Source organism: Pipistrellus hanaki (genome assembly GCF_964339955.1).
Source record: "Pipistrellus hanaki genome assembly, chromosome: 13".
Lineage (NCBI taxonomy): Eukaryota > Metazoa > Chordata > Mammalia > Chiroptera > Vespertilionidae > Pipistrellus > Pipistrellus hanaki.
In genome coordinates this window covers 59,006,026-59,138,184 of record NC_140515.1, presented here as the reverse complement: position 1 = coordinate 59,138,184, position 132,159 = coordinate 59,006,026, and the positions used below count along the sequence as shown (strand labels likewise).

At 57.9% G+C, this 132,159-nt stretch overlaps 7 protein-coding genes across 16 annotated transcripts; 2 read left to right on the top strand and 5 right to left on the bottom strand.

The window, feature by feature from the left end:
- Positions 1–899: 899 nt before the first annotated feature.
- Positions 900–3,986, bottom strand: LOC311631846 (uncharacterized protein C3orf62). The gene is made up of 3 exons (XM_084902474.1): positions 3,564–3,986; positions 2,524–2,615; positions 900–1,337 (listed from the first exon to the last, which is right to left on the bottom strand). The coding sequence occupies exons 1-3, from the start codon at positions 3,821–3,823 to the stop codon at positions 1,072–1,074; spliced, it is 618 nt and encodes a 205-aa protein (XP_084758600.1). The 5' UTR covers positions 3,824–3,986; the 3' UTR covers positions 900–1,071.
- Positions 3,987–4,941: 955 nt separating this feature from the next.
- On the bottom strand, positions 4,942–34,252 carry USP4 (ubiquitin specific peptidase 4). Of its 2 annotated transcripts, XM_084902452.1 has the most exons (22): positions 34,022–34,197; positions 32,051–32,178; positions 27,660–27,790; positions 26,285–26,411; positions 25,626–25,771; positions 25,476–25,537; positions 21,712–21,852; positions 20,902–21,019; positions 20,503–20,676; positions 18,134–18,292; positions 16,925–17,149; positions 14,003–14,086; positions 13,163–13,257; positions 10,938–11,129; positions 10,320–10,408; positions 9,639–9,866; positions 8,323–8,393; positions 8,061–8,179; positions 7,679–7,828; positions 6,956–7,059; positions 5,435–5,523; positions 4,942–5,225 (listed from the first exon to the last, which is right to left on the bottom strand). In XM_084902452.1, exons 1-22 carry the CDS (start codon positions 34,120–34,122, stop codon positions 5,064–5,066), a joined length of 2,895 nt encoding a protein of 964 aa, XP_084758578.1. In that variant the 5' UTR covers positions 34,123–34,197; the 3' UTR covers positions 4,942–5,063. The 2 variants fall into 2 exon arrangements, with proteins under 2 accessions (XP_084758578.1, XP_084758579.1); XM_084902453.1 differs by lacking the exon at positions 21,712–21,852 and having other exon boundaries at positions 34,022–34,252.
- An 8,180-nt stretch (positions 34,253–42,432) lies between these two features.
- Positions 42,433–43,450, bottom strand: GPX1 (glutathione peroxidase 1). Its single transcript, XM_084902658.1, has 2 exons — positions 43,121–43,450; positions 42,433–42,957 (listed from the first exon to the last, which is right to left on the bottom strand). Exons 1-2 carry the CDS (start codon positions 43,373–43,375, stop codon positions 42,598–42,600), a joined length of 615 nt encoding a protein of 204 aa, XP_084758784.1. The 5' UTR covers positions 43,376–43,450; the 3' UTR covers positions 42,433–42,597.
- An 847-nt stretch (positions 43,451–44,297) lies between these two features.
- On the bottom strand, positions 44,298–68,800 carry RHOA (ras homolog family member A). Its single transcript, XM_084902475.1, has 6 exons — positions 68,547–68,800; positions 64,668–64,748; positions 49,562–49,719; positions 47,688–47,808; positions 46,341–46,471; positions 44,298–45,432 (listed from the first exon to the last, which is right to left on the bottom strand). Exons 3-6 carry the CDS (start codon positions 49,715–49,717, stop codon positions 45,259–45,261), a joined length of 582 nt encoding a protein of 193 aa, XP_084758601.1. The 5' UTR covers positions 49,718–49,719; positions 64,668–64,748; positions 68,547–68,800; the 3' UTR covers positions 44,298–45,258.
- A 138-nt stretch (positions 68,801–68,938) lies between these two features.
- Positions 68,939–72,092, top strand: TCTA (T cell leukemia translocation altered). The gene is made up of 3 exons (XM_084902477.1): positions 68,939–69,375; positions 69,724–69,778; positions 70,922–72,092. Exons 1-3 carry the CDS (start codon positions 69,153–69,155, stop codon positions 70,962–70,964), a joined length of 321 nt encoding a protein of 106 aa, XP_084758603.1. The 5' UTR covers positions 68,939–69,152; the 3' UTR covers positions 70,965–72,092.
- A 738-nt stretch (positions 72,093–72,830) lies between these two features.
- Positions 72,831–81,130, bottom strand: LOC311631843 (nicolin-1). 8 transcript variants are annotated; one of them, XM_084902458.1, is made up of 13 exons: positions 80,904–81,130; positions 79,608–79,784; positions 79,247–79,360; positions 78,828–78,899; positions 78,424–78,528; positions 76,318–76,491; positions 75,704–75,784; positions 74,616–74,747; positions 74,268–74,346; positions 73,890–74,035; positions 73,638–73,818; positions 73,247–73,402; positions 72,831–73,156 (listed from the first exon to the last, which is right to left on the bottom strand). In XM_084902458.1, the coding sequence occupies exons 1-13, from the start codon at positions 81,033–81,035 to the stop codon at positions 72,978–72,980; spliced, it is 1,728 nt and encodes a 575-aa protein (XP_084758584.1). In that variant the 5' UTR covers positions 81,036–81,130; the 3' UTR covers positions 72,831–72,977. The 8 variants fall into 8 exon arrangements, with proteins under 8 accessions (XP_084758584.1, XP_084758586.1, XP_084758585.1 ...); XM_084902460.1 differs by lacking the exon at positions 80,904–81,130 and adding an exon at positions 80,658–80,880 and having other exon boundaries at positions 79,633–79,784; XM_084902459.1 differs by lacking the exon at positions 80,904–81,130 and adding an exon at positions 80,658–80,879.
- A 15,806-nt stretch (positions 81,131–96,936) lies between these two features.
- DAG1 (dystroglycan 1) lies at positions 96,937–131,862 on the top strand. Of its 2 annotated transcripts, none has more exons than XM_084901642.1 (3): positions 96,937–97,255; positions 120,020–120,411; positions 127,198–131,862. In XM_084901642.1, the coding sequence occupies exons 2-3, from the start codon at positions 120,133–120,135 to the stop codon at positions 129,592–129,594; spliced, it is 2,676 nt and encodes an 891-aa protein (XP_084757768.1). In that variant the 5' UTR covers positions 96,937–97,255; positions 120,020–120,132; the 3' UTR covers positions 129,595–131,862. The 2 variants fall into 2 exon arrangements, with proteins under 2 accessions (XP_084757768.1, XP_084757769.1); XM_084901643.1 differs by lacking the exon at positions 96,937–97,255 and adding an exon at positions 97,282–97,392.
- The last annotated feature ends 297 nt before the right edge of the window (positions 131,863–132,159 follow it).

Here is a 132,159-nt window from a genome sequence, read left to right as displayed (position 1 = left end):
CCCTCGGGATGCCCTGCGGCCAGACCCCAACCCCACAGGCGGGAGCTCGCTGCAGGGCAGAGGCCGGTGCCCAGGGGAGCCCAGGGCTGGTCTTGGGGTGCAGGCAAGTGCCACCCTGGTCCAATCCCGTCTCCACCTGCGAGCCCTGAGCCCCGAGGAGTCGCCAGCCCTAAGCAGGGTGAGGTCAGGAGCCCCTGGGCCTCCTCCTCCCCAATCCGCCCCCGGGAGCCCAGGAGGCGCTTGCTGCCAGCTGCTGGGGCTCAGTGCCTGCTCCTGAGAGCTCCTGTCATGGCTGAAGAGGCCGGCTCTCCGGGGCGCGGGAGCCGCCCGCTAAGCTCTGGGCTGCGCTTCCTCCCTCCCTCCCCGCCCACCGTGGCCTCCGGGTCCCAGGCCTGGAGGGGCCCGGACGAGGTCAGGCATGAAGGTGGGTGGGAGGTACCTGTGTGCACACACACACACACACACACACACACCCGCCCCGCGGGGACCCGTGAGAAAGCCCTGCCAGGAGGGACGGGGTGCTCCCAGCCCCTTTGACGACCTCTGAGCGGGCCGGGGCCTGAGCGGCTGGGGCCTGAGCGGCTGGGGCCTGAGCGGCTGGGGCCTGAGCGGGCCGGGGTCTGAGCGGCCGGGGTCTGAGCGGCCGGGGCCTGAGTGGGCCGGGGTCTGAGCGGCCGGGGTCTGAGCGGGCCGGGGTCTGAGTGGCCGGGGTCTGAGCAGGGCGTGGTGAGGCGCAGGAAGGCTGGTCTGGAGGGAGGGCCTGGCGGGCAGAGAGCAGGCGCCTAGGTGCAGGGGCAGGGAGAGGAAGTGGGGAGTGGAGGGCCTGGGCCAGGGACCACCGAGCCCCTGGCTGTGGCCGCAGGGGCTCCTGGGAAAGAACACCAGGAGACACGGCAGAGGCACAGCCACCGGCCTGAGCACCGGTGTATTGGCATCAACCAGAGAAACAGGAACAATCAGAAACACTTCAAAGCAACAGGGAAACAACAAAACACGCAAACCAAACAGCACTGGCTCTGCTCCAGGGAGCCACAGGAAGTGGGGGGTTCCGGGGGGCTCCGGGGGGCGGCCTCACTCCAGGTGGTATTTGAACGGGCCCATCAGGCTGTAGTCCTCCTCCAGGTCCAGCACCGTCTGGACCACGCTGTGGTCGTCGAAGGCGCGCTGCAGGCTGCCGGGGTCGGCCTCCGCCGCCTCCCGCGGGCTCTCGTCCATGAGCAGCGCCCAGGCCTCCTCCGGGAAGGGCGAGTCCCCGCAGGGGTCGCACACACGGTTCAGCTCGTTCTCAAACTCCAGCCTCCCCGCCAGCTCCTCCATGGTGCGGATGCTCGTGCTGTCTGGGGAGGGAGGGCCGTTAGGCGGCGGCCGCGGGCTCCGAGGGCGGCCAGGGACCGCTCGGGGCTGCGCCCCGGGGTTTGCACAGGGACAGGCTGTGCCAGAGCCCGGGCCAATCCTAAGGGCGGCTCAGCACCCCCTTTCCGGCTCTTACTGTGCCCAACTGTCGAGCCCCCCGGGAGGGTGCACATGTGTGCGCCTCCCAGGCTGACAACCTCCAGGTGAGGAGAGGGGGAGATAGTGCCGTAAGGCACCAGAGGACCAGTGCCCCGAGGTCTCCCTCCCTCCCTGAAGCACCAACAGCCCAGGGCTGCACCCCTGGAGGAGGAGCCGTGGTCCTACTGTGCGTGGGAGTCACTGAGACGGGCTCACAGGCTCCCCACAGAATGCAGATGTGCAGACACGTGTCTGCCAGACACACAGCAGCTGCAATACCTCCTGGTGGTGGAATCAGAACAGGGCTTTGGATTGACTTTTTTGTTGTTGTTGGATTTTTTTGTTTTTTTGTTTTTTGAGTTTTTACAGAGAAGAAGAGAGAGGGATAGAGAGTTAGAAACATCGATGAGAGAGAAACATCGATCAGCTGCCTCCTGCACACCCCCTACTGGGGATGTGCCTGCAACCAAGGCACATGCCCTTGATAGGAATCGAACCTGGGACTTTTCAGTCCGCAGGCCGAGGCTCTATCCACGGAGCCAAACTGGTTTCGGTGGGATTTACTTTAAGTTAATGTTTTTATTGATTTTTTAGAGGGAGAGGAAGTGAGAGGGAGAGAGAGATAGAAACATCAATGATGAGAGAAACATCACTGATCGGCTGCCTCCTGCACGCCCCAAATGGGAATCAATCCCGCAACCCAGGCCTGAGCCCTCCATGGGAATGGAACCATTGACCCTCTGGTTCATGGGCCAACGCTCAACCCATTGAGCCACACCAGCCGGGCTAAGATTTCTTTTCACCGTGTTCCCACCACAGCTGGACCCCCCACCCGTGTCTACTCCGTTTCCTGCAGATCTCAGCTTGACCACAAGTTCTGGGGCCGCTGCCCCCAGGGCTGCGCTGTGGTTTCTGAAATGGCTGCCAGGCCACCAGGTCTCCGACCAGAGCCTGCCATGAGCAGGGCCAATGGATGAGAGATGGTCTTTCCTGACCCGCCATCGCCTCCTGGAGGCGGCGCGCGGTACTCACCGATGATGTCCAGCAGGTCCTTGGTGACCTCTTGGCTAGAACTGCCGAGGGGCAGACTTGAGTCAGCCTTCAGCTCCTTCTCCATGTCTTTCCTGCAGCCCCGGGGGAAAGGAAAAGGTGGGGAATTAGAGCCTCTCTCAGGAAAAATACTTTTTTTTAAGTATTTTTATTGATTTCAGGGGGGGGCGGGGAGAGAAGCATCAGTTATGAGAATCATTGATCGGCTGCCTCCTGGGGATCAAACCCACAAGCGGGCCTGTGCCCTGGCTGGGAATCAAATCACGACCTCCTGGCTCATAGGTTGATGCTAACCACTGAGCCCCGCCGGCTGGGCCCTCTTTCAATAAAACATTGACGGGTGTTAGGTAATGTTCATTGCCATTTAGGCTGTGATTAGAGGACAACGGAAATGACTCCGTCGGTGGGGCCGACTACACATCACCGACGCCGCATCCGTGTGAGCCCGGATGACGCCTTGGAGAGCGGCGAGCTCCGTGGCTCCGTCACTCCCGCCCCGCTCGGTGCCGGGCCAAGCAGCGGGGGCTCCAGGGAGAGAAGGTCCGGGGAGGCACCGGGGAGTCAGGAAGCTCTGGGTCGGGGGGCGGGCGGGGAGCAGGGTGAGGCCAGCCGGCCCGGCCCCACGATGGCAAAGGAGCCGGGATAAGATGCTCTTTCTGTGGCATAAACCTGCGGGGCGGGTGGGGCTGGGAGAATGGGGGAAAGGAGATAACTAACATTTTTAACAATAAAGTTTTTTAAAGGGAAAAAAATGTGACTTGGAAAACCACGATCTTTAACATTCACTCCTCCTCTGGTTTGTGCCAATGACCTCCCCTGACCCCTGACCCCTGACCCCAAACACACACACACACACACACACACACACACACACACACACACACCCTTTCCCGGGCTCCCGGGGCGGGGGGACCAGGAGGGACCAGGCCCTGTCGGGGGACGCGGGGGGGGGTGTGTGGGGGGGGGTCGGGGTCAGGGGGGTCGGGGGTCGGGGTCAGGGGGGTCGGGGTCGGGGCGGTCACCTGAGGCCGTCGCTGCGGCCGTCGCCGGGCTCGGGGCCGGGCTCGGGGCCCCAGGGCGGGCCGGGCAGGTTCTCCCTGGCGGCCAGCGGCCTGCGGGCGGCGGGGGCGGGCCTGGCGCCGGGGCCCGGGGCCTCCCTGTCGGCGGCGGAGGGCGGCGGGGGCTCCGGGCGGGCGCGCTGCTGGGACAGCCGGACGCCCTCGAAGGCGCGGTCGATGGCGGCCGCCAGCTCCTTGCGGCAGCGGCGCAGCTTCTCCGACATCGTCCGGGCCGCGTGCTGGGGGGGCGCCCGTCAATGGGGGGCCACCCCGGGCCATCGCTGTCCGCCTGCGGCCGGGACCCACCGGCCCCCACGGGGATCCGCCCCCGGCCCCACCGCCCCCGAATCCCGCCCCAAACCCCGCCCACTGCGCCCCAAACCGCCCCCCGCCCCCCCAAACCCCGCCCATCGCCCCAAAACCGCCCCCCGCCGCCCCCCAAACCCCGCCCATCGCCCCCAAACCGCCCCCCGCCGCCCCCAAAACCCCGCCCACTGCACCCCAAACCGCCCCCCGCCCCCCCAAACCCCGCCCATCGCCCCCAAACCCCGCCCATCGCCCCCAAACCGCCCCCCGCCGCCCCCAAACCCCGCCCATCGCCCCCCAAACCCCGCGCCCGGCGGAGGGAGAGCCTCACCCAGTGCAGCCGCGGCCCCAACCGTCAGCGCCCAGGGCGGTCAGTGCGGAGGGTCAGCGCGGAGGGCACGTGCCCAACCGCCGGCGCGGGTGAAAGGTCAGGGCGGCCCCTGCCGCGGCGGCGCGGGTTAAAGGTCAGGTGTCCCTGTCCCTCCCGGAGGGAAACGAGGGCGCAGCCGCCCGCCTGGGCCTGGAGGCTGCGTTGGGGGATGGGCCGTGCAGGGGCCTCGGCGGGGGGCGGGGGGCGGGGGGCAGGGGCCCCACGGGGAGCCCAGGGGCAGGGGTCTCGCTTCTCGCTGAGATTGGGGGGCTCTCCAACCCCCCACACTCCCAGGAGGCCGGCTTCCGCTCTGACCCCAGCAGAGGCCGGTGGAGGGGCAGGTCCCACATCTGTGCTGACCTGAGTGGCAGTCAGGGGTGGGGTGCAGGGAGGAGGGGTGCGGGCCACAGGACAGCACTGCTAGGCGCCCGTGCAGACGAGGGCAGGAGACCCCACAACCTTCACTTGGGCGGGGAAACGCCAAGAGGGGGGTGTTTGCTGGGCAGGCGACTGGGGGGGAGCAGGGATGGCCGCTGCAGCCCCCGCCAACCCCATGGGGCTGTGCCCTCCGCCTCGGTTCCGTCCGTCCACGCGCACTGAGCCCCACCCCCGCCCCGGTTCTATGGGAATCGCTCCACCCACTTAAAAGGAAAATAATTCAGCCTCTTGACATAACCCTTCTCAAGAAACGGGCTTTTTTTTTTTTTTCTTCTGCTCATAAAAGAAGGGAATTTCCTCATCCGGTTTTCAGTCCAAACACTAGTAGTCTTCAGGGTCACACGGTGGCGTCAGTTGGTGTCCATGCTGCAGGCCGCCTCCTCCCCCAGGCCCTGCTGGGAGCTGCTGGGGTGCAGGCCTCCGCCCGAGGAGCCGGGAAGGCCGGCGAGGGGAGGCGCCGGGTGGGACTCGCCGTCTCGGCGCTGGTAGAACAGCACGTAAGCCGCTTTTGTCTAAAACACGAGGGGAGAGGTCCTCACTGGCCGGAAAGCCACCCGTTCTGCCCAGCTGTCTCGCTGTTCCCATCACACTGTCACGGCTTTCCGTTGTTATAAATGCACAAAGCTTCCCCAATGTCACCTCCTCAGGACGGATTCCCAGAGGGACTGTCATTAAAAACAGGAAAAGCCTAGAGGCGGCGGCTGCAGCCGGGCTGACTCACCACGATCTGGTCCTCGGAGGCCAGGGACACGTTGCTGTCGTCGAAGTAGTACCACTTGCCGTTGAGCTTGTTCTTGGCGTAGGCGGTGTCTGCCGAGCCAAGGAAACACGCTAGCCGCCGCACCGCGGCCTGGCCGGCCCGGCTCGCACCAAAGCAGACCCCGAAATGAAACCCAGGCCTGACACCAGAACTAATCTCCAGCTGTGTCTTAACAAAACTACCTCATCCCGAATTAGACCTCCAAAGGGCTTGAAGAGGAGGAAATGGAGCTGTCAGGAACCAGCACTTTACACTGATTTGGGGAAACAATTTTTAAAAATGGCGAGCCCCGTCCATGTTCAGGGTGTCTACTGCCCCCTGCCTCTGGAGCCGGTGGGCAGACCCGGGAGGGGCACTGGGCACCTGGGCTGTTGGCAGAGCTCGGCTGTGGACGGACTTAATCTTTCTGGACAGCTGTAACAGCTCCTCAGTGACCGGCAGCCCACAGCCGGCACTTCCTGTCCTGATTTCGTACTGTTTCTAAGCAGGATGTGTTTACAGCAGCAACGCCAATTCCTGCCCCACCCGCTCCCAGGAGCTCTGGCAGAGCTGGGACGGACCGACGCCCTCTGGCCTCCCGGGCCCTCTCGGGTCCTCGCACTGGCTGTGGAGGCGGTAAGGGGAGAGGGAGCACAGCCCCCCCCTCCCCGGTGCCCACTTTCCAGAAACAGGTAAGATGGGCAAGCTCTCTTCGCTAAAAGGCAAACCCATGCACGACAGACATTTTGGAAACAGCAGAGGGCGGAGGAAGAGGAAGTCATGTTTGGGGTGTCCTCCGAGGCCTCCCGGCCCCAGCGTTTCCCCGCCTTTGGTCTCAGGAGCTGTGACCCTGCTCCTGTGACGGCGCCGCTCTGTGCTTTCTTTCACTGCATCCCCCTCAGCTGCGTGTGCAATGGCCGAGAGCTCGGCCATCAGGCAGATGGAGCAGTCCCAGCTCCTGACCACCACGCCGTCACTGACTGTTCGTGGTTACAGTGCCCTAGAGACTCCCCTGCTGGCAGCACCGCTTCCGGCTTTGTCCGGAAGGACGGCTGGTCTAATGAGCATATTATGTTGTTGTTGTTTTTCATGGATGAATATCTTTGTGCATAAAGCTTCCCTAATACCATTTCCTTAGGACAAATTCCCAGAGATGGGATTACTGGATTAAAGAACAGGAAAACTCGCCCAGCCACGTGGCTCAGCGGCTGAGTGCCGACCTATAAGCCAGGTCAGGGCACAATCTCAGGATGCAGGCTCCATCCCCGGTGTGGGGCGTGCAGGAGGCAGCCAATCAATAATTCTATCTTATCATTGATGTTTCTCTCTCTCCCCCTCTCCCTTCCTCTCTGAAATCAATAAAAATGTTTTTTAAAAGACTATGAAAACCAAAAAGAAATGTTACAAAGGAAGGGGCTACCGAACGGAAAAGGCCTGAGGCCCATGGCGCTGGCGGGGGGAGGGGCAGAGAGCTGAGGCAGAGGGCACGATGCGGGTACTCACAGTGGCCAACCCCCATGGCTCCGTAATGATTGGACACAGCAATGAGGTCGTACACATAAGGCCTTGCTGACGGGTCACAGACAAACTCGGACATGTTCAGACCTCTAAGCACAAAACACAAGAACAGCCGTCACTACGTTATTAATTTAGAGAAACCCCTTTATGCAGCAGACAGGCCAGAGGGAGGCGCTGCAGAGACAGAACACGCACAGGCCAGGCCTGGTCCCGGCCGACCGCTGACCTCTCCGGCTGCAAAGGAAAGCCGCCTGGGAAGGCCAGACCAGCGGGAGGACGGCTCTCCACCCCCCAGGCTGCCGGGACACCTCTCACAGCCTCTCACAGCCACGCGTGGTACCTCCACGTTCACGCTGCACCAGAACAGGCCCCATCAAGCTTTCATCCCCATGTTTCATTGTGAAAACTCCAAGCATACAGAAAAGTGAAGAATTTCCCAACAAATACCTAATACCCATCACCTCGGTCCTCCACTGACACGCCTGTGTATCTCCCCCGCAGCATGTTAACTCTGCCCTTGGTGGCAGAGACCCATCCTGCTGCCTGAGTGCCTGCCAGTCACTCCGGGTCTGGGACAGGAGCCCCCAAACAACCCCCTCCGCCCGCAGACTCACTCCCAGAGCCACAGCCACGTCCGTGGTGGCAAACCCTCTGCCATCGGTGCCAGCTTCCTCCCCCGAGTGCCCCCGGGACAGCAGCAGGACCCACCTGACCGGGAACTCCACGACCGTGTCCAGCTTGTCCCTCCAGTACCGGCTGTAGGAGAAACGCTTGAGGTGCACCACCAGGATCTTGGGCAAGGACCACAGGTCAAACTTCTTGGTGGCCTGCTGATGCCTCTTGCAGTTGGGACAGTACCTGAGGGAAAGGAGAACGGCCATGGGAGGGCAGGGAGCGAGAGCAGCCCGCAGCCCGTCCCTTCCGGCCGCGGCAGCGGCTCAGTCCCCCTCCCCACGGGGAGGGCGCTCAGTCTGCAAGGCAGACGCGGGGAAAGGTCTGTGTCGAGGCTGGCAGCTAAGAGTGACGGGGACACGGGGCTGCGTGCGCCCGCTGCCGGCGGTGTCAGAGGTCAGGGGCGGGGCGGGCCTACCAGGGGTCGTGCTCCCCGAGCGTCTCCATGGTGGTGAAGAGCTCGATGCAGTCCCGCAGCGCCATGGCCGTCTTCTTCTTCTTCTGCGGCTGCAGCATGCTCACGTGCTTCTCGAAGGCCTGCGGGAGCAGAGCGAGGTCTGCGGGGAGACGAGGCTCCGGCAGCGCGGGCAGCGGCTCTCACGAGCCTCTGGTGCCGTCACTCAGCCCCACACCGAAGCTGCCGTGGGTGACCGCCCCCGATGCCCGGCCCTGCCGCCTACCTCGGACTCCTGCTCATCGTAATACAGGCTCCGCGTCTCGGGGTCCCAGTCGATGGCCAGGGTGGACCGAGCTGTGGGGGACCCAAGGTCACCGTTAGGGAGGGGCAGCCCCGGAGCGGCTCTTCAGGTCACACTGAGGCTGCACCCCGGACGGCCGCCCAGCACCAGCCCGAGCAACGCTCTGCTTCAGCCGCCGCACCCCGGGCCCGTACTTCGGCCCCGGTCTCCCCTCGCACAGACAAGCTCCAGCTGCCACCACATTATGTGGAAGGACGGAGAAACGGGCTGGAACTGCCCTCCGCCTTAACCCGCAGAAAAGCTGACCGAGTCAGATCCCGCCGCCGCCTGCGCCGCCCCCCTGAGGGACGCACAGGAGCTGCAGGGGCCGCCCCCACCGCAGGCGCTTCCAGGCCCCGGGGTGTGTGGGGGGGGGAGCGGTGGGGGGGACTACGCTGAGGAGTCAGACCGGAGTTCCAGAAAACTGCTAGAAATTGTAAGACAACGTCTAAAAGGAGAAAGCCGCCCGGGGAAGAGGGAACAGTTCTAAATAAATCTGTCATTTAGAACTTTTAAAGAAGAAGAGCAAAGGAAAAGCCAGCGAGCTGAGGACGTCAGTTCCTCTCTGCTCCGGGGAAGGCGGCAGGGCCCTCCTGCCGGTGCGGCATCCCCGCTGGCCCGCGCCTGTCGCCCACGACGCCCACTGGAGGGCGCCTCTTCCGACCGGAGGGCAGCCCCGCCTGCAAACCCACGCCCCCCTCTCTCGGGGCTGTTCAGGAGCACCTTACGGAACCAGGGAAACAAGGGAAACGCATTCTTGGCCTCCGGAGCCAAGTCTGGAGAAGACTGCCCCCCGGGGGGAGACAGGGAGCCTGGCAGAAGCAGGGAGGGAGGGAGCTCCTGAACCATCGAGAACAGAGGGAAGAGGCTGGCAGGAGGAGGGGGGGGGTTTTTGAACGTGTGCGCCTCTGTGCACAGTGTCTCTCTGTTCACTATCGATTGATTGATTTTCGAGACAGGAAGCAGAGAGGGGGTGAGAGAGAAACACTGATTTGTTGTTCTACTTACTTACGCCTTCATTGGTTGATTATTCGTATGAGCCCTGACTGAGGATCGAACCCACAACCCTGGCACAGTGGGACCCACTGACCTACCTACCAGGCCTCCATGTCTCTTAGACAGCCCTTGGGGAGCGTCAAGAGAAGAGGGCACAAGTGTGTGTTCCCGGAGACACACGGAGGCCATGGGCCCAAAGCAGGAAGTACCGAGACCACGCCCTCCCCGGACAGGCCCGGCCTGCCAGAGGCAGACACGCTTACAGCTGAGTTTCAGCAGCTTCCCGTCGGTCGCAAGGGCGTTGATGTCGGCCGTCCCGTAGGAGTTCACGAGGCTGAAGGTGAAGAGCCTTTTGGGGCAGGGCCGGCCCGCGCTCTTCCTCTGGGCCGTCTCCCCCTGGTCGCCTCCCGGCTCCTCCTCCCAGCCGCCCTCGGGCTCCGAGAGCTGCTCTCGGCCCTCCTCCAGGTGCTCCATCTCCTCCTCGTCCTCTCCTGCACAAAGGAAGCTCCTGTACCACGGGCCACTGTCCGCGTCAAAGCGTGCTTAGTGTCCACCCCCGTGTTCCTCCAGGTTTCCTAAAAACCTTTCTACGGATTTTTAGAAGGAATGGAGAGGAGAGAGAGAAGCAGCAGCCAGCTGCCTCCTGCACGCCCCCTACTGGGCATCCACCCACAACCTGGGCACGTGCCCCGCCCCGGAACCCAACCGGCAACTTCTTGGTACAGGAGGTGACTCTCGACCAACTGAGCCCCACCAGCTGGGCAAGAAGCACCCCCTCTAATCCCCGCGCTCAGAACTGAACCCCAACTCAGCCACAGCCCCGCTCGGCTCAGCCTGTCTGAGCGGCAGCCAGCCCACCTGCCCAGGAGGCTCCTCCAGGGGCCAGGCAGAGCCCCAGTGCCCCCCGCCCGGTGTGACCTCTGGGACAGCGGGGCAGCGCTCACCTTCACAGCTGCCTCGGGAGCCATTGCAGGCCCCGGGCTCCAGGGGCGAGCCGCCCGCCTCCTGGGGCAGCGGCTGTTTAATGTAGCGGCTTGAAAGAGAAAAGAAAAACTGTCAGCGGTAACGTTTACGTACTGTCCCCACTCCTCACCTACAGGTAGTTCACAATGTACACAGTGACCCGAAGGCAGTTTAATAAAAGGCTCTGACATCACGTGATGGCTCAGCACTTGAAGAGACTGAGAGGAACCCAGAGACGAGGTGTCAGCTGCCACGTCCCTGAGACTCAGGACGGTGTTTCCAGCATCACCGTCCAAAGCCTCTCCCAGGCTTTAACTACCGCTTCAGACCGGCAGTGGGATTCTTCAAAAACGTGGTTCAAATAAATAATGCAGCCAAAGCACTGGACTCCCTAACGCAAGTGACTGACAGCTGGGAGACACACCTCCCGGGACAGGAGGCAGCGGAGGTGCTTAAGAGGAGCCCACCCCCGGCACCTGCCCGGCCTCAGGGGCTGGCACCGCTGTTCTAATGGGAGCGGGCACGCGGGGGCACCACGGGCCCTGCAGGAGGGTCAGCACTATGGCCACCTTGGCATTGACCTCAGGGAACAAACCAACCTGATCCGCTCGCACACAGCCTGGTACAGAGACTCGAGGGTCAGCGTGTGCTTGGGGACGGACACCAGCAGCGGCTGCCCATACAGCACTGCCCCGGAGGACGGGCTGGACGGCCGGGACTTCCTCTCCCGGAAGTAGACGGGGAGCGTGACGCACTCGGAGCCATCCGCGCAGGTGCTGCAGACCTCGTACCTGTCAGTCACACAGGAACGGTCAGGACAGAGACCCGCCTGCAGCTACATGTGGCCACAACTACGGTGACTGGACAGCACGCTTTGGCACGGAGGCAGAGAACCCACACTCCAGACCATTCCAGGGCTGGACCACGCAGCCCGGGCGCGGCTCAGGGGTGCCCCCTCCCCACCACAGCCCGGGGTCCTCCAGCGGGATCAGCAGCCCGGCTGTCACCGCCCATCACTCCGCACAGACACACAGGCCCGGCCAGACTCCGCGTTTGTCACCAGGAATTCACCTTCTAAAAAAGCACTCTCTGTGCCCTGTCCTTTAGTAAAACAAGACATTATACAGACGTTCACCCGGAACATTAGCCAAAGACCCTTTATTTCAAATGAAGAAGCAAATTTATAAAACAAATTGCTTGTCATCTTTGTTCAAAAACACTGAAGTAAAAGAATCATTATCTAAATTTTTTAAAAATCAGTGATAACCAAAGAAACTGGTAAACACAAATCAATGATTTTGAAAAATGTGTCTTACTTAGTGAATACATGGGACTGAGGAGAGTTAGATGTTTTATCCTGGAACAGATGTTACCAAAATGCTGGCAACCGACTGTGGTCTTTCCCTCTTCCTATAGGGGGAGACACAAGCTTACTGATTCAATTTTTGAAAACTATAAACACAAAATCACACACACACACCCCTCCCCAGGTGCCTGGCCAGCAGTTCTGACTAGTAAATGCAGGAGCTTGTTTTTAACCTCACAAAAATGTCCGAGCTGTGCGCCAGGGCAGCGGTCGCTGGCCTTTCGGACCTCACGGGCCCCCAGTGGTGCGCGGACCCCGGGTTGGCGGCCGCTAGACGGCTGCTCTCAGGTGAGGCCCTGGTGGTCTAACATCAAGGTCACGAACCAGGCCTTGGAGGGAGGCTGGCCCGACTCTGCGCCCCTCTGCCAGTTTCCGGTGCTGTGCCCAGGCCACGCCCCTAGCGCCCACGTCTGTTTGCTCAGGGGCCACACACCACCCACCTCAGTGCCAGCCGAGCAGGCAGCGCTCAGCAGCACCCACCACACGCCGAGTGCCAGGTGAGAACAATGGCTTTCCTGGACCCGGCCCCCAGGCTGTGAATCCCTTCGTGAGGGTGGTCTGCCAGCCCCCTCCTGGCAGCACCGGCTCTCGGCTCAGCTACGTACAGGCCCTGGTTTCCAGGAAGGAGCCGGGTCCGAGGGGACATGCCCCAGGCTGCGGCCCAGGCGAGCTCGGCCTCCGCTGTGAGGGAGGGAAGACGGCGCTGAGGAGGGAGCTGCCTGACCAGCGGGGACAGAGCCGGGGCCGGGGCGGGGCCGAGAACCATCGTTAGAGTGACCCAGGAGTCCGAGGGCAACCGTAAGGGAAGGGATGGCCTCTGGTGTAGTGCCTTCCTCACTCAAAAACAAAACCAACAAAACCCTACAGCTCTCACCACCAAAGGCAAGCTGGCGGCGAAAGGAAAGAAGGAGCCAGCAGACAGGACTGGGGCGCAGGCCAGCTTACACTGTAGCCGCCCCCGGGCGAGGACGGCACAGACCTGCTACGAGGGCGATCCCGAGGCAGGAGTGGGGAGGCCGGGGACCAGCTGGGGTCGGAGCGTGCTGTCCCCAGGAACGCGGAAACTCAGCCTCCGAGCTCACAGCATCAACCTGTCCCTGTCCCTGTCCCTGTCCCTGTCCCCGGCCCCGGCCCCGGCCCTGGGCCAGCCGTGCCCGGAGGGAGGAGGCTCTCCCTGGCCTGGCCGCCCTGGGCCGGCCAGGCTCGCCCACGCCGCGCTGCCCGAGAAAGGCACCTGCCGGCAGCACCGCCGGCGGGACCTCGCAGGAAGCACGGACGGTGGTGTCACACTGAGCGCCGTCTGGAGCCTCTGGCTCTGAAGTCGGAGGCACTCAGCACGGACGGCTGCCTGCAGCCCCTCAGCCACCTCTGGCCCGGGGGAGGGCAGGTCCACGTGCTCCAGGACCGAGGAGGAGCCTCCAGCCTGTGTCCGGCCTGCAGCCCGCCGCCCGCACTCACACAAAGATGTCGTCCCGGGGCATGATGTGGTTCAGCCCTTCGTCCGTCTGGAAGATCTTGTGGAACCGGTGATTGTACACGTCTGTGACCACCATCTGAGGGTGACAGGAGCAGGAAGGTTACGGCGGGGTTAAGAGCACACCTGCTTCCGCCGAGGGACAGAGGGAGCTGTGCATCCAGAGCGCGCGCCCTGGGGGCAACCTGAGCTCGGGCTGGCCTGCGGGGAGCGGCATGGCTGCTCGGCGGAAGGCATGCTGGCCACGTCCGCCCGCCTCCGCCCTGGGCTCAGCCCTAGAGGCAGGGGCGGGAGGTGCGTGCCATCGGAGACTGGAAGGCCCCTGGAGTCTCCAAGCCGCCCTCAGCACAGGGAAAACGGACCGATCCCCAAGCACAACCGCCTGGAACCAGCATCCGGGACCCGGGCCCTCAGGCCAGGGGCCTTCCCTCTGCCCACCTCCAGGCCAGGCCAGGCTCAGCAGAAGCCCAGCTGGGGCAGCGGTTTAAACACAGATTTCCATCCAGAACATCACACGTCACACAGACATGGGCGCTTGGGCAGGAAAGGACTTGGCCTCCTCTCATCGTGAAGGAGGGACAGGGAGGGGAGGCAGTGGAGAGCAGAGCCCTCCTGGCCTTGGCCGTGGCGAGTGCGACCCCATGAGGAAAGCTGTGCCCGGGGGTCCGGGAGCAGGGCTCAGCGGCCGTGCGCAGGCAGCACGCCGGTCCTGAGCACGAGATGCGATCACATCCGGCCAGCCAGTGAGGACCCCCAGAAGGGCCCCAGGTGAAAACCAACCCCACGGGATGTGCAGGCCCCACCGGGGGCACGCCCTGCCTTACGTTTTCCGCAGCCACGCCCGACAGCCTGGACAGCGCCTCGCACAGGTCCGACACGGCGCCCATCAGCGGCACGGTCACACGGTACTGCAGAGAAAGACGGGGTGAGGGAGACGGGGGGAGGGAGACGGGGGGAGGGAGACGGGGATGAGGGAGATGAGGGGAGGGAGACGGGGATAAGGGAGACGGGGTGAGGGAGACGGGGGGAGGGAGACGGGGATAAGGGAGACGGGGCGAGGGAGACGGGGGGAGGGAGACGGGGGGAGGGAGACGGGGATAAGGGAGACGGGGGTGAGGGAGACGGGGGTGAGGGAGACGGGGGGAGGGAGACGGGGGTGAGGGAGACGGGGGGAGGGAGACGGGGGTGAGGGAGACGGGGGTGAGAAAGACGGGGGTGAGGGAGACGGGGTGAGAAAGACGGGGGGAGGGAGACGGGGTGAGAAAGACGGGGGGAGGGAGACGGGGGGAGGGAGACGGGGGGAGGGAGACGGGGGGAGGGAGACGGGGGGAGGGAGACGGGGGGAGGGAGACGGGGGGAGGGAGACGGGGGGAGGGAGACGAGGGGAGGGAGACGGGGATGAGGGAGACGGGGATGAGGGAGACGGGGGGAGGGAGACGGGGATGAGGGAGACGGGGGGAGGGAGACGGGGCGAGGGAGACGGGGATGAGGGAGACGGGGGGAGGGAGACGGGGGGAGGGAGACGGGGGGAGGGAGACGGGGGGAGGGAGACGGGGGAGGGAGACGGGGGAGGGAGACGGGGGAGGGAGACGGGGGGAGGGAGACGGGGGGAGGGAGACGGGGGAGGGAGACGGGGGGAGGGAGACGGGGGGAGGGAGACGGGGGGAGGGAGACGGGGGGAGGGAGACGGGGGGAGGGAGACGGGGGAGGGAGACGGGGGGAGGGAGACGGGGGAGGGAGACGGGGGAGGGAGACGGGGGAGGGAGACGGGGGAGGGAGACGGGGGAGGGAGACGGGGATAAGGGAGACGGGGGGAGGGAGACGGGGGAGGGAGACGGGGGAGGGAGACGGGGGAGGGAGACGGGGGGAGGGAGACGGGGGGAGGGAGACGGGGGAGGGAGACGGGGGAGGGAGACGGGGGAGGGAGACGGGGGAGGGAGACGGGGATAAGGGAGACGGGGATAAGGGAGACGGGGGGAGGGAGACGGGGGAGGGAGACGGGGGAGGGAGACGGGGGAGGGAGACGGGGGGAGGGAGACGGGGGAGGGAGACGGGGGAGGGAGACGGGGGGAGGGAGACGGGGATAAGGGAGACGGGGGGAGGGAGACGGGGGGAGGGAGACGGGGGAGGGAGACGGGGGGAGGGAGACGGGGATAAGGGAGACGGGGGGAGGGAGACGGGGGGAGGGAGACGGGGGAGGGAGACGGGGGAGGGAGACGGGGGAGGGAGACGGGGGGAGGGAGACGGGGGGAGAGAGACGGGGGAGGGAGACGGGGGAGGGAGACGGGGGAGGGAGACGGGGGAGGGAGACGGGGGAGGGAGACGGGGATAAGGGAGACGGGGGGAGGGAGACGGGGGAGGAGACGGGGGAGGGAGACGGGGGAGTGAGACGGGGGAGGGAGACGGGGGGAGGGAGACGGGGGGAGGGAGACGGGGGAGGGGACGGGGGAGGGGACGGGGGAGGGAGACGGGGGAGGGAGACGGGGGAGGGGACGGGGGAGGGAGACGGGGGAGGGAGACGGGGGGGGGAGACGGGGGGGGGAGACGGGGGAGGGGAGACGGGGGAGGGAGACGGGGGAGGGAGACGGGGGGAGGGAGACGGGGGAGGGAGACGGGGGAGGGAGATGAGGGGAGGGAGACGGGGGAGGGAGACGGGGGAGGGAGACGGGGGAGGGAGACGGGGGAGGGAGACGGGGGAGGGAGACGGGGGAGGGAGACGGGGGGAGGGGACGGGGGAGGGAGACGGGGGGAGGGGACGGGGGAGGGAGACGGGGGAGGGAGATGAGGGGAGGGAGACGGGGGAGGGAGACGGGGGGAGGGAGACGGGGGGAGGGAGACGGGGGGAGGGAGACGGGGGAGGGAGACGGGGGAGGGAGACGGGGGAGGGAGACGGGGGAGGGAGACGGGGGAGGGAGACGGGGGAGGGAGACGGGGGAGGGAGACGGGGGAGGGAGACGGGGGAGGGAGAGGCATGGGCACGCCCCAAACGGGGGAGGTGAGCAGGAAGAGCAGCGTTTGGGAGGCAGGAGTGTCCTTCCAGGAAGTCTACAGTGAGCTCAGGGCCAGACAGGTGGCAGCAGAGCCAAGAGGAAGGGCTTCTGTCTAGACAGAGCACGGCTGTATTTATTTATTTATTAATACATCTCTTACTGATTTCAGGGGGCGAGGGAAGAGACAGAAACATCAGTGATGAGAGAGAATCACTGACTGGCTGCCTCCTGCACGCCCCACACTGGGGATCGAGCCTGCAACCTGGGCACGTGTTCTTGACCAGAATTGAACTCAGAAGAACCCTTCAGCTGCAGGCCATGCTCTATTCGCTGAGCCACACCAGCCAGGGCAGCACGGTTTCATTTTATTCTTAACTACGTTCTTGGGAGAACTATTAGAATTGTACAGCTGCCAGCCAGCCCTCACGCGAACACCCAGAGGCCACAGTGCAGACGCAGGGAGCCATCTGCCTGGCGTTCCGTGGAGCCCTCCTGGCGGCCTGAGGGGGACCGGACGAAGAAAGGGCCCTGCTTCCGGTCCCAACATTCCGATTCAAGGAGCACCAGGCAGCGGAGCCCGCTCCCGCCGCTGGGGAGCGCCACGGGAAAGGGGCCGAGGGGCCGAGTGCCGGGGTGACACGGAGCCTGCTGGAGGCCACGGGCTTTCCGCCAGTCGGTGAGCGCCTGCTGAGGGAGAGGGAAGGGGCCTCCTCTGGGCCTGGACACCACTCAACACGGAGGTGCCCCGGCTCTCACCTGCGCAGGCCTGCAGCGAGGGTCGGCGGGAACCAGGAAGACCTCCATGACGCGATCTTTCTTCAAGGGCAGCGGGAGAGTTAGGTAACAAAATGGGTCAAAGGTCACAGAGACCTTGGCACACTCTGGGCACACCAACGTGGACTTGAAGAGGCCGTGGAAGGTGTCCACGATCACAGAGTCGTTCCGCAGCCGGTGGTTCTCCCAGGCCTCCTTCGCGACCACCTGAGGACGAGAGGAAGGGTGAGCGGCCGCCGACAGCCCCGCGGCCCGAAGGCTCCAGAGAAACCGGGCGGAGCCCGGCTGGCTGTCGTCCCAGCACCGAGCGGCTGAGGTGTGCCTCCCGGGCATAACAGGGTGCAGGTGTGGTCCCTCGTTCGGGTGCAGGTTTCCCTCTCACATCAATGTCCCCCCTCCTTTATAGAACCTACGAAAACCGTGTCCTCGGTGAAGATTGAACATGAGGCAGGCTGTGCAGCCAAGAACTGGGCCGGCCAGCCAGAGCGCGCGCGCACACACACACACACACACACACACACACACACACGCCAGCTCCACGCCGCCACATGCTTAGTGCTGACGGAGCCACTCAGGAAGCCGGCCTCTGCCGTTCCTGAGGGGAGCCCGTGCACTGAGCACTGGGGGCGCACAGGCCTGACTGGGGGCGCACAGGCCTGACTGGGGGCGCACAGGCCTGACTGGGGGCGCACAGGCCTGACTGGGGGCGCCGCCTGCGCCGGGGTTTCGTCAGTGAGGGGTGAGCGTCCAGCGCTTTTCCTCTAAGAGGTGAATCTACGTCCAAGCAGTCACACTGGCCCTCCACCGCGGCAGGAGGCTTACAGCACACACCAAGTCCCTTCGCACGGGCCAGAAAGCACGGGAAGGTGTGAGTGCCCAGCGAAACCATAACAATATTCTGATGATCACTGAGGGACCCTGACGAGAGCAGTCAGTCTCAGGAGCCCACACCACAGGCTCTCTGCAGTCAGCGAGCCCGTCTCTAGTCATCGGTGAAATGCCAGCACACGGGCTTCGATCTGACGGCGCCACGAGGGAGCAGCAGGAGCGGCTGCGTTCACCCTCCCTCTGACCTGGAATGCACTCTACCAGCACCACAGCCTCAGCACCAACGACAACAGACCGCCAGGCCCTGGCACCAGCCCCGGAGGACAGGGCGTCCCGGAAGACCGCGCAGTCTCCGCGACGCACCGCGTCCGGCCGCCCGTTGGCGTCCTGCAGCTCCAGGTAGGGCTTCTTCTTCACGCGGTTCAGGTCTTCGTGCAGCCCGTCCAGCAGGAAGGCGAGCAGCTCCTGGGAGTCCTGCTGCTGGTAGCCGGAGAACTGCGGGGCGAAGCGGCCCACCTGGGTCTGCAGGAGCAAGGGCACCGAGGGCAAAGGCGCGTCAGAGGGGTCAGCCCGAAACTCACACCAAGTCCTTTGCAGCCCTGGCCGGGTTGGCTTAGTGGTTAGAGCGTCCACCCACGGACCAATGGGTTCGATTCCTGGTCAAAGGCATGTACCTGGGATGCAGACCCAGTCCTGGCCTGGGCATGTGCAGGAAGCAACTGACTGATGTCTCTCACATGGATGTCTCTCTTTTCCTCCTACCTCCCTCCCTTCCACCCTCTCCAAAAGCCAAAGGGAAAATATCCTGGGGTGAGGATTACAAAAAGCAGAGAGAAAAAAACACATACATATACATATACCTATACATATGTATATACATATATACATACACACACACACACACATATGTACATACATATATATATATATATATACACATAGAGAGAGAGAGAGAGAGAGAGGGACAGACAGACAGAGATAGAGACAGAGGGAGGGAGGAAGTGGGGGGGGAGAACAGAAAGCTCTGCAGCTCTGCAGGAAGCTGGGACAGTAAGGGACATCTGGTTGAACAGCCCTCGCCAGAGAGGGCCTGGTCAGAGCCAGGAGGGCAGGGCTCTGGAGCCTGGCCTGCCCTAAGGAGAGGAAAGGTGGCCTGAGCACTGACGGAAGGCGCTCCAGCTTCCTGGCTCCGCTCCGGGAGAGCCGGACGAGGCGCACACCAGCCTGGGCCTGACAGCACCGTGTGCGTGCGCTGACCTCCGGCGATCCTCGGTGCTCCCACCAGCGACGCCGGCCTCCCGGCAGCCTGCTGGCGGCGCCATCCCAGGCCCCCAGCCCTGCAGGAGCGATTCCGATGAGCCTACAGCTGGAGAGCCGCTGCTCCACCTGTGCTAGCAGCAGGGACCCTCGCCACATGTGCACGTAGACTAAATTAATTAAAACTAACACGGTAACAAACCCAGGCCTGTGGCTCCCACACGGACAGCGCAGAGAGGAGGCGCCACGCTCCCTCGCCTCTAACCCTGCCCGCCAGCCGTCCGTTACGTGAGCACAGCCCAGCGTGCTGTCACCCAGGGCTGGGCTGTGACATCACTACGTCTCCCGGAATTAATGTGACCGTGGCCATGAAGAGGCTTAGCTTTCAATTCCAATGAGCCACTTGAGATTGTGACGTCCTCCGTGAACGGAGGTGCTAGTCATTTCCTCCGGAATAAAACCGCCCGTCTTTCCCGGGGCTCAGGGAGGTCCCCGGAAGCCCAGCGGCCGGCAAAGAGCTCTGCTCAGATTTCACAGCGGGAGGCCAGGCATCCCCGCAGCAGGAGACACACTCAGGCGAGGGGAAGACCATGTTACTGTAAGCACCCATCTCCTCCTCAATCTTTTTTTTTTAAAGATATTTTTATTGATTTCAGAGGGAAGGAAGAGAGAGAAGAAGGGAGAGAAGAAGAGAGAGATGGAGAGAGAGAGAAATGCAAGAGAATAATAAATCTGCTGCCTCCTGCACGCCCCACACGGGATCAAGCCCACAGCCTTGGTATGTGCCGAGTGGTAATCAAACCACTGAGCAACACTGGCCAGGCCTCCCAATCTTCTTTCGCTGCCTCACATCACCTTCCAATAATGCCAACCCAATTCCTAACTCAGGAGGCTCACCTCAAAGCACTATGGGTACAGGTTCCAGGCTCAGAGAACTGGGAGCAGCCTGCAGATGACACTGGAACTTAACTTGAACTTTTGTGGTCCGGCTTAAGCTGCTGGCTGTTTAAAGGCTGGTGCCACAGAATGCAGCATTCTGAGCAACAAGCTTATAAATGACTTCTCAAGTACCCCAGCCCAGTGACAGGGCTGAGGCCACTTAGGATAAATGCACTAAATGGCTGACCAACGGGGAAGAAGAATCTGATCATGTGATGTCTCTAGTCTCAGACTGCATCTTTTTTAAGAAAATATGTTTCTATTGATTTCAGAGAAGAAGGGAGAGGGAGAGACAGAAACATCGATGAGAGAGAATCATAAATCAGCTGTCCTCTACACACCCCATTCCCGCAGCCCAGGCGTATGCTCTGACCAGGGATCAAACCGTGACCTGGTTCTTAGGTCAACACTGAACCACTGGCTCACACTGGCCAGGCTCAGGTTCCATCTTAGTCTCACAGGCAAGCAAAAGAAGGCCTCCTCCCACATGAAACCAGCCTCCCCTCACACGGGCGGGAGCATGTACATCCACCGACCTTGAACATGCGAGGCGCCACGTGCGCGTCCCTCCCGGACCACATCTGCTTGATGAGCTCGGCGTAGGCCTCTGCGATCTCGCCCTTCATCCCCAGGGGGTTGTCTCTGTTGATCTCGGCCTCGTACTCGTCCTGGAGGAAGTAGTCCGTCAGGGGCGCGGTGTTGCTCAGGCACTGGAAGAGAGCGGGGGAGCTGACTGCTGGAGCGCACCCCGAACTGAAGGGACACCAGGGCGGCACCGGCCCAGGGAGTCCGCACACCTCCCTGAAGGCTCACCCAGAGGCACGGCCTCCCCAGAGGCCACACCGGTGGCACCTTGCAGCTACCCTCCCAGGGGATGGCCTCAGGCCACTCCTGCCCCAGTCCACTCATTGGCACAGACGGAAGCGCCCCTTTACCTGCAAAGCAGAGTTCATGAAGCAGGTGTTCCCCAGGTTTCCGAGTCCGCAGAGCCCGGGGTGGACCTGAGGCGATGGCGGCTCCTGACAATTGTACGAAGCAGAGAAGCCAGAGCCACTGGAAAACACAACGCACGGCACCAGTGAGAAGGGCGTCACACGCGCGCCCTCAGGGCTGCGCCAGGGCCTCTGAGCTCTCGTCTGGCAATAACCCCACGAGACAGGCTCTCTCCTCCCCTGCAGCCCCCCTCCCCCCCGCCCCTGCCATCGGTGTGGCAGGCTAGCAGGCGGCCACACATCCTGAGGAGGAGAAATGCTATTTGAACGCCCTCTTCCAGGCTGTGGCAGAGCTAATTGTGTATTCCTCCAGAAGGCAATGCCAGGTGACTGCCGGAAAGATCGCCGTGGCTACCGCGACCTGGAGCACGCAGCTGCCACCACTCCGGCCACACGGCCCTGCCTGCACTGAGGCGGCCCGCCGTGGGCTGTGGCGGAGGCTGAGCCGCGTGGGAAGGATCGCAGCCGTCCCGAGGGGAAAGGCGGGGCTCTCCCGCAGCAGTCACCCTCAGAGCGCCGCTGCCCGGCCAGCCCTTCCTTCCCAGTGACCCGTGACCCCCGGTGACAGGCTGTGCGACAGCGCCCGCCGGTGGGAGCACAAGTCACTTAGGTCAGTACAGGCGGCCCTCACTGCGAGCAGGAAGTGCAGAGAGGCCGCAGCAGCAGGCCGGCGGGGCCCGTGCCCCGGCTCAGTGCAGCGGCGGAGCGCGCAGGAGGACTCGGGGGGAGCCGGGTGGGAGGGCCTGCTCTTACCCCCTGCCGACACCGGAACTGTGCATCCCAGAGGTGTTAGTGCTATCACCATTTGCAATGGGAGAGGCAGACACAGAGGAATAGGGACTCGCTGATGATTTTGGAGAGGTAGTGAAAGTTCTGCTAGGCGCAGTGCTTGATCTGGGAAAGAGAAGCAGAAACAATGCCACTGACTTTCAGCAAAAAGCAAGCCCTGTTCAATGCCTTAGGTCTCTTCTCAGGAGCAATGTCCTCTGCCCGCGCTGTGGCTCAGCGGCTGAGCGTCCATCCAGAACCTGATCACAGTTCGATGCGCAGTCAGGGCACCTGCCCAGATTCAGGCTGGATCTCCAGTAGGGGCGTGAGGAGGCAGCCCATCAATAATTCTCTCCCATCATCTGATATTTCTCTCTCCCTTCCTCTAAAACCAATAAAAACATTTAAATAAATAAATAAATAAATGTTCTCCATATTCAATTAAATTGCAAAAAGCCTATTTTTGCCAAAACCGGTTTGGCTCAGTGGATGGGGTGTCGGCCTGCGGACTGAAAGGTCCCGGGTTCGATTCCGGTTAAGAGCATGTACCTTGGTTGCGGGCACATCCCCAGGGGGGGGTGTGCAGGAGGCAGCAGATCAATGTTTCTCTCTCATCGATGTTTCTGACCCTGTATCCCTCTCTCTGCCTCTCTGTAAAAAAAAAAATCAATAAAATATTTTTAAAAAAGAAAGAAAAAAAGGCCTATTTTCAAGCAATTAATTGATAATTCAACCACCTGGTCATATACTTAATCTTTCAGTAGGATAAACCACAAGTTTGATCTTCAGGGTTCAGTTTGATTTATAAATCGTGAGCTTCACTAAATTTTAAGAGTTATCAGTGAAAGATATGGAAAAATAGCACAGAGATGAATTACCCCAAAAATACTCAACCCAAACTAAACAGCTGGCCCTACGAACACCAGAACAGAAAGGGCAATTTGCTTTCACTATGCAAGGGGGAATGCTTTAGTTTCTGCAAATTCACCAAATGCGAGGGGCCTATCTCACCAAACTCATCCTACCTAATAATAGACAAACACCCACAGCCAATCAGGAGTTGGTATGCAAATTAACCTGACAAAGATGGAGGGCTAATTTGCATACGCAGGCATAGAGTGGCCAGACAGGATGCCTGCTATGGGGGATGTAGAGGGTGCGAAGGAGCTACAGGAGAGTGCTCTGGCCGGGAGGGAGGACCTGCAGGCTCCTGGGCAGCCGGGAGCGAAGCCAGGGGAAGGAAGGTCTATTCTTGCACGAATATTCGTGCACCAGGCCTCTAGTATTTCATATTTTTCACAGCATCTTATTTTAGATTTATTCCCACTTCCAGGTTAATTCAAATTGCCCCAAATAGTCAATAGATACCCATTTTACCCATTTTCTACTAAACCCCACATAAAAATATGCAGGAGGAAAGGGAGTCATTCTGCTGGGACCGGTTTGGCTCAGTGGATAGAGCGTCAGTCTACGGACTGAAAGGTCCCGGGTTCGATTCCAGGCAAAGGCATGTACCTTGGTTGCAGGCACATCCCCAGTAGGGGGTGTGCAAGAGGCAGCTGATCGATGATTCTCTCTCATCGATGTTTCTAGCTCTCTCTCTCTCTCTTCCTCTCTGTGAGAAATCAATAAAACATATTTTTTAAAAAAAAGAAAGGGAGTCATTCTGCACTGTGACCTGTGTCAAAGTGTACAGGATGGCTCTCCTTCCAGACTGGGGTTATTTTTAGAGTACAGAAACTGACGAGAGCACCCAGTCATAGCACCCTGCCCAAGTCATGGGAGCTGGTGCCAGCCAGGGTTCCTGTGAGGAGGCGAAATATGGCAGCAGAGATAAGGAGCGGTCCTATCTGTGCCCGGGCAGCAGTGGGCAGAGGTCAGGAAGCCACCTGGGGCCCAAAGGGAACTGAGTTCTGCTCCACACTCTGAAGTCACAGTGAGGGAGAGGGAGGAGGAGAGGGAGAGGCGGCCCCCAGACCCTCACCTCCCCGCCTTCTCTAACCTGACAACCACCAGCTGCGCTCACAGAGCCTTATCCTCGTGCTGAAAGGAGTGCAAGAACTCCAGGACGCTCGTGAAGGGGGACCCATCACAGCCAGGGCACTTTCTGACCACGCAGGTGCCTAGGCACACGTTTCGGTTTGTCCCGGGTGCAGGCTCCCCGTCTCCTATGCCAGCAGAAAGTCACTACCCAGGGCTGGTCTGATGTGGCAGCCTCCGTTACCTCGGGGGTGGAAACCGGTACCACAGGAGAGCGGAGTGCAAATTCTGACATACTCGGACGGCATCATGGTGTGTGGTCTAACACCCCCTTTCTAGTAATTATTTACAGGTTATTCCCTTTAATTTTTGTTTGTTTGTTTATTTTTATTTTAGAGATAGAAGAAGAGAGAGAGAAACAGAGACAGAGAGAGAAAAAGAGAGAAACATCGATGTGAGAGTTACATGGATTGTTTGGCTCCCACACACACTCTGACTGGGGATCAGCCTACAGCCCAGGTGCACGTCCTGGTCAGGAATCGAACCCTCCGGTAGGCGGGATGACGCTCCAACCCAGCGCTGCACTGGCCGGGCTGTTCCCTTGAACTTCAAAGATCCTTATAAGCCAATTACACGTATCTAAGACCTATCCATTTTCTGGTTGAAATGAAAGAAAGGAAAAAAAATGCAAAATTTTATTTGACATATGATTAAATTGTTCTAGAAAATACTGTCAGTAATTTTCAGAGTAAATTCAGTTGAAAAGAAACCTAGTGATGAATATACACAAAGATACCGTTTGATTTGCTCAAAACGTACATGATACAAAGTTCTTTTTAAACTACACCCTTGACAAATCAAACTCAAGACCCGTGTGCAGAAAAGTGGCGTGTGTGCAGAAAACGCCTGGGCACTGGCATTCGTCCTCAGGCCTCACAGCACAGAGGGCACCGCCGCTGAGACACCGGACTCAGGCCTCCCCTCCGTGTGCGTCTCCCACCGCCAACACTGAGACACAGGCTGCACCCACAGGACACGGGCCGCCCGGCCCTTCCGCCAGGTCTGTCCTGCTCCATCCACGTCCGGCAGTCTCGTCACGCGTGCCCCGAGCCCAACAGGAGCCCAGCAGGAGGCCTGTGACACGCGCAGCCTGCACCCCTTGCTCCGCTGCCCTGTTCGCCCTCAGATGCCCTCCAGACCGCACGCTGCCTCCGACAGTGACCCCGGCACTGTCGCCCGTGTGCGCGCTCACATCGCCGCTGCGGGAACACCGGCCTTCAGAAGTACTGCGAGTCGGTCGATCGGGCCCCGTGGCTGAGATCAACCATAAACCGAGATTCTCAAAGGAGCTGTGAACCATCACTGTGCACCAGGCACTGCCCACGGCCCGCCTGAGGAAAGGGAGCCAAGACCGACGCCGTCCGGACCGTGAGAGCACACGCTGCCCCGAGCTCCGCCATGAGAAAACCCACCCTCTGCTGCCGCCCTCCCGACACACACAGTCCCACCCCCGCACGGCTGCTCCTGAGACAGGGCCCGAGCCCCGACAAAAACAAAGCCGCCTCCTGCCTCCCTCACACCTGCCAGCTCGCCCGCGGACGGCTGCCCAGACGCTGCCCAGCGAAGGCCAGCACCTGCAGCCTGGACCACAGGCTCGGCTATAAAACCAAACGTATGTCCATCTAGGAAGCATTTTCTCAGCCTAAGCCACTGCCTCAGGAGTGTCTCTCACACCCTGTGCCCGGCCGCCGGGAGAAACATCCACTTACTTTGACGGCAGGGTCTGCCTCGGCCACGTACCATCCTCATTTTGGGGCTCAATGACTAGCACCTGGGAGAAAAGGAGAGCCACGTGTGGGATGTGCGAACCTCCCCCCGCCCCCGGCTGAGCTGCCCGCTGGGCACGCCTGGCCTCCTACCTGCCCCTGGTACAGCCCCGCGTCCTGGACGGTGTTGTCGAGCTTGCTCAGCTGCTCGTAGGTGTTGCTCATGTACTTGTTCCACAGCCGCGTCTCCCGCTCCGCGGGGATGTTGAACAGCTTGCGCATCTCCTTCTCGATGGTGGCTGCGGACAGGCAGGCGGCTCAGAGCTGGCTCCGAGGGCAGGTACCCAGCCCTGGCCAGTGAACGCCCCTCCGTCCTTCCCGAGGCCACGGGGCGCTCCGGACCGAACGCTGACTGACCTCAGGCCAACCTCTTGCCTCAGGCCTGGAAATGTTCCCTGCACTTGTCCTTCTCTGATGACTGGTCCCATTTATAGCACAGAGCAGCCCCGAGAAGGGAGACCTCGTCTCTGGAGTGAGGCGGCTCTGGTTCCCAACACTCAGCTGTCCCAGTCTCGCAGAGACTGCTCAGTGAGTTACGCTCCGCTCTCTGAATCCACGTTTCTCACTCTCTACCACAGATGTCAGACGGGCATGACTCTCAGGCTTAGCTCCCCCCAGTAACAGTCCGGGGAGCAGCTCCCAGCCAGGACAGTAACCAGAACCCGAGACAACCTGGTGACACGTCAGAGGAGGGCACCCAGCTCCCTTCCCATCGGCCACCACGCCCCGCACCCTCTCCCAGGCCTGCTCACCGATGGTGTCTGCCTTGCTGAAATGGCAGCTCAGCACGTTGTTGGGGTCGCTGTTCTCGCACAGCTTCAGCTCCAGGAGGTACACCTCCACCTTGCAGTGCTTGACAAACAGGCCGTACTCCACGACCTGGGGGAGAGGCACGGTGAGGGCGGCGCACCCTGCAGTCCGGAAGCCCGTGGCTCCGCGGAGCCGGGCAGAACTCCACCGACCAGCGCTTTCCTCCAGTGGCCAGCAGAGCCAGGGTCAGATTTTTTTTTGTTGTTTTCTTTTTTTTTTTTTTAATATGTTTTATTGATTTTTTTACAGAGAGGAAGGGAGAGAGAGAGCTAGAAACATCGATGAGAGAGAAACATCGACCAGCTGCCTCTTGCACACCCCCTACCAGGGATGTGCCCGCAACCAACGTATATGCCCCTGACCAGAATCGAACCTGGGACCTTTCAGTCCGCAGACCGACGCTCTACCACTGAGCCAAACCGGTTCCGGCCAAGGGTCAGATGTTTACGCCACTGGCATCTGGCCGAGGATTAAAACCCCTCTCCACGCACGAGGGCCAACCAAGAGCACATGGCGGAACCACAGCCAGCACCAGCACCGCGCAACGGGCCCACTGTTCACCACTGAGTCAGGGGACTAGACACTGTGGCTGAAGCCCTTGGCGGCACACTTGCCACTCGGCAGCACTGGCCGTGGGGGCTTCTGCGGGAAGCCGGCATGCGCCTAAACTTTGGTCCTAACCCCTTTCCAGGTTCCAGGTTCCAAGCTGGAGAGAAAGGAGGGGGCTCTGGCCTCTGACTCAGAAGCCTGGCTTCGGGCCAACAGCTCTGGCCTCCTCTGAGAGGAGGGAGCACCACACCAGCAGGTCACCCGGGCCTACGAGCGCCTCTCAGCAGGCTGAGCCCTGGGAGGACAAGCCAACTCCAGGTGGGCATCGGAGGGGGTCTTCTCCGGAGTGCTGTCTGCCCGAGGGGTACCAATCTGGGCTTTCATCCCAGGGACTGCCTGCCTTCCAGAGGCTGATCCTCTGGTTATGAACACCTGGCGTTTGAGATGGTCACCGTGTGGCACAGACACGTAGGCCCGGGGAAAGCAGGAGGATCAGCAAGGCTGAGATAAACAAGCAGTGCATTCCACATGCCCACATGACCCCGGTGAACCTGCTCATACAGCCGTTCCCATGGCAGCGTGAGCACAGCCCACGCCTCTGCCGCTCTGCTGGTGAAGGCCACGCACTGTGCCATCCGGGTGAGCAGCCTCCTCACCACCATTCACACCACAGAACCAGAACCAAGGCCTCCAACCCCTTGGGCCACCAGCACCGCAGACCAGGGAGCAGGGAGACTGACCAGCACCTGTGAGCGTGCCTGTACTCACTTTCCTGACGATGGGCTGCTGGCCTTCGACGCAGCCATACCAGTCTAGCAGCTTATTCCAGGCCTCAGTTGGGACCAATACGTAGTCTAACTCATCAATTAAATGTTCTTTCAGGGTCTGACTCTCAGGATCTGAAAAGAGAAAACAGGTTATAATTCACTGCTCTTCCCCTCAGAAATGTTTGTTTTACATGATTCCTGTCTTTTTTAGAAACCAGAAAAGTATTTCCAAGAACAGGAAAAATTGATTTCCGAGAGGAAGAGAGGGAAAGATAGAAACATCAATGATGAGAGAGAAGTCAATAAAAACATATTTTTGAGAAATGGTTAAGATGATAAGTCTTACGCGTATTTTACTACAATTTAAAACAAAAAGGGGCCCTGGTTGGGTCGCTCAGTTGGTTAGAGATTGTCCTGATACACCAGTTGGGGATTCGATCCCCGCACATATAAGAAGCAATCAATGAACGCATAAAAAAGTGAACAACAAATCAATGTTTCTCTCTCTTTCTAAAAAAAACAACCCCCAATCAATAGATTTCTTTTAAAAAGAGTGGATAGTCCTCAGTGATGAGCCAACCACTTTCCACAGCAGCTGTGGCCTGAGGGTTAACACTGACAGACCCCACACTTTTTCTTTTCATCAACAGAAGGGGGTCCAGGGGGTCCAGGAGATTCCTCCCAAACACTGATATCTGCCCACCCTGTTTGGCTCAGTGGATAGAGGTCGGCCTGCGGACTGAAGGGTCCCAGGTTCGAATCCGGTCAAGGGCACATGCCCGGGTTGCAGGCTCGATCCTCAGTGTGGAGTGTGCAGGAGGCAGCCGATCCATGATTCTCTCTCATCATTGATGTTTCTCTCTCTCTCTCTCCCTTCCCCTTCCTCTCGGAAATCAATAAAAATAATTTTTTTAATTGATACCTAAATTCCAAAACTGTAATTTATAAATTAAAAAAGTATGAAAGGTCAAAGTTATTCACTATTATCTTATTTCTCACACCATACAGATCTGGCCACCCAAACTGTGCCAACAGCAGCCAGAGCCTTTACAGTGGAAAGGAGCCCTGGTCAGTTAGCTCAGTGGTTCGGGGTTTAGTCCTGTCAGGGCACATACTGGAATCAATTAATGAACGCATGAATGGGTGTAACAGTGAACTAATCTTTTTTTCTCTTCTTTCCCCTCTCTCTCAAATCAATCAAGGAACCAACAGCCTTCAGCATCATCAACCCCACCTATGTACAGTAGTTCTATAGGGCCCTTTTCCCTGAGGCTCAATGACAATCTTCCCAAATACGTCTTTCTTATGCTGTGCACTGCAAATGTAGAAAACTTCACTGGGATTTTCAATGCAGTTCACTAGTTTCACTTAAAACTGGAAGGAATTCTCATCATTTGCAGCAACCTGGATGGAATTGGAGAACATCATGCTGAGTGAAATAAGCCAGTCAATGATCTCTCTCTCAAGAAATAAGCCAGTCAATGAAAGAGAAACACCACATGACCTCACTCATTTATGGATAATAAAGAACATTATAAACTGATGAACCAAAAGATAGATATAGAGACAGTAAAGCAACAAGCAGACTGTCAAATTACAGCAGGTAGGGTAGGGAGATCTGGGGGAGATAATAGATCAACCGAAGGACTTGTATACACACATATAAGTACAACCAATGGACACAAAACTCTGGGGAGGGAGGGTATGTATGGGGGGGGGGGGCAATGTTAAAATATGTACACAGATAATAATTTAATAAAAAAAATTAAAAAATAAAAATCACACGGGTTTGAAATGAAGATTTAGCCTCTGCAACCGTCTTCAACAGAGAGCCAAACAGGGAAGGAAGATGAGAGCACGTCAGTCGAAGCAGAGGCGTCCCTCTGATGCCTCGCGGGAGCAGGGAGAAGGGGAGCACGGGGAGAAGGGTGCTCTGTAGGCAGCGCCAGCCCAGATATGCTCTACCCTCAACTTGCCACACTTTCCAAGTCCCTTCCAAGTCACTCCCAGGAGCGCGGTGGAAGGCAGCCACAGGGCCTGGCACGTGACCCAGAGCCTGGGAAGGAAGGGGTACCTTCATTTGCCCTAGATAGGTCATGCCTGCACTGTCAGTGTCACCGAGTTTAAACGGAATGTACTTCTCACTTCCCAAGTACACAGCAAGTGCTTCAAGCCAAAGCCAAACTGGGGGCCACAAAAGGAGTGTGTGCCCCTAGGTGAAGGTCACGTGGCACACCTTCCCAGAGCCCCCAGCTCCAAGGTCTCATCGCTATCCCTCTTAGAAGCTGTATGAGTCCCCTTCAGCCCTGGTTGGTAGGTCAGGTGGCTGGAGCATCACCCTGATAGCCAAGGTTGCAGGTTTGATCCCCAATCAGGGCACATACAAGAACCAACGAATGCATAAGGGGTGGAAAACCAATGTTTTTCTTTCTCGCTCTCTTCTCTCCCCTTCTTTTTTATTATTACTTCAGAGAGGAAGGAAGAGGGAGACAGAAACATCAATGGTGAGAGAGAACCACCCATCAACCACCTCCACACTTCCCCAACTGGGGATCTCTCCCTTCTCTCTCTAAAAAAAAAGATCAATAAATTTAAAAAAAAGAGAAAGAAAAAAATGAAAAAGCATTCTCCTTTTAAAACAAGAGAAAAGGATGCAGTGCAGACATTTTTGCAATGATCCCCTGAGGCCGCTTCACGGTAAGAAGCCGTTCTGTGACCTAGTTCGGAAACAAAGCACCTGGCCTGGTTATGTAACTCAGGCTCCCCTCAGTGAGGACTGAGCCCCAGCACCACTCCTTCGAAAAGCACCAGGTTCCTAGTACGAGGTCCCTGATCCACCTCCCCCGCTGCCTGCCTTCCTGCTGCCCTGATTCTGGGCACAGGAGACAGGCGCCTCTCTCTGTCCTGCCTGCAAGGGCGTCTAGCGCCGGCAGCACACAGCGGGGGGAGGCTGCCCCGTCTCTGTGCAGACCCAGGTGCCAGCTAAGCTCAGTCGCTTCGTCCATTCGGAGCTGACTCCCGCCTCTCCTCATCCTACCTCTCTAACAAGCAGCATCACAAAAAGTCTACAGCTTGTTCCACAGTTAAGGTAACAAAGAAAATTCTGGTTCTCAGCCGAAACCGGTTTGGCTCAGTGGATAGAGCATTGGCCTGCGGACTGAAGGGTCCCGGGTTCAATTCCGGTCAAGGGCATGTACCTTGGTTGCGGGCACATCCCCAGTAGGGGGTGTGCAAGAGGCAGCTGATCGATGATTCTTTCTCATCGATGTTTCTAACGCTCTATTCCTCTCTGTAAAAAAATCAATAAATTAAAAAGAAATTTTTTAAAAAATTCTGGTTCTCAATTTTCAGATTCCAGATGTAATTTCAAAATACCATTTCTTTCTATTCCATATACTAACCTACAATCTCTAGCAGGCTTTGTGCAGTGGCAGTATCCTAGCCAATGGGGTTTAGCCGAGGCGTGATTATTGCTAATTGAAAAAAATTAATAAAAATAAAATCTCTAGCAGAACTAGTTTGCAAAAAAAAAAAGAGAGAGAGCGAGAGAGAGAGAGAGAGAGAGAGAGAGAGATTTTAAATACTAGAAGCATGCCCTTGCTAGCAGTAGTTAATTGAGAATGAAACCAACTGAGCTTCTCCCTGAAGGTCTGTGAAGTCCTACTCCAGACACAAACAGAAGACACTGTATCCCCACAGGAGAACGTCAGTGCACACTGTCCGTGTTACACACAGACGTGACCCCAGGCCACTGCCCAAATGACACATTAGAAAAGCAACGGGGGGAAAAAAAAAAAAGAAAGAAAAGCAACGGGAGCTTGGCTAGTGTGGCTCAGTGAACTGAGCACCGCCCAATAGACCAAGAGGTCCTGGGTTCGATTCCTGGTCAGGGTACATGCCCAGGTTTCGGGCCCCATCCACAGTAGGAGGCGTGCAGGAAGCAGCCGATCGATGTCTCTCTCTTATTAATGTTCTCTCTCTCCCTCTCCCTTCTCCTTTTTATCTAAAAACCAATTTAAAAAGAAAGAAAAGCAACAGGAGTGATCGCCCTCCCGGGAGCACCCACACTCTGCCTTCCTCTCAGGCGAGCAGCCCCTGAACTCTCAGAAGGGTCCCCCCAGGACTTGCAACCAGGGGAGCAAAGGCAGGGCAGCTTGTCCTGGGCTGACTCCCCGAACCTGTCTCCTCGGCCCCTTCCTCTGACTTCCCAGTGAGGCATCAGCCCCGCCCGATAACATTCCTTCCCGGAAACAGTTCCGAGTCAAAGCAGCCCTGCCGGGCTCTGCGGCTGCTGCTCCCCGGCACGCACGTCCTGTCACTGTCCCGGCTTTCACAAATGCCTGTCCTACAGAAAGCCAGCAGAAAGGAGAGGAAAGCAACAGGAGACTGCACCTGAGAAGAGTCCGGAGTTGTCGATGGGGCCAGGGAACATGTTGTGCTCGCCCACGTTGTACATGTCCCAGCTGTCGAAGCCCACGTACTTCTTCCACTGTTTGAACCACCGGTTGTCAATCAGATACCTGGAGAGAGGCAGAGATTTACTGCACCGGAGGAGCTGAGGTGGTAAGTTTCTGCAGCTGACCCCTCAGGTTTTCACGGACTTTCCATCTGAGGAGCAAATCCCCACTAAAAAAATCATCGCCAACAGGAGCGGGGCCGGGCCCCCAGAGCACAGAGCTCACCAATACTGCCCATTAAGTGAGACGATTGTTGAAAGAGTGAATAAATGAAAGGAAGGAAATGATTGGTTTCAAAATGCTTAAAGGAAATATTTCTATAGATAAAACCTTGTTTGCCAATGATCAAGTCACTAATTTCATAATGATTTTATAGAGGTTCTCTTCCAGTTAGACAACTGGGTTACACTGCTTTGCTTGACACAAAGGGCATTAAACTAATTTTCTTTCTGAAAGTGGGATAATAACATCCCGCATTTCAGAAGTCCTTTGAAGACCAAACAAGATACACTTTTTTAAGAGTTGTACGTCTGTATATATGTAGACACACACACACACACACCAAGAGTGTCTAGGTACATTTACCTTGCCAAAAAAACGAGTTGATCTGGTTATATTTTAAAAGTACCCCTGTGTTGTTTTACAAATAAGACAGAAGGAGAGGAAAACACCTGTGATTAAACAAAGCATAACATTCAAATCGGTGGGCCCTTCAAGTTTTATTTATGGCCGGAAGAACCCATAAATACATCCAGATCTCTAAAATGCTCTTTCCCTCCAAGTGCTGTGTGAGTTTAGTCTCCCTCACACGTCCTCTGCTTTTGCCGAGCATTCTGCAGGAATCACCGTATGCAGGGTGCCTTCTCAAAGTGACTCTGCTGCCCTGGCCGCTGGGGCTCGGGTCCCATTCCCCCGCAGGGCACAGGGCCAGGCTGCCCCGTCAAGGCCCTTGCAGGGGGCAGCAGATTGGTCTCTCTCTCTCTCTCTTTCTCTCTCTCTCTCACGGGTGTTTCTCTCACTCTCACCCTTCCTTTCCCTAAAACCAATAATAATAATAATAATAATAATAATAATAATGAAATGTAAATGCCTCCGCTTGCCCCGTCTTTCAAGAACACTAGAGCCGCATGTGAATTCCTGCTAATGCCAGCGTCTCTCCTCTCCTCCCTCCTCACCTCCCTGACACCGGGAGAGGTTACCGACGCCGCCCCGGTTCCTGGAGGGCCGCCCGCAGCGCCAGCCGGTCCTGCTCCCACAGAAACACCGCCCAGAAGCCTCCTCCCGCGTGGGGTGCTGCCCCTTCCACTAAACAACTCCGGGAATCCGGCCTCCGGCTCCTCTCAGCGCCGGGCGCTTCGTCGTCCTCTTCTCTAGGCTCCCAGGGCTGCGGCCACATTGTTTTCCATTTGCTACTAAAACCGGCTGGCGCTCGCACTCATTGGTTCGGCTTCAGACCTTGACACCGGCTCCGCAGTTTACAAGTTACTAAGTATCTTCTCCGATCCTCGCTCTCCCCCGGGGCGGGCGCGGGGCCGCTCCGAAGGGAAGGCCGGGCGGGAGGTGTGGACGCCTTCCCCCAAGGTCACTCGGCGAGTCCTCCGGGGAGGAGGGCTCTCCTCGCCCGAAGGCCCCGGGGAGCCCTCACTCCCCGTCCCCCGGCCCGCAGCCCTCTCCCGGCGGGGCCGCCCCGGGGCCCCCGAGAGCCGGGACGCCCTTCAGCTCCGCCCACGCTGCCCCCAGGAGTGACCTCAGGGCCCGCCCCCGAGAGGCCGGGGCCGGCGCTGTCCTCAGGACCACCGGCATCGCCCCCGCCGGGCCGCTGCCCGAGCCGAGGGAGAGGGGCCCGGCCTGAGCGCCGGGGACGGACCCCGACCCCGCGCGGCGGCGAGGGGAGCCCGGCGCTCACCACTGCGCCCCCCGCTGGAGCGTGGTCCTCATCAAGGCCCCGAGCTCGGACTTCTGGGTCTCCGCATCTGGTCGCTCCCCGGAGCCTCCGCCTTCCGCCATCTCGTCCGCGGCCCCGGCCCAGCCGACCCGGACATCCGCCTCGCGCACAGCGTGCCGTGGGCCACGCCCCCTCGCACGCGCGCACGTTCACGCGCGCACGCGCGCTCCTCCTCCCCCGGCGCCGCGGCCCCGACTGGTCTCCCCGCCCCCACGCGCCCGCCTCTCCCGCGCTTGCGCAGTGGGGCAGGGAGGGGCCGGAAGTGGGGCCGCGCGGCGGGGAAGGAGCGGCCACTTCCTCCCGCCCTGCTGTCCGCCCCGCGGGGTCCGCTCCCTCCTCTCTCTGTCCAGCCCCGCGGCCTCAGGCATCAGGGCCCGCGACCCCTCGGTTGGAGGGGGTCACCGGGAGGACGTGATGGCCGGCTGACCCGCGAGCTGGGCCGGCCACCCCCCGCCCGTCTGTCCTGGGGGCGTGCGTCCCGCGGCCTCGGAGCCGCCAGAGAGAGGGACGCGGTGTGGGCATCTTGGGGAACCGGTGGCGGAGGAGTTAGGCCTCTGTCCAAACTTCAGTTTCCTGGCGGGCCCGTAGGGGACCAGCCGGGCTCTGACCTCGGGGCGGCCGGCCGCGGGGACTCACGTCCTCCGCGTTGGGGGTGCACATTACCCCGGGAGCTCCGGAGCCCCCACCCTGAGCTGGACTTCTTTGTCAGGGGCGGAGCAGCAGGGAGGGGTGATGGCCTGGGGGGGTGGGGGGAGGAAGCCCAGGGGTGCTCTCCCAGGCTGCTTTGCTGCGACAAGGGCGGGGTCCTGGACACTTTTCCCCTGAAACCTGTGCACAAGGCACAGCCCCCCGCCGGCAGGGGGTTGAGGGTGACCTCTGCTGCCGAAACCGGTGTGGCTCAGTGGATGGAGCGTTGGCCTGAGGACTGAAAGGTCCCGGGTTCGATTCCAGTCAACGGCATGTACATTGGTTGCGGGCACATCCCCAGTAGAGGGTGTGCAGGAGGCAGCTGATGGATGATTCTCTCTCATCGATGTTTCTAAATATCCTCTCTTCCTCTCTGTAAAAAGTCAATAAAATATATTTTTTTTAAAGTTACCACTGCTGGTAGTTCTGCAGCTGGAGGCCAACCCCGAAAGTCCTTTGAAATGGTTAAAAATGTTATAAAGGAGGAACACTACAGCCAGTCCTGCTATTTATGGAAAAAGAAAGTTGGGTGACCGAAATGTCGTCAGAACCTACATGGGAGAGTCTGGTTCCCACTTCTTTTTTTAGCAGCTTCTCCTGTGCCGTTTGAACCCTTTGTCTTAGGGAATGAGGACACGGCCTCAGCCCCACTGGAAAGGAGGACAAAACCTAATGATGAAAGTGAAAACGTCGGGACATCTTTTTTTTTTTAATGTATTTTATTGATTTTTTTTTACAGAGAGGGAGAGAGATAGAGAGTTAGAAACATCAATGAGAGAGAGTCATCGATCAGCTGCCTCTTGCACACCCCCCACCGGGGATATGCCCGCAACCAAGATACATGCCCTTGACTGGAATCGAACCGGGGACCCTTCAGTCCGCAGGCCGACACTCTATCCACTGAGCCAAACCAGTCTCGGCCATTGGGACATCTTTTTAAACCTGGATCTCTCCAGTGCTGTTGAGTGGCTGTGAAAAGAGTGTACTGGTTATGGGTACTTCCTAAGGTTTCTATTAAGTTACAAAGTGCCAGTAGTTAAAATTCCAGGAAGAAAGTGAAACTTCATAGTCAGAAGGTAATCACTGATCATCATTTCCAAAGTTTTTAAAACTTTTAAAAAATAATTTGTATGGATTTCAGGATGGAAGGGGGGGAGAGAGAGAAAGAGAAACGTCAATGATGAGAGGGAATCATTGATTGGCTGCCTCCCGCACGCCCCATTCTGGCAATCAAGCCTGCAACCCAGGCAAGCGCTCAGACCTAGAATGGAACTAGGACCTCCTGGTTTATGGGTTGATGACGTTCAGCCACACTGGCGAGGCTTAAAACTTTTTAAGTTAGTTTGATTAAAATGTAAAAAAAAAAAAAAAAAGTTAAGCCGAAACCGATTTGGCTCAGTGGATAGAGCATGAGCCTGCGAATTGCAAGGTCCTGGGTTTGATTCTGGTCAAGGGCATATACCTTGGTTGCAGGCACATCCCCAGTGGGGGGGGGTGCAGGAGGCAGCTGATCGATGTTTCTCTCTCATCCATGTTTCTAACTCTATCTCTCTCTTCCTCTCTGTAAAAACTCAATAAAACATATTTAGAAAAAAAAAAAAAAGGCAACAGTGAGCTTCTGGGTGTGTTCTGCCATTGTGGGATGACCAGTACTTTTGGGAGGAAACGAGCTGAGTGATTCAGCCCGGGAGACACCCTGGCCCCAGGGCTGTGCTCTTGGAGCCATTTGCTAGGGAGAGGTTAGGCCCACTGGGCCGCTCACTTGGCGCCATAACCAAACCCCAGAACTTAACTCGTTGCCATGGGGACGTGGGCCACAAAAAAACAGGAAGGTAAGCAGGAAGGAGCTGGAGGAAAGCGGCCTGGCTGACGATTGGTCACATCCTCGTTGGTCTTGGTCAGGGCTGGCTGAGGACTGTAAGGTCTGGGTGTGTGAACTTGAAGCTTTATTTGGTCCCACGTCATAGAGTTCTCACCCTGGCTGGTGCCATGGCTGGCTCTGCATTTCGCAGGCGTTGGTGCTGCCAAGTCACCCCAGGTCCAGCTTGGCCAGCAGTCAGGGTGCGTGCGCGGTGTTCACAGATCATGGGCACCTTTGATAAGAGGAGGCACCAGGACAGACACGCACTTGCTTCCTGCTTGCCTGTGTGTCCTTACTGTAAAGAAGTTAAAAGCTGGAAGAGCATTTTTGAAGAATGAAAGGTCCTATCGGTGCCATTATAACCTCTGTTACATAAGGGTTAGGTTTCTGCCCACCTAGCGTGGCTCGGTGGTTGAGCACTGACCTATGAACCTGGAGCTCATGGCTGATTGCCAGTTGGGACACGTGCCCTAGTTGCAGGGCGTGCAGGAGGCAGCCAATCCATGATTCCCTCTCATCGATGTTTCTACCTCTCCCCCTCCCTTCCTCTTTGAGATCAATAAATGTGTCTACATACACTGAGTGGCCAGATGACTATGAGCACCTGGCGTTTGTAGGCACAGGAGCTGTACACTGCATCGTATGGCATATGGAAGCCGATTTCTTGGATGAATGAATAAAAGAATTATCTAGATACTAATCATTTTTTCATTTGACTAATCTATTATACGCTCCCAGTCCTTCCCCTGCAGGGGTTCACAGCCTGTGTGGCTGGGGAAGGTTTCACTTGTAATGATAATGTCCTGTGTTGTGTGATAAAAGTGCTACAGGAGCCCGGCTGGTGTGGCTCAATGGATTGAGCATCATCCCATAAAGACCAAGAGGTCTGGGTATCCATTCCCAGTCAGGCACATGCTTGATCCCCAGTAGGGGGCGTGCAGGAGGCAGCTGATCAATGACACATCGATGTTTCTATCTCTGTCTCCCTTCCTCTCTTTCTAAAAATCAATAAAAACTTTTTTTAAGTGCTACAGGAACATGGAGGGGGAAGCTGCTACACTTCCCTGGGAAGGAACGTAAGCAGTGGTGCAGGGAGCTGAGGCAGGTTCCCGCCCCGGGCTGTGGAGGCAGGATCATCTGCGGAGGGATCTCAGCGGACCAGGGCTTGTCTAGAGTCACACTCACCGTCACGTGCTGGGGACAGAGGTGCCTCCTCTGCAGGAGGCTCAGACCCCTTCACTTGTCCCCGTGGAGCTGGGAGGCCTGCAGCCTGGAGGGCACCACCCCCTGTGGGCTGCGCCTGGATACTGCTCAGAAGCTAGGCGTTTGGATTGAGTCCATATTGTGGTCTCCTACCCTGACCTCGCTGGCCACAGCTACGCTGGAGTGGGAAGGGCTGGGGAGGGGGCTTCTGTCTGCAGAATGTGTGTTGGACAGGCTGCCGGCCCCTGCCCAGCACATCACTGTCATGTCATGTCAGTCTGAGAGCTTTTGATGCAACTGCAAGAATACCCACCAGCACGTGGCCTCGGAGCTGGTGACTTCTGCTCTTCCTTTCTCACATGACAAGTCTGGAACCAAGTTCCTGGGAAGGTCAAAGCTCAGAGTTTGCGTCTCTGTTACCCCCAGGGCCAGGGCCAGGGCACCTGGGAACTCACTCACTGAGCCAGAACTTCGCTCACTTGTGCTCCCAGCTCCCAGCCTAGCGGCCCCTGACTCCAGACTTGTGTCCGGTAGCGTGCTGACCGGCTGGAGCTGGGCTTGCTGTAGTGCCAGCCAGGGTGCATGGGACCTCCGTGCGAAAGCAGGCTCTGCCAGCCCGTTTGGTGAAGGTCAGAGCGCTCGGACCGGACCCCCACCCATTCTTTTTCTTTTTTTTCCAGAGAGGAAGGGAGAGGAATAGAGAGCTAGAAACATGGATTAGAGAGAAACATCGATCAGCTGCCTCCTGCACACCTCCCACTGGGATGTGTCCACGATCAAGGTACATGCCCTTGACCAGAATCGAACCTGGGACCCTTCAGTCTGCAGGCCAGGCCAACACTTTATCCACTGAGCCGAACTGGGTAGGGCTCCCTACCCATTCTTTACAAACCCACGCTGTGTTCTCTCGGGGAAGTGTTTAGCCGGGTATTTTTGTGTTGTTTTTTTCCAGTCCAAAAGTTAACATTCATGGAATTTATTAGGCCTATCCGACCAGGAACGTTTCTCTAAAAATAATCTTGCTGTAAATGTTGTTTTTGAAACTCGTTTTCACAGAATGAGGAAGTCATCCGATAAAGAACTGATTGCGCAAGAAGTGCCTGACCAAATTTTTATCAGATTATTTAAAAATTGAGATGCAACTGACAGAATTGTAAATATTAAAATGTTGTGCATGGTAGTGCCTTAGAATACATACACATAACCTTATCAGGTTCAACGTTTAAAAAGGCAAAACAAACAGCCTCTCTGGGAAGAAGTGCTAACATGGGATTTCCCATCCTCCCTGAGTAAGAGCAGGCCCGTCCCCTCTGAGAAAACAGGCCCAAAGGCCAGGCCGCCCCATCGCCCCAGGAGCGCCGGCCGGCCCGGTTCCTCCCACTCCCTGTTTGTGCTGAGTCACGGGCGTGGGGTGGGTCTGGCCGGAGTCAGTTACACGGTTGAATGACAGAGAATGTGCCTATGCAGGAATGTGCGTGTATGTGAGTGTGTGTGTGTGTGAGTGTGTGTGTGTGTATGAGTGTGTGTGTGTGTGTGTGTGTGTGTGAGTGTGTGTGTGTGTGTGTGAGTGTGTGTGTGTGAGTGTGTGTGTATGTGAGTGTGATTGTGTGTGTGTGAGTGTGTGTGTGAGTGTGTGAGTGTGTGTGTGAGTGTGTGTGTGAGTGTGTGAGTGTGTGTGTGTGTGTGTGAGTGTGTGTGTGTGTGTGAGTGTGTGAGTGTGTGTGTATGTGTGTGTGTGTGTGAGTGTGTGTGTGTGAGTGTGTGTGTGTGTGTGTGAGTGTGAGTGTGTGTGTGTGAGTGTGAGAGTGTGTGTGTGAGTGTGTGTGTGTGTTGGGGAAGGTGTCCAGCTTCCCCGGTAACTGGCTTTATTCAGAGTCTCCCTGAAGAAGAGGGAGGGGAAAGGACTGTCTGAGACAACTTGAATCTGAGCAGGAATCTCACCAACCAGGGCCGCCCAGAAGGCCCTGCCGGTCGCCCCGGCATAAAGGAGGGGCAGAGTGGGTGAGGGGGCGTCCCCAGCCCGGGAGCGGCTGCAGCTGTTCCGGAAGCTCTGGGCTCCCGTCCTAGAGCCGCACCAGGTTGTGGGGCCGGAGTCACGCTGACCTTTGCAGGAAAGGGGAGAATGGAGCAGGAATCCTCTCCGACCTTCAGCTGGAGGTCACTGAGAAGGTTTAGCAAGAATCCAGGTGATTCTTTTTATTTTTTTAAATATATTTTATTCATTTTTTACATAGAGGAAGAGAGTGAAACATCGATGAGAGAGACATCCATCAGCTGCCTCTTGCACCCCCCCCACTGGGGATGTGCCTGCAACCAGGTACATGCCCTTGACCAGAACCGAATCTAGGGCCCTTGAGTCCGCAGGCCGACGCTCTATCCACTGAGCCACACCGGTTAGGGCAGGTGATTCTTTTTTAAAAATTTTATTTCTAAATTGATTTCAGAGAGGAAGGGAGAAGGAAAAAGAGAAACATCGTAGAGAGAATCATTGATTGGCTGCCTCCTGCACACCCCCTCCCCCCCACTGGGAATGGAGCCTGCAATCCCAGTATGTGCCCTGACCAGGAATCAAACTGTGACCTCCTGCTTCATAGGTCAACAATGCTCAACCCCGGAGCCACGCTGCCCCGGTGAGTCTGGCTGCTAGATATTTAGCTCCCGGAGCAGGACCTGGACCCTCAGGGCGCTTGGCTCTCTGGCGTCAGCGCCAGCTGCCACTCAGGAGCCACACGTGCTGGGGAACACACCCAGTTAACACCTGGCCCAGCTCAACACCCTTTACAGAGCATGCCTCCCCTCGTACCCTGTCGCCATGCCCCCCGTGCACCTCTCCGCCCCCTCCCTGGCAGGGTGTGAGCCAGGCCTACACGCCTCAGCTTCTGGCCGCTCTCCCCACCTCCTCCATCCTCCCCAGTGCTCTCACTCCCCTCGGCCAGCCCTCTGTCTCCAACACCCTCCTCCTCCGAGCCTCTTTAACCACCTGCCCCGAAGATCGCCATGGGGATGAGTCATGCACCCACTGCATCCGAACACCCCTCCCCACCCTGCTCCTGCTCTGCGGTCCGGCTGCTGCGAGGCCACCTCCCCGCCCCGGCCCCTGCGCACTGCTCGCCGGCCGCCCGCTAACCTCCGCCGGCGGCTCCTCGCCCACGGTCTGGCCCTCCCGTGTGGCTCCCCCCAGGAGGCAAAGCATGATGGTCCCTCCGAAGCCCGGCCCGCAGGGCACCCGGGCGACCTCAGAGCTGAGCGTGCCTTCAGTAACCATGCCGTCTTCCACCTGAGACTGGGACCTGCCACCCAGCGGAGCCCCTGGCACAGGACGGGATGGAGTGGAGGCTGTGGGCCCAGGGCTTTTAGCGAAGAAATAGGGGTGTAGGAGGTCACAGGTGGGTGGGCAAACCCAGATGTATAGGTGCTACTCTCCATCCCAGCAATCGGATTTGGATTTGGAGGCCACAAAGGATCAAACGGCCCTGGTCCTGCTTGAGGGGGCAGTCCTCTTCACAGTGACAAACATTTGCTGATTCACGTCACAAGCCAGGCCCCGTGGGCCGAGGTTGTCGGCCCAGTCCCCCTTCCAGACTCTCATCCTGGGGGAAGCAGCCCTGAGCTCAGGAGGACAGGTAGGGTGGGCGCAAAGGCAGAGCGGAGCAGCTGCAGAGGCCCTCACCCTGATGACTGAGGGGGGAGGCGCAGCTGCTGCGCCGGAGGAGGCTGGGAGTTGGTTCAGACACAGGAGAGACCCGGCCCACGGCCGTGAGCGGGAGTGCCAGCGCCCAGGACCTCTGGCCACACCCTGGCTGGGCTGACGTTGCAGCACCCACCTGGGTCCTGTCTGCCCCGGAAGCTGCGACCGAGCCCTGGGGAGTCCCTCCCACTTGGACAGGAGGTGGGACCACAGGGGAGATTAGGGAAGCAGGCCCCGCAGACGAGGGGAGGGACTCGAGCTACACCCCAGAGGCAGCAGCTGGCCCCCTAGATAAGTCCCCACCCTGAGCCTGGCCCTGCCTTTGCCACAAACTGCCAAGGGCCACGAGGGCGCGGCCAGCCAGTGGTACAGACTCTACTTCCTCTGAGAGGTGGCCCCGGGGGAGGGCAGCCCCGGGGGAGGGCAGCACCCACCGGAGCGGATGGAAGCTGGGCAGCAAAGTGCCAAGGGCCAGCGAAGAAATGGGGAAAGAATTCCTCATGCAGCCTGAGCTCCCAGCGGTGTACAGCAGGCGTGTGTGGCCTACGGCTCGGAGAAGCCAGACTCCCCGGGTGGGAGCCCATGAGGGTGCGATTCTGTGTGAAGGTCCTTCCGCACCAGCACCCTCTCCACCCAGCACCCACTCCGGAGGCTCGCCCTGGGGCAGGCGGCGGCCGCCCTCCTTTTCGGGGGAGGCCTTCCTCCTCTAACAGGGTCTGGGGATGGCCCTGCTGATGGCCGGGAGAGGGGAGCCCCGGGACGGGAGCCGGGGCCCACGCGGAGAGGAACACCCCCTGTGCCGCACAGGAAGGAGGAAGGAGGAAGGAGGAGTCAGGCCGGGCAGGGGTGGAGGGTGGGGCCCCAGCTCCCGCCGTGACCAGGAGGCGAGCGGGAAAGGTGTCCCCGCTGACGCTGACAGACACAGGACAGAGCTCCGCTGACACCGGACGTTTATTGGGAAAAGCCATGGAGGGGGTGGGAGGGCAGGGGCGGGCAGGACGGGGCCCATCGGGGGGTTAGCTGGGCATCGGGCGTTCCTCCGTGAGGTTTAGAGCAACACCTTCATGGACAAACCCCCCGGGGCCGCCGGGCGGGGGCCTAGGCGGAGGCGGGCGCCTGGGCCAGCAGCGCCTCGATGTCGGGCTCGATGTCGATGGTGGGGAAGCGGCGGCTGTAGCGGCGCACGGGCACGCCGTTCGCGTCCACCAGGAACTTCTCGAAGTTCCAGGACACGTCGTTGCGGGACACGGGCGACCAGACGACGAACTTGGGGTCGGTCATGAGCGGCGCGGGGTCGTCGCTGGGCGCGGGCAGCGCCTCGCGCAGGAAGGCGAAGAGCGGGTGCGCCTGCGCGCCGTTCACCTCGCACTTCTCGAACAGCGGGAAGTTGGGCTCGAACCCGCCGCCGGGCCGCACGTACTTGAGGCAGTTCAGGATCTCCTCGTTCTTGGCGTTCTCCTGCGGGGCGCAGAGCGGCAGACGGGGATCGGGGTGACTCACGGGGCTCGGCCCGCCTTGCACAACCCGGGCGGCCCGCACCCGCCTGGCCCGGCGCCGGGCAGCGGGCCCGGGCCCCGCTCCGCCCGCCCCGCCCGGCTCTCCCGCCGCCCCGCCCGCGCACCTGGTGCCCGAACTGGTTGCACGGGAAGCCCAGCACCACCAGCCCCCGCGGGCCCAGGCGCCGCTGCAGCTCGTTCATCTGCGTGTAGTCGCGGACGGTGGTGCCTCAGAGCGACGCCACGTTCTCGATGAGCAGCACCTTGCCGCGCAGGGAGCCCAGGCTCAGCGGCTCGCCGCCGGCCAGCGGGCGCGCCGAGAAGGCGTGCACGGAGCGCGGGGCCGCCTGCGCGGCCGCCCTCAGCTGCGCGGCGCTCATGGCGGGACGGGGTGCGGCGGGGACGGGGACGCGGGGCCCCGGGGTGCACCGCCTTTTAGCTGGCAGCCGCGGCGTCACGTGGGAGGGCGGCCCCGCCCCGCCCCGCCCCATCCGGCCTCCGGGGCGGCGGGCGGGCGGGCGGCGGGAGGGTGGGCTGGCTGGATGCAGACACCGCCCAGGCTGCGGAGCTGCGGGCAGCCGGGCCGGGCGCACAGCCGGGCGCGCTGCAGCCCGTTATCCGGACGGCGCCGGGCACCGGTCAGAGGCGCTCGTGGGGGTTAGGGGTGACAGCGCCTGCCCCGCCCTTCCAGCCCCTCTTGTTGCTGTTTCCGCCGTGTGTCCTGGGCTGCCGGGCCGAGCAAGCTGTGGCTTGTGGTGCCGGTGCGGTTGGCAGCACCTGCCAAGGCAGGTTCTTCTAGAGGAGCTGTGGTTTGGGAAGGCGGAGGGGGCGGGCAGGGCAGCAGGCAGCGCCCAGGCCCTGCAGCAGCGCCGGCTCGGCTCCCTGCGGCAGGGCTGTCCGCGGTGTGACGCCCAGCCCCGTCCCCCCTCCTCGTACAGCCTACAGGGAGGGCCTCTCCGGGTCTGACCCAGCTGGGAGCATGTAGGGCCAGGAGGGCCCTGCCAGTTCAGGCCATCCTCCGTCCCAGTCACCTCCACCTGGGGCTCCTCCCGGGAACTGAGGCACTGACAAGGGGGCTAAGAGGAAAAGGCGCCGCCCCCGGTCTGCAGTGCCCGCTTGGCGTGCCCTCCAGTCTCCAGCAGACTGCATCTCCTCCCCTCCCCCCCGAACTTGAATGTGACCAGACGATCGTCTCCATGTCCTAGGAGCCAGGTTGGTGGATCAGAGGATGGTGGGCCCGCTGGTACTGTGCGGCCCAGCCCCCACCCCCAGCCCCGGAGAGAGGAACACACACCGGATACAGAAGTTTAGAAAACTGCCTTTATTCTATTAGTAGTTGGAAAATTAACTGGTACAGAAAACAGTTCATCAGCTGGAGAGCCCGATGCCAGAGAACTGGCTCCGGGAGGAGCCTGGCACAGTGAGGAGCAGGGGCGACCGAGCCAGACCTGCAGGGGCGGCAGCTCGCCCCTCGAAGCGACTACATGCCTCAGGCACGAACCAGTCCCTACTTCTTAGCCCAGCTCTGGGGAGGTGCGGGTGTGGGGCTGGAACAGGAGATATGGCCATCTTTTATTAGAGAGACCGACAAAGCGGGAATTTTAAAAATGAATTTTCCATCTGACTTTATTTTCAAATACACTTTCTTTTTTAAAAAAACCAATACACTTTCTGTGGGGATGACAAATATCGGTATTAGGAAATCCAATTATACAAAAAATACTACATCTAGTTTGGGGTAGATATATTTATTTTTTGGTAACATACATTAAGTGGCACTAATTACACAGTAACTATAAGGTAACTAACATGAAACCACAGAACTGTAACTTTGCCGCGGCTGCATGAACTTGGCCTCTCTGGCTGAGCATTTTGAAAAACTGGATGCCCGCTCCAGAGGCTGCTGTGAAGGGGCAGCTCACCAGAGACCTCGCAGCGGACAGGTGACAGGAAGGCATGTTAGTTAGGAAGTAGTTACAGCCTAACTCAGAAAAGTTACCGTTTCTCTTTCTAGAAAGAAGCAGGAAGTTAAGGAATCCCTTGCATTAGCGCCTGGTGTGTCGGGGGAGGCAGAGGCGGCGGTTAGAGCGTGGTGGGCCCGGCAGCGGGTGGCTGGATCATTAATAATCACGTTGGCTTCTAAATACTGGTAGCAAGATGACGTCTGATTGGTAATCTCGGGGAGGTCGGGGTCACGGGAAGGCCAGGAATCACACACTAGGATGAATGGACAGCACTTGGGAACGAGCGCGCTGGGCTCGGCTCACAAGACAAGGCACCCCGACTTCTTCTTGCCGCGCCGGGCCTGCAGGGCCGCCCTCGTGGCCATCTCGAACACCTCCCGCACGCCATCTTTGGTCTTTGCTGAGCACTCCATGTACCCAAAGGCGCCGATCCTGTTTGCCATGTCTCTGCCTTCCTCCGGCTTTACCGGCTCCTGGCGGAGAGAGAGGAGGGTTACAGACAGACAGAGTAGTTACCACTGAGACACACACACGGTTAGTGGGTGTATTTATATTCAGCTAAGACTCCTTTTAAAAGCTACCACATCCCCAAATTGGAGTTCGGTCTATGGAATTCATATGCAGTGAGCCCCAACCCAATGGATTGTCCCTCTCCAATGAGCACTTCTCTGGGGAGAGGCCAGAGAAGCCCTGTCGGTTAAGGTTAAGATTACGGTTACGGAGGGAATGAAGGGCAAAATGACCCCAGCTGCCAATTCAGGTAAGGCCCTGGTCCGCCTGCAGCTTCCCAGAGAGAATGCCCTGGGGGAAAATGGATCCTGACCCTGGCATTCAGAGAAACCACAGTGGAGACCTGGGTGAGGACCTCCAGACCCTCCTCCTGCAAAGGGAAGCCCTGCCTGGGGCCACCTCCATCAGCACTTTCTAAAGGCACCAGGGCTCTGCCTAGACTCCCTCCCTCAGCACCCCCAGTCCTTCAGCTGCCGCCAGCCTGCTTCTGGCCTCACATGCACCAGGTAATAACCGGAGGGAATCAAGAGCCGATGAAGTTCCTGCATCTGGAGCACTGGCGACCGCGGTGCCGGTCCCTCCCGAGGCGGCGATCCGTGGAGGCACAGCCCCACCACAGGCAGATGCCGGCTCACATGACTAGACCTCCCCACGGGTCCTTGGGTTCAAGAATGCTACAAGGCCTGCCAGTGTGGCCCAGGGGGTGGGAGTGCTGTCCGTGCACTGAAAGGTGGCAGGTTCGATTCCCGGTCAAGTGTGTACGATCAATGTCTTCTCTCCACCCCACTCCCACCTGCCCCCATCAATGGAAACATCCTCAGGTGAGAACTGAGAAGAATGTACAGGAGGAGAGAACCCGCCCCAGGCATGCCTGCTTCATCTTGGCCAGCTCCCGCCTTGTGTGCTCGTCATTTCGAAGATCCTTCTTGTTCCCAACTAGGATGATGGGCACATTGGGACAGAAATGCTTGACTTCCGGAGTCCATTTTTCTGGGATGTTTTCTGAAAAGTGAAATGCACATAATTCAGGGATACATAAAGTTCTATAAGAATCTCCCCAAGATCCCTAATTAAACTACACAGAAATGACTTCAGAATGATGCTGGACATTTAATGGAATTTCATGACTTTTAAAACTAATAGTTTCAATTGTGCCAGGAAAAGGCAAACTTTACCTCCCTGCCCTTAAGCACAATCACCAGCTTTGGTCAGTCCCGCCACGAAGCCCAGCTCCTGGGGAGGCGGCCAGAGGAGGACTCCGACAGCACAGGATCCAGTCAGGGCCCAGGGGGATCCGTACGGTGCCACCTGCCCACGCAGGGAGGCTCCTGGCCATCACCACCCAGCTGGCAGGGATTCTGATCACACCCCACTCGGGGTGCAGCTGGCCGAGTCCACATGTTCTCTCCACCTTGCTCCTGGCCTCAGCATGTCCCTACCCTGTGGGGTATGGACTTCCAGTGAGCCTGAACATGAATGACAGCCCGCTCGCGCCTGGGCCCTGGAGTATGGCTGTATGACATCAAGGTGGCTGAGCGGTGGGTTCAGCCTCCACACGCTCCCTCGCCACCTCAGTGTCAGGGATGACTTCATACGATGGGGAAGACAGTAACACACCTTACTCTGGGTGAGTCCGAGTCAGTGCATGTAAAGCCCATAGTGCGATGGCAATGTAAATGGAGCTGATCGTGATCTGAAATGTATTTTATAAGTAGCTGCTCACTCTCTGACTTTAAGGCTAGTGCCTTGTTTTATCGAGTGTGAGGTCAGCATTAGCCAGTCATTTTCTAAAGGAAAGTGACTTCTGAAACATGTGACCAGCTGAGCTAACATGGCAGGCCCAAGTCTCTCATTATTAGCTAAGATGCTTGGAAAAGGGCTGAGGGGACTTGGAAACACCACCGGAAATAGCAAGTCCCCAGTCTAGTCACAGGGAGGCAACATGAAGCACTAAAAAGGGTACAGGCACCTGAGACCTTCCCCAGATCTTCGTCCCAAGCTGGTTCTGCCTCTGGAACTCGCCTGCTTTATAAAGTGGGCACAGGGCAGCCCCGAGCCAGGCTGAGAGGGCCCCGGCCGTTACCCACACTCAGGCTCTAGGACTCGGGCCTGACTATCCTTCTCTGGTCCAGGTCTGCTTGATGCCCAGAACGGCCCTGGGGGCTAGGTGTCAGCAGGCACACAGGCCTGGCCAACCGCGGGCTGCAGAGCTCCTCACCTAAACTATCAGGGCTGTCGATGGAGAAGCACATCAGGATGACATCCGTGTCCGGGTAGGAGAGGGGCCTCAAGCGATCGTAATCCTCCTGCCCCGCGGTGTCCCACAAGGCCAGCTCGACCTGTGGGAGGAGAACGAAGGCAAAGGGCCAGGTTAACCCCACACCCACTTCTGTGGCTTGTGTGTGTTTTAGAGGGAGGGAGGGAGGAAGAGGGAGAGGGGGAGAGGGATGGGGATGGGAGGGAGGGAGAGAGAAAGAGGGAGAGGGATGGGGATGGGGATGGGGATGGGAGGGAGGGAGAAAGAGGGAAAGGGATGGGGATGGGGATGGGAGGGAGGGAGAAAGAGGGAGAGGGATGGGGATGGGAGGGAGGGAGAAAGAGGGAGAGGGGAGAGGGATGGGGATGGGAGGAAGAGAGACATTGATTTTTTTTGTTCCACTTATTTATGTATTCACTGGTTGATATTCTTGTATGTGCCCTGACGGGATTGAACTCGCAACCTTGGTGTATTGGGACCATGCTCAAAACAACATAACTAATCTGGCCAGGGCCCACTACCCACTTTCAAAAGGGGATGTTGGCCTGGCCACTGTGGCTCAATGGTTGAGCATTGACCTATGAACCAGGAGGTCATGGTTAAATTTCTGGTCAGGGCACATGCCTGGGTTTTGGGCTTATGCCCAGTAGGGGGTGTGTAGGAGGTAGCTGATCAATAATTCTCAGTCAACAATGACCATCTGGATGACCTACCAGAAGGAGCCAGCTGTGAGGGCCAAGCCCCTTGCATGAATTTCACGCCCGGGGCCTCTACTTTAATTATAAGTAACAGTCAGCGGGCCAAAAGTAAATAACATTCTACCAGGTGCACAAGGCAGGACAAACAGAAACGGAACCGCTATCTGTCGTCTCACGCAACCACCTCCATCTGTCTGGTCACGCTGCCCAACGAGAAATGTGGAGACCAGCGTGCGTGTGAGTGGCGGGTGAGGACGGACACCGGCTGGGGTCGGAGTCTAAGCGGAGGGGAAGGCTCTGGCTCTGCCTGACTCCTCACAAACACGCCGAGGGAAAGCATCATGTAGGGTGGAGGACATGCCTCTCACATCTGTGTCCTCTTTCAAGGTGCTGATAACAGGATGAGAATGGGTTTCTCATTCTAACATTAAAAAAAAAACATTTTATTGAGTTTTTACAGAGAGGAAGAGAGAGGGATAAAAAGCTAGAAACATTGATCAGCTGCCTCTTGCACATCCCCCACTGGGAATGTGCCCGCAACCAAGGTACATGCCCTTGACCAGAATCGAACCTGGGACCTTTCAGTCCACAGGCCAATGCTCTATCCACTGAGCGAAACCAGTCTCGGCATCATTCTAACATTTTTGTTACTGTTAAACTAGAGGCCCAATGCACAAAGATTTGTGCAGGAACCGGCCTTCCTTTCCCTGGCTGCCAGCACCGGCTTCGCTCCAGCCTGGAGCCGCCTTCCTGCCTTCCCACACTGCCCAGAGGTCCAGAGCTGCTGGGCGGAATGCCTGCATCCTGCCCAGTCTCCAGCCGCTTGGTGCCTGTGTATGCAAAGTAATCGCCAGCTTTGTTGGGTTGATTTGCATACTCGCTCCTGATTGGCTGGTGGCATCGCAAAGGTATGGTCAATTTGCATCTTTCTCTTTTATTAGTGTAGATTGTGTACTGAAGAGACAAAAAGGCCTAATTGTCTTTGACTACACCAGTGGTCGGCAAACTCAGTCAACAGAGCAGCAAACTACGGCTTGCGAGCTGCATGTGGTTCTCGAGCCGTAGTTTGCCCACCACTGGACTGCACCATGCCTAACATGTAAGATTAGTACCAGTTGTTATGGAAAGTGCACTCACCTGCTTTCCGTCCACTTCAATGTCTGCCACATAGTTCTCAAACACCGTAGGTACGTACACCTCTGGGAACTGGTCCTTGCTAAAAACGATGAGCAAGCAAGTCTTGCCACAGGCTCCATCACCAACAATCACCAATTTCTTCCGGATGGCAGCCATTGCTGAAACATCGACAAAGTATTATCTAGGTTGCACAAGAAGCCATTAGCTTTAGGCTATGAAACACTTTTCCAACCATGAGGCACAAGCCTCTATTAGCACACCCAAATATAAAATGCTAGTACATCTTTCCAGTTGGCACCAAAATATCATACCGAAGAACTTATAACAAATACTACAGGCCCAGTGCACGAGATTTGTGCACAGGTAGGGTTCCTAGCAGCTGCCGGCTGCCACCACTGGCTGGGGCTTCCCCTCCCGCAGTTGGCCGACTGGCCCTACCCCCTGGCCTAACTCCTGGTCAAGGGGACAATTTGCATATTAGGCTTTTATTATACAGGATTATATTTAATGGTAAAAAAAACATGAAATCTTTTCCCCAAGATCAGGAACAAGCAAAGGTGTCCCTGCTTGCCACTTCTATCCATCTAGCATGACAACTGGAGGCAATTAGGCAAGAAAATAAAATAGAAGACATACATATGGGAAAGGAAGAAATCAAGTGATCTCAACTCAGATGACAGATGTGTACAATCCACTAAAAACTGTTAGTGCCGAAACCAGTTTGGCTCAGTGGTGGAGCGTCGGTCTGTGAACTGAAGGGTCCCAGGTTCGATTCCGGTCAAGGGCATGTACATTGGTTGCGGGCACATCCCCAGTGGGGGGTGTGCAGGAGGCAGATGGTCGATGTTTCTCTCTCATCGACGTTTATAGCTCTCTATCTCTCTCCCTTCCTCTCTGTAAAATATCAATAAAATATATATTTTTTAAAAATATCAAACACGTGTGCAAGATTGGTTATAGCAGTATTTCTAACAGGCAGAAATAATCACCAGTCAACAGCTGAACAGCTATGTTGTCAGACAAATTAAGACTTTAAACAAACAAAATTACAGACAAAAAAGACATACAGTGGTGCCTCACACAACGAACTTAATTCGTTCCAGGAGCAAGCTTGTTATGCGAAAAGTTCGTTATGTGAAAATCGTTTTCCCATAACAATACATGTTAAAAAAAATAATTCGTTCTGTAGCATAAAATATGCTAAGATTATTTCTAAGATGACATAAAAAAAATATGCTAAGATGACATATTTTTATTTAGATACATCTAAAAACATAATTTTTTTTTAAAAAAACACACATTTTTTTAATTTTAAGACAGACTAAGTAGAGTCTACTGAATCTTGCACATCTTCATCCATTTTCTGCTTTTTGGCCGATGGTTTCATGAAAAACCTGTCCAAAGTTCGCTGTGCGAGGCGTTCGTTATGCGAGGCACCACTGATGAAGATACATTATATACAGACGGAACACACAACAATGAGCACTGGTATAGGGGAGAGGAAGGGAGAGGAAAGGCACCAAGAGAAACAGAAACACCTGAAAGAGATACATCCACTGATTGCCTCCAGCACGCCCTGACGGGGGCTGGGAGGGAACCTGTAACCCAGATGCATGCCCTCGACAAGGAATAGAAATCTCCACCCTTCAGTGCTTATGCCAATGCTCCAACAACTAAGCCACACGGGCCACGCATCATTGGTTGATTCTTTTATGTGCCGACTGAGAAATGAACCCACAACCTTGGCATACTGGGGGTGGAGGGCACAATGCTCTAACCTAGGGGTGTCGAACTCAATCAGAGAAGGGGCCAAAATCTAAAATCCAGCCTAAATCGCGGGCCGAATGGTTTACTGAACAGTCATAAACTGACAATGTCATAAACTGGCAGCGGAGTGCACTGATGACAGCGCGGTGCGGGCCACATTGCAAGGCCTGGCGGGCTGGATTTGGCCCGCGGGCCTTGTGTTTGACACATGTGCTCTAACCCAGTGTTTCCCAACCTTCTCCAGGTGTATCACCCCAGAACCGCAGCTACCAAGTCACCCAGTTCAGCAGCTCCTGTGTTGAGCATCTGCCCCCTGGTGGTCAGTGCGTGTCATAGCCACCGGTTGGACTGCCGCTTAGACATATGTGTGTGTGTGTATACACACACATATACACACACACACACACACACACACACACACACACGTCGGCAACTAAGTAATTGCGGGTTTCACACATATATGGCTTCAGTTGAATTTTTAGGTTTGCAGACGTAGTACAAATGTAAAACACATTTTGTTATTTGATAGTTGGCTATTCAGCTGTTAATCAGTAAAAAAAGTTTTTTGATCTGTTTTGTAGTTTTCGTTTGGCGTTCGTTGAAAAATGGAAAATCTAAAGGAACATTTTCGTCATATTTTGCTTTTTTATTTCCGCAAAGGGAAAAACGCATCGCAAGCTCATAAAAAGTTATGTGCTGTTTATGGTGATGAAGCCTTAAAAGAACGGCAGTGTCAAAATTGGTTTGCCAAATTTCGTTCTGGTGATTTTTCACTCAAAGATGAAAAACGCTCTGGTCGTCCAGTTGAAGTTGATGACGCCCTAATCAAAGCAATAATCAATTCGGACTGTCACAGTACAACACGTGAGATTGCAGAGAAGCTTCATGTATCACATACATGCATTGAAAATCACTTAAAACAACTTGGCTATGTTCAAAAACTCGATACATGGGTTCCTCACGAACTGAAAGAATCACAGTTAACGCAACGCATTAGCAGCTGCGATTTGCTAAAGAAACGTAATGAAAATGATCCATTTTTAAAACGACTGATAACTGGCGATGAAAAATGGGTTGTTTACAACAATATCAAGCGGAAAAGATCGTGGAGCAGGCCAGGTGAACCAACTCAAACAACATCAAAAGCTGATATTCATCAAAAGAAGGTTTTGTTATCAGTTTGGTGGGATTACAAAGGAATTGTCTACTTTGAACTCTTACCACCCAACCGAACGATCAATTCTGATGTCTACATTGAACAACTAACGAAATTAAACAATGCAGTTGAAGAAAAGCGGCCCGAATTGACAAATCGAAAAGGTGTTGTATTCCATCATGACAATGCAAGGCCACACACATCTTTGGTCACTCGGCAAAAATTAATGGAGCTTGGTTGGGATGTTTTGCCACATCCACCATATAGTCCTGACCTTGCACCATCTGATTACTTTTTGTTTCGATCTTTACAAAACTCCTTGAATGGTAAAAATTTCAATAATGATGATGATGTCAAATCGTACCTGATTCAGTTTTTTGCTAATAAAAACCAGAAGTTTTTTGAACGTGGGATTATGATACTGCCTGAAAGATGGCAAAAGGTCATTGATCAAAATGGGCAATACATTACAGAATAAAGTTATTTAGTTCCATGAAATTTTAAAAAATCCGCAATTACTTAGTTGCCGCCCGGTGCCTGAAATTCGTGCATGAGGTGGGGGGATGTCCTTCAGCCCAGCCTGCACCCTCTCCAATCTGGGACCAATGGCTCCTAACTGCTCGCCTGCCTGCCCACCCCTAACCATATCTGCCTGCTGGCCTGACTGCTGCCTAACCACTCTCCTGCCAGCCTGATTACCCCCAACTGTCCTCCCCTGCTGGCCAGATCGTGCCCCTAACTGCTTGCTCCCCTGCATCAGCCTGATCTTGCCCCTAAATACCTCTGCCTCGGCCCCTGCCACCATGGCTTTGTCCGAAAGTAAGTCAGATGTCCGGAAGATGTCAGGTCAACCCGGTCTAATTAGCATATTAACCTTTTATTAGTATATAGACAGATGGTACTTCATTTGATATTGTTTGCACTTTGATCGGCTGCCTCCTGCATGCCCCCTACTGGGGATCAAGCCTGCAACCCGGGCATGTGCCCTTGACTGGAACCGAACCCAAAATCCTTCAGTCCGCAGGCTGATGCTCTATCCACTGAGCCAAACCGGCTTCGGCTGTTTGCACTTTAGAGAGAGGGATCTGGAGCCAGGTGTTAGGGTTCAAAGCAGCTGTGACTCTTTGGGATAGAGGTCATTATTAAAGGAGTGAACACAGGAAAGCATTTTGAATAAATAACTCCTAGCACCTAACAGCTAATGTGTAACTGTTGGGTACTATTATCCATAAGCTCCAAAAAACATCTCTTCATTTCTACATTCCCTACAATGCCTGGCAGGGTCAAAAATAGTCCGGAACGAAGTATGCATTCGTTGATGGAATTAAAATAAGAAACCTAGCCTTCTTAAGTTAATGGATAAAAATGTGTTGGTATAAGAGAGTTAATTTTCTAACCTTTTATTTTTTTTTTTTTTTTTTTTTTTTTTTTTTTTTTTTTTTTTTTTTTTTTTTTTTAAAATATATATTTTATTGATTTTTTACAGAGAGGAAGGGAGAGAGATAGAGAGCTAGAAACGTCGATGAGAGAGAAACATCGACCAGCCGCCTCCTGCACACCCCCTACCGGAGATGTGCCTGCAACCAACGTACATGCCCTTGCCCGGAATCGAACCTGGGACCTTTCAGTCCGCAGACCGATGCTCTACCACTGAGCCAAACCGGCTTCGGCTAATTTTCTAACCTTTTAAAAGGAAACTTTCAAAAGCTCAAGTTACTAAGATTAGACAGCAGCCCTCAAATTTACTTCCTCTAAATCACTTCCCTTCTTTTCTGGACTGGCCTTAGTCTCAGTCTTCAAGTGGCAATTACTTCTTTTCAAACAAGATTTACAAGTGACAGACCACTGTGTATAACCTCCTCCGTCCCCACATTCACACTGGTGCAGAAAGGGAGAGGGGATGGAAGGCCAGCCTTACCACATCAGACAGGGCAAAGCCTGAGGACCACACCCCTCCAACCTGGAATATCTGAGAGAGCAGCAATTGTCAACAACGAGAGACACATTATGCGATCAAAAACAATGTTACCGACAGCTGAAGTACTGCAGACTGCAAGTAACTTGTGACTTATTCTCTCCATACATTAGATTAGAAGATCAAGTTTAAGTGGATACCATGCTTCCCCCAAACTTGCCCCAATCTAGCCAGTAGCTCTTTAAGGCCTCCTGCACGGCAGTCAGTGTTCCCAGGCAGAAGAGGAAGGGGCTAAAAGTTGTTTTCCCCCCCTCCCCCCCATTACCTGACCTTGTGAGCAACCCTGATGCCTCCCGGTGGGGGGGAAGGTGTAATCACATGCCCTCCAAGCCCTGCCCCAGCCACCCGTTGGAAGGTCAGCTGACTGACACATGCTCTCTGAGCTCCATGGGGTTCTTTCCCACTGCCCCTCCCACCCAAAACACTGCCACCAACCGTAACCAAACTCTACCACCAACCCTAACCAAACTCTGCCACCAACCCTAACCAAACTCTACCACCAACCCTAACCAAACACTACCACCAACCCTAACCAAACACTACCACCAACCCTAACCAAACTCTACCACCAACCCTAACCAAACTCTACCACCAACCCTAACCAAACTCTGCCACCAACCCTAACCAAACACTACATTTGGTTTCCAAAGTCTGAGTCCCATTCAGGGCATGCCTCAGGAGCACTCAGCACCTACCACACGGATCCTCAATAAAGCCAGAAATATTCGTTACGTGGACAGGTCCCACACAGACTACCCGGACTACAATGTTCCACTTTATTTATTTTAATATACTTTATTGATTTTTTTTTTTACAGAGAGGAAGGGAGAGAGAAAGCTAGAAACATCGATCAGTTGCCTCCTGCACACCCCCTTCTGGGAATGTGCCCGCAACCAAGGTACATGCCCTTGACCTGAATCGAACCTGGGACCCTTCAGTTAGGGCTACAATGTTCCATTTTAAAGCATTGCAGTTACTGCAGAAACCGGTTTGGCTCAGTGGATAGAGCGCCTGCGGACTGAAGGGTCCCGGGCTCGATTCTGGTCAAGGACATGTACCTTGGTTGCAGGCACATCCCCAGTACGGAGTGTATAGGAGCCAGCTGATCAATGTTTCTCTCTCACTGATGTTTCTAACGCTCTATCCCTCTCTCTTCCTCTCTGTAAAAAAAATCAATAAAATATTAAAAAATAAAATAAAGCATTGCAGTTACAGGTGGTGACGGCGCAGAAAGAAGGCCGTTTACAATAGTGGTTAAGGAGCAGCACTGCCTGAGCGTTAACCTGCGCTCTGTCATTTACTAGTTCTGTGCCCTTTACCACCAGTTTACTTACCTGTCAAGGGGCAGGTGGAACCTTTGGGATAGATGGTCTGAGATTAAATAAGCTCTTACACAGAAAGAGCTTACCGATACTGCAAATAGTCAGTATTCGACAAATGTCTGTCATTACTGTTTAGGTCTTATTTGGACAAAAAGCCACTCCCTCCCTCAAATGGCAACTGTCCGGAATGTGAAGACCAGTTTATAATATGGCCTGACCGTAAGAATGTTTTCCCTAAAATGAAACTTTGACCAGTCCAGCAACTAATTATTTTTCCAAAGTGCATGTCCCATGCACGCCTCACCCACCCTCTTCTTCATTAAAATGTGTACGTACATCTTCACACGGCACTTCTCTTCCGCTGCCCAGAACCCAGGCTCACAAATGTTTCTAAATTCAGAATTTCTCAGATTTTAGAAGGGTAATGTGGTGCAAATGCCAACTATTCTGTGACATAACCAATAGGTTAATAGTCTTCATTAAATAAATGAATACACTGTGTAGGATAAACAACCTCATCAGTTCAGTTGAGGTTTTGACATCAAAGGAGATTGTGATTTCCAGAACTTTCTTAAGGGCAGTTTTGTGAAGAGCCTTAAGCTGTCGCCGGTTTGTTTTAATCACACACCCTCCTCTCAATGCTTTTCAAACCTTTTCCGATGCCTCCAGCCTGATGTTTCCGTGACTCAGAACCTCCTGTCACCGCAGAGAAGTGCCCGAGACCCTCCTACAGTTTCTCTTGGAAAACTCAAACAAGATGGACTTTCAAGAAGGCGGGTTAAGGGATGTGTGTTGTGCTTACAATGCAGGACTGCCAGTAATTTGAATTCTGTAACCTAAATTAGCCGAATAATTTTGATAACCTGCTTAGGGACTACACATTTGCAATACTAATTGTCTCAGATTCACCGTAAATCTCCTTCTGTACACAATCTGTAGCTTATTTTGGGAAGATAAGGAGCCACCAAAGATTTTGAAATGTTCTGCTACCAGGTTATAATGAATGCATTTACAGACATTTATTAGCCAAACATTCATTATAAACAATCACAAAGTATGTAGTTCTCCAGCCAAAACCAGAGGTAGAAATAATCAGAGTGGATAACTATGCTGCTTCTGCTGGATCAAGATCTTTGTGATACTTTGGAAAGATAATGAGTAAAGTTCCATGCAGATTAAATAATCACAGCTTTAAAAATGACTAATTCAGCATATTTAAGATAATTATAATTTTACCTCATAATTCTTCATAGCGGCTAATTATGCAAAAGAAACAGTGATGAGTACAGCAAGCTTTCTACCATTTCTCAACCACCCATGAAAGAAAAGCACTTACTACATACAGCATAGCTTTGGGCATGACCTAATTTTTACTTTTTTCCAGCATTTATTACTTTAAACAGGACATAAGAGTAGGAACTGAGTTCATAAGCCTTATCCTGTTGACATCCAAAAGTCTCAATTGTGTAATCCAGTTGAAATTTTTTTGTATTTCTCTCCCCAAATAAGTTGATATAAACAATTATTGTACAGATGACTTACAAAAGGGTTGTCTAGTGTTTTGGAAACTAAACTTGAAAATTTAAAAAACACATAAAAATCTGTGAGTTTCATTGGACTGATCCCAGTGTACATAGAACTTCCACCAACCCCCGTGCTGTCAGGGTTAGTGTCTGTGGCGGCAGCAGTGTCAATGTGAGGAATGCAAGGTGTTTTGGATGAGATCTGGGTATAAAATGCCATATTGCAGATAAGGTAATAACTAAATCCCAAGACACTAACGGGAAATTAGAAAACCCCAAGCATACGGCCACTCTCGGCCAAAACAACGAAATACCCCTAACTCAGGTTAAGACATGGCTTCTCCGCCTTCGCTATCCGGACCCCAGTACCGCGCCCCACCCCCCCCCCACCCCCTCACCAGGTGAAACCTCCTACTTACGGCTAACTCTCGCTCTCTCGACCTTCCCTGAGCTGCCAATTCCATCAGGCCCCTTAGGCCCTCCCCCAGCACCTAATATTCCTCTCTTCCCCACTCTTATTTTTTAAAAAGAGATATATTTTTATTGATTTCAGAAAGGGAGAGAGAGAGAGACATTAATGATGAGAGAGAATCATTGGTTGCCTCCTGCATGTCCCACACTGGGGATGGGTCTCCCAACCTGGCATGTGCCCTTGACTGGAATCGAACCCGGGACCTTCAGTCTACAAGCCAATCCTCTATCCGCTGAGGCAAACCTGCTAGGGCTTTTGCCCACTCTTTACACCTCTCCAAAGTTCTTCCTGCCAAACTCCACTGGTATAATAATATCTGTCTTATTCTGACAAGCACAGAATAGTTAATTTTCAAATAACAAATTTGAAAAAATAAATTTCCAGGAGCCAAGAAACTATATAACTAATGTGCTACACACAGATTTTATTTTATTATTTATTTATTTATTTTAAAATATATTTTATTGATTTTTTACAGGGAGGAAGAGAGAGGGTTAGAGTTAGAAACAACGATGAGAGAGTATCATCAATCAGCTGCCTCTTGCACAGCTCTTACTGGGGATGTGCCCGCAACCAAGGCACATGCCCTTGACAGGAATCAAACCTGGGACCCTTCAGTCCACAGGCCGACGCTCTATCCACTGAGCCAAACCGGTTTTGGCTGCATGCAGATTTTATAAAGAAGACCCAGCCCTAGCTAGTTTGGCTCAATGGGTAGAGCACTGGCCTGCAGACTGAAGAGTCCCAGGTTTGATTCTGGTCAAGAGCACATACCCGGGTTCCAGACTTGATTCCAAGTAGGGGATGTGCAGGAAGCAGCCGATCGATGATTCTCTCCCATCATTAAGATTCCTATCTCTCTGTCCCTCTCCATTCCTCTCTGAAATAAATAAAAAATAAAAAATAAGGAAGGCCCGGCTGGTGTGGCTCAGTGTTGAGCATCAACCCATGAATCAATAAATGACTGGTTCGATTCCCAGTCAGGGCACATGCCCAGGATGCTGGTTCAATCCCCTGGGGGAGTGGGCGCTAGGAAACAGCTGCTCGGTGATGTTTTCCTTTCATTGCTGTTTCTATCTCTCCATCCCTCTTCCTTCCTCTCTCTCTGAAAATCAATAAAGGAAAAAAACTAAAAAAGAAAAGTGGGCCCTGGTCCTTGTGGCATCATCTAGAGCACGAAGGGTTGCAGGTTCGATTCCAGGTAAGGGGCATATAGGAGGTAGCCAATCCATGTTTCACTCTCACATCGATGTTTCTCTCACTCCCTTCTTCTCTAAAATTCAATTTAAAAATCTAATAAACAACAAGAAGAGAACAGTTACAACACGACCAGCTGTGCATGCTAGCGGTGAGGCTACCTCCCACAGCACTTTGCTTTATTAGTATAAGAATCAGAAATGTCAACAATCTGTAACCAGGAGTGCTACAGAACAGAACCTCCTCTAAACTCATTGGCTCTTACTTTAGACAGCTCTCTAAGCCTACCTGGCCAGTAGATCAGCTCACAGTGATTTAGACAGATACATGCTTGGGTGAAAAGAGGTACAGCCTTTGACAAGGATGCAGGAGACAGAAAACCCTGTAAATTGGGCTCAGAAATGTAAAACGGGGAGGGAGGGAAGTGTCATTCAGGCCAGCCAGAGTCCTAGAGTGGAGCAACAGCTTCAAAGATGGACTCAAAAATCCTTTAGGAGGCCCTAGCTGGTGTGGCTCAATGGAGAGGGCATCAGCCTGCAGACTGAAGGGTCCCGGGTTCAATTCTGGTCAAGGGCATAAACCTGGGTTGCGAGCTGGATCCCCAGCAGGGGGTGCGCAGGAGGCAGCTAATCAATGATTCTCTCTCATCATTGATGTTTCTCTCTCTCTCCCTCTCCCTTCCTCTCTGAAATCAATAAAAATATATTTTAAAAAATCCTTTTTTAAAATATATTTTTAGGATGACAGATCTTAATCATTACACCTGGAAGGTTAACGCCTGGACACCAATAGGACAGAAAAAGAGAAGACACCAGCTACAAACGAAGCACGTTTTAAAGCAGCTAGCTTAGTTAGAGCCTGCAACTGAGGTACATGCCCTTAATTTGAATTGAACCCGGGACCCTTTGGTCCACAGGCCAATTGCTCTATTTACTGGGCCAAACCAGCTAGGGCTAAAATATTTTTTTTAAATATGTTTTTTTAGCTGAAACCGGTTTGGCTCAGTGGATAGAGTGTCAGCCTGTGGACTGGGGGGGGGTCCCAGGTTCGATTCCGGTCGGGGGGTGTGCAGGAGGCAGCTGGTCGATTTATCTCTCTCATCGATGTTTCTAACTCTCTATCCCTCTCCCTTCCTCTCTGTGAAAAATCAATAAAATATTTATATATATATAAATTTTTTTTTAATTGATTTCAGAAAGAGAGAGAGAGAGAGAAACATCCATGATGAGAGAGAATCATGGATGGGCATGCCCCACACTGGGGACCAAGCCCACATGTGCCCTGACTGGAGCATGTGCCCTGACTGGAATCGAATCCAGGACTTTTCAGTCAGCAGGCTGATGCGCTATCCAAACCAGCTGGGGCTAAAAAATATTTTTTAGTTATTTCAGAGAGGAAGAGAGAGGGAGAAAAACATCAATAATGAGAATCATGGATCAGCTACCTCCTGCATACCCCCTACAGGGGATTGAGTCCACAGCCTGGAATCGAGCCGTGACCTCCTGGTTCATAAGTCCATGCTCAACCACGCTGGCCAGACAAATGAATAGGAAAATACTCTTCACTAAGTCAGAAGAAGAAAATCCTAATAAAGTTCCTCCAACGACCCCATCTCAAACAGTTCACTTCTCAGCCCAACAACCCTTCCATGCCGATACCTTACCGGTATGATCAGTCACACATCTCTCAGCTAACAAAGGACAGAATTCGGGAATATGAGTCAGTTTAACACTGTTAAAACCTCAGGATACTGTGCTGTGAATATTTTCGCATTTTATTGCTTTTGTTGCTGCTTGTAATTATTGTTAAATTTTCATCTCTGACTGTACATTTCCTTTCCTTTCCGTTAAATTTTCATTTACCTTTCATGTCCTTTTTGCTTTTAAAGTGTTTATTTAAAGATTAAACAGTACAATAGACACGTAAGAAAAGTTAAAACGGAATAATTTGGGGGTCTGGAACAGATGAATTCAATTGACATTATTTCTAATGGGAAAATGATTCAGGTTTCCAACAATCTTCCGGGAGAACTGAGTGTGAGAAATGCGGTTCCACTGGAGTCAAACTGTTTCCGTGCAGTGGGCAGAAACCTATCCCATCAACCCAGGTTCACCCACACCCAGAGCGGCGCCCGCCACCAAGACCGCGGGAAATTACACTGAAACAGAAAGCCATTTATTTACAAACACAGAGGCAACCTCTGGCAAAAGGCTCCCTCCGCCATCTGTCTGCTCATAGCGAGCTTGAGCCTGGATCACTGGCCATCTTGACGGAGCGGTTGCCAAGGGGCGATGCCAGCCAGGCCCTCGGAGAGGGAGCAGTGTGCCTAGGGCAGCACAGGCCGGCGGAGGAGTGACAAAGCCTCCAAAGTAACGCCAGTGAGACACCCAGACTTCAGCTCCTTGGGAGGGGAAGGGCGGGAACACTCCTGAGGGACAAACTTTCTGGTCTCCCATCAGCCACCACCAGTGCCTCTGTCTGAGGTTACGCTCACACGGATGCTCAGGACCAGGATGTCTCTGAGCGGCTGCTCTCCACGGCCCGGCCCGGCCCGGCCCGGCAGAGAAGAGGGTGCTAAGAGGCGACCCCGCCGAGGTACCTAGCGCCCTGCCGGCGTGTGTCGGCGTTGACAATGCACAGCCAGGCACATGCATTCTGCACCACCATCTATCCTCAGCCTCCACAATGAGAAGACCGAACCTCTATTTAAAATTTCCCTTTTTTAACGGAGGTGAAGTTCACATAATATAAAGTTCACAGTTTCACAGTATGCCATTTCAGTGATACTTAGTGCATTAGCAATGTTGTGCATGTTACACCAACACTACCTCGGTCCAAAATCTCAGCACAAAAGAAACTCCACACCCACTAAGCAGACAGCCCTCACACCCCCTCTCCGTCCCCCGCAATGCGCTTTCTGTCTCTACGGACATACCTGTCCTGGGCACCGCACACAAATGGAACCGCACAGCACGTGGCCTGGTCTCTGGCCTCTCTCACTTAGCACACCGCTCCCAAGCCCCCCCCCCCCCGGGGAGCGTCTCAGCGCTCCGTTCTAAGGGGCTGATGCTATCCCACCTGCTGGTGAACTCTGGATTGTTTCCCCCTTCTGGGTGTGAATGATGTTTCCAACATTTGTGTGCAAGTGTTTGTTCAAACCTGTTCTCAGTTCTTTTGGGTATATATCTAGGAATGGAATTGCTAGGTCATACTGTAACATTCTCTCTCTCTCTCTCTCTCTCTCTATATATATATATATATATATATATGTGTGTGTGTGTGTGTGTGTGTGTGTGTGTGTGTGTGTGTGTTTTTAAATTGGCTTCAGAGAGGAAGAGGGAGAGAAACATCAATGATGAGAGAGAATCATCAATCAGCTGCCTCCTGCACATCTAGGGATTGAACCTGCAACCCAGACATGTGCCCTGACCAGGAATTGAACCATGGCCTCCTGGTTCATAGGTTGATGCTCAACCGCAGAGCAGCGCTGGCCGAGCAGTCGTTCTCTATAAGAAACTGCCAAACTATTAAAATGAGTATATTTGTTGTATGCAAATAATACCTTTAATAAAGGTGAATGAAATTACACACACACACACACACACACACACACACACACACACACCTTTCTGCCATGGCCAGTGTGGTATGGTGGTTGGAGCACAGTCCCAGGCCCCAAAAGGTCACTGGTTTGATTCCCAGTCAGGGCACATACCCAGGTTGTGGGTTTAATCCCCAGTCAGGGTGTGTGAGGAAGGCAAATGATCCATGTTTCTCCCCTCCCCTCTCTCCCTTCTTCCCTCCTTCCCTCCCTCCCTTTCTTCCCCCCACTCACTCCTATCAATAAAAGTGTATTTAAAAAAACCCACAACTTTCCAAAACGTTTCCAGTTGGGGGAATTGGATACCAACAGTTTGGGAACCACTGTTCCACAGCATCAGTGAGCCAGTGGTGAGCTCGACCATATTCCTCAAGACCTCATTCTTAGGACACTGCTCCCACACAACGTCCCTACCAGCTGGATACCAGAAACACTTCAATGACACCAGAAACAAACAAGCCCTCTTCCAAATTATATTAAAGATTACATTAGAGATGTGTGACTCTTTCCCTTTTCCCCTCTGCCCTCTTCCACCTCCCCACCCCTGCCCCCAAGATCTGTGAGCCCTCACAGACTCCATCACACCCATCCACAGACAGGAAACGGAGTTACAAAGGTCACATTACCATCAGAGCCATAAGCTATCGAGTGTAAGAACTAGCACTTAACTGTCAGCCTCTCTGCAGAGTCCATGATCTCCCCTAAGATATTCTACTGCCTTTCTTTTCTGAACTTAAGACCTTCAAAACATAGAGGTCTTTCTCAATAACTGGAAAAGTTAAAAGAGATTTCATCCAAAAAGGAACTTTTCACAAAGAACTCTAAACACAAACTCCAAAGTTTTGTGCGTGTTTTGTTTTCATTATTCGCCCTAATTAAAGGTATAATTTGCATACAACAAACATAACTACCAAATCAGCCCGGCGGGTGTGGCTCAATGGTTGAGCACCGACCCATGCCGAAACGTTGCAGCTTCGACTCCCGGTCAGGGCACATGCGCCTGGCACACAGTAGCTATTCTGTATAACTACTTGTTAAGGGAGTAAATAATGGAAAAAGCACAAACTAGCGTGGCCAGCCCTCACATACCAAAGGAGAGTTCAAAGCCAACCAAATCCACGGGCATCAGAGGCCTTCCCTGTCACATGACGTAGCCCACCTCATCAAGTGAGAATCCCCTTAGAAATGTCCCCCCAGAGAGCCCTCCAGCCAAGGAAAACAGGAAAAGGTGGTCCAAATGGTGCCAGGCCAGGACACTCATCACGGCGCCCATTAAATTAAAGCCTCGTTCCCTATCGGCAATCAGGTTAAGATACTGAACAGCTGCGAGATGGGCTGTGGTACCTGCTGTCCACACTGCTCCCTTGCAGGCCAGGACACTGCTACTGCGGACTCTTCTGGGGAGGCCTGTCCTGGTTCCCGTCCTCTAACTGGTCCATTTTGTGTTGATAATTAGGTGAACCCACAGCACAGGCTACCATCAACTGTCAGATGACCAAACTACGCAATCCAGAAAACGAAAGCCTAAACACGGGCTGGCCGGTGTGCAGGGTGGTTAGAGCGGCAGCCCCGCACACAAGGTTGAGGGCGGTGTGCCCAGGTTGCAGGTTTGATCCCCGCCCTAATGTGTTCCTCACACCGATGCCTCCCTCTTTCTCTCCCCGCCCCCATCCTCCCATTCCACTCTCTCTGAAAAGCATGGGAAAAACACCCTGGTGAGGATTAACAAAAATAAAACAAAACAAAACAAACAAAATAAACCTTAGTCGGGGAAAACAGGATGGGAGGAATGGTCCAAAGGAAGAGAAGTGTGTGTGTAACCTGCTGAGTCCGCCTCCTTAGAGATGAAGAAAGAGGTCAGGAAACGTACCTTCGTCTAAGGAAGAAGGTTTCTGAGAGAAAAAGGAAGTGAGAGGACTACCTAGGGGAGAGGTAGGGCAGACGGAAGAGAAAGTTGTGGGAGAAGAGACAGCTCTCAGACGGGTGGAGAGGAAGTCCCGGCAGTGATACCGCTTCCCTGGCATTTACATGAACGTACACTGTAATCACCTCTTCCCTGGGGCAGGAGAAGAAAAGAGGCTCCATTCACGTACCTTACAAATGTGCTGCAGGACCCGCGCGCGGCCTGTGGCAGAAGTGCTGCAAAGGGCCTTGAACTTCCCAGGAGAAAGGCACTATAAAAACATTTAAAAAATCAGGTATTATGCCTGTTCATTTCACAAGAAAAAAATACAATATGTAAATGGGCTTGCCCAAAGTTCCACGAAGTAATTTAGAATTCAAAAGAAAAAGTGCAAAATTTAATTTTTAATGGACAGACCATAAAAATGTATCACATTTATACAAGTCTTGGCGTCCTTCACTTAGCATAATCTACACAACCAACCTTATTTTCTGGACATTACAAATGAATGTTGCCCCTTTAGAGCAAATATCAAAAGCAGATAAATCCTATGTAAATTAATTTCCCAACTTTATTATTATAAAAATGTTCAAACACACAGCCAAGTTAAAAGAATTTAACGGTGGACACCTGCGTCCCTCCCAGCCGGACCACCAGACACACTTTCCTGACTTGTGCTATCCACCTGCATTTCCTTTCTCTGCCGGCATTACAGAGAAACCACAGGCCAAAGTCCAACTGTCGGAATAGTCAATGGCTTAATTCTAGCCACTTATTTGTTTAACATCAGATCATAACATTCCTCTCAAAAAGAAAACATCTAATTTCTCATCTCAGAACAAATCTGAAGAACTTCCCATGTTCTAAAAGCTGTACATGACTGGTCCCTGCAATCTTTCTAATTTCATTTTCTTTCTCACTTTTCTCTTTACTCCAAACCTATTTCACTGACTACCTTATGTTCTCCTCTTCCCCTTCACTTGAATATTTAGATACTATGATAAATATGTTTATTAAATATCTTTACTTTCCCAACCCTCTTTAAAATAATCAAGCTCAATTTGGTGTAAACTGCAAAGTGGCTGCAATGTAACAGAGTGTATCTCTCATATTCTGATGATTATTAGCTATAAATATGTATTCAGAATCATCTGGATGAAGTACCAATAAATTCAGACCAACACCCAAAATAAGCAGCTTCAATGCCTATCTGATTTTCAGTCACGTGACTACATAATTACGAGCATACAAGGCTGTCACTTATTACTACAGCCCCCGATTAAAAATAAAACACTTGAAATAGAAACACTTGAAATAAGAATTTCACAGTAATTAATAACTTTAAACTGTTTTGGAAATTTTCGTGTATTAATCCCATGAGTACTTAACAGTGAGCATGTCCCCAAAATCCTCGGGAGCAGAGTGAGACACACCGACTCAAGTGTAAATGTGGCTACGTTAACGTGCAGGGACAGGCAGACCGAGTTCCGCTGGCTAGGTGCTTGAAGGATAGACCGAGTGGCAGGGAAGACGAGACACTCAGGGACCTTTGAAAACTACAAGCATGTGACAGATCCAGCAGGCAGGTACCACTCATCACCATCACTAGCAGCCAGAATGCGAGGAAGCCCAGGTGTGTCCGTGGAAGCCCAGCAGGCCCAGACCGGGTCTCTTAGAAGCTGCGCGGTCGCCTCTGACAGCCCTAACACAAGCCTCCGGGCTCTGGGACAAATACGGCCCAAAGAGCAGCAACCACTTCCTCCTCCGGCCGCTGCGGGGACTCCGCCCGCAGACAGGAAGCACCTGAAGGTCCACCTGTTTTCACTCTCCTGGCAGCTTACAACCCCGCATGACCAGGACGAGCTTTTAAAAGAAGTAACTGAAAAAGATGGAATCAGACTATGGAAATACTCCACCAAAGCCACCACCACACACACAGGAACTATTTACACGATATATGTAGTGTCTCCCCGTTCTATCTCGAAGTCAATCACCAAACGAGCACAAAGCTGCCCGATAACATCTCAGCCTGACCTAAAAATCAAAAATTATGTTGCATTTGGAGCAGGGAAGCTGGGACTCCGTGAGGAAGAAGCTGGTGCCTCAACAGACCCAAGCCTCAGGCCGGGACGAGGCAGGGGTGGGCACATATTCATCTGTCTGTTTGGATCAGCTGCTACAGGAGCGCCGTCACTGACATTTGTTTGGAAAAGGAAATCTTCAGAGTTTCCCAACGTGTAACACCAGCAATATCCAAACGGAGAGAACCCGGGATGAAGCCGCTGAGTCTCGAGCTGTAGCTGATTCTGAGCAGGGACAGGCAGACCGAGTTCCGCTGGCTAGGTGCTTGAAGGATAGACCGAGTGGCAGGGAAGACGAGACACTCAGGGACCTTTGAAAACTACAAGCATGTGACAGATCCAGCTTGGGAGCTCACAGAGAACCCCTCGCAGGAAAATAGTTGCGGCCTGAACCTGACTAGACATGACCTAAGAAATTTACTTAAGCCTCTGAAGCCTCATCTCCTCATCTGCAAACGGGGCTGGGCGAGGAATCCTGCAGATTCCCTTCCGTCCCGCGTTCTGGATCCACGGAAAAGCTCACTCCTCCTCTCCTCCTCCTCCCGCTGCGGGTTTTTGTGAGAACAGAGGCTGTACGTCCAGGATTAGGTTGTGACTCAAAGCAGGGTCCAGCTGATGTAGTTTCTGTCCCGTCCCTACGAGCCACCAGCGCTCCACGCCAGTGGACGGAGCTCCGCTCCGGACAACGCATCGAGAGCGATCCGTCCAGGAGTTACCCTTTACGCTTAAGAGCGAGTCCTGTGCGTTCAGCCTGAACAGTGCCACTCGCGCCAAACCCTCAGAACCACATCTCCACCAACTTAGCCATGTCTTAAAGGGACCATCATGCAACTGCACACACACGTCACACCGCCGGCGAGCAGCACTGAGCGGCTGAACATGTCTGACCCTCTACAACGTGAAAAGACATTTTTTAAAAAGTGTTTCCCCCCCCATTCAGATCTGGCAGGGAGGAATATAACCTGATTACACACTTGCAAGTTACTTCAAAAGGCTGCCTGAGACACAAAGGAAGCAAACACGTCACCAACAGAGGTCCAAGTTTTCAATCAGGCCCCGGCCGGTGCGTCCAGACAGCCAAGATTTGAGGTTTGACTCCCCCCCCCCAGTCAGGGAACATACACCCAACAATTAATGAATAGATGGATAAGTGGGACAAATCAATGTCTCTCTCTAAAAGTCAATAAGTAAAAATGTAAAAAAAAAAATTAATTTTAATCAGGACCACTAAAAAAACACAAGTGGAACCAACTCCGAGGCTAACAGATGCCCGTTTTCCACCGCCAACGACTGAACGTGGTTCCCCCCGAGTCCATTTGCGTGCAAACAGGCTGGTGCCCGAGGGCGACGCTGGGGGGCCTGGTCAGGGCGGTCACTGAGACTGAGCAGAGCTGCAAATTAGCACTGTTTGGATGAGGCATAAATTACTTAAATCACGAAAAATGGCTTCCACGGGTGATCCCCTTCTCTGCAGAGCCCTCAGCCCTGAGATCCCAATACCGTCTTTTACTCACACAACCTCTAAGAAAACTGCCCGGAAAACAAAAAGCCTGCCTAAAACACAGCCGGACTTCACCCAATGCCAGCCGGTGATTCACGTTTCACGGTCCATGTGAGAGACAAAATGGAGTTGTGAAGAGTTTCTCTCCCATTTCAACTCCCACGGCCACGCGCGCCGGGCAGCGGCGGCGGCTCAGCCCGGGCCGGGCCCCCGCCCGCGGCCGCGGAGGGGAAGCGCCGGGCCGGGCGCGGCGGGCGGGGGCCGGGGCGCGGGAGGCGCCGGCGCGCTTCCGGGAACTGGGCGGGCGGAGCCGCGGCTTCGGGGAAAGGGCCCGGAGTCCGGGTCAGGGGCCGGGGCGGCCGGCGCGGAGCAGCAGGTGGGGCGCGGCCGCGGCCGGGCGGCGGCGGCGGGCGGGCGGCCGGAAGAGTGCGGGGCGGGCGGGCGGGCCCGGGGCGCCGCGGCGCCTGGAGGAAACCCTCTCACTCACCTCGGGAGACGCTCCGACTGCGGCCTCTCCGCGCCGACGACGCCGGTCCGCGGGTCCCGAGCTCGGAGGCGAGGGCGGGCGGCTCAGGAGGCGGCGGACTAACGAGAGAACCGACGGACGACGGCGGGCGGCGGGCGGGGAGCGCGAGCGAGCGAGCGAGGGCGGGCGCGCGGCGCAGGGCGGGCGGGGAGCGACGTGCGCGCCCCCGCGTGCCCGGCGGGCTCGGCCTGGACGCGGTCGTGGCCCCGCGCACGCGCGCGCGCTCCCAGCCCGGCCGCGATTGCTCGGGAGAGCGTCCCCGCCCTCCACGCCGGGCGCTGGACCAATCCCGGCGGCCGCGCGAGGCATCACGGGAACTCGGGGGCTATAAAAGACCTGGTTGCTATTTTGTGCTCCCCGAGTCACCGGTCCTTTAAGCAAGCTGGGCGGCGCTTCGTGCGCGTGCGCGGTCCCGCTACCCCTCCCAAACTGCCAACTCTGCGCGCAGGCGAGCTGGGCCCGGCCTGCCTGGCTGACGCGTGCGCCCAACGGGCTTGGCCCCGGAAGACCAGACGCCTGCGCAGTGGGGCTGAGGTGACAGCCCTCCGGGTGGGGCGCGGGTCCGTCATGGCGGAGTCCTGGGCTGGGCAGTCCCTGCAGGCTCTGCCGGCCACGGCGCTGGGCGCCCTGGGCGCCCTGTGCAGCGAGTTCCTGCGGGAGTGGGAGGCGCAGGACATGCGTGTGACCCTCTTCAAGCTGCTGCTGCTGTGGCTGGTGCTGAGCCTCCTGTGCGTCCAGCTGGCGTGGGGCTTCTACGGGAGCACGGTGACCGGGCTGTACCACCGCCCAGGTGAGGCCCCCACCGCCCTCCGTGCGCTGGCCGCCCTCACGCCCCGCGGAGTGCGCCGCCGGGCTCCCCAGAGCCCCCGGAGACTGCCATGGGCCCCCAAAGAACCATATCGCAACCTAACGCTCTCCTCTGACCCACGCCAACATACCAGTCCACGCAAGAAACGCCAGTAGTCCGCCCGCCACATTATAACTCCCTTTTGGACCCTCACCACACTAGTGACAACACGCTAGTTCCCTAGAGCCCCCGCCAGACTCTCCTCCAAACACCATAGCCTCTCACCTGCCTGGGTGAGGCCTGCTCTGACCCCCCTGGCCGCTGCAGCTCTGGATGTGTTCCTGCCCCCAGGTCTGGGCGGCCAGAACGGATCCACACCCGATGGCTCCACGCATTTCCCTTCGTGGTGAGTGTCTGTTCCCATCTCAACCCCGTGCCCGGCAGGCAGAGGGACACGCCTGTGCCAGGGACCAGGAGGGAGTTCTCAGGGCGGGAGTCCTCCAGCTCAGTGGCTCAGCAAATGGAGCTCAGGTGTCAGGTGGCCAGGACGTGGGGACAGTCCGTTTGCTGTTCCGCACCCTGCGGGGGGGACCATGCCATTCCCGATCTCAGAGATGACATGGCGAGTGCCTTGGCCTGCACTCCCCTGCAGGCCCTCCGCTGGAGAGGCAGCCTCTGTCCTGCATGGACTGGCCTCGTCAGGATCAACTGCCCACCTGGGACACAGGAGCTCCTTCATCAGGGGTTCTTTCAGCTAATCTCGGGGCTCCTACCACCCGGCAGGGACCCAGGCCCTGCTTACAGGGGGAGCCAGTGGTTTTTTTTTTTTGGGGGGGGGGGGGAGTAGCTGTGCAGGGGTGAAGGTGGTTAGAGGTTTCTCTTAAGAGAGAGACTTTGAGGGCAAAGGCCGGGGAGTGCTGAAGTGTCCACAGAGACAGCGGCGAGAACAGGCCCAGAGGCCCGGACTGATGCTGGAGCTCCAACATGAAGGCCTGCAGGGCCTGCAAAGCCCTGGCCAGGGTGAGGAACGTCTGGGCCTGCCAGGGCACTGGGATGCGTTGGTGACCTGTGTGACCAAACAGGTCATTTGTAGGTTGGTCATTTTGTTGGCCGGTGAGAGGGGTTATACATCCCCACACCGCCCCGGACAGAAGGGTCCCCACCCCTGGCCCAGACTTCGGGACTATTGAAGGGCTGAGTCAGGATCGGGCAGTGGCTAATCTGATTTGCTTTTTATCTGCCTGCTTTGTGGCAAGGACATAAAGGGGTCCAGTTAGAGAGGGCAAGGGTCAGTTAGGAGACCTGCACTGGCCAGGCTCTCTCCTTGGGCAAAGGGGGAGGGATGGAAGTGCCATCCCGAGGTGGGGGCGGGGGGAGGAGTCTGTCTGGAAGGGGGTGGGCCTGGCGTGGGCTGTGGGGGCTCAGCAAGGTTTGGGTTTTGTGTGGGTTTATGAGCTCCACTCGGCCCCAGGAGGAGCAGGAGAAGATGGACCTCGGGGCCTGTGGTGCTGCCCGCCGAGTAACCCTCTCTTCTCTCCATCCCCTTTAGGGAAACGGCAGCAAACGAGCCTCTCAAAACCCACAGAGAGTAAGGGGAGGCAGCCGAGGGGTCTCCAGGGACATCACCGGGTCTGCTGGCTCCCACTCTGGGCTCTCCTGCTGCCCAGACCCCAGGGATGACTGCAGGGGGTCCGGGCTGGGGGGTAGGGAGTACCCCAGTGCTTGTATTGGGCCCCCACTGCCCCTGGCTTTTCCTCCTGCGCCCCAGGCCCTGGGCCAGGGAAGTTCGCCTCCCCCTGACCTGGTGCCTTAGGAGAGCCCTGCTGCTCTCGGGTCAGGAGGAGCCTCTGGGTGAGGAAGGCCACAGTCCATTTCCTGTCCCTCTTCCCATCCCCCTGGGGGTGACCCACAGGGATTTGTCCCTCACGAAGCCTGAGGTTGAGTAGCCCTGGGATTTGTAAGGGAAGTCTGTTTTCACTTAAGCCCAGGTTTTCTGAATTTGGTCTTGCTGTGTTGGCAGGGATCTAGGAATCTTGGCCTGGACACAGCCTTATACCCTATGGGTACTTAGTTGGCCACTCAAGTCCAAGGCAGGGGCAGCTGGCACCATCCAGACATGGAGGCACCAGGCACCCACCTTCTGGTCCCATCTGAGCTCTCCAGGTGGGAGCAGGCTATGGGCACTGTCTTACCCTGAGCACCATACTCCTACCCCTCTGTCCTTGGAGGGAAGCTGGTGCCTCTCGGCCAGGTGACTTCCCACCCTCAACACTTAGGTGCTAAGTGCCCCGGGGTGGTGGGTCTGCCCCTCTGGGGGATCCTAAGCAGTTAGTGCAGGCAGCCCCTCCCGCAGCCTCCTCACTGCCCATCTTGACCTGGAACCACAGGAGCTTCATCCTAAGAGCGGGGGCTCCCTAGTGCCATCGCAGCCCCCAAGAGCTGTGAAGGCCTGCCACTTCCCAAACAGGCCGAGGGCTGCCCAAGGGCAGGTGGCAAAGGCCAGTTCCCGAAGGCCTGTGGCCTAGACCTGTCCCCTTCCCATCCGCCCGCCCGTGCCTAGACGTCTGCCAGGGCGCCGAGCTCCTGCCGGGTGCTCACTGCAGACACCGCTGCCGCAGGGTGATGGTTCGGCCCCGGTGACCACTGACAGCACCAGAGTGAGGGCCTCACGTTCCTCTGGAGGCCCAGTGAGGATGTGGCTGATTAAACATGGAAGTGCATCGGTTGTGTGGTTACTCAGAAGGCCAAGGGCATGCATGCACAGGGGAAACGGGAGAGGATACTCCGGGGCTGTTGCCCCTCGGCACCCAGAATTTAGTGACTTGCAAAGTTGGGGGGTTGATGCCAGCTCCCTAAAGTACTGTGGGGTGCCCAACACGGGCACTATCCCGTTAGTTCTAGACCTGCCCCTCTCCGGGGGAACCCCCTGAGCCTGTCCCAGAGGCAGGAAGGCAAGCATTGGGCTGGCACCCCAGGAACCCTGTGGGCAAAGGACAGTGAAGCGGGACTCGGGCAAGCAAGAAGGAAGGAGGCTCATTTAATGTTTTTAGGGGTCAGCGGAGGCCAGTAGTAGGCCAAGGGGCCCAGGTCAGCCCAGGGAAGCCCTCCAGCAGCCGGGGCTCAGGACAGGGTGAGCCTGGCTGGCTGGCTGCTGGGCAGCAGGCTGGGCCAGCTTGTGCCCCTCAGTCACCCATAGGCGCAGCGGCCTCCTGAGCCAGCCCTGCCCAGGGAGAGGCAGCAGTTTGCACTCCTGGGAAGTAAACCAGAGGAGACTGGCAATGCCCAAGGCAACGCCCCTTTGAAGTGTGAGAACCCTGGTGAGGTAGGTCGGAGGCTCGATCCTCCCACAGGGGAGCTTTGAGGCAGAGGGAAGGCCAGAACTGGTGCTGCTCAGAGCCCTAAGCAGGCAAGAGTGGGTCTGCGGGAGCGTGGGCAGAAACAAGACACTGGTGAGCTGGTCCGTCACTAAGAAATGGGTCTTGAAACTGAAGTGGCACAGGATGAGGGGTGTAGGTGCTGTGTCCCACCACAACCAGACAACCAGAACCAGCCCACACCCTCATGTTCTGCCTCAGCTTCCTGGCCAGCCCGGGTAAAAAGCCTCCTCACTTCAGGGTGTAATAGTTCGTGGGCACGAAGGGCATCCTGCTGACCACGGCCTCCTGCTGCCTCCGCCGCACCTCCACCAGGAGCGGGGTGCCCGGCTGGCTGTACGCGGGGGGCACGTAGCCCATGGCCACGTTCCTCTTCAGGCAGGGCGAGGGGCAGCCGCTGGTCACAGCGCCTGCGGGCAGAGCCGTGTCAGCGCCACCCTGACGCCCGGCGTGCCCGCCACCCAGGGAAGGCATGGCGCTGCCAGCCCCCCTCCACCTACCAATCACGGCGCCCTCCGCACTCAGGATGGGGCTGTGCGCCCGCATCGGGGCCCCCTCACACGTGAGCCCCACGCGCCGCCGCGGCACCTGGCCCTTCAGCTGCGGGACGATGACCGCGGCCCCCGGGAAGTCCATGGCCGCCCGGCGGCGCCTGCCTGCAGCGGACACCGGGCCTGAGCCGCCGGAGGCCCCAGTGCCGCCCCGCACGGGGCTCCCGGGGGCCATGTCCCTCCCCGGCCCCGGCCCCGGGTCCCGGAGGCCACACTGCCCTCGGCCTGCCCAGCCAGGGCCTCGGCGGCTGACGGGGAAGCCACGGTGCCCTTCAGGGAATGAGGCTCAGGAGGCGGCCACTGCCCCTCAGGGCCCCCCCGCCCCGGGAGCCCAGCTCACCCAGCGTCCAGCCCAGGCCGCCCTCCACGGGCGTGGTGTGCTCGTCGATGTCGCTGCCGTAGAGGCAGAGGCCGGCCTCCAGGCGCAGGCTGTCCCGGGCCGCCAGCCCGGCCAGCCGCACCTCGGGGTTCGCCAGCAGAACCTCCGCCAGGCGCACCGCCCTGGCCGCCGGCACCGAGATCTGCGGGGACACCGGGGGCGGTGGGCTGCTGGCCAAGTCCACGCCGCCCCACCCCGCCCCGCCTGACCCACCTCCACGCCGTCCTCGCCCGTGTAGCCGCAGCGGGTCACGCGGCAGCCGGGCACACCGAACACCTCCATCACGGCGCTGGTCATGAAGGGCAGCTTCCGCAGGTCGCCCGCCACGCCGGCCTGCAGCACCTGGGCCGCGGCGGGGCCTGGCAGGGACAGTGACTGAGCGTCCGGGCCCCGCGCCCCCAAAGCCGGGGCAGCCCGTCCCCGGGCAGACGAGCCCTGAGCACGGCCCCCACTGCAGGGGGAGGAAGATGCTCCTGCCCCGTAGCCCACTGAGCCTGGGCCCCCAGCTCAGAACAGGCACTCGCCCCCCACGGCCACCCCCTCCCGCTGCGGCCTCTGCTCCAGCCCAGGAAGCCCCGCCTGGCCGCTCACCTTGCAGGGCGAGCAGGGCATTGTCCACCACCTCCAGGCCCACGTCGCCGCCCCTGCTCTGCAGCTCCCTCACCTTGTCCTGCAGGGGAGGACGGGAGCGCCACGCCGGCTTCCAGGACCATCTCCAGGCGCCGCCGCGCTCCGTGGAGCAGCCTGGCTCTCGCCTCACAAGGCCGTGCGAGCGGCAGGGGTGACCCAAGCCCGGGTCTGCGGGCTCTGACACCAGCTCCGCCTCCAAGCTCACCAGAGCGTGCCCACCTCGGGGCGGCTCGGCTTCCCCGCCCTCCGCCCAGTGGAAGCGGGCATGCTCCAGGGCCTGCTGCCAGTCTGCCTGTCCGCTCTGTGTACCTGCATGAGGGCCAGGTCCTTGTCCCGGCAGCCGGCGTTGGACACCACGTACAGGTGTCCCTCGGCGGCGTTGGTCACAATCAAGTCGTCCAAGATGCCCCCGGCCTCGTTGGTAAACAGCGACAGGGTCCCCTAGCACCAGAGCGAGAGCTGTGCATCCAGGTCCAGAAGGCCAATGTCAAGTGTGAGACACACCGGGGGCCACTCGGCCACCACAAACGCACGAACTCTCAGCACAGGGCAGGGTGTGTGTGTGGGTGTGCGTGCGCACAAGGGGCAAAGCTGGGTCACCCAGGCCCCTGCCGGAGCCCAGATGTCTTCGTTGTTAATCCTCACGGAGGACATTTTTCCAGAGAGAGTGGAAGGGAGAGGGAGAAAGAGAAACGGATTGGTTGCCTCCCACACACACCCTGATAAGGGATGGGGATTGAGCCTGCAACTTAGGCACATGTGTCCTTGATCGGAATCAAACCCGGGACCCTTCAGTTCCCGGGCTGGACTCTACCCATTGAGCCAAACCAGCCAAGGTGAGCCCGGGCATTCGATCCTCTGCACTGAGAACATCTCTACTTCGTCCTCACCTTGGGGGCCTCCCTGAACTGGGGGGGCCTCGGCACCCCACCCTCTCAGTACTGAGAGCCCCACCTCACATTGAGTCCGTGACACCCAGGACTGCTGCTCTACCCCACCCAAACCCGGGACCACAGCCCATCCAAACCCGGGGCAGAAAGCTCCCCGGTCCATCCGATGCCTCACGTGCTGACCCCCAAAGTGCCGCGGCCGCCGCACGGGGGGCGGGGCTGAGTCACCGGGACCTGGTTAAATGCCGGCTCTGCCAGGCGGGGCAGCGCGTGTCCCCGACAAGCCCCGGGCGGTGGAGGCTGTGGTTCAGGGACTGCGCGGGGCCAGGCGCACGAAGGTCACGAGCAGGACGGGGGCCGGGGAGGGGAGGACGGCGCGGGGCAGGCCCGTCTCTGCAGAGGGTGGACCTGACGCCGGGACTCCATCCCCCAAGACTGCAAAGCTGTGTCTGACCTCACTGTGCCCCGGCCCACGGGAGGGCTTGCCGCGGGACTAAGAGCGCCCACCTGGTTTGGCCTCAGCTCGGCGATATCTCCCACCACCAGACTCTCCATCAGCTTCACCCGGTCACGACCCAGTATCTTGGTCTGAGAAAAAAATCGAAAGCCTCAGGACAAAAAGAAAACAAACACGCAAACAGAGGAGAACGGCCTCAGGGGCCGGAGATAGCTCCGGTCAGGAAGCCCTGGCCAGGATCCTCCTCCCCACTCCCAGGCCGAGCCCCACCGCCAAGCGCCCCTTCTGGTTCTGCAGGTGCAAAGTCCCCCACTTCCGATCTCCCGGCATAGGAGGGGTGCCCTGGGGGAGGCTAGGGGCTTTGAAAGGGCCATCACCTTCCTGAAATACCGCCCTTTCCCTTCCCAACCCCATGCCCAGGGCAGTGGAGAACACGGGAAACCCCAGGGCACCCAGGCCTCCCACTGGGCGGGTGGGCGGCTGCAGAGGCAGAGGGGAGCCCTTGGGAGGCTGGCGAGTTCATTTCCAGCCACCGACCCCCGGAGGCCTGCAGCCTTTCTGAGAGGGCGGCCGGAGCCCGGTCCCCAGCACGGAGCCGCGGGCGGGCGTCCGGGGGGCACAGGGGCACGGAGCCGCGGGCGGGGCGGCGGGGCCGGCCGCTCACCTGCAGCATGTGGGACACGTCGAAGAGCGAGCAGTGGCGGCGTGTGTGCAGGTGGGAGTCGACGTGGCCATCGCGGTACTGCAGCGGCAGCCGCCAGCCCGCGAAGGCCACCAGCCTCCCGCCGTGGGCCAGGTGGAAGTCGTGGAGCGGCGTCCTGCGGAGCCCGTCCTGGTCCTGCGGGGCGGCCGGCTCAGTCCCCAGGCCCCGGCCCGCCTCCCCGCCCTCTCGGACCCGCACCCGCACCCCCTGTCCCACCTGCGAGCCGCTGAGGCGCCGGCTGGGGGCCCGGGGGAGCGCCCGCCCGCGGACGCCCAGGGGGGCGGCCCAGCTCGCTGCCCACTGCATCGTGGCCGGAGACCGCACGGCCGCCGCCGAGGCAGCCACTGTCGGGCACGCTGGGAGATGTAGTCTGCACCCGGTCAAGCCAGTTTCTCCCACAAAGGGGACCGGAGGGGGGTGGGCGGCCCGAGGGCAGGCGGGGCTTCGGCTCACCGGGACCGGGAGTCCCAGCGGCAGGAAAACAGCCCGAGGCCTTCCTCTAGCCAGGCGGAGGGAAGGTGCCAGCCAGTTAGGCCGCTCAGAATCCCAGCCAGGAGCCAGGCCTCCCCCTGCTGACCGCCCAGCCCCCGGGGCCAAAGTTCAGACAGAGGGCTGCAGGCTTGAATGGCATGTTCCCGACATGGAATGTCAAGTGAGAGGAGGGGGAGAGGTGGAGGCGACACAGGAGGGAGCCAGGGGCAGCACAGGAACCTGGCCACACAGGGGTCCCCGTCCGTCCCGTCCCCGTCCCGTGTGTGTGTGTGTGTGTGTGTGTGTGTGTGTGTGTGTGTCTCCCCCCCCCCCCCCCCCCCCCGCACACACAGGCAGCAGTAGCCATGCATTCGTGTTTATTGATCTTGCTGCTCACCGGGCCCTGCTTCATTAGCAACAGCTGAACAGAGTGAGTGGCACTGAGGGGCCCCGGTGAGAACCCTGCTGGTTTATCTGATCCGGTGAGAGAAGAGGGGGCCACCAGGGGCTCACCCTCCTGGGAAGCTGTGAGGCCACACAAGCACCTCCTTTTCCAGGTCCAGCAACTGCTGCCTGCTGCCTCCTACAGCCGCCAGGGCCACACACACACACACACACACACACACACACAGGGCCACACACACACACACACACAGGGCCACACACACACACACACACACACACACAGGGCCACACACACACACAGGCAGCAGCTGCCTTGAGGCTTCTGGAAGGAGCAGCTGGGAGGAGGGAGGAGGATGCACTCTGGGCTGGGTCAGATGGCAAGCAGGTCCCAGGGCTCCTGCTCAGGCCCCGGCCTTGCCACAGGCACCTGCCCAGGCCAGGGGGGCAGACCCACGTGAACACACACCCAAAGGCCGGCTCAGAGGCCAGGGCTCCTGCGGCCGCGGCCAGCTCTGCTCCAGGCAGGCAGCGGTGCTCGGACAGGGGAGGCCTCTCGTGGGCACGACAGGGAGGGAGCGAGGGCACCAGGGCTCCCGCTCCCCGCTGGGCTTCGAGGCCGAGTGCAGTGCAGAGCACCGAGGTCCTGCCTCCTGGCCTGAGGTCAGTTTGGCTCAGATAAACTAGAACATTCCTGTAGAAGTCGCCCAGGGCTGGACGGGCCGGTTCTGGGAGGGCACCCGGCCCACAGCGCTCAGGGCAGGGGGCAGGCAGAGGCAGCAGTGAGCGTGCTGGCAGGAGGGGCCCCGGGCACGCTGGGGCTCTTAGTGGGACTGGAGTGTCGTTAGGGCAGGGAACGGCGTTTCGGGTGCAGCCAGGTGCGGACAGAGTGTACCCCACACCCAGCGCTCAGGATGAAGCGGCGCAGTGAGCCCCGAGAATCTTGACTGTGGACGTGGCCCCGGCAGAACGGGCAGACAGGCAGGCGGCACGCGGAATGCAGCGGGGAAGCACTTCGGCCTCTGGCGGCCCAAGGTCGGCCCGGAAGGTCAGCGTCTGGGGTAAGAGCGGCTCAGGTGTAGGAGAGCAAGTTCAGGTCGTAGCAGCCATCCACCTGCAACACAGAAGCCATCAGGTCTGACCCTGGCTGGCCGGGGCCACGGGGGCCGGGCAGAGGGACGCGCTGTCACTCACATCGAAGCGGCCGATCCTCCTGGAGGTGCGGCTGGCCTGGACCATCTCCGTCAGCGCCCACATCTGCTGCACCTCCGAGGACACCTTGCTGGGGTCCGGGAAGCCCTGCTCGGAAGGAGGGGTCAGTGGCTGGGGGTGTCCCCCAGCAGTGCCCTCAGAGCTCCGGGGAGGCCAGGCCGGCAATGGGGCCCTCCGGCGGAGACCGGTCACATTCCCAGCTGGCTTGGGAAATAGGAGGTCGGAGCAGCCCCACACGGAGAGACCTCAAGTCCCTGGACCTCCAGGAGGGAGATCGGGAAGATGGCACAGTGTGCCCGGGGCCCCAGGCCCAGCCCCGGGTCCCTGCGGATCGGGCCCACCTGGAGAGCGATTCGCTGGCGGCTCTTCCCCGGGGTGAGGCTTACCTCAGCGAGGGGCGCGGGCTGCTCGCAGGGCGCTGGGTGGGAAAGCCACTTGGGGAAGGTCATGGAGGGGCTCTGCAAAGCACGGAGGGAGGGAGGGAGAGGGGGAGGGTCCTGGGACCAGTGTCCGAGGTCCTGGGAGCCTCGACCCCTGAGAAAAGCCTATTCAGGGTCCAGAAAGGCCCCGAGGGCAGTCAGACTCCCTAAGGGGGAGGCCCCAGGAACACAAGAAACAGAATTCTCAGCTCTGAAAGAGGTGGGGGCTCCAGAGATCGGGGGCCGTGGGGACCTAGCGTCCCTCTCCTTCGCCCTCTTGGCTAACTTCCATGAAAGCCTCCCTCGGGGTCCGGTCATCTCGACCCCCCCACCCAGCTCTGCCAGCCTCCTAGGGAACGGCTGGCAGCAGCTGAGCGAGCCCTCACCTTCGCCCCCTGCTGGAAGACCTGCAGCTCCTCCACGGTGAAGGACAGCCACAGGGGCGAGGGCTGCCTCAGGATCAGGCGCAGCTCCAGCACGCGGGCCACGTCACACAGCATCTGGCACACACACACACAAGGCCCCAGCGAGCCCGCTCACCACCCCGGGCCTCCCAACGGGCAGTGAGCCGAGCGGCCGCCTCCCGGGCCTTCGGGAAAGAAAGAACACTGGTCCCTCCGGGGCGGTTCCCCAAGAGCCACAGCCCAGGACAGCGGCCCCCAGCCCCCCTCCCGGTATCCCCGCCCAGTTCTCAGGCGCCCGGCGAGCCCTCAGCCGGCCAGCTGGCCGTGCCCTGTCCCCGCTGACCTGGTGCTTGGACAGCGATACATACTCCTGAGCGCCCTCCTCGCTGTGGGGGTCCGGCATGAGGCAGTGGTCCCGCAGGCAGGTCACCCACTTGGCCTGCGTGTGGATCGAGGTGTACTGGCGCACACGGATGCTCAGGAAGGCCGTGTAGTAATTCTTGAACGTGATCTCCTGCAGCTGCAGCACACACAGCCCACCGTCCTGGATCAGGCCTGGGCCCAGGGCCTGAGCCGGCTCACAGGCCCCGTCGCCTCCTCCCCTCGGGTATGTCCTCTGCTGCCAATCTGCTCAGCATCCTCTGAGGCTCAGTGTCGCTCTCCTGAGGGCGCTCACAGCCTAAGTGAGGAGGTCGCATGAACCACAACTGCAGGTCGTGCCGCACTCAGGACGCTGCCAGGGGGTCAGAGCCCCAACTCGGGGGAGGAGGGACATGGACACGTGAGGCCCAAAGGGAAGAGTTCACCCAGTGGACTGAGAAAGGCAGAGGATGTAGACAGGGAGGATGTCTGGCTACAGCAGCTCTCATCGCTAGATGCTCATCAGAACCACGGGAGGGAGTTTAAAACTGTGCACGTAGGTGTACAGGCTCCACCCACTCCTCCTGCACCAGGACGTCCCAGCTGGGGGAGCGTGCACAGGGCTGAGAGGTAGGCAGGCACAGACACAAAGTGGCCCTGAATGCCAGGACAGCAGAAACGGATTTTAGCCCGGCCGGCGTGGCACACGCCCGGGTTGTGGGCTCCATCCCCAGCGTGGGGCGTGCCGATGGTCAATGGTTCTCTCCCATCATTGATGTTTCTCTCACTCCCTCGCCCTTCCTCTCTGAAATCAATAAATAAAAAATATATTTAAGAAATAAAAGAAAAAGAAAATGGACTTGATCCTCTGTGTTGAAGTCCTGCGGGGTCCGGTCACTGTGCAGCTGGCAGTGCAGCTGGAGCCGCTGGGCAGATCCTGCAGAGCACGCTGTAGGCCTGCGCAGGAGGCAGATCCGGGGTAACTCATTGTCTAGATTCCCAGGACAAAACCACCCCCCTATCCAGGGCTCACCCCTGTATTTCCAACACCTCGCCTGCTACCGTGGCCCTTCCCCGCCAGCGCTGCCCTGGACCAGGGGAGAGATGCCTTCTGGTGAGTGTGTGAACTGGAGAAATGAATCAGTGGCTGACTGAGGCGCCAGGGCGAGGCCAGCGCCAAGCTTCAAGTGACCGACCCAGCGCCGGGGGCACGCCCGGGCTCCCTGGTCGGTCCCGCCCGGAACCACGGGAACCGCGGTCGCCCAAGGGGCTGGCTCACCTCGAAGGGCGCGACGCAGGGGAAGGTGACGTCGATGACCAGCACGCCGGGCCGGCCTTGGGCGGTGCGCACATCGCCCACCTGCAGCGCCACGGTGCCCTTCACGTGGCAGGGCACCAACACGCGGGACATGGTGCCAGGCGTGCGGGGCTAGCGCAACCGCCGATCCCAGCCTGGGACCGCGGGTCCTTCCCGGCATCCCCAGCCCCGTCCCAAGAACTACAACTCCCGGCAGGCCTTGCGCTGGGCCAGCCCAGCCAATCAGCAGTGCTCAGGGAAGGCGGAAGTGCGCGTAACGTTGCGCGAGAGCCCCGGGGACCCCGCCTAGAAACGGCCCCGCGGCTTTGTAGCCAAACCCTCCGCGCTCCGCGGCGTCCCGACCCCGCCCTGTTCCTGCTTCTGTGCTGCGAGGTGGGGAGGGGGTGGAGGGTGGAGGGAATTCGTCAATTAAAGCTTGTCAGCCATGAGCACCAATGATCATAAGAGCATGGCCGACATTAATTGCAAAAATAAGTCTAAATCCTCCCCCCCCTTTACTTGTTAATCCTCGCCCGAAGGTATTTATTCCCCATTGATTTTCTAGAAAAGGTGGAAGGGAGGGAGGAGGAGAGGGAAACATGGGTGTGAGAGAGAGACATCCATTGGTTGCCTCCAGCACGCATGGAACCTGCAACCGGGCATGTGTATTGAACCCGGGACCCTTCAGTCCGCAGACCCACACCCTGTCCGCTGAGCCAAACTAGCAAAGGCTCTTGGTTGTCCTTGGTTTAGGGAAGATAGGATTTACGAGGTGGCTGCAAACTGCTAGTTTCCTGATTACACTTTCCCTGGAATTTTCCTAGCTTCTCACTGTTCTACAACAGAAAGACCTATTACAAAACCCTCGTAATCAAGACAGAGGGCCGTTGGGTGTGATACAGAGATACCATAGAAGACAGAACCCAGAAGCGGGATCATGAGCAGACGGTTCATAACAGAGGCAGCACTTCAGAGCACTGAGGCAGACAGGCTTTCGATAAAGATGGGGAAGCAGATGAAGCAGGATGCCGTGTGGGGAGGAAAACGTCCCCCTATCCTTCTGGACTCTTTTTGGGTCTAATAATCACATGAACATAAAACACTTTAACAGGAGAAAACAAATTCTCGCACAAATAGGTTCCGTTCATCTAAACTTAGAAAGAGACAGGAGCTCACAATTCTCACTCCCACCAGACGGCACGGGCAGCAAAGCCAGGCGACGGGTAAGAATTCCTCCTGCGGGTGGCTGTCCCAGGTCCCGGCGCTGTCAGCGGCCCCAGAGCAGCAGTGCCCAGCCCGTGGTCTCCCAGCGGGCTCACCAAAACCCTGGGGGAGACACACTTTAGGAAAAATACACTATGAACACATCAAATTAACAGCCCAGGCGAATAGGACCCTCCCCCACATGACACCAACAATGTAATAAAGCTCGTCAAAACACACACTACACACACACACAAAAAACACACACACACACATACACACACAAAACAAACAAACAAACAACAACAACAAAAAAAAAAAAAAACCTAGGGGAGAAAAAGACTTCCCTTCTGGGTTGGCCTGATCATAAATTTGTTGTAGCGGTAGGAAAGGAACCGGGTGTCACTTAGCTATTTGTTTTACATTTTATAGAATTTTTTTTTTTAAATAAAGTTATTTTATTTTATTTTATTTTTTAAATATATTTTATTGATTTTGTACAGAGAGGAAGGGAGAGAGATAGAGAGTTAGAAACATCGATGAGAGAGAGTCATTGATCAGCTGCCTCTTGCACACCCCCTACTGGGGATATGCCCGCAACCAAGGTACATGCCCTTGACCGGAAATGAACCCGGGACCCTTCAGTCCCCAAGCCCATGCTCTATCCATTGAGCCAAACCGGTCTCGGCTACATTTTATGGAATTTTTTTGGTTCTTCAATGCCTCCATTTATTTATTTTTTATTGAATTGATTGGGGTGACATTGGGCAATTCCCCATATTTGGCCTTTTTGTATTTAGGTGCTTTTTTTTGTGAGCCACTTTGATTTCCTCTGAGGTCTCCTAGCAACCTTCAGCACAGTCAGGACAGTAGCGCCACCTGCTGGGAAGTGGAGATTCACCCGCTCATGAGAAAAGGCTCCCAGATTCAAGGCGGGTGGGACTGTCATAGGAGGGAGGTGGGTTCTGGGCACCTCCAATGATGTACCTCACCTGATTCTTGGACCCTCAACCTCCCCAAGGTTTTTCCCAGAATTAAACCCACTTCCAACCTCACCCAATGGTAGTTGAGGGGAGGGATCCACAAACATGTCTTTGGGCTGATGCTCTTACCACTGAACATAGTTGTCCAGAGCTGTTAATTTATTTTTAAATATAAAACTTTTTATTTTGGAATAATTCTAGATTTCCCCCACAATTGCATAGTGAGTACAGGGTCCCTGCGCACAGGTCTGCATAGCTAGTGTCTCCTGTTGTTCACGGTTTCCATAACCCCGGCGCCGACACAGCTAACAAGTGAGTGTCGGTGCCGGGCTTGAACCGGACTCTAGACGTGTGTTTCCCCAGTCTCTCACTAACGGCCTTCTTCTGGTGGAGGATCTACCCGGAACCTGGCGCTGCTTTTAGCCCCGTCTGTGCAGTGTCTCCCAGGCGTCCTTGTTTTTAATGACCTTGACGGGCTCGGAGGGTGCTGTGTGGAGAGGGGCTACAGCATTTGGACAGTTTCAAGACCAGAACTAATGAGAGGACCCAGTCTTCTCTTGGCCATGTGCATGTCCCAGCTGGGAAGGCAGAGCCTCCCAGCACAATTCTATCCAACAGCTGGAGTTGTAAGCTTGAACCTATGGTCTGAACACGTGGTCCCACTTGCCTGAGTGATATAGGCTGTTAAGTAACTCAGGTTTGCTCAGGTGCATGTAATGGAGTAGGATCGAAACCCTTGAGAATGCTGTAAACATCTTAACCAAGCCCTTAGTTTCCTTGTGGCTTCTGCTACAAAAAAAAAGACTTGGCTTGTGGGCTTGGGCGCTGTCTCTCAGGAAGCAGCATCCCACCGAGACCCAGCTTTCATTCTCTTGTCTGTCTTTTCCAAGCTTTTCAGCCGCCCCCTCTCAGGGCCGCCCTGGGCCATGTGTGGCTGCACAGTGCTGGTCCTGTGTTTTAAAGGATGCCATTTGGATTCTCTGATGTTTTCCTCATAATAGACTGAGGTGTAGGGAAGAGCATCACATGTGTGAAGCATGATCATTGCACAGAGTCAGTGCAAGTGATACCAAGACGATTTATTCTTGGATCCCTGTTGATGTTGGCCTTGGTCCCCAGGATCCTAGGGTGTCTGCCAGGGACACCCTAGGATCCTGTCCACCTGCTGTGATTTCCATCCCACAGTCTGAGCATTGGGAGACAGACACATAATGCCTCCTGGTAATGGGAAGAAGACTGAGGGTGGGAAAGAGCTTTGGGATGATACAATTGCCCCGGGTCCTTGAGGGTAGATTGGGCATGAGCAGTGAGGAGGAGGCGGGACCGGTCAAAGGGCTGGGCCTAAAGATGGGGTTGTTCAGAGAGCTCTGTGTTTCTGTAATTGCCTTGTCTGCTGCCTTAATCTAAAGGGGGTTTGGAGAAGTCAGTCCTCCCCTTAGAATCTACTTTTCTTTCTGTTCATCGATGTGATTAGTGAGAATTCTGGTACCTAATACCTGACAGGCACCGTTCTTAGTACTCCCCCTTCGAGCTGGTTATCTAATGCTGCATAGCAAGCTCCCCCAAATGTGGCAGCTCCATACACAACCCTGAGAGCTCCTGTTTTCATGGAGTGGGAATATGGATGTGGTTTAGCAGTAAGGGTAGTGCCTACAGGGTGGGGTGGTCATTTGAAGACGCAGGAGGGGTGGGACCTAATTCTAATCTCACCCAATGTTTGTTGATTGTTGGGACCCTCCTCCAACCTCACCCAGGATCCTAGGGTGTCTGCCATGGTCTTCACTGTCCATCCCTTCCTCTCGGAAATCAATAAAAATATATTTTTAAAAATAAATTAAAAAGAATAATTTATATTAAAACCGCGAGAAGGTATGTTTATGGAGATGTATGTAAGTCCAAGCCCAGAGCTTCCAAAGCTCCCTGAGGCCTCCGATTGGCAGCCAGACTCCCCGGGAGAAGCAGACGGTGAGGGTGGCAGATCCTGTGGGAACTGGGAAGGCCCCCTGGGACTGGACAGCCCAGCCCTGGTGGGTGCAGGTGTAGATTCTCAGCTGGGTCTGAAGCTGCCCTTCCTTCCTTCCTTTCTTTCTTTCTTTCTTTCTTTCTTTCTTTCTTTCTCTCTTTCTTTCTTTTTTAAAATATATTTTATTGATATTTTACAGAGAGGAAGGGAGAGGGATAGAGAGTTAGAAACATCAATGAGAGAGAAACAACCATCAGCTGCCTCTTGCACACCTCCTACTGGGGATGTGCCCGCAACCAAGGTACATGCCCTTGACGGGAATCGAACCTGGGACCCTTGAGTCTGCAGGCCGATGCTCTATCCACTGAGCCACACTGGTCAGGGCTGAAGCTGCCTCTTCTTGGTGGGGTGATTTGAAGTAAACCCAAGGAGCGGGCGGAGCCGGTGGGCCCCCTGGCCAGCCTCTCAGGCCCTAGAGGGCAGTGCAAGCCAAGATGCCCAGGCGCCGGCCCCAACCTCAGCCATTTGGGGTGGAACCAGACTAGCTTCTCCTGCCTGCATGGCCCTGCAGGGCCCGTGTAAGTTACAGTGAGTTCTCTGCCTCCGGGTGTGTGTTGGGGGGGTGGAGCGGGGGTGTTGGGGTGGGCAAGTGTCAATCACTGTTTTGGATTATGGAGGCTGGAAGGCTGCGGGCCCTGCCACAGGCAATGAAATCCATGGCACCCCTTCTCGGGCCCACACTGCCTTCCGGAATGCTGGCTCCCAGCCCGCTGCCCTCCGCCTGGGGCGGCCCTGGGTACCCAGCTGCCCATGGAGGCGGTGTGTCCCGGGGGCAGGAAGGAGCCTCTCCGGGGGCCGCGGTGCAGGGCTCGGGCTGGAACCGTTTCCTGCAGCTGCTGGGCCAGGGCGCCAAGGAATGCCCACTGCGGCCCTGGGCCCGCCCTCGGCCTCAGGGTCGGGACACTTTATCCCACCAGGGAAGGAATCCGCACGGGATGACGCCAGCGCTGGGCAATGCGGGTGCAGCTGGCCATCTTGTCAGTCCCCCGCCTCCTCTCTGAGCTCCCCCCGTGGGCCCCCACCCCAGACCTTCTGCTTGGAGCTGGCAAGTTCCAGCGAAATCCGAAATCCGGTGCCTGGCTGGACCTGCTCAGGCAGTCAGTCCGTCCCCCTGCTCCTGCTGGTCTGCGTGGCCAGGCCTGGCCGGCTCTGCCGCTGGCCTCTCCTGGAATCCCCCGGGGCGGGAAGCGCCTGCTCCTCCCAGTGACCTGTGTCCCCTCCTCCACAGGCCCTCAGCCCGGCGGCCGCTGGCTCCCACACACCTGCCGGCTTCCTGCCGGCTTCCCCGCTGAAGGAAGCACACGCTTCCCCCCGCCTGGCCGTGACCCCAGTTCTCGGCCTCTGGACTTCCTGCAGGCCTGTAGCAGACTAGGTGCTCAGTAAAGAGGGCTTTGTGCTTTGATTTGGCGCCTTACCCAGTTCCTTACCCTTTACCCTTAGAGCTGATGTGGGCTTAGATTAAATGCCAGGGGGACCCATAATGAGCCTGGCCTCTGGAGAACTCCTCTGTCCAGCCGCTGGCCCAGGCCTTTGTGCTGCTCTGTTCTGTTTTCTGTTTTTTAAATTCTCACCAGAGGATGTTTTCCATTGATTCTTGGGAGAATGGAAGGGAGGGAGAGACAGAGAGAGACATCGACGGAAGAGAAACACATGGGTTGTGTTGCCTCCTGCACACGCCCTGACCAGGGTCCAGGCTGGGGAGGAGCCTGCAACCACGTGCCAGGTGTACCGGTTAATAATTCGGATCGACCAGTCACCAGTTAATCATGCAGATTGACTATTAACTAATTAATAATTAGGATAGTTTAATTAAAAAAATGATAATTTCGCCGAAACCCGTTTGGCTCAATGGATAGAGCGTCGGCTTGGGGACTGAAGGGTCCCCAGTTCGATTCCAGTCAAGGGCATGTACCTTGGTTTCGGGCATATCCCCAGTAGGGGGTGTGCAAGAGGCAGCTGATTTATGACTCTCTCTCATAGATGTTTCTAACATTCTCTCTCCCTTCCTCTCTGTACAAAATCAATAAAATATATATTTTTTTAAATTTTTTTAAATGATAATTTCAAGAGAAACATCAAAAGTGCTTTATTCAAAGTAATGTCCATCGCTAGCTACACATTTCCCCATCTTTCAGGTAATTTATGAATACTGTCCCAATAGAACTTTTGTTTTGAGCCGAAACCGGTTTGGCTCAGTGGGTAGCGCAGAGGCCTGCAGATTGAAAGGTCCTGGGTTTGATTCCGATTAAGGGCATGTACCATGGTTGTGAGCACATCCCCAGTGGGGGAGGGGGGGGGTGCAGGAGGCAGCTGATTGATGTTTCTCTCTCATCGATGTTTCTAACTCTCTATCCCTCTCTCTTCCTCTCTGTAAAAAAAAAAAAAATCAATAAAAATATATTTAAAAAAAAAGAACTTTTGTTTTGAGGCCCAATTTTCTGTTTTTTCATACGTTTTGAAGTGCTGCTCAGAAAGTGTGTGTTCCATCTATTGGAACAATTGGTCCTCTGAAGGAGCAGGGTCTGGTGAATACACGGGTGGGTTCATACTTCCCAGCAAGATCTTTTCATGTGGCTTTAACTGGTTTTGAAGCGTGTGCTGGTACGTCATCATGAAGCAAAATTACTTTGCCGTATTTTATGGCCCACTGTGGTCGTTTTACGATCAAAGTGTAGTTCCAATTGATTATTTGTCTGTAACCATCGGTATTAACGGTTTCACCTGGTTTTAGAAGCTCATACTACAGCACACCTTCCTGATCCCACCAAATGCAGAGCATTGTCTTCTTTCTGAAGCGATTTGGCCTCGCAGTCGATGTTGATGGTTGACCTGGATCAGTGGTCTGCAAATTCATTCATCAACAGAGCCAAATACCAACAGCACAACGACTGAAATTTCTTTTGAGAGCCACATTTTTTAAACTTAAACTTCTTCTAATGCCACTTCTTCAAAACAGACTTGCCCAGGCCGTGGTATTTTGTGGAAGAGCCACACTCAAGGAGCCAAAGAGCCGCATGTGGCTTGGGAGCCGCAGTTTGCCGACCATTGGTTTATGGGATTCGGGCTCCCACATGCCATGGGACTCTCCAAAAGGCTGCAGGTCTCAGCACAGACTAAGGGTCTCCAAAGACCTCCCTTTCTTTTTTTCTTTTTTTTCCTTATCTTCTTTTTTTCTCTCTCTCTTTTTTTCTTCTTTCTTTTTTTAAAAGTTGATTTGAGAGAGAGAGAGAGAAACATCGACCTGTTGTTCCACTCACTTGCACACCCACTGGTTGGTCCTGCATGTGCACTAATCAGGGATCGAACCTGAAACCTGGGCATGAGACGACGTTTCAACCAGCTGAGCTACCCAGCCCTGGCGAGGGCCTCATTTCCAATGACACAGCCATCCATTCCTTCCAACCTTCTTACCTGCCTTCTCGATGCCAGCCCTCTCCCAGGCACTAGCGGTTCCAGGACGGAGGGAGGGGCAGGCAGACAGAGGTCTTGCCGTCTGCCCTGGGAGCAGCTTTAAATCTAACATAAAACGTGGTGGTCGAAGCAGGGTCCAGAGCTGGGGCACACGCCCAGGCCGAAAGCTGAGACAGGAGCGGGGTGGCGAGTGGAACAGCAATGCTGTGGGCAGCAGAGTGGGAAAAGGGAAGACCAGCAGAGCTGGCAGATACCTGGCATATTTGTGAGGACTAGAAGAGTCTCCAGCCCTGACCGGTGTGGCTCAGTGGATAGAGCGTCGGCCTGCGGACTGAAGGGTCCCAGGTTCGATTCCGGTCAAGGGCATGTACCTTGGTTGCAGGCATATCCCCAGTAGGGGGTGTGCAGGAGGCAGCTGATCGATGACTCTCTCTCATTGATGTTTCTAACTCTCTATCTCTCTCCCTTCCTCTCTGTACAAAAATCAATAAAATATATTAAATAAATAAATAGAAAGAGTCTCCAGCCCAGCTGGCACGGTTCTGTGGTTGAGCGTCTGCCTATGAACCCGGAGGTCCGGTTCGGTTCTACGGCTGCTCAGGGCGCATGCCCGGGTTATGAGCTCGATCGCCAGTGTGGGGAACACAGGAGGCAGCCAGTGATTCTCTCTCATCATTGATGTTTCTCTCTCTCCCTCCCTCTCCCCTGAAAGACATTTTTAAAAAAGTCTCTCTGTGGCAGGGGTCATTAAAAACTGGGGGAAGAGGTGTGGGTAGGCACTGCGAGAGGAGGGCGTGGAGGTGGAGATCCTGTGGTTGGCAGTGGAGGGCAGGAAGCTGGGAGTGGGTAAAGGGAGGGAGGGAGGGAGCGCAGCCTGGCAGGTGAGCAGGAAGGAGGAGCCTGTCCGTGGAGAGGGGGGCAGGGACGGTCACAGGTAGCTGCGGGTCTGGCCGTCAGCCCTGGCTGCTGTCCGGCGAGGCCTGGGTCAGCAGAGGACAGGGCCCATAGCCTCCTCCGCCTCAGGCCACAGCCAAGGCACTCAGAAGTCAGAGGCCCGAGAAGGAGAAGGAGGGCGCTGTGCAGGGCGCGGGCAGGAGGCAAGGGCGCTGGGCCCTTGAGGGCCTGGGAGCCTGGCAGCCGCGGTCCCTGGGCGGCACGGGCAGCCCACCGCCCTGTGGGTCTCGGGCTTGAGGACATGGGCCATTGGGAAGTCAGGGCTGTGAGTGGGCCAGCAGGGCCATGAGGGCAGAGGGGGCGGCGAGGGGGCAAGGTCACGGCAGTTCAGCGCTCGGTCCAGCTGTCGGGAACAGCTGCGGCTCCCAGGGAGGGAGGGAGGGGGCAGCAGCAGGTGAGGGAGCCTGGGCCGTGGGAATGGAGTCGGAGCCTGCGGGGTGGAGGCCTGGGGGAGGGGGAGCTGCGGGCTGACTGGCCGGCCTGACTTTCAGATGCAACAGGCATTCCCCTGGGAAGAGAGGAGGCTGGGGCGGGGGCTGGGCGCCTGGAGAAGGAGCCAGTGCTCCCCTCTCCCTCCTCCTCCCTCCCCCTGATTCCCCAGAGCCTTCCTTCTGGGCCCTGCCTCTCTGGGGCCTCTCCCTCTGGATGCTCCCCAACCCTGATCTCCCTCCCTTCCCCCTCCGGCTCCTTATCGGCACCTGTGCCGCCTTCTGCAGGAAGGAGAGTAAACAGGGTTCTGGGAAGCTCTGGCCTCAGGGTCAGAGGGAGGGGGGCTGCCCGAGGCCCAGTCCCGCAGAGGCAGGGCCTCGCTTTTGGGACCTCCAGTCCGGGCTGCGGGAGAGCAGGTAGGCCTGGGCACCTGCAGGCCCTGCCCTGCGACAGGAGGTGAGGGGTCGCCCTCCGGCTGCAGGAAGTCAGGCAGGTAGCGCCCAGCGCCCAGCGGGCCGGGTCACAGGTAGCCTGGGGCTGGGTGTGAGCCCGGCTGCGGTCCCGCGAGGCCTGGCACTTTCTGGGTGAGTCCCAGAGGAGGCCTGCGAGCCCCACCTCTGCCCACCTCCACGCCAGGGCCTCGGCTCCGCCCGACATCCAGCCCCTCGCCCAGGGTCCGGGCAGCGGGGTGAGTGCAGGGAAGTTTCAGGCTGAGGGCGGAGGGGTCAGCCGAGGCCAGCCTTCCTTCCTGCCCCTCCCCCAAATGGGATGAGCAGCTGCCGCCCTGACTCTGAGGCCCAGGAGGTCCGCTCGGAGGCAGCCTTCCTTCCAGCCTCCCCACCCTGTGTTCTACCAGCTGCCGCCTCCCTCCCTCCTGGGCTCCACGGATGAGAGAGGCAGGCGTGAAATGCTTTTCACCTTTTCTGGGAAAAGCCTCCAGCGGCATGAATGGCTCTTTGTAAGGCCCTGGCACGTGTCAGCACCCAGGCAGAGCCCCCTCCACCACGCCTGCCCGCAGCCTGGCCCACCGAGCCTGGCTCCTCGGGGCCTCGCCCACCTGAGGACCCTGAGCCCGATGGACAGACACAGACCCCTCCTGCCCATTCCCAGGGGCCCCGCCAGGACCCCAGTCCCTCTGGGTAAATGGCAGCTGCAGGGAGCGACCTCTGAAGGTCACGGGCCCTGAGCTGTGAGCAGGAGGGCGGCTGCTGGGCCTCAGGTGCCTTCCAGGCGACACCTCCCGTCCCCAGGCCTCCTGCACCGGGGTCTGCCGTGGGGGCCCTTCCCCTGGGAGCTGCCTTGGGGCAGGACCTTGTCCCGCTCCTCACCCCCCACTCCCCACTCCCGCTCCTCTGCTCTCTCCCATCCGCTGGGTCCAGCCATGGACTTCTTTGCTCAGAGAGTTGGTGCTGGGCCCTGGGGGGCGGGGGCTCTGCAGGGTCTGCCCTGGAGCCCTCACCTGCAGCACATACCAGGAGCTGCCCACGCCCAGGAGCCATTACCCCCACCGCAGGGGCGCTCCTCCCCCTTCCTCCTCTGCACATGCTCTCCCTCTCCCTCCCTCCCTCTCCCTCTCCCTCTCTCTCTCTCTCTCTCTCTCTCTCTGCATTCCAAGGTATTCTAAATGCTTGTTCTGACCTGACTCCCTGGGGCCTGGCACTCCTCCCTCCAAAGACCCCCTACCTCTCTGCTCAGTCTCCCTCTCCCCACCCACCAGGGGGAGGAGGGCCGGCTGCGGCCAAACTGCTGCCCCCATTAGTCACCCCACCACATTCCTTCCCGCAGGCCCTAGGCTCCTCCACTCCCACCTCCTCTCCCACCTTCAGCTCGCCTGCCGGTCCCTCCTGGCTCCCACCTTCAGCTTGCCTGCCAGTCCGGGTCCCGGGATCGACGCTGCCAAAGCCGGGTCCGGTCAGTCCAGCTCCAGCCCCGTCCGGACGGCCGCATTCCCTGTCCATCCCCTGCTCAGGCGTGGCCACCTGCCGGGCTCCTCAGACCTGCCTGCACGCTTCCTCCTCCCTCCCAGCCTGTCCCACTCCTTCCCTAACCCCAGCTTCCTCCTGCACCTCCTGTGGGACCTCCCGGCTGTACCGCACCCCACCGCAGCCCCCGGCCCGCCCAGCCTTCCCAGCCCCTGATTATCCCATTTGCAGGGACTTACTTATTATTGTTTTTAGTTATGTATTTGCTGTCTGCCTATTACACTAGGACTCGGGCTCCGCCAGGGCAGGCCTGCTCCTTGTACCCCTTGCGGGGCTCCCAGCAAACAGCAGACTCACAATGTCTGTGGTGAGAACACGGGTGGCTGTGTCACCGGGTCTGCTCAGTCACAGAGCGGTCATCGGCCACTCCGCATGTGAGGTCACTGGAGGATGTGGGCGAGCAGAAAAGGCAGCAGCTCATGTGACCTTCGCTCCGGGTTGATTCCTCACGCAGACATGATGGGAGGCTTGGCCGTGCGCTGACAGTCACTCTTTTTAAAAAACATATATTTTATTGATCTTTTACAGAGAGGAAGGGAGAGGGATAGAGAGTTAGAAACATCGGTGAGAGAAAAACACCGATCAGCTGCCACCTGCACACATCCCACTGGGGATGTGCCCGCAACCAGGGTACATGCCCTTGACCGGAATCGAACCTGGGACCCTTGAGTCCACAGGGTACATGCCCTTGACCGGAATCGAACCTGGGACCCTTGAGTCCACAGGCCGACGCTCTATCCACTGAGCCACACCGGTCAGGGCTGACAGTCGCTCTTGATCCTGTTGTTAGTTTCCCTCAAGATGACTCCAGGGGCCCCTGTCCTTCCTCCCAGAACCGCCGGGGTTCCGGGCCACAGCTGGGGCTCCCAGAGGCCCGGCCCGTCTGCCCACTCCGCCCGCACTCCCCCGTGGTCCAAGGGCATACGCACCAGCCACGGTGACGGAGTCAGAACCAGGGGGTGGCTGCTGGGTAGCTGGTCCCTGTCTCTGGACGGAAGGGCCGCTGAGGGGAGTGCAGCTGGTGAGAGACAGGCCAGGCCCCAGGCGACCTCCGAGAAAGCGAGAAAGCGGGGTCTGCCCTGGAGGAGCCCGGGCACGGGCATGTGGCTGGGAGCGAGAAGGGTCTGTCCGGCCGACCCAGCCGAGTGTGGGCGCCCTCCCTCCCCAAGACTGGGAACCCACAAACCGGCCCCTGGCTCTGCCGGCTCACTGGCTGCCGCTCAGCCCAGCCCGAATCTGGTGTGGAGTCCAGCGCTCAAGGCCAACAAACCAGTGTCTGGGAAGTCACCCACAGCCGGCCTTGGGGCCGTCTGATCCCAGGGAGGAGCCCGTGCTCAGGGAGGGCAGAGGCCAGGAGTGCCCCCCCCTCACAGGGGGGAGAGGGATTTTTCCACTCTACCAATACTCTCCTGGCTGCGGGTCCGAGCCCCCTGGACCGACTGCCCTGGAGGCCAGGTGGGGAGCTGCCGCCCGGCTGGCCGGAGGGGCCTGTGCAGGAGCTGCTGGGAGCGCCGGAGGGAGGCCCTGCGAGGGAAGGGGCGGCTTCGGGAGGCCGGTGGTGACCCGCAAACACGCCTCCTGGCAGTTTCTCCCGGATGAACTTATCGGCCTTTCATTCCGCCCGAGCCGCCAGACAATCTGCCTTCTGTTAGGTTCAGACAAAAGGGACCCCTCCCTGGCCCTGGCTTGGCTGCCCTGCCTGCCAGCCCACTGCTCCACGCAGACCTGGAGGCCTGGCATCTGGGTCAGAAGCCTCGCCTCAGCCAGCGCGGCCCCTGCCCGTCCCGGGCCTGAGGGAGGAGCAGCGCCGGGCCTTCCTCCTCCTGCAGGGCCCGGAGGCTGGAGGCTGGGCGCCGGCCTTGGCCCTGGTTCCCGGGAAACACGCCCGAATCAGGAGCCCTGGAACCCTCAGGCCAGGGAGAACTTTGACCCACGGGGGTGTCTGCGGGCTTTTATCTGCCTTAGAACCAAGGTCTTGGCTAATCGGCTCCGCCCAAGGAAACACCCCAACGTGCGCCTTAGCCTCGCCCAGGGCACGGACCCTTGGGGATGATGGCTTCCGAGCGGCGAGGCTGGTCGCCCCTTGATTTCTTTTCTTTCTTTCTTTCTTTTTTTTTTTTTTCTGAAAAGAAAATATTATTTTAAATATTCACATCTTAATTTTTCTAAATGTCAGAGTTCTCGGTCAGACTTGGAAACACTTTAAAACAAGTCCTTGGCAACCTCCAAATTATTCTTGGTGACCTTGCTATCCCTCTGGCCATAATCTCTTTTCTTTCTTTCTTTTTAAAATATATATTTTATTGATTTTTTTACAGAGAGGAAGGGAGAGGGATAGAGAGTTAGAAACATTGATGAGAGAGAAACATCTATCAGCTGCCTCCTGCACCCCCCCCCCCCCCATTGGGGATGTGCCCGCAACCAAGGTACATGCCCTTGACCGGAATCGAACCCGGGACCCTTCAGTCCACAGACCGATGCTCTGTCCACTGAGCCAAACTGGCCAGGGCCGCACCCCTGATTTCTTCCGTCCCAAATGGAAATGGAGCCTCCACCACGGGCTCCGTTAGGTGATGGTTGCAGTGTGGGACTAAGCGAATTGGTCTGCGGCCTCCAGGTCTCATGCTCCAGCGGGTCAAACCTTCCTGCTAATCTTCCCGGAGCCTCTGGCCAGGGTGCATGGAGAGAGCGCTGGAGCTGTAGGGCCGGAGAGAGGCGGCGTGACTGGGTCCTGAGGAGCCTGGTTCTCGGCCTCTCAATCCATCAGTCCTCCCCACGCCCATGCCGCTCCGAGCAGCTGCTCCTGGGCGTGCTCTGGGCCTCACTCTTGGTTTTGTTCTCCAACTGGCTGTGGGCACAGGCCTGGCCTGGAATGGCCACGGCCCTGCCGGGGCCCCAGAATAGCCCCCAAGAGTCCCTGGAAACTTGGTGCTGGGCCCTCGGGCGGGACGTCAGTTCCTCAGGAGGGGAAGGCGCTGGCTCTCCTGACTACAGACTGACAAGGCCTTGGCTTTACAGCTTGAGCCCCAACCTCTGGGCCAGCTGCCCACCTCCCTCTTTGCCCTGCAGTGGGCTCTATGGGGCCGGTTAGGCACCAGAGGCTGGACCAGCTCCGGCCAGCTCCGGCCGGCAGCCTTCCTCCTGCTAGGGCTTGAAGGGACAGGAGGTTGGGTGAACCCCAACTCCAGACAAAAACTAAAGCCAGCCAGCCACGGAGGCCCAGAGCTCAGAGCTGTTCTGCCAAGGTGGGAGGGCTGGGCATAGTGGGGGGAGAGCGTCAGGGCCAGCCTGGGGCCCAGCACCTCCAGCTGCGCCCCAAACCCGGGGAGGCAGGGACCGGAGAGGATGTAGCTCTGGTCCTCACTCCCGCCTCCGGGGTGAGGAAGGGCTGGCTCCCCTCTGGGCACCGGGTAGATGAGGTGGAGGTCCGCCCTCGGCCAGGGCTCTGGGGGTGCTTGGGCACGGGGTGCTGGGCCCCTGGCTGCCAGAATGCGGTCTGGTGCTTTGTCTGGCGAGACCAGTGCCAAGAGGGAGGAAGGAGAGTTGCTCTGGCACCCGTGGGTGACCAGCTTCTGTGCCGATGGCAGGAGGGGGCTGGCTCGTGAGGCCTGCACCCAATGCAGTCTTTTGTTCGGGAGAAACATGTACATACATATTCAGACTCTGAAACCCCGGCAGAGCCCAGGGCTGCCGAGCAGTGCCTGGTGTGTTTTTCGGGGCCAGTGGGTGTGGGTATGCTGAGGGGGGAGAGTCTGTAAGCGGAAGGAGTGAATGAAAGAATATATTCTGTTTGAAAACCCAAATAACTTCCTGCATTCTTAGCTTTTTCAAAGAAGCGGCGTTTTAGAGCTGCATTTGAAAGGCCATTAATTTTTAGTTGAACATCGAAGACATGATTTGGGGCCTTTTCCTGGTTCTTAGTTCCCTTTCAGGTCTGTGTGAATGGGGTTTGGAGCCTCTGCAGTTAAGTATGAAGAACCACCGTGTGTGTGGGAGACGGGCATTCCTTTCTGCTCTCTTTGACACGTGCTTCTCCCAGGTGCTCCTGAGGGTGGGGTGGGGGGCGGGGGGAGACCCAGAGCTTATCTGGAATCAGGGAGAACCCCGGGGCAGGCAGCAGCCAGTTCTGTGTTCAAAACGCTCACTGACAAGAGCTCAGGCCTGGAAGGGAGTGGACACATCCTGGGCAGGGTTTGGGGAGGAAGGGAGCGGGGTCCCGGCCCCAGCCCCAGCCCCTGACTGTACAGGTCCAGTGACTGCTGCTCTGTGCGGGCCTCCGGGCGGGGGCTGTAGTAAGCCCTAGGGAGGGTGGGAGCGCCTTTAGGACCCTCGCCTTGGAAGGAGACAGACCAGCAGTGACCATCCCTTGCGCCCCCACCCCGGGAAGGAATGCAGGCCTCCAGGAGTGACCGGTGCACCAGGCTCCGCGCTATTTCTGGCTCCCACGTAGGCATCGGATTCCGCGCTCAGAGCCAGGGGGAGGTATGCGGGTTGAGCCGGAGGCGCTTCCCGGACCTCCGGGCCAGCTGGGAGTCAGGCCCTGGGAGAAGAGCCGGCTTCCCGCCCTTCCTGCCTGGGCCTCAGTTTCCCCATCCGTGTTTGGTGCTGGGCCACAGGCCACCAGCTGGGCAGTGCGGAGCACGCTTCCCGGGGGTTTTCACGGCTGGGAAAAGCCTCCCGATTTGCTTTGGGGGAACCAGGAGGGCGGACTAGGCCGGTGGGTGGCCAGTGGTGGCCAGGCCGGTTCTCCAGCCTCACCCCCTCACGTCTCCGAGGCCCAAACGCCCGGGGTGCGGCGGGGGATGGGACACCGCGCCCATCGCTCCCTCCCGCCCCCTCCCCCACGCCCAGTCCAGCAGGCTGGGGGGCCGCCGGCCGGGGCGTGTCCCCGAGGCGGACGCGGCTGGCATGGGGGCGGGGCTTCCAGGCCAGGGCGTGGTCTCGGCTGGGGGCGTGGCGGGCCAATGAGCGGCGCGGCGCCTGCGGGGGGCGGGGCCTGCGCGCGGGTGCGGCGCGCTGCGGGGCGGCGGACGCAGGCAGAAGCGGGCGTCGCGCGGCGGCCGGTCGGCGCTTCCCGGAGCGGCCGCGGGATTGGCTGCGGGGCTCGCGTGTCAGGCGGTTGCTAGGCTGCGGCCGCGCGCCCCGCCCTCGCGCTCGGCGCCCTCTCGCCGCCCGGGACGTGCTCGCGCGGAGGCTGCGGTGCGGCGCTCGCGCTCCTCGGGCTCGGCGGCGGCGGAGGCGGCGGCTGAGGCGAAGGCGGCGGCTTGGCGCCGAGTCCCCTCGGGAGCGGCGGAGCGGCGTGCGGCCCGGAGGAGCGAGCACCTGCCGCGGCCCGCCCGCCGGCGCTCGGTGAGTGCGCCGCCCGTCCCCCGCCGCGGAGCCTGGCCGCCCGGGCCGACCCCCGGCGCCGGCCGAGCCTCCCAGGAACACCTGCTGCTGCCGGCGGCCCGGCCCGGGGCGGGGACGCCGCGGCGGACGTCCTTGCGGTGAGGCGGCGGCGCGGCCCGGGCAGGAACGCCCCCCGCGCTCGGTCCCCGGGCGGGGATCGCGGGCATTCGGGGCTGGGCGGGCCGCGCGCCGCGGCGACGGGCAAGGCCTCGGCCCGGCCCGCGCGCTCGGGAACGCGAGGCCTGCGCGGCGGCCGCGCTCCGGGGCCGCTCCCCGGCTCCCGCCGCCCCGGCTCCCACCGCGGGTTCGCGCGGCCCGGGCGGCGGAAGCCGGAGGCCGGGCCCTGGAGCGCCTCGGCGGGAGGCGGGCGGGGAAGGGCGCCGCGCCGCCGGCCCTGAGCTGCCCGGAGCCTCGGGGTCACCTCCCCCCACCCCCCCACCCCCGCCCGGAGCCGCACTCCAACTTGTGTGGAAACCGGCCGCCTTCACCTTTCACTCGGTGGGAAATGTCCCCGGAGCAAAGGCTCCCTGGGCCGCAGATTTCAAGTTAATTTCCTGCCTCCTCAGCTGCTGGCTTAACATGCGCGTGTTAGTCCCTGTGGCTTGGGAACAGGTCCGGTTTGCAGGTTTTCACAGGGACCCTGAAGCTCTGCTTCTGGGGGGAGCAGAGCCTGGGGCCCCCGAGTTGATAGCCTAGAGTTCCAACTTGGGGACCCCCCCCCCCCCCCCAGCGTTTCCCGAAATAAGCAAGTCCAAGTGGCCCTGGCTTGGCACGGAGACTGGGACGGAGGCCGGTGTGGACAGGACGAAGCGCAGATAAAGAGCTGGATGTGTCCTGGGGTCTGGTGTAGACGGGACTTTGTGACTTTATCGGGGTGTCCTGTGCTGAGTGCTCAGTGACATGACCCTTTTGGAATGACTCTATTTAAAACAAAAAAAAATTCCACCGCCCTGGCCGGTGTGGCTCAGTGCATCCTCCCATGCGCAGAAGGGTCCCCGTTCCATTCCCAGTTGGGGGCGCGTGCCCAGGTTGAGGGTTTGATCCCCGGTCCGGGTGTGTATGGAGAGGCAGCCAATGGATGTTTCTCATATCAATGTTTCTCTCCCTCCCTCTCTCTAAAACCTAAAAACATTAAAAAGAAATTCAGCCTCGGAGGCATCAACACCGACAGGTGAGATAGGAAAAAGTTGAACAGGACTTTGTTTTGTTTGGGACAGGAGCCCATGGCTTGGTGCGGGAACAAGGCCGAGGAGCCGTTTCTCGGAGAAATCAGATTCGAGGAGGGAGTGGGGTGCCTGGTGTGGCTCTTCACGCCTGTGGGGTATTTCGGACTGCGATAGGGCGTCTTGTATGGACAGCAGGCGGGAAAGCGGTGCTTCTGTGGAAGGAGGCAGCGGGCAAGTCCTCACGGTTCCGAACGGTTAACTTGGCGGAGACACGGCCAAGTATTTGGCTTTGCTACCTGCCAGCTTCTGTGGTGGGTCCGGCGCCCACGAACAGGCTGGCTGTGCCCCGAGGGAAGTCAGTTTGGAGGGTGAGGGGGGTCAGGGAGCCTGGGATTGAAGGTGTCTGCCCACTCAGTGCTTCCTGGCGCCTGGGCATGGGGGAATTCCTGAGCGGAGGCCTGGGGCCAGCGAGGTCGGTTGGGCACAGGGCACAGGGAGCCGCTCGCACACCAGCGCCAAAAATAGCACCTGGGAGCCCTCCAGCCGGACAGTTGGGAGCCAGCCTTTCTGTGCTGAGGAGTTCACGCCTCACGTTCGGGGTGCGGGAGCCCAGGGGGCTTTTCCCAGGGACACGGCGGGGTCCCCACAGTATTTAGAAAGATCTTGCTGGTGGCCGGTAGGGTAGGTAGTGAGCGGGGCGGGGAGAGGGTCAGGACCTGGTGTGAGGCGGTCAGCCATGGAGGAGAGGGGCGGGGAGGGGCCATCTGGGAGGAGCCAAGAAGGTTGAGCAGAGGGGACGCCAAGCCGCCAGGGGAGGGGCCCGTGCTCAGGAATGTGTGGGTCAGAAGCCTAAGCGTGACCAAGAATGTTAACCACTTCCTCTGCAGGTTTGCTGGTGTCTGCTCAGCACTGCAGGTGGTGGGGTTCGGGGGACCCCGGGCCACTCTGCCTGGGCTTGTTTAGGGCGGGAGAGGCGGTTGATTAAAACTTTCTGTCACTTGAACCTGGGGGTACACTTCCTGTCGGCCAGGGCTGGTGTATTACCTGTGAGAGGAGGTGTGCAGGTGCCTTTTCACCTGAGAGAGGAGAGCGTGTTCAATTCTTTACACACACACAGCCGCCCCCCATTATTCCCGCCCTCCATTATTCCCGCCGGCTAGGTCAGGAATGCCGTGGTCCTGCATCAGCCCCAGTGGTCGGCAGACTCATTAGTCACCAGAGCCAAATACCAACAGGGCAACGATTGAAACTTCTTTGGAGAGCTGAAAACCAGCTTCTGCGCATGGGCCACGAAGTTTCAATCGCACTGTCTGTGTGCGCCCGCACGTGGTATTTTGTGGAAGAGCCACACTCAAGGGGCCAAAGAGCATGCTTCCGGGCATCTCTCTGTGAGCTGAGGAAACCGAGGCACAGATGAAGGGAAGTCCCCAAGGTCATATGACGGTCATCGCGTGCAGAGGGGGGTTACACTCACTTGAGCATTGGCTCTGCCCACCGGAGCAGCAAGCTGCTGCCGACGGCCGGGATGGGTGCTTCTCAGCGAAGACCACGCCCAGGTTTCGGTGGTGGCAGAGTGCCACGGTGATGTAGGAGAGGTGATCAGGAACTCCCCCCTCCCCCCACGGGCTCCAGCACGTGCTATGAGGGGCCATTCTTAGAAGCGAGGGCGTGTCAGAGCCGCTCTGGGCCTGTGCCACTCGCTGTGGGCACCGGGCTGGAGTGAGCCAGGCGCTGGGGTCCGAGGCTGGGAGGCAGACTGAGGGGAGCAGTGCTTCTGAGCCAGGGCGCCAGGCAGGGTTAGGGCTGGGTGGTGAGGGAGAGGTGGAGGGAAGAGGGGAGCGGAGGCCGGGTGTGTGCTCTGTGGCTGGTTGGAGCTGGGATACACGTGGAGGAGTTGGTAGTTATGTAGGAAGAGAACTTTTTTGTTTTTAATTTATTGATTTTGGAGAGAAAGAGGAGGAAGGGAGAGAGAGAGAAAAACACCCATTGTTGTTTCATTTATATGAAACAAACATCAATATTCTTGTATGTGGCCTGGCAGGGTCAAACCCACACAGCCTGGGTGTATGGGGCCGCCACCGCGCGGACCAGTGGAGCTGCCAGGCCGGGGCTGGGGCGAAGGCTGCTTCCTCCTCGTGCAGGAGCGCTGTCGGTGCCTTTGCCCGCGGCGCCATGCTGCCTCTGAGCCCGCGTTCTCTGCTTTCCGCGTGCGGGCAGCCAGGCCTGGGGCAGGGGTGGCGGTTTGAACATGCTGGGACGAGTGGTCACTGCCCAGTGTGCCTCGGTGTTTTTAGAGCACGTTTGTTAAAGCGGGGACAGCGAGGCAGGAGGAGCCCAGGAGCCCCTCGGCGGCGGCGGCGGCGGCGGGCAGTATTGGTTTCTAGAAAGTTAGGGGAGAAGTGGGCCCCGTGGGGCTGCTGGGGGCAGGTCAGGGGGAGCCCGAGGCCCTGAGGGTTTGGGGAATGCTTGCCCACCAGGGAAGGAAGAGGGGAAGGGAAGGCTCCTGAGGCAGGGAGCGCCCCTGGGGTGCCGATTTGAAGCAGTTTTCCTGTAACGGCCTGGCCTCTGACCGCCCCTCTCGATCATTACTGATACTGCGCAGACAGCAATTGCTATAAATAGGGTCTGAGAGTAGTTTACAAAATTACACCCGCCCGAGGGCTTAATTTAGCCTAATGAATAGGGCTTCTCTTTCCTCTTCTCAGGTCGGAGAGCTAAGCATTTTCTAGGCTTTTGGGCCGGGCGGAGAGGTGGGGGGAGGCGGTGGTCACTGTCCTCAGCGGAGGTGTCTGGTGGTGACGCTTGTCCCGGGTTCTCTGCTGGAGGGCAGTCCATCGGAGGAACCCTCAGCATATGCTGACTTGATCTGTCCCTCTGTCTCAGGAGCAGGATTCTCAGACCCATCAGCTAAATAGGAAAAAGCCACTTCAGTGAGGGAGCTGTTCTTACCCTGCCCGGCGCGGTGCATTTGACATGCTGCTCTCACGGATGCCTTCTCAGCTGATTGTCTCTGAGAATGCCGCTGCCTAGCTTTTAGACGTTGTAATTCGTTTAAAATTTTGAAATTGTTCCTAATTTTTGGCCCTGGATTGACTGTAGAAAACATTCATTTCCTTTGTCACCCTGGGACAGAGCCGGTGACTAACTGGCGGTGTGGGCAGGGGACTGAGTGGCATTCCTCGGGAGCCGGGCATTGTGGTGCGAGTCCGTCTGGGTTGTGGGCATTCAGCAAGAGGGTCCTTCTCCTCCCTCAGGGCCTCCTGCAGGAAGGCAGGCTGGGAAGCAGCCTCGCCGGGGAGGGAGCCAGGCGCTTGAGAAGGTTTCTGCCCAGATCCGCGGTGGCGTGACCACATACTGGGCAGAGGAGTCCCGTGGAACCCGAACGCTGTAGTGGGGGGAGGTTTTTCAAATAACACAGACTTAAAAGAGACAGGCAGGGTAGTAGGAAGAAAAGGGAAAATCCCTTGTCCACCTAATTTTTACAGAAAGGAAGAGAGAGGGATAGAGAGTTAGAAACATTGATGAGAAACACCGATCAGCTGCCTCCTGCACACCCCCTTCTGGGGATGTGCCCGCAACCAAGGTACATGCCCTTGACTGGAATCGAACCTGGGACCCTTCAGTCCGCAGGCCGACGCTCTATCCACAGCCAAACCAGTCAGGGCAGTTTTATTCTTTAAACATGGTACGAACGCAAAAAGTTCAGAAGGCTTATGCAAGGGAAAGACATATTGATTCTGCCCGACCCTCGGTCCTCGGTCCTCAGTCCTCCGCCTTCGCCCTAGGAGCACCGTTATTCCCTGACCCCGGTGTCCGCCGGAGAGGGCCCTGGGGTGCACCAATACCACGTTCAGGGTAGAGTACAGGTTTAACTTACGTTCTGCTTTCCCTGCGGGCGTCACAGCATGCACATTGCCCTGTAAATACCCGCTTTGTGTGGTTAGCCTGCCCCCAGTCCTTAGACGGGTAAGTGTCTCTAACGTGGCTGTGATAGTAATGCTGCAGTCCACATCTCTGTGCATGAAGTTTCCGGAATCTTGTTATCACCACTACGTTAAATACAAAGCTTTTGAGAAGGTGAGACGTGACTGGCCTTTGCAGGAGCACCCTCTGATGTAAACAACACAGGTTGTTCTCATGTCCCTCCTGAGCCCCGTGTACGTGTTCCCAGTCCCTTCCTGTGACTCGATGGCTGTGCCGTTTGTGTAGCCGCACAGGCCAGACTCTGTTCCCATCATTGGGGGTGTGTGGCCCTGAGGCGGTCTCAGCCCTCGGTGCCCGTTGAGGGGTGGGAATTCGAGGAGGAGGAGGAGGAGGAGGAGGAGGAGAAGGACGAGGATGTGTCCTGTTCAGAGGACAGTGTCCAGCGTGGCCTCTGTTTTGACGTTGGCTCATCATTCCTGTGGTGCTGAGTTTCTGTGGGTGGAGCACGGGGATCTGCCCACCAGGAGCACTCTGGCGGAGTCCTCTCTGAGCTGGTGGAATTGGGAGGCATTTGCTTGTGCAAGGGTCGGACGTGTCTGCTCCACCGCCCTGCTCTGCGAGCATCGCCCTCAGGCTTTCTGGGGGAGATGGGGTGGCAGAGGGAGCCAGCTCTGTCCTCGCTAACATAAACGCCTCTTAGCTCACTCGTTCTTTAGCCTGTTTTGTTTTTTTAAGAAAAATGATATGGTCAGAAATGGAATTCCAAATCGTGTTTCCTCTTTGCTCAGCTTTCAAGCAGAACCCGGGACGCCATGCATTTCCGAGCCTGGTTTGCTCCAGGAGGAGCCGGGCTCCGCACCCGTTTGTGCCGTGCGGACTCCTGCTCAGCTGCTCGCTGTCCTGGCGTGGCTCTGCCTGACTCAGGGAGCCTCGCCTGCTGCACCTTCAACACCGGAGCCCGGCCTCAGGCGTGGCCCGGAGCGGCCCTGGGAGGAAGCGCAGAGAGCACCACGTGCCGCATTCTCCTTTCTTTCCTTAGGTTCTTATGGAGAGGGGAGGGGAGGGAGGATCGGCTGCCTCCTGCACACACTTTGCTGGGGATCTAACCGGCGACCTTGGGTGCCGGGATGACAGCCCGCTGAGCCCCCGGCCAGGGCAGTGAGCGCCCTGGATTGAGCGGTGAGCGGTGTTGCCAAGACTGAGTGGCCTGATGGAGCCGTTTGGTCGGAGGAGGTTAGAAAAGCAGCTCTTTATCAAAGGTCCAAAAATAGAATTCATTGAAGTCGCACACAGATGACGGGAGGGTCCTGACTTGCTCTCCTGGGCTAGGCTGCCGGCTGTTGCTTCTCTCACCTGGAGGTCACGGGGGGCCAGGAGGTCAGCGGCACAGACCGAAGCCGCTGCGCGGCCGCTCCGAAGGTGTGCTTTCCCGTTCACAGGAGCGGAACGGGGACCCGCGGCAGGAAAAGCCGTCCTGCTTGCAGTGCTGCCTGAGCGGGGCCTGTGCCGCCTGGCCCTCAGAGCCCGGCTGCTCTCCTGGCCGGCAGTGCCGACCGGAGGGGACGCCCGCGCAGGCCGCTGACCCGCCTGGGCGAGTGGCTGGCGCTCGGGGCCCCCGGCTGTGTTTTGGGGGGGCTCCTTTTGATCCCGCAGCTGGGGAGGAACATGGCTGCTGGTGCTGCCGCTGACGCAGCCTCCGTGCCCTTTCCCTCCGGGGGAGGGTGAGGAGGGTGAGGAATGTCCTGGCCGCCCTCCCTCCTGCCATGAGTCCCGGAGAATGGGGCCCATTGTGGCACAGCCGCCTCCGCGCCAGGCTGCGGGCTCTCCGCCGTGCTTACGGGTGCGGGGCGGCAGGGCCGCAGCCACTCCCGCTGCCGCTGAGGGTGCTGAGGGTGCTGCTGCTCCCTGGGCCGGGTGGCATGTCTGGGTGCGTTCTGGGGACCCCGGGGCAGGCCTGAGCTCGCTCTCAGCGGATCGGTGGCTGGATCTGGGGGGCAGGCCTGACGGGCACTCCCTCCCAGCTTTCCTGAGTTCTGAGTCCCCTGGAAGCGGAGGCCTGCAGTGTGTGTGAATGTGAAAGTGGACTTAAACCCTTGTTTTTAAAATTTATTTTGGCCTTCAACTAATCTCAGTAAAGATGAGAAAAAATCATTTGGCCTTAGCCAACTGTAGGACTCAGAAGTGTGAAATGCTAGCATATTATCCAGGCAGGGGAGCCCCTGAGGACCCGCAGCCGCAGAGCTGGGGCCTGAGCAAGGAGCCTGTCCCAGGTACTGAGCCCAGGAGCCCTCTCGCCCTTCAGTGCAGCCCTGCTTTCTGCCCCCTGCCCCCTGCCCCCTGTCCTCTGCCCTCTGCCCCCTGCCCTTTGCCCTCTGCCCCCTGCTCTTTGCCCTCTGTCCTCTGCCCCCTGCCCTCTGCTCTCTGCCCTCTGCTCTCTGCTCTCTGCCCTCTGCCCTCTGCCCTCTGCTCCCTGCCCTCTGCCCAGGGACACAGGACAGAGAGTCCTCCCAGGAGCCACTCAGCCCGTGCCTCACCCCTCCGTCCTGCTACCTGTTGTCACTACGCCTCTTTCCCCTCCCGGTGTGAGTATGAGGTGTAATAAGGGCGGGCAATTCCTTCAGCTGAGGGCGGTTCAGGGTGTTTGTGTTGTGCTCTGTGATGACATACGGGATGCATTACTTTATGTGTATCGAGTACTTTATTAAAGACAAGCAGACTGACATGAGCTCACTGGCACATCCCTGCCCGCTCCCCTGGGGCGTGTTGGTGCCGAGGGGTTGGGGGAGGGGAAGGAGGGGAGCTTCGGGGCGGGTGGGGCAGGGCGGTGGTGAAGGAGGAGGGGGAGGTCTGTGCGGGTGGGACAGGACGGTGGAGGAGGAGGGGGAGGTCTGTGCGGGGTGGGGAAGGGCGGGTGGAGGAGGAGGGGGAGGTCTGCGGGGTGGGGCAGGGCGGGTGGGGCAGGACGGTGGAGGAGGAGGGGGAGGTCTGCGGGGTGGGGAAGGGCGGGTGGGGCAGGACGGTGGAGGAGGAGGGGGAGGTCTGCGGGGTGGGGAAGGGCGGGTGGAGGAGGAGGGGGAGGTCTGTGCGGGTGGGGAAGGGCGGGTGGAGGAGGAGGGGGAGGTCTGTGCGGGTGGGGAAGGGCGGGTGGAGGAGGAGGGGGAGGTCTGTGCGGGTGGGGAAGGGCGGGTGGAGGAGGAGGGGGAGGTCTGTGCGGGTGGGGAAGGGCGGGTGGAGGAGGAGGGGGAGGTCTGCGGGGTGGGGCAGGGGGAGGTCTGCTGATGGCACCACTGCCCGGCACTGAGGAGGCCTGGGTGTGCCGGGCTGGATTTCTCAGTCTGCCCGGTGCAGTGGTGGGGGACCGGCCGACAAGGTGGCCATGGGAGGTGACTGGCTGGACGTGCTGTTTTTTAACGTTTATTTCGGTTTGAGCTATTAACAGCGCGTGCCTCATGCGGCCACGCGGCTTCCTGACGGGTAACTTACAATAACTCTGACCTGTCAGCCAACACGCATCACTCTGAGCCCTGAGCAGCTGTGGCCGTTCCGTTCCGGGCCCGGCGAGGAGCTGATGAGGGCTGCACGCTGTGGGCGCACTAAGCGGTTTTGTTGTTAACAGAGGGAACTTATATGGACCGGCTGCCCCTGCTCTGAAGTCAGCGCCCTCCCGGGGCCTGACCTGCTCCGGGGCCACCTCGGCGTGGGCTCCGGGAGGCGGCGAGGACCCAGCAGCACCCGGTTCTGAGCAGGAGTCATTGTGAAAAGACACATTGGGAACCACTTCAAGTTTCTCTCACGTCATGTTCCCCCTCCTCCCAATCAGTAAAACGTCCTCTGGTGAGGATGGAAGGGAAGAGTTTGGGTTCCAGCCTCCGGTGATGAAGACTCTGAGTTTCCGTTCTCTGCTGAGGGGCCGCCCCGGGAGAACTGCCGCACTGACATTGGGGTGTCCATTTCCCGGGGTGCGCCTGGGAAGGGGAGGCGGGAGGAGAGCGCTGAGTGGGGGGTTGGCGGTTTGCTCGGTGATCCCTGGGCGTTGATCCCTGGGCGGCTGGAGGGGAGGAAGGGCGCTGTGGGGCGGAGGGCGGGGACTGGAGGCTCCGGAGGCCACCTGGTGGGCTGTTCTGTCGGAGGACTGGGAAAGCTGAGGACCTCCCCCCGGGACGGGTGGAGTGGCGGCCTCAGCTGTGTCCTAGGAGGCTGTTTTAGAATTTCCTCTCGTTTGGAAGTGTTTCCGAGGAGTTTCCTGCTGCTCCCTTCAGGGCACAGCCCGCAGGAAGGACGTGGAGGCGGCCTAGGGGAGGCTAGACTTGCCCTGTGCGCACCATCAGGCTGTGGTCATGGCCCCGGCTCTGGGTGCGGATTACAGAGCGGGAGGTGCCCGCTGCCGGTGCTGTGCCTGCCGCCGGGCGGTGGCTGGGGGTGGGCATGAGGCCAGTGCGCAGGCCCATCTCACAGACCCAGGGTCTGCTGGGCAGCCTGAGCCGGGGCCGGTGGGGAGACAGAGGCTGAGGATGGGGGCCGGCCTCTGCCCTCCTGAGCCCATCGCCCTCAAGGGGTTGCCCTGAGAAGAGCCGTCCCGCGGGGTCTGGGACCTCCCTGCCCTGCCCGGTTCGGGCCTCAGGAGCCAGGCTGCCCTGCTGGGCGGCGTCCACATGGATGTCCCTCCTCGCCCACCGCGCTCCGGGAGCAGTGAACGCAGGTGCCCGGCCCGGGAACGCTCCGGGCTCCTCCGGTGTGAGGAGCTCAGTGGCTCCCGTGCCCTCCCGGGGCGGCCGATGGGCGGTGACTGACGAGCCGCCACGCAGCTGGGAGCACGGGGAGGGCCTCCCGGGAGGCTCCGGGAGGGAGGACGGCCTATTTTAATCCCAGGCCCAGGCTCTGACATTTTCTCCCTCTGTAACCCCTGCGTCCTCCACACAAAGTCCTTCTTGTTTATTTGTGTTTGTGCTGTTTCTAGGGGAAATGCTTTTAAACACCCTCATTCCCCCATAAACCTGAGGGCTTGGGGTCCTGGGGGCTGCGTGTTCGAATCATGCAGGGCGAGAGGTCAGTGGGGGTGGGCTTCCTGGCTGTCAGGGTTCACAGCTCTGCTCCTCCTCCTCCCCACCTCCTCTGCCCCCCTGGCCTCTTATCTCTGCTCCTCCTCCTCCTACTCCACAGCTGTGCTCCTCCTCCTCCTACTTCACAGCTGTGCTCCCCTTCTTCCCCTGCCTCTCATCTCTGCTGCTCCTCCCCCTACCTCTCAGCTCTGCTTCTGCTCCTCTTCCTCCCCCTGCCTCACAGCTGTATTCCTCCTCCTCCCCTACCTCACAGCTATGCTCCCCTTCTCCCCCTGCCTCTCATCTCTGCTCCTCCTCCCCCTACCTCAGAGCTCTGCTCCTGCTCCTCCCCCCCCCCCCATACCTCTCAGCTCTGCTCCTGCTCCTCTTCCTCCCCCTGCCTCACAGCTGTGCTCCCCTCCTCCAGCACCCAGGACCAGCCGTGCGTGCGGCCTGTGGGAGGCCTGGCCCCTTCCGCGGACCTGTAATTGGTGTCCGATTGAACACTTGGTAGTTTGTCTGTGAAAGCAGAAGATAGCTGAGATCTCCCAGTGCATGGAAAGTATTTTGAAAATCAGATTTACAAACTTTCAGTTCGTCGCCTTAGAACGAGCTTAGAATCCTCTCCAGAACCCGCAGACCCAGAGCTGCCGCCGAAGTTCGCAGCTGCACGGACCCTGTGGTGTGAGAAGCGGAAACTGGTGTGAAGCCTGCCATGTGACTTCCTGCTGCTTAGCCCTCCTGCAAGCAGAGAGTTTGAGTGGCTGGCTGAGGCATCTGTAGATTGTGAATTCATAGAGAAAGCTTGGAAAAAAAACAAACAAAACAAAATAGCCCGGCTGCGTGGCTTAATGGCTGAGCGGCGGCCTAAGAACCAAGAGGTCACGGTTCGATTCCTGGTCAGGGCACAGGCCTGGGTTGTGGGCTTGATCCCCAGTGGGGGGTGTGCAGGAGGCAGCTGATCAATGATTTTCTTTCATCATTCATGTTTCTCTCTCTCCCTCTTCCTTCTTCTCTGAAATAAAAGCCCCCACATATATGTATGTAAAATCAACAAAAAACTTCTAGCTCTCCAGGAAGATACTGCATTTTTAATGCTTTTGTCCCACAGAAGCCTGTTCCCTCCGGTCACCGCTGGCTCTCTGTAACGGCCTCAGGCTGACCGGCCTGCGGCTCCTTCTCGGGGTGAGAAGCCTCCAGGAGCCCGGCTGCCCTGCTCCCTCCAGTTGTGAGGCCGGCTGGTGGGGGGACACCCACCTGGGTGGTAGGAGTCAGCTGACCCGGAAGGGATCTACGGAGAGTGAGTCAGGACTGCTGCTTTTCAACCAGGGCAGAAATGCTCGTGCCCAGGCCAGCCTGCTGCCCCGATGGCCAGCGTGGTGGGTTCCGGTCGCTGTGGTGCTGCCCTGGTGGTCTTGTCTCTGCGTCTCCCGCTCCCCCACACAGAAGTCTTACTGAGGGGTCACTAGGCGGAGGGACACGTCCCGGGCCAGCGGCCGCATCCCGGGCTACCAGCCGCGCCCCGCGGGCGGCTCGGTCTGCGCAGGCAGCACTCACTCGTCCCTGCCGGACTCCGGCCTTCGGGTTCTTTTCCTCTCACTGACCCAGACGTTCCGAGGGGCGGCAGTGGCCTCCCCAGGCTCTGCGAGGGGCCGGCGGTGACCCAGGCTCCTCAGTGCCCTCTGGCTCCGCGGGAGAAAATGCACAGTGGACGCTCCTGACTCCTGATTAGGTCCAAAGCCACAGAACTTTTAAGGTTTGTTGGCCAACTTCCTTCAATGAGAAAACATACACTTCTGTGTACAAACGGGGTCCGGGAAGCAGTCACCGCCGGCAGACTGGAAGGCGGGCGGTGTCAGCAGCCGGCGGAGGCCGGGCAGGAAGGGAGAGCACCTGTGGGGCCTGGCGCTCTGCTTGTGGAGGGAGGCTCCGCCCGCCCGGAGAGGACCTGGCAGCTGCTCCCGCCCAGGGCTGGGCCTGCATTGAACGAAGAGGAAAGGCTTTGCGCGTGTCCTTTCCTCCTCCCCTCCGGCTTTTACATTAATCCCTGGACTAAACGCAGGAACTCCCTTCCGAGCGATCACCACTGAATGGAGCCCGCTTCCCCCTGTGCTCAGGGCGCGCTCCCCGCCGCAGGACGGGAGGCACGGGCACAGGCAGGGCGGAGGCCACGGGCGCCTCCTAGGGCTGCAGTAAGTCACTGGTGGGCGGCGGACGGCGGACAACGGGGGACCCTGGGGCGTGAGGAGGAGAGCACGTGGCTTTCTCTGTCGTCCTTGGTGCACGATTCTGTGAACCTGTGTGTGAGGAGCAGCTGGCGTCCTGCTGGGAGGCCAGGATGCGGGACTGATGGGACCTGGGATCTGGCCCGGAGCTTAGCCTTTGCCAGTTCCCTGGGACAGGCCTGAGGCGGGCACGGGGGCGGGCATGTCCGCCGGCTCCCCGTTGGCCTTGCCCACTGCTCTGTCCCTGGTCGGGTGGCCCTGGCTGCAGGGCAGGTCAGAAGTCAGCAAGGCCCTCCCTGGCTGTTCTGCTCCAGCCTTTGGATTTTTAAAAAAAATTTGTTGGAAAGAAAGAGAAAACATCAGTTTCTTGTTCCACTTATTTATGTATTCATCGGTTGATCCTTGTATGTGGCCTGACCGGGATCAAACCTACAACCTTGGCGTGTCTGAGCTGCCGGCCAGGGCTGCTCCGGCCGCTGGCAGCTCACCCGGAAGACCTGCCGGGAAGTGTGTGTGTTTGGACTTTGTAGCTGTGGCTGAGCTGAGGCAAGTAGAAGGGCCAATTAGAGGAGGCCCGTGTGGGAGGGAAGGAATTCTGCGCACGAAGAAGGCCGAGCAGAGGGAGCGAGTGCTAGTTGTGTCTTGTCCTTCAGACAGGCTTGCTGAGCCGCACATTTCTAGGATGGTTGAAATGCTCTTGGTGGCTGAATCCTAAGAATGTGGCTCCAAACAAGAATGTGGCCAAAATCCGGTCACCACTGTAAACACTGACGTTGAAGTTTTTGCCTAAAAAACACTTGGTGCTTTTCCGTGAAGATGCAGGACCCCCAGTCCCCGGGGCTGACCCCGGTTGGCTCCTGAGGCCTGCACGTGAGGCTGCGGCACCCGCACCGAGGAGGGAGCTGGGGGCCGGGGCCACCCCGCCATCCTCTCCCCAGTTTCGGGGTCTGATGAGCAATGAGGTCAGGAGGTCAGGAGGCCAGCAGCCAGCACACTTTCCCAAACTTCATTCGTTGAAGTCAGCTACCATTTGGTTTTGAGCTACAGCACCCACTTTGAATCTTTTGTCGTAGAATGAAAACTGTCAGAAGCTTAGCTTTTAACTGCCACGTGTGAAGTCAGGTGAGCATGCTTTTGTGCTTGGATTTAGTGGGAACCTTCCTTTCCCTGCACTTCGCTCTGCGCAGGGCACCTGGCGGGGGAGCAGCAGAGCAGGTGCTGCCTGAGATGTTGCACCCCCTCCCCCTCCCTCTCCTCTCTCCCCCTCCCCCTTCTCTCTCCCTCTCCCCCTCCCTCTCCTCTCTCCCCCTCCCCCTTCTCTCTCCCTCTCCCCCTCCCCTCCCCTGCCCTCCACCAGGACAGACACTGACCCCCCCCTCCCCGCCCTCACAGTGAGGCCACTCTTCCTTGTACTGAGATGGGAGGTGGCTGGGTAGCCAGGAAGTTTGGGGAGTCGGTCGGAAGGCAACTAGCAGGTTCCTGTGCGCACCTGCAGGAGAAGGAGCGCCTGTTATAACACAGGACTACTGAGTTCACGTCTCGTGTGTTTAGGATTGAGTCGTGCGTGGAGAGTGCTCGCAGAGGAAGCGTCACACCAGCCGGTGGTTGGTTGGCGGTGTGCTCCGCGTATTCATCGCGGGGCCCTGAGGATTGTAATTTGCTTCTTTTTTTTTTTTTTTTTAAATATATATTTTATTGATTTTTTACAGAGAGGACGGGAGAGGGATAGAGAGTTAGAAACGTCGATGAGAGGGAATCATCGACCAGCTGCCTCCTGCACACCCCCCACTGGCGATGTGCCCACAACCAATGTACATGCTCTTGACCGGAATCGAACCTGGGACCTTTCAGTCTGCAGACGGACGCTCTATCCACTGAGCCAAACCGGTTTCGGCTGTAATTTGCTTTAATTGGTTCTCGGAGGCCACATGGTACGCGCGCAGAGGTGTAATTCATTTCACTTGGGTCTGCTGAGCCTGCCGCCCACCTCTGGCACACACTCCTTCCTCCGCCCCGCCCCGCCCCGCCGGCAGCCAGCGGGACAGGGAGGTCTGGGCTGGGCCTGGGCCTGGGCCTCAGTCTGCACTTTTCTGTCCTCAGTCCCTGCCGGCCGTGGATGGTGAGAAGACTGGGCTAAGTCTCGGAGGTGTTTTCCTGATCGGTGTGACTCTGAGTCCTGTCTTCCTTTCTCTCCTGAGTAATGTCTTTAAAAAAGCATTTATTGCCGAAACCGGTTTGGCTCAGTGGTAGAGCATCGGTCTGCGGACTGAAAGGTCCCAGGTTCGATTCCGGTCAGGGGCATGTACCTTGGTTGCGGGCATATCCCCAGTAGGGGGTGTGCAAGAGGCAGCTGATCGATGACTCTTTCTCATCGATGTTTCTAACTCTATCCCCCTCTCTTCTTCTCTGTAAAAAATCAATAAAATATATTTTTAAAAAATAATAAAAAAATAAAAAGCATTTATTTATAGTTGTGATATAATATATGTAATATAAAATTTACTATCTTAACTGTAAAAATTAAAACTAGTGGTAAAAAGCACGTAACGTGAACTTTACCATCTGAACTGTTCTGATTGGGAGTTCAGGGAGTCGTGTGTGACAGTCTGTGGAGCCGGTGGCGTGTGGAGTGTCACTACACAGATGTGTGTTTTTTTAAGTTTCTTTATGAGGTGACTGAAGTGTTTTATTTTTTAAAATATTTTTATTGATTTCAGAGAGGAAGGGAGAGGGAGAGCGAGTGTTAGAAACATCAGTGATGGATCATGGATCGGCTGCCTCCTGCACGCTCCCTACTGGGGATCGAGGCCAAAAGCCTGGGCATGTGCCCTTGACTGGAATTGAACCCGGGACTCTCAGTCCACTGGCTGACGCTCTATCCACTGAGCCACACCGGCTGGGGCCACACAGGATGTTAAAGATCTATGCGGGCCCCGTTGCTGGGGAGGGCCATCGGCGGGGAGGGCCGCTCAGCCTGCTTTGGACCTTGTCTTGCCCCCCCCTCCAGGGCGCGTTGCCCCTGAGTGCCTTGCCCATCCGCAGAGACCACAGCCCCCGGCCTGCTCTCGGGGCCTGTGACAGTGCGGATTTGCCTGGGTCCGAGCGAGGGAAGGGTTGCGAGCCGTGTTCGAACGATGGACGCTGTCAGCTCCTTCCCCAGGACGTGTCCTCCCCGCGCACTTGGACTCTGGGACCTCGCTGTGTCTGTGACCCTGGTCCGTGGTGGGTGGCGGCTCCCGATGGCGTTGGCGGGGCTGCCCCAAACCTCTGCTGATGACCCCGGCGTCCGGAGGAAGCTGCCTCCTGTCAGGAGTCTCCTGAGCTGAGAAGGAGATCTACTCCAGGGGTGACACCTGGAGTCTTTGCCGGTGACTGAGGTTCAACCCTGCGCTGACGCCGAGGCGCGAGGGCTGCTGTGCTTCAGTGAACGAGACCTGTGCTGCCCGGGTGCTGACACCCTGTGGCCCAGGCTGAGCTGGGCGCTGCTGACCTTCCAGAAAGTCTGTATTCAAGTTGGACTGACTTTAACGCTAACGCCCGAGTGCGGGCACAGCCTTGTGCCAGGTGCAACCTAACTGGTGGTTTCAGTGAAGATTTCGCTTTTGACTTTCTCCAAACCATTTAAAACAGATGTGAAATTTTATTGTCTTTGATTGGCTTTTAGAAAGAAATCCCATTTACCTTAAATGTTTGAATCACCCTGACGGGGGGTAGCAGCCTGACAGTTAGTGCTGCCGTAGGTAACAGCGGCCGGAGAGGGCAGCTGCCGCTGCCTCGGTGGGCGTGGCTCGCAGTGGGTGAGCCTCAGGCTTGGTTCTTGGAGAGGGGGAGCCAGCGGCACTGCTCTCCCGGCTCCCGGGAAGGGCTGCCCCGTGGTTTCCGCGGGAGGACAGGGTTCACTCTGAATTGAGTTGGTGCCACGTGCATGTGTTCCTGGAACTCGCCGAGTGGAAAGCAGTAATTGAGGGCCTGCCCCTGGGCGGCGCCCTGCACTCTGGGAGGCAGCCTGGCCACGGCGGAGCTGATCAGCCGGGCTGGGGTTCAAGATCGGTGTAGTCCCCGGGCCCAGGCCGCCGGAGAGGGGCTGCCAGGCTGCGCCTCCCGTGGGCCGTGCTGCCGTCACACAGTGAGGCGGAGGGTGTGACAGGACGCCGTCCTGCTCGGGTGCCTGGGCCGCGCGGTCACTGTCAGCTTCGCTTCTCCAGTGTGTCCTGCGACCGGCGAGGGAGCTTCCAGCACCCGCTTCCAGGACAGTCTCTGCTCTAGACGGGTTCCTCCTGCCCATCCCCCGGAGCAGCTGGGAGAGGAGGCATGCGCACTGGGTGCAGGGCCTGCGGCTCCCCCCTCGCTGTGGCTCCTCTGGGGAGGACACCTCCCTGCAGGGAGCTGCAGGCCTGGGCACCCAGGCCAATGCTCTCTCATGGCCGGAGGTCCCTCCGGAGCCATTTCCCCCTCCACCCAGGCCGGGCTCTGTGGAGGTGCTGCGGGGCGGTGCTCGGCGCTGGGCGCACGCCTGGCCCAGGACGGATCGGTGGGGCACTTGGGGCAGGTGTGCAGGTTTTTGCAGAGGGAAGAGGGGAGGGGCAGCCCGGTGTCCGCTCTAGGACAGCAGTGACCACGGGTGTGTCTGCGCTTTGCAGGCTCTGACACTTTCAAGTTTCCCCTGGCCCTGGGGTGGACTGTCCGGGACAAGGGGTGCATGCTTCCTGGCAGCTGTGCCCCTTTTCACTCCGTGTGCCATGCTGCTGAGCGTGCGCACAGAGAGCCGGCCTACACCCAGGCTCGGGGAGGCCTCTCCTCACAGCGGTGGGTTTCTCTGGAGTCGGGCACTGCCCTGGGTCCTGGCACAGACATGGGTGCTCGGAGAGAGCCTGGCAGTCCTCCCGGTGGGCTGTGAGAGCACGGAGGCCTTCGGGCGCCCTGGGAGGCCTGCACAGCGCTCAGGCCAGGGGGGTGTCGGGAGACGGGCTGACTGGTCCCCCAGCTGCTTCTCCGCCAGGCCCTGCCCGCGGGCTCCGGGACCGGGTTGGTGCTCCCTCTCTGGGTCCCTGACAAGCGAGGAGGGGGGCTCTGCAGAGCCGCCTCTGAGTGCCCACGTCTGAGCAGTCCGCCCTCCAGAGGGCGTCCTCGGGGAGGTGGTGCCGCCTGCCAGCTCGGGCCCGACGTGATCCCTGCTGGGGGAGCGCGCAGCGGAGACACAGGCTGCTCTTTGCCAAGTTCATAAAGATCTTTTCTCCCAGCATGGAAACCAGCGCAGCTGGAGCTGTGCCTGGGACATGGCCGCTGCTAAATGCGGAGCTCTGAGTCATGTGTCCGCCGATAGCAGACGGGGCTGGTGTGTCAGTGACAGGGCGTGGCTCACCCGGGCTGCCTCCACAGGGGAGGGGAGTGTTAGAACGGAAATCAGTGAGAAAGTAAAAGGCCGGCGGGGTCTGAACGGAAGCAAACTGAAGGGTAAAGACATAGGAGAAGCTAAAGAGCAGTCCTGTGTCCTCCCCAATCACCCTGAGGGTGTGCCTGGTGACACGCTGAGTCCACGGCCGCCTTCCAGCCCGGCCTGTGGTGCTGGTTGAGCTGAGCCACTGACTAGTGAGTTACCGTCTGAGGAAGGAAACTACGCAACAAGAAAGGAAACTGTAAAGTTACAATTTGAGATAGCTTAAAACAGAAGACCTGAGCGTTTTAAAACTATACAATGAAATAAGCTGGGAAAGGGATAAAGAGCAGGTAAGCCAGGAGATAGAAAAGGAAATGCAGAAAAGAAAACAGCCACCATGCGCATGGACAAAGCTCTCCCCGCTGTGATTGGTTCTGTTTACTCTGTGGTGTCCCTTATTGGACGGATACTGAAGATTCAGGGAAAAAGTGTTTGAGGTAATTGTGGGTTCCCATGCAGGTGTCAAACTCCATACGGAGGTCTGAGGCCCTTTCCCCAGTTTGCCCCATGGCCACATCTTAAACCTGACCGGTCATAGCCAGGGCACTGACGGGCAGTCCCCACACAGGACATGGCATCAGTTACAGCCTCACCGGCCTCCCTGACCCCTGGAGCTACCGCTTTATCCTCTGGTTCTACAATTTTGTCACTTCAAGAACATTACAAAGTTAAATCAGCCCTGGTTGGTATGGCACAATGGTAGAGCCATACCCGGGGCTGCGGGTTCAGTTACTGGCCGAGGGCACATACCCCGATTGCAGGTTTGATCCCGCCCTGGCCAGGTGTGTGTAGGAGGCAACCACAGGACATGCTTCTCTAACATCAGTGTTTCTCTCTAAAATCAATAAAACATTTAAGAAATTGATCCTAGAGATGGGGGAGGGAAGCATACACCTGTCTGTTGCCGCCCACATGCACCTAAGCGGGTGCCTGACTGGAACCACCTGCGTAGGACAGGCTGCAGCCGGCCACACCTGCAGGGCCTTTCCTCTTCCAGCTTCCTGGGCGGGGGGGGGGCGGGCGGGGGCGGGCGGGGGGGGGGGCAGAGGGAGAGGTCACGGGTTTGACACTTCCTTTCTTGCCCGTGGACTCGGTGCTATCAGTTCGCCTCTGCTAGTGAGCGCGGCTTCAGTTGTGTTCTGAAACAAACCTGCTTTATCTGTCTGTATCCAGGGCAATGCCCTTGAGCTTGCTCTCTGACCCGGGACTATTTACAAGCATGTTGTATAGTGTTCAGATGTTTTCCTTCAGTCGGTGATTTCTGACTTGACTCCTGTGGTTGGAGAACACATTCAGTATTAATTCGGGTTTTGAGTTTGGAGAGGTTGGTTCGTGGCTCTAGCTGTGGTCTGCCTGGTCCGTGCTCCCCCAGCACTTGGAAAGAACGAGGGGCCTGCAGGCAGGTGGGAGCGGTATGGAGCTGGGGGAGGCTGACTGGCGGTACTGTGAGTTCTCTGTGTCCTTGCCGATTCTCTTTCTCGTTCTGTCCGTTGTTGAGAGGGTGGCATTGAAGTTTCCAGTTAGGATGGGGGTTTCAAATCCTTTTCTCTGTCTATCCGATTTTACTCTACAGGGTTCACACTCTGCTGGTCGGTGGGTGTCCATCTGTGGTTCTTCACGGCGATTATCATCTTGTCATCGCGCTGCCCTCCTCTCTCTGGTGATTCTCTTCGCTCTGAGGGGCTGGGAGGAGGGCGAGCACTGCTGCTGGCAGTGGGGATGGGTCCCAGCGTGGCCTTCTCCGACGTTGCCTCGGGCGTTCGGGGCCTGGTCACAGCTCACGGGGGTGCAAGCCTAGGCCCCGTGGCCTTTGCTGGTGTGGTGGGAGTGGAGCCCCGGCCGGAATGGAGCTGCTGTTGTCCAAGTGCGGTGTCTGGCGAGGCTGCCCCTCCTGCTTTTAGCGAGAGAGCAGCTGTGGCTGGGACCTTTCTGGTCCCATCCGTTGGCATTTCTGTGTTGCCAGCTTCTTCAGCTCTGGTTCTGGGACGTATGAGTCAAGAGGGAGGCCCAGGGAACCACCATCTCTGCCTGAGGCCTGGGTCCTCGCTGCCTGCCCTCTTGTTTGGTTTGCAGGTAATGGGTAGGAGTTTTCGGTGGGGAAACCTGGAAAAATATATCTACTCCATTTTCCTGGAAGTAGAAGTTCAGTGTCTTTTTCTCCCATGCTGTGTGTTTTTGAGGTCTTTTTAAATGAAATCCTTTCTTATCTTGACATTCGGCTATATTTAAAAAAATATATATATATATATATATTTATTGACTTCCGAGAGGAAGGGAGAGGGAGAGAGAAACATCAATGGTGAGAGAATATTTGATCGGCTGCCTCTGTATGTCCTCTACTGGGGATTGAGCCTGCCACCTGGACATGTGCCCTGACTGGGAATTGAACTATGGCCTTCTGGTTCATAGTTGACGTTCAACTGCTGAGCCACACTGGCTGGGCCTCTATTTTTTTTTAATTCTGCTTTTTACATTTGTGTGTGTCATCCACCTGGGATTTATCACGTTTGTGACGGAAAAGTGAGGGGGAGCCCAGTTGTGTTGGCTTTTTGCATAGATGGCCACTTGTCCCAGCGCCTTCAGCAGCTGCTCTGGGCCTCTCTCCGGTGCACAGCCAACTGGTACTCCCGTGAGACACTTAATACTTAGCCTTAGGGTAAGTCTTCGGTGTGACAGGACACCCAACCTCCAAAATGGTTTTACCTTCTTGGGGTTTGGCTCTGTTTCATGAATTTTAGTTCAAAAAACAGATAACAAAATCAATAGCAAAAATAATCCTATTGGAATTGGTTGGATTTGCATTAAATTTAGCATAAACTGCCTATTTCAATGGCAGTTTATTTACTTTTGCATTACCCAGGCCAAAAAACGTATCACGTGGTCCCTTGTCAGCGTGGCTCAGGCAGAGCTTGGTCCTTCGTAGAAGGGGAGCTGTGTTCCCCTGTGTGCAGCAGTGGGTCCGCCGGGCCTCTGTGGCTGCTGGTCTGAGAAGCCGGCCTGGGAGGGGGACCGGGGCAGGTTCTGGTCATGTTGCCGTGTGGGGGCAGGAGAGCCAGGTGAGGGCTGTTCACTGGCACCGAGTCTGCAGATACACGCTGAGTGAGTGAGTCCTGTGATTAGTGCGTGGGGTGTGGGGAGTGAGCATTGGTGGCGGGTCTCTGCAAATACTTGGCTTTTTTAGTCTTTTCAAAAATATTTTTAAAGACTTAGTAATTGTTATATTTACTACATTGCATAATCCCTATACACACACACATTTTTCCCCGTGGGCCATTGCGAGTGAGTTATGGAGATTTTTGACACTGTATTCCTGAGTACTTTGAAATCGAGGACCATCTCTTATAGGGACACAACACCATCAGCTCATCCAGGAAAATTGGCAGCACATCTTCTCTCCAACCCACAGGCAAAGCCCCCAGCTCCCCCTTTGTGAGCAGACTGGTGTGTGCTTTGTTTTTGAAGTAAATCCAGGATCTAGTCAAGGTGCATGCACTGCACCTGGTTGTGGTCTCTAAATCTAGAACAGTCCCCTGGTGTGTAGCGGTGTGAGCATTTGGACAAGCCAAGCCAGTTGTCTTGTGGAAGGTCCCACATTCTGCATTTGTCTGCTCGTGTCTTCATGACTCCTGTATTAGGAGTTAGGTCTAGAGCAGCACTGCCCAACAGAAATGTAACCTGAGCCACATAGGTCCAAGACATGAAATAAGAAGTGGATTTAAGTCTAATATATTTAATGTAATACGTTTCTTTACCATCTATGTATATAAAGAGCCAGGGTCCGTAACATCCAAAATGACCAAACGGACGACCGCACACCAGAAGTCATTCCTGCAGTCAGTGCTGGGTTGCTGTGGTGACGCAGCACTGACTGCCGAGGGGGCTGTGATCAGGCCCAGAGAGAGAAGCAGGGTCTGATCCACAGCCTCCGAGGCAGCTGTTGATCATCCCTTGCCTCTCTCTCCAAGAGCAGCCCCACCTCTCTGATCAGGCCTAGAGATAGGCCCGGAGATGCTGACTGGTATAGAAACTGACCAATCAATCAAATCTGGGTGAACTGCAAGGAGCCAATGGCTGTATAGGAGGCAGAGCTTTTGACGCTGACTGGCATAGCAACTGACTAATCAGAACCTAATCTGGGTAAACTGAAGGCAGAACCTAAGGTGGGGCTAAGGAGAGGTTTTAAGGGCAACAGCTATTTGGTGTAAGGTGTAAGAAAGCGATTCAATTGTTTTAACGATTGGTTTGGCAGTATAGTGCATATGGCTGGCTATCAGTCCAGATATAGGGATCATGTGTTTTTGTCTGCCAAGAGCATCTCCTCCTGCTGAAAAAGCGCCCCCCCCCCCCCCGCCCCTTAAGTATTCCTATCCCATATAATCTATCAATACTAATAAAAGGGTAATATGCTAATTAGACCAGGTCGACTGGCCATCTCCCGGACGTCTGACTTCCTTCAGGACAAAGCTTTGGTGGTAGGGGCTGAGGCAGAGGCAGTTAGAAGTGAGATGAGGAGGGCAGTTGGGGGCAAGATAGAAACATCAATGATGAGAGGGAATCATTGATAGGCTGCCTCTTGCATGCCCCACACTGGGGATCGAGCCCGCAACCTGTGCCTGTGCCCTTGACTGGAATCAAACCCAGGACCCTTCAGTCTGTAGGCCAACGCTATCCACTGAGCAACACCAGCCAGGGCTTTACATTTCTCTTTTATGTGAACTTTTAAAAATTCAGTGTGCACTTAACATTTACAGGGCAAGCCACATTTCCAGTGCTCAGTCGCCACCTGTGGCTGGGGCTGAGCAGACAGTGCAGGATGAGACTTGATTCAGCTCAGGACAGATATTTCTGGTAGCAAAGTTATTAGTAACTGCCTGGGCACAAGTTTGAAACCAGGGGGCTCGCTGAAGTCTGAGACGACTCCTCTTCTTTTCCAGGCTCTGAGTGCTCTGGCATGGAGCGTGCGTGCAGGGGGTGAGGACCGGCCTGGACCGCTTCACTGCCTGCCTTTCACCTGAGACCGGCTCGCGCAGACTCGCCCTGGAAGAGGATGTCTGGGGGCCTTTCGCTGCTGCTCCCCGCCGGGGGGCGGGCCTTGCTCCTCCTGCTCTGCGTGGCCACGACCCAGTCCCACTGGCCGAGTGAGCCGGCGGCGGCCGCCAGGGGCTGGGAGAACCAGCTGGAGGCGTCCATGCACTCGGTGCTGTCGGACCTCCCGGAGGCTGTCCCCACGGTGGCTGGCATTCCGGACGGCACGGCCGTCGTCGGCCGCTTGTTTCGAGTGACCATTCCTGCAGACGTGATTGCTTCTGATGGAGAAGTCATCAAGGTGAGCCGGATGGAGGGGAAATGAGAAAGAGTGGTCATGTGCCACTGCAGTGTTAGGCCTTGGTGCTTCAGTGCTATGCTCTAGCGGTTCCGAGCTCACTTTCTCCAGAACCTACTTCCTGTCCCTTACGAGGGGAACGGTCACGGATGTTCACCAGAGGGTCCCCATAATCTCAGGAGAGCATCCTAAACCTTCATTCTCACCCCTGTTTTTAACAAATACATTTTTATTGATGTCAGAGAGGAAGGGGGAGGGAGAGAGAGAGAAACATCAGTGATGAGAGAGAATCATTGATCGGCTGCCTCCCGCCCACCCCACACTGGGGATTGAATCCACAACCCGGCATGTACCCTGACTGGGAATCGAACCGTGACCTCCTGGTTCATAGGTGGACGCTGACCCCTGAGCCATGCCGGCCGGCCTGACTCCTATTTTGAGGGTCAGGAGCCTTGGCACGTGTCCTCTGGAAGATGGCTTGGTCCTGCCCTTCGGGGTTTGGTGGGGAAGGCCTGTGTACAGGAAAGGCCTTTCATTAACCATGGGCTCCACCAAGGAACGCAGAACCTTTCAGTGCTTTGAACTAGTTTTTAAAAGTGAAGTATGAATAATATAGGAGTTTTGCTCTAATTTAGTATTGTACATTTACTAATATATTTGGTCACTTAGGCACCGAGGTTAGAAAGGCCCTGAGGAGAGGGTGACCATGCCGCGTTCCCCTGAACCTCGGCAGGCCCCCCCCCCCCGCCCGTGCTCTCTTCCTTTCCCCGTTGGCCCTCTGTAGGCCGTGCTGGTTCTCCCGGGCCTGTGATTGCAGAGGGTCCTGCTCCTCCAGGCGCCGCTCTCTCCCACAGCTCCTCCCAGCTGGTGGGTCCCACATACGCACAGAAACCCGGCAAGCCTAGTGCTGGGCTGGCCATCAGGTGGAGGAGGACAGTTTGGGGTACATTTCTTGCCAACTGCAGACTCCATCTGGATATCCAAACGCTGCCCTGGTTGCCTCGATCCCGTGGCCGTGGCCTGTCTTACGTGGGTTCGTCCTGACCACAGTGCCTGGCAGTGCTGAGTGCGCGGGACAGGCTGGGTCCAGCAGGGGCGTTTAACAGGCTTACTGTCCGGAGGAGGGAGGCTTCACTGGAAAACAGGATTTGGTCTGAGCATATTTATCCGGAAAGCAGGCCACTTAGCAGCTGATGAGCCTGTGGAGAGCAAGATGTGTGCTCTCCATCCGACAGCTCGCTGCCCCGGACACACACACACACACACACACACACACACACGGACGGGGCAGCCGCCTTCCTTCCTGGCGCTTTGTTTCCCTCGTCACAATGAGGGCGTAAACACCGCGTGGAAAGGGTGTTTACGCCGAGAAGCTTTTGTGGTTCCTCCATCGCTTTCTGTTTTCGTCGAGAGACGCCATGTCACATGCCCACCGGACGCACTAGACCTGGATCACACTGGATGTATTTTCACTCGCTGTGCTGTAGTTTTTCTCCTGGGCTGTGAAGCATTTTCTGAGAATATAATATAACTTTCTTTTTCTTTTCTTAAAATATATTTTTATTGATTTTAGAGAGGAAGGGAAAGGGGGAGAGAGAGAGAGAGAGAGAGAGAGAGAGAGAGAGAGAGAGACATAGACATGAATGATGAGAGAGAGAGAATCATTGATCAGCTGCCTCCTGCATGCCCCCCACTGGGGGTCGAGCCCACAACCCAGGCATGTGCCCTGACCGGAATCAAACCCAGGACCCTTCAGTCCACAGGCTGATGCTCTATCCACTGAGCCAAACCGGCCAGGACCCCCCGTCTTTGTTTTTGACCCCTCGGTCTGTCCTCCTCACGGAGGCAGGAGACATCGTTATCTTCACAGCCCCTTCTCCGCGTTAGGGAGCTGCACTGTGATTGAGCCCTTTCCCTCTGTGTGCCATGCCCCAGCCACAGGCGCCCTGTCTGCTGCCCCCGCCAAGCTCGGGTCCCCCCAGGCCTCCGGCTTCCTTCTGTCGGCACCCCCTGGGTCAGCCTGAACACCCCTGGGGCCGTGGAGTCCTCCCTCCACCCGGTGGAAGTCGCTTCCCTCAAACCCCGTGCTGCCTTCTTGGCACATTTCTGTATTTGACATTCTTCGCTCTGTTCGTCTGCACGGGCGACCGTCACACAGTGGGCCCTCGGTGCTTGGGGCTGGCGGCAGGGTGAGGACCCCGCAAACCCGCTGTGACTGTCAGAGCCCACGGGCCGTGTGCAGGGAGAACGCAGCCCGTGCTGGGGGGACGAGACGAAGCCGCCTGTGGGTGCCGAGGGGAGCGGCGGTCTAGCCGGTTTGGACATGGCTGGCTGCCTCTGGGGCTCATGGACAGAGCACCCGCCGAGCTCGCTGAGCTTAGACGGGGGTGGTCACCTGCTGGCTGGTCAGGGCTGTGCTGGGCTTGTGGTGGAATAAGAGGCGGACTGAGGAGCAGCGTGGCTTCCCCCCTGTGGCCCCTCGGCGGCCTCGCCGGAGACAACGTGGCTTCCCTGCAGCCCAAGACGCGGGCAGCGGGCGCGGCCCTTCTGGGCCTGCTCTCAGCGCTGGCACGGCCCCATTGTTCCCGGAGAACAATGGCCACTCTGGCCGGGAAGGAGAGCTCATGAAAGGAGCGTTTCTGCGATGCGGAGGGCTGTGGGCACCGCCTGCGCCCGCGGGAGATGGACTGCAGTTTCTCCCGCCTCGTGGGTGTGCCCTGAATGGGCCCCTTGTGAGCAGCGGGAGGGGCCGCCGGGGGCGGGGGCAGCCGGGGGCTGTCAGGAAGCGCTGGCCTGATCGTTCAGTTCAGATCCTCACGGAACAGGCTCTGCGCTTTGAGAAAGTCCCGACAGGCCTGGAAGGGACATGACAGGGTGGAAACGGACTGTGGAGGCCTTGGCAGGGACTGGCTCCGAGGGGTGTGAGCGCTGTCACGCCGCCACTGCTCTCACTTGGGGGGGTGGACTAGTTTTTGTTTTAGATGCGAGCAGGCACCGTTAGGTAGCACGCTTCATCACAGACCAGAGGGCATGATGGCTCGGCAGGTGTGTCCACGGCATGGTCCTGTGGCCGTGGCCTTGTGGCCAGAGTCGCGTGCCTAGTCTGGATTGGTGGTCTCTCATGGGTGTGGGCTCTAGGTGGCAAAACAGGTTTTCTTGGTGTGAGCAGGTTTTCTCTGGCCACAAGGCCACGGCCACAGGACCACACTGAGAACACACCTGCCCAGCCGTCATGCCCTCTGGTCTGTGATGAAGCGTGCTACCTAACGGTGCCTGCTCACATCTAAAACAAAAGCTAACCCATTCCCCACACGTGAGGGGCAGCGGCGCAGGGACAGCGCTCACACCCCTCTCGGTGCCAGTCCCTGTCTCAGAAGCCAAAGGTCACGGAACTAACTGGGCCCAGGGTGAGTCCGGTTTCAGCCCGTCTTCCAGTTGTGCCTGGCAGCTGGCACCCTGTGCGTGGCACCCTGTGCTGACCCGAGGACAGGAATGGAAGCTCCCGCCCTTTGCTCCTCCTCCGGGGGTGGCGTGGGGGGCCTGATGGGAGATGTTGTGCAGGGCCGTCCTCAGCCCGGGGTGTGCGGGTCGACTGGAGAGACGGTCCGGACGGAGCAGGGTCTGCTCCTAGTCCGCTGGCCCGGGCGGAGGGGAGACCCGCCTTCCCCCTGGCAGGAGCCCAGGATTGCCGGCGATTCATTGTGGGCAGCCTTACTCCTGGTCTGCCCAGGCCTGTGGTTTTGATTCTTAGTGGTTTTGGATGTGCATTATGGGTCAGGGTTTCTAAAACGGGGCGTGTGGTGGTTCGAGGTCTCATTTTCCTCCGTGCTGGGCTTGCCTTCCCTCTCAGAAGCATGTCCGCGCTGAGGTTGCTGACACGCCAAGGCTTCTGGCTCTTTCTGGCCTGGGTTTCTCACGTGGGCTTCGCCCCTCGGTCTGCCTCCTGAGCTATTGTTCCCACTGCCTGCCCAGGGGCTGCCCAGGCTCTGCCTTATAGGTCAGCGGGCCTCTCCGCCGCCAGGCAGTGGGGTGGGGCGGGCTGAGTGGCCGGAAACCCGGGGCGTCCACAGTGGGACCAGCCTGTCCGCGGCCTCCCGTGCTGGAGCTGGAGCACCCATGAGCTGAGCCGCCTCTCCCCCGCCGTCCCAGCCAGCAGCCCTTAGGAGCTCGTTGGGGGACAGAGTGACGGGGCAGTCACCAGAAGGCTCCAGAGCTGGAACCTCGGGTGCCGGTGCTGTAGACCGAGGGGAAGTGAGTCCTCCTGCCCCAGGCCCCAGGCATCCCCTCCCTCCTGCGGCCCGGCCCGCCTTTCCCTCGGCCCGCTTCCCCTCGGCCTTCTCACTCCCTTGGCGCTTCGGGCTCCTGCTTTGGGCTGTGGCTCGGAGACAAGGCCTCTGCTCCGGGCAGGGCCTGGGCAGCAGCCCCGTGTGTGTGGGGAGCAGTGCCGAGCGCTCGGCGCGGGCCTGGTGCTGCGAGGACAGGATGGGGACTTGGGCAGAGGGCGGGCCGGCCTCGGCCTGCCTGGACCGGGGCCTCAGCCCGGCGCCTGCCGATGGGGCTTCCCCGGTCGGCTGTCGTTACAGGACGAGTCCCGGCTTGTCCCCGAGCCGTCTCCCTCCGCAGGAGCTCTTGGCTGCCTCACCCCACCCGTGGGCCCTGAGGGGAGGGGCCAGAGCTTTGAGAGCTGAGGGTGGCCGACTCCCTGGACTGAGCCCTGGGGGACGGCCACGGGGGACCCTTTCGGTGCCGGGGTGCTGCCAGCCCTCGGGCCTTCAGACTCCCCAGCTCAGGGGCTTCCCCGATGGCCTTGGGAACGCGGGTGCCGGCGTGGCCTGGGCTTGGCAGGTTCCCGTGGAATCAGGTGTGTTTGCTTCCTGAGTCTCCTCATTCCCTGATGCTCCTAGCTTCTGCTGTGGGCGTGAATCCGGAGCCAGAGGCCTTCTATGTGGTGCAGATTCTCCTGGACACACACTGCAGGCCCACGGTGCCCGAGGTGCGGGGCTCAGAGTCCCTCAGTCCTCTCCTTCCCGCCCGGGCCCACAGGCCCGGAGCGCTCTGCTCCGGGCTGCGGCCCCGGTGAGGGCCTGTCGGGGGCCAGGCGTGGCCGGGCCTCCGGACCCGAGGGGCCGGATCTGCAGGGGCTGAGGCAGGCGGGCAGGGGCGTCGTGGCTGTTTCCTGCCAGCCTCGTCCTGGCCTGCGGCGCCGGAGGGCGACAGGAAGGAAGGTGTCCGATCAGCAGAGCGGGGTGCGCTCCCCTCAGCTAGACACGGAGCGTGTTCTCTTGCTTTGGGGAAACCCGGCTTTTCTCCCATGTTTGGCTGATGGTACACGCCATCGACATGGTGGAAGGTTCCTTAAATACACTCCTGTCTTCTGAGACTGGCTGAGTGGGAGCCTAGGCCAGAGAGTGGCTGAGTTTATTCCTGGAAAACGCCCACGACAGAGCAGGGGCCGTGGGGGTCAGCAGACAGGATGCTGGAGGGTGGCCCTTCCGTTTAACATGCCTGTGCAGCTGGGCAGCCTGCGCATCTGCTGATGGAGGCACTCGGGGTCGGGCACAGGCCTAGCTGCTGGCCACTCAGGAATGGCCCTGGGCCTGGCCCGCCAGCTGGCACCCACCTTTGGAGCCTCTCCTGGTCCCTGTGCGGTGGCTGTTCCCTCCTGACTTCCCCAGAGCTCCATCCAGCCCCCCCCCTTGGCCCCCCTCTGCCAGGGGTGCTCTCCCTCAGTGGTGGCTCTGGCGGGGGGGGCTTAGGAAACATTCTTGGGTGGCAGAAGCCGAGGTCCACACCCAGATCACCCGCTGCCCGCTCAGGACCCAGGTCCTGCCCACCCTGTAAACATCTAGTTCCCCAGCTGCTCCCTTTGGGCCTTCATCTTTGCTGCTGCTGCTTTCTTTCTTTTTTTTTTTCCAAAACAAGCAAACTTTGCTTTCTATGTTTTTAGGTGATTGTGGCTGTTTACATATTTAATATACTTGAATTAAAAAAAAATGTAAAGCACAAGTTTTTTAGCCAAAACACTTGAAAATTTTTTTGTTGCTAAAAAAGCTTGTAAAGGAAAATATGTTTAATGTTCATGGTCTGGAAATACCGATTTCTACAGATCCTTGACCGTTTCTGACGCCGCTGTGCTGGCAGCGAATGGCAGTGAGTTGGCAGGTGGGACTAGTGGTGTGGGCAGGCGGTGCTCCTGCGGGGGGGAAGGCGGTGTCTGCAGAGGCAGGAGGAGCTGAGGGCCTGCAGGCACAGTGGGTGAGGATGTGGCCGACATGTCGCTGCTATAAGCCCCCAGTGTCCTGTTTTATTTCATGTGTTTTTGTTGATCTCAAAGAGGAAGGAGGAGGGCGATAGACAGAAACATCCGTGATGAGAGAGACTCATTGATCGGCTGCCTCCTGCACGCCCCACACTGGGGATCGAGCCTGCAACCCGGGCATGTGCCCTTGACCAGAATCGAACCATGACTTCCTGGTTCATAGGTCAATGCTCAACCACTGAGCCACCCTGGCCAGGCCCCACGGCATTCTTAGGCCCAGTGCCTTCGTTCTGGGATGAGCCCTGTTCGAGTGCCAGCCCCGCTCTCGCCACCACGTGGCCTCGAGTGAACCGTTGGTCTTTCAGGCTCACCCATCCGGCAGCCCAGCCTCTGCCGACAGCTCAGTGAGCCGGAGAGAGGGACTCGGGGACACCCAGCCTGCCGCACACTCAGGCCAGGCCAGTGGTGAGCTTGTGACCGTTTCCGGTGAGGCAGCGACCAGGGCACTCACCTCGCTGTGTCTCTTCCAGGTGTCGGCTGCAGGGAAGGAGGCCTTGCCGCCCTGGCTGCACTGGGACCCGCAGAGCCGCAGCCTGGAGGGCCTCCCTCTCGACACGGATAAGGGGGTGCATTACATCGCGGTAAGCGCGGCACGGCCTGGGGCCAACGGGAGCCACGTCCCCCAGGCTTCCAGCGTGTTCTCTATCGAGGTTTCCCCGGAGGACCACAGCGAGCTGCAGGCCGTGTGGGCTGCCCCAGACCCCGGGGAGCCGGCGGCCTCTGCCTGCGCTGCCGACGAGCCCGTGACGGTGCTGACGGTCATTCTGGACGCCGACCTCACCAAGATGAGCCCGCAGCAGAGGGTGGCGCTGCTGCGCAGCATGCGGAGCTTCTCGGGCGTGGAGCTGCCCGGCATGAAGCTGGTGCCCGTGGTGAACAACCGGCTGTTCGACATGTCCGCCTTCATGGCCGGCCCGGGCAACGCCAAGAAGGTGGTGGAGAATGGGGCGCTGCTGTCCTGGAGGCTGGGCTGCTCCCTCAACCAGAACAGCGTGCCTGACATCCGTGGCGTGGAGGCACCCGCCCGGGAGGGGGCCATGTCCGCCCGGCTCGGCTACCCCGTCGTGGGCTGGCACATCGCCAACAAGAAGCCCCCTCTCCCCAAGCGCGTCCGGCGGCAGATCCACGCCACCCCCACCCCCGTCACTGCCATCGGCCCCCCCACCACCGCCGTCCCGGAGCCGCCGTCCAGGATCGTGCCCACCCCCACGTCGCCAGCCATCGCTCCTCCCACGGAGACCATGGCTCCGCCGGTCAGGGACCCCGTGCCTGGGAAGCCCACGGTCACCATTCGGACTCGCGGGGCCATTGTTCAGACGCCAACCCTGGGCCCCATCCAGCCCACTCGGGTGTCCGAAGCCGGCACCACGGCTCCCGGTCAGATCCGCCCCACGATGACCATTCCCGGCTACGTGGAGCCCACAGCGGTCGTCACCCCTCCCACGACTACCACCAAGAAGCCACGCGTGTCCACGCCAAAACCAGCCACACCTTCTACCGACTCCACCACCACGACCCGAAGGCCCACCAAGAAGCCACGCACCTCCCGGCCGGTGCCCCGGGTCACCACCAAGGCGCCCGTCACCAGATTGGAGACGGCCTCCCCGCCGACACGCACCCGCACCACCACCAGCGGGCTGCCCCGCGGCGGGGAGCCCAACCAGCGCCCCGAGCTCAAGAACCACATCGACAAGGTGGACGCCTGGGTGGGTACCTACTTCGAGGTGAAGATCCCGCCGGACACCTTCTACGACAGGGAGGACACCACCACCGACAAGCTGAAGCTGACGCTCAAGCTGCGGGAGCAGCAGCTGGTGGGCGAGCAGTCGTGGGTGCAGTTCAACAGCAACAGCCAGCTGCTGTACGGCCTGCCCGACGCCGGCCACGTGGGCAAGCACGAGTACTTCCTGCACGCCACCGACAAGGGCGGCCTGTCGGCCGTGGACGCCTTCGAGATCCACGTGCACCGGCGCCCGCAGGGGGACAAGGCGCCCGCGCGCTTCCGGGCCACGCTGGCGGGCGAGCCGGGGCCGCTGGTGAGCGACGTGCACAAGAGGATCGCGCTGGTGCGGAAGCTGGCCTTCGCCTTCGGGGACCGCAACTGCAGCACCGTCACGCTGCAGGGCATCCGCCCCGGCTCCATCCTGGTGGAGTGGACCAACAACACGCTGCCCCTGGAGCCCTGCCCCAAGGAGCAGGTGGCCGCGCTGAGCCGCCGGATCGCCGAGGACGACGGCAGGCCCCGGCCGGCCTTCTCCAACGCCCTGGAGCCCGACTTCAAGGCCCTGAGCGTGGCCGTGACGGGCTCCGGCAGCTGCCGGCACCTGCAGTTCGTCCCCGTGGCGCCGCCCCGCAGGGTGCCCTCCGAGGCGCCCACCACGGCCGTGCCCGACAGGGACCCCGAGAAGAGCAGCGAGGACGACGTGTACCTGCACACGGTCATCCCGGCCGTGGTGGTGGCCGCCATCCTGCTCATCGCCGGCATCATCGCCATGATCTGCTACCGCAAGAAGCGCAAGGGCAAGCTCACGCTGGAGGACCAGGCCACCTTCATCAAGAAGGGCGTGCCCATCATCTTCGCCGACGAGCTGGACGACTCCAAGCCGCCGCCCTCCTCCAGCATGCCCCTCATCCTGCAGGAGGAGAAGGCGCCCCTCCCGCCCCCCGAGTACCCCAACCAGAGCGTGCCCGAGACCACCCCCCTGAACCAGGACAGCGTGGGCGAGTACACGCCGCTGCGCGAGGAGGACCCCAACGCGCCTCCCTACCAGCCGCCCCCGCCCTTCACGGCCCCCATGGAGGGCAAGGGCTCCCGCCCCAAGAACATGACCCCGTACCGGTCCCCCCCGCCCTACGTGCCCCCTTAACCCACAAGCGCCTGGGTGGAGGCAGGGTAGGGCAGGGCCCTGGAGACCACACGGTGTTGTCCATGGAGACGGTGGCCCGCAGACCATCGCCCCTGGAGCCGACACCTGACCTAGCACACACTGGCGCGGGGCTGGACACGCCCGCCTCTGTCCTCCTGACCCCGAGCGGCCGAGAGGCCTGGGGACACTTTACTTTCTTTTTGCCTAACAGCTTTCTGTTTGTTCATAGAGAACTCTGCGCTGCGCGAGCCCCGGGGTGGGGAGGCTGAGCGGCCCAGAGCTCGCAGGCAGTGCCGCGCCTCCGGCCTCTGCGTTTGCCTTTAACACTAACTGTACTGTTTTTTCTATTCACGTGTGTCTAGCTGCAGGACGTAACATGGAAAACAGTAGCTGAAGATTACATTCAAAGGACTTTCTTAAGGTTAAGTTTTTACATTTAATCTGCTGTTTACCTAAACTTGTATGTATAATTTCCGGGTGGGTGTGGGAAATGGCTCTGCTAAAAATAAGCTCCCAGGGTGTTTCAAACCTAGAGAAGACCACGGGACAGTATTTTTTATCAAAGGAATCCTATTTTTTCACACTACGTAACCTGGCTGCTCTGATGCCCCAGAGCGGAACGGGGCCTCCCGCCCTGGCTCAGGGGCCAGGGCCCTGGTGCTGGGCTTGCTCCCCCGCCGTGGCCATGGCTGGAAGCCGGAGGGGCCTCCGGGCCGTGGACACCACCCCCCACCCCGTGCACGCTCGCAGCTCACCACCCAGGGGTCTTCATTTCCATAGAAACGGGACTCCAAGAGGCATGGGCCACGGCCCCCAACCTAGGTGCTGCAGGGTGGGCCAGCTGCTCATGGGTGCCTGGGGAGGTCGAGGGGCTCGACCGCATCAGCCTGGTTTCTTTCACCTTCTGTGTTTTCCCTCCTCAAAGGAACACCATGGCTTTTGAAACACTTAGTGGGGGACATTTTGGTGGAGATGCAATATTTTTATGTCATGTGATGCTCTTTCCTCACTTGACCTTGGCCACATTGTCCCCACAGTCCACAGCCCCCCACCCTGACCCCCACCCTCTTCTCTGGCGCTCCAGTCCCAGGCCCGGGGCCTGGCGGCTGGGAGGGGCTGGCGGCTGGGGAGGAGTGCCAGCAATAGTTCGTAGTGAAAACCTGTGGGCTCTCAAAGCTAATTTTTTACTAAAGTTTTTATACAGCCTCAAGTTGTTTTATTAAAAAAAAAGATTTAAAATGGTGATGCTTACAGCAGTTTGTACAAGCTCTTAGTGTCGACTCCATGGAACTGACAGCTTCGCTCATTTTGATTTGGTTTTATTTTTTGCCCCTTCTTTCCTTCCTTCCTTTTTCTGTTCGTTTGCCCCTTCCTTTCTTACCGGTTTAAGTTTGGGGTTACACTGGGGTCCTTTGGCCTTTTTTAGCAGAGTGTCCGTCTGTCCGTCCATCTGCATCTGTCCCAGGACTCAGGGGCGCCCCTCGCTGGAGCCGCCTCCTCTGGGAGGAGCCATGGGCGTGACCTTGAGGCTGAGCGGGCTGGCGGGACGGAGGGGAGGAAAGCCTTTCGCAATAACGCTGAGCGTGGTGGGCCGCTCCCTGGGACACGAGCAGCACTTCTAAGCCATATAGACCTGCAGAGGCCGGGCTGCTCCGGAGGGAGGCCCCGAGGTCTGCCCCGGCCTTCCCCGCAGGCCCAGCCCTCCCCTGCCGGCCCCAGTGGAGCTGGAGTGGGCAGTGCTGCGGGGCGCCGGCAGACAGAGGCTCCATGGACATCGGGTGACCGGGCCTGTGCCTCCAAGTCCTGATCCAAGCCAGAGTTCCCCGATGCCCCAGAGGCAGGAGCACACATGGGTCTGACCTGGAGAGGCCATTTTTGATGACCTCATCAGAAAGTAAACAATTCTGGCGTTCCAGGTGAGGGCTCTGACAGGCTTTCCCAACAGCACAGTTGCCCCTAGCAACCCCACCATGAGGCACGGCCATGCAGAGATGTGGCTGGCCCAGAATGGCCCGTTGCCATAGCAACTGGAGGCACTGGGGCAGTGAACAGAATAACAAGAGCAACAATGCCCTTGCAGGCACCCCCCCTCCCCCCCTGCAGGCTGCTGATGGCCCATGGTGTCGGACTCTGAGACAGCCGGCCTCACATTCAAGTGTTCACCAACCACTGGCGTGTTTTATTTCCTTCTGTATGGGTTTCAGACGTGTTTTCTGCATTCTGTATAGAAACATATCAAACTAAATAAAAGCAGTGTCTTTATTACAATGTCATGGCCTCCGAGTGTCTATTTCCACCCTTCCACATCTTCTGGGACATGGCGGGGGGGGGGGGGGGGGGCGGGCCCCCCAGCCTTACCGCCCTGCGCCCCTCAGAGCAGGTGGCTGTGTTCTGCCAACAGGTGAGGCTCCTAGTACTTGTGCCCGAGCCCGCCGAGACAAGTCTCAGTTTCTGAGGGGTGGGGGGTGGTCAGAAAACTCAGTGAAGCCAAAACCGGTTTGGCTCAGCGGTAGAGCGTCAGTCTGCGGACTGAAAGGTCCCAGGTTTGATTCCAGTCAAGGGCAT

What these genes read in the sequence shown, in the direction of transcription:
- LOC311631846 (XM_084902474.1), bottom strand. Translation starts at nt 3,823, where the DNA reads ATGTCGGAGAAGCTGCGCCGCTGCCGCAAGGAGCTGGCGGCCGCCATC. An exon ending in GGCCGCAGCGACGGCCTCAG is followed by an intron (nt 2,616 to 3,563) that starts GTGACCGCCCCG and finishes CCGGGGCTGCAG; the next exon opens with GAAAGACATGGAGAAGGAGC. An exon ending in GGACCTGCTGGACATCATCG is followed by an intron (nt 1,338 to 2,523) that starts GTGAGTACCGCG and finishes CTCCCTCCCCAG; the next exon opens with ACAGCACGAGCATCCGCACC.
- USP4 (XM_084902452.1), bottom strand. Translation starts at nt 34,122, where the DNA reads ATGGCGGAAGGCGGAGGCTCCGGGGAGCGACCAGATGCGGAGACCCAG. An exon ending in TGGCGCCTCGCATGTTCAAG is followed by an intron (nt 18,293 to 20,502) that starts GTCGGTGGATGT and finishes TTGCTCCTGCAG; the next exon opens with ACCCAGGTGGGCCGCTTCGC. An exon ending in CCCCGGGACGACATCTTTGT is followed by an intron (nt 11,130 to 13,162) that starts GTGAGTGCGGGC and finishes TGTGACTGACAG; the next exon opens with GTACGAGGTCTGCAGCACCT.
- RHOA (XM_084902475.1), bottom strand. Translation starts at nt 49,717, where the DNA reads ATGGCTGCCATCCGGAAGAAATTGGTGATTGTTGGTGATGGAGCCTGT. An exon ending in CGACAGCCCTGATAGTTTAG is followed by an intron (nt 46,472 to 47,687) that starts GTGAGGAGCTCT and finishes TTCACTTTTCAG; the next exon opens with AAAACATCCCAGAAAAATGG. An exon ending in AGCTGGCCAAGATGAAGCAG is followed by an intron (nt 45,433 to 46,340) that starts GCATGCCTGGGG and finishes TCTCTCCGCCAG; the next exon opens with GAGCCGGTAAAGCCGGAGGA.
- TCTA (XM_084902477.1), top strand. Translation starts at nt 69,153, where the DNA reads ATGGCGGAGTCCTGGGCTGGGCAGTCCCTGCAGGCTCTGCCGGCCACG. An exon ending in CGGGCTGTACCACCGCCCAG is followed by an intron (nt 69,376 to 69,723) that starts GTGAGGCCCCCA and finishes TCCTGCCCCCAG; the next exon opens with GTCTGGGCGGCCAGAACGGA. An exon ending in TCCACGCATTTCCCTTCGTG is followed by an intron (nt 69,779 to 70,921) that starts GTGAGTGTCTGT and finishes CATCCCCTTTAG; the next exon opens with GGAAACGGCAGCAAACGAGC.
- LOC311631843 (XM_084902458.1), bottom strand. Translation starts at nt 81,035, where the DNA reads ATGTCCCGCGTGTTGGTGCCCTGCCACGTGAAGGGCACCGTGGCGCTG. An exon ending in TATCGCTGTCCAAGCACCAG is followed by an intron (nt 79,361 to 79,607) that starts GTCAGCGGGGAC and finishes TGTGTGTGCCAG; the next exon opens with ATGCTGTGTGACGTGGCCCG. An exon ending in CGGGCGAGGACGGCGTGGAG is followed by an intron (nt 73,819 to 73,889) that starts GTGGGTCAGGCG and finishes GTGTCCCCGCAG; the next exon opens with ATCTCGGTGCCGGCGGCCAG.
- DAG1 (XM_084901642.1), top strand. Translation starts at nt 120,133, where the DNA reads ATGTCTGGGGGCCTTTCGCTGCTGCTCCCCGCCGGGGGGCGGGCCTTG. An exon ending in CTGATGGAGAAGTCATCAAG is followed by an intron (nt 120,412 to 127,197) that starts GTGAGCCGGATG and finishes TGTCTCTTCCAG; the next exon opens with GTGTCGGCTGCAGGGAAGGA.